At 43.4% G+C, this 140,322-nt stretch overlaps 7 protein-coding genes and 10 non-coding genes across 17 annotated transcripts in view; 9 read left to right on the top strand and 8 right to left on the bottom strand.

Moving 5' to 3' along the window:
- tesk1b (testis associated actin remodelling kinase 1b) overlaps window positions 1–6,375 on the top strand; it is a 24,807-nt gene extending 18,432 nt beyond the window's left edge. Inside the window, exons 7-11 of the mRNA XM_072376253.1 lie at window positions 1,822–1,912; window positions 2,514–2,597; window positions 3,620–3,706; window positions 4,252–4,348; window positions 4,437–6,375. Of these exons, the coding sequence (XP_072232354.1) occupies window positions 1,822–1,912; window positions 2,514–2,597; window positions 3,620–3,706; window positions 4,252–4,348; window positions 4,437–5,569 (1,492 nt within the window). The 3' untranslated portion in view covers window positions 5,570–6,375. The remainder of the gene's footprint in view (window positions 1–1,821; window positions 1,913–2,513; window positions 2,598–3,619; window positions 3,707–4,251; window positions 4,349–4,436) is intronic.
- Window positions 6,376–19,521: 13,146 nt separating this feature from the next.
- pik3c3 (phosphatidylinositol 3-kinase, catalytic subunit type 3) lies at window positions 19,522–33,227 on the bottom strand. The gene is made up of 25 exons (XM_072376117.1): window positions 32,833–33,227; window positions 31,912–32,100; window positions 31,664–31,807; window positions 31,436–31,565; window positions 30,224–30,310; window positions 29,976–30,071; window positions 29,824–29,895; window positions 29,644–29,748; window positions 29,466–29,558; window positions 28,744–28,929; window positions 28,261–28,391; window positions 27,875–27,959; window positions 27,687–27,754; window positions 27,482–27,587; window positions 27,021–27,137; window positions 25,773–25,904; window positions 25,185–25,313; window positions 23,994–24,063; window positions 23,847–23,911; window positions 23,687–23,771; window positions 23,531–23,605; window positions 23,278–23,446; window positions 21,360–21,450; window positions 21,054–21,179; window positions 19,522–19,807 (listed from the first exon to the last, which is right to left on the bottom strand). Exons 1-25 carry the CDS (start codon window positions 32,895–32,897, stop codon window positions 19,793–19,795), a joined length of 2,631 nt encoding a protein of 876 aa, XP_072232218.1. The 5' UTR covers window positions 32,898–33,227; the 3' UTR covers window positions 19,522–19,792.
- Window positions 33,228–40,134: 6,907 nt separating this feature from the next.
- msmp1 (microseminoprotein, prostate associated 1) lies at window positions 40,135–41,504 on the top strand. Its single transcript, XM_072376572.1, has 3 exons — window positions 40,135–40,316; window positions 40,408–40,516; window positions 40,907–41,504. Exons 1-3 carry the CDS (start codon window positions 40,208–40,210, stop codon window positions 41,076–41,078), a joined length of 390 nt encoding a protein of 129 aa, XP_072232673.1. The 5' UTR covers window positions 40,135–40,207; the 3' UTR covers window positions 41,079–41,504.
- rgp1 (GP1 homolog, RAB6A GEF complex partner 1) lies at window positions 41,110–48,573 on the bottom strand. Its single transcript, XM_072376571.1, has 9 exons — window positions 48,370–48,573; window positions 48,042–48,157; window positions 46,409–46,542; window positions 46,174–46,257; window positions 45,860–46,009; window positions 44,799–44,945; window positions 44,507–44,634; window positions 44,251–44,428; window positions 41,110–42,107 (listed from the first exon to the last, which is right to left on the bottom strand). Exons 2-9 carry the CDS (start codon window positions 48,155–48,157, stop codon window positions 41,884–41,886), a joined length of 1,161 nt encoding a protein of 386 aa, XP_072232672.1. The 5' UTR covers window positions 48,370–48,573; the 3' UTR covers window positions 41,110–41,883.
- A 666-nt stretch (window positions 48,574–49,239) lies between these two features.
- Window positions 49,240–63,155, top strand: gba2 (glucosidase, beta (bile acid) 2). Its single transcript, XM_072376242.1, has 18 exons — window positions 49,240–49,329; window positions 49,575–50,162; window positions 52,179–52,270; window positions 52,391–52,506; window positions 53,612–53,830; window positions 53,902–54,141; window positions 54,217–54,319; window positions 54,838–54,991; window positions 57,078–57,203; window positions 57,292–57,476; window positions 57,561–57,665; window positions 57,763–57,870; window positions 58,077–58,228; window positions 59,394–59,500; window positions 60,213–60,355; window positions 60,710–60,825; window positions 61,639–61,830; window positions 62,625–63,155. The coding sequence occupies exons 2-18, from the start codon at window positions 49,969–49,971 to the stop codon at window positions 62,853–62,855; spliced, it is 2,583 nt and encodes an 860-aa protein (XP_072232343.1). The 5' UTR covers window positions 49,240–49,329; window positions 49,575–49,968; the 3' UTR covers window positions 62,856–63,155.
- A 986-nt stretch (window positions 63,156–64,141) lies between these two features.
- trnan-guu (transfer RNA asparagine (anticodon GUU)) lies at window positions 64,142–64,215 on the bottom strand. The gene has a single exon. It is a non-coding gene; the product is annotated as a tRNA-Asn (tRNA).
- Window positions 64,216–64,330: 115 nt separating this feature from the next.
- On the top strand, window positions 64,331–64,403 carry trnak-cuu (transfer RNA lysine (anticodon CUU)). The gene has a single exon. It is a non-coding gene; the product is annotated as a tRNA-Lys (tRNA).
- Window positions 64,404–65,932: 1,529 nt separating this feature from the next.
- On the bottom strand, window positions 65,933–66,006 carry trnan-guu (transfer RNA asparagine (anticodon GUU)). Its single transcript has one exon. It is a non-coding gene; the product is annotated as a tRNA-Asn (tRNA).
- A 1,751-nt stretch (window positions 66,007–67,757) lies between these two features.
- Window positions 67,758–67,831, bottom strand: trnan-guu (transfer RNA asparagine (anticodon GUU)). Its single transcript has one exon. It is a non-coding gene; the product is annotated as a tRNA-Asn (tRNA).
- Window positions 67,832–67,946: 115 nt separating this feature from the next.
- On the top strand, window positions 67,947–68,019 carry trnak-cuu (transfer RNA lysine (anticodon CUU)). Its single transcript has one exon. It is a non-coding gene; the product is annotated as a tRNA-Lys (tRNA).
- Window positions 68,020–69,128: 1,109 nt separating this feature from the next.
- On the top strand, window positions 69,129–69,202 carry trnan-guu (transfer RNA asparagine (anticodon GUU)). The gene has a single exon. It is a non-coding gene; the product is annotated as a tRNA-Asn (tRNA).
- Window positions 69,203–71,772: 2,570 nt separating this feature from the next.
- Window positions 71,773–71,845, bottom strand: trnak-cuu (transfer RNA lysine (anticodon CUU)). Its single transcript has one exon. It is a non-coding gene; the product is annotated as a tRNA-Lys (tRNA).
- A 281-nt stretch (window positions 71,846–72,126) lies between these two features.
- Window positions 72,127–72,200, top strand: trnan-guu (transfer RNA asparagine (anticodon GUU)). The gene has a single exon. It is a non-coding gene; the product is annotated as a tRNA-Asn (tRNA).
- A 299-nt stretch (window positions 72,201–72,499) lies between these two features.
- Window positions 72,500–72,572, bottom strand: trnak-cuu (transfer RNA lysine (anticodon CUU)). Its single transcript has one exon. It is a non-coding gene; the product is annotated as a tRNA-Lys (tRNA).
- Window positions 72,573–75,533: 2,961 nt separating this feature from the next.
- On the top strand, window positions 75,534–107,115 carry LOC140282094 (adipose secreted signaling protein). Its single transcript, XM_072376654.1, has 6 exons — window positions 75,534–75,686; window positions 78,836–78,933; window positions 88,919–89,058; window positions 99,836–99,974; window positions 101,449–101,574; window positions 105,096–107,115. Exons 2-6 carry the CDS (start codon window positions 78,915–78,917, stop codon window positions 105,194–105,196), a joined length of 525 nt encoding a protein of 174 aa, XP_072232755.1. The 5' UTR covers window positions 75,534–75,686; window positions 78,836–78,914; the 3' UTR covers window positions 105,197–107,115.
- On the bottom strand, window positions 102,901–102,971 carry trnag-gcc (transfer RNA glycine (anticodon GCC)). The gene has a single exon. It is a non-coding gene; the product is annotated as a tRNA-Gly (tRNA).
- A 5,828-nt stretch (window positions 107,116–112,943) lies between the features above and the next one.
- Window positions 112,944–134,811, top strand: vax2 (ventral anterior homeobox 2). Its single transcript, XM_072376328.1, has 3 exons — window positions 112,944–113,419; window positions 117,066–117,253; window positions 133,371–134,811. Exons 1-3 carry the CDS (start codon window positions 113,185–113,187, stop codon window positions 133,866–133,868), a joined length of 921 nt encoding a protein of 306 aa, XP_072232429.1. The 5' UTR covers window positions 112,944–113,184; the 3' UTR covers window positions 133,869–134,811.
- Window positions 134,812–140,322: the final 5,511 nt, after the last annotated feature.

Genomic DNA, 140,322 nt, shown 5'->3' with positions numbered 1-140,322 from the left:
CGTTTCCGCTCCGCTTCCTTCTGCCTCCGCTGAGGATTCTCATTTCTGTCGCACCACTTCTCCAAATGGTGTTTACGTTGGGAGCCGCGACCGTCTCGGCTCTCGTTTCTCCCTCCGCCATCAGTTGCCCGCCTCGACTCCCTGCAGTATCACAGCCCACCGTGGCAGATGGAAATAGAACAGAGAGGAAGTGTCCACAAGCGAGGGTGTGTTCGTGTTCGTGTGTGCGGACATGTGAGCAAACACGTCGTCCTCCTCGCACATTCTTGTTCCTTCCTTTTTCGTTCTGCTAGAATTGCACAACCATATCTCCACATAACTGAAAACGCTGCGGCTTCGGAGATACAAAGGAAGTGCACACAAAGGCGAACATGCTCGCGCAGAGCAGGGTTTCACCTCATAAAACCCCTTTTTTTTTCTTTTTTTTAACTGGGCTCTGCGTTAATCAAATGAGGCGCGACGACTGCTTGCTCGGCTCTGCTCGTCCTGCCATTTATCATCTTACAGGCTGCAGAATTAAGAGGGCTAAAGTCGATGAATGTACACAAACCTACTTTGGCTTTTGTTTTGTGAAGTCTGGGAATTAATTTGCATGTTTTTCATGTTAAAGGACATGTATTGATGCATTTGATGAAGTTTGAAGTTTTGTTCAAATCAGCTGTATAATGGCTGCAACTAGAGCTCGGTCAGTTATAATTCATGTGGCAAAATAATATTATAATTGGAGTTTATTACTTAACCATTGGCAATAGTCTGTGGTTTTTGCCATTTGGTCGGTCACTTCCATACATGCACAGTAAACTGGCACAAACATGATATCATTTTTGTTCTTTTAAACCCAAATCTGGGCAAACTGCCTCCACAAATTACTGCATATTTCATTTTAAAGACAAATGGTACAGTTTCAGGTGATGATTGAGCTTATAAATCTGTATGATTCCAGGACCATTTCAGATTATAAGCACGTTAAATCATTGAATCAGAGCTTCATAAATAGAGCCTCCAACAAAACCGCAGACCCTTGTGTACCATCAGATGGAGGCGGTGTTTGACCAGAAGATTCGACTTATTATATATAATAATATATTCTATTACTAACACTATGCTGTGCTGATAGATTTTTATCATCTGTATGATTCTCCATATAATGTATATATTCTGGGATCTGCTGAAACAAGTTAATTTCTCTGATTAAAAACCTTAAACAACACATTGTTCCTGCTCTCTGAAGAAAAACATTTTACAGCTTTATTCATACGCTAAATATGAAAAAGATGTTTTAATGCCTTCATTAGATTGGACCCGCAGAACATGACAGTTTGTTATTTCTTCATTCTTTCTTTTACTTGAAATCGTTTCCTCTTTGAAGTGGTTGAAAATGAGGAAAGCGAGAGAATGAAATTACAGGTTGAAACCGAAGGTGATGACTTTGGATGGTTTTTGTATGAACTTCAGTCAGCTGAAGAGGCTTAAAGAATATTTGCATTTAACAAGCTTGACCTTGTCTTGAGGTCAGCTGACTTGAGCCTTTTCAAATCTTTATTTTCCTGTTTTTTAAAAAAGGGAATCACATGGCTGTTTCTCTTTTAATGACACTTGCTATCAGAAGCCTCAAAACTGGGTTTGGTTTTCTGCTCGTTTTCACATTCGTTAGATTTTTAACCCAATCAGAAAGTCTTTACCAAACAGGAAATTTAAGCAGATTGTTCTAAACATTCATGTTGTGGTGAAAAAGATCTGTGATATTTGTCCGAATAGGATCTTAACTTGTGCTGGTTTAACCTTTATCTCTTTTCTTTCCTTCCTCTTTGTTCCTTGCAGCGAGGAGGAAGACCAGGAGCCTCTGGCTGTTGTCGGCTCCCCCTACTGGATGGCCCCGGAGGTGCTGAGAGGAGAAGTGTATAATGAAAAGGTACCGATAGATGCTTTCCTCACTCCCGTTCAGCTGCAGACTGCTGTAAGAGTTCAAGGTCCACAGTGGGTGTGATGAAAGAGTGAGGAACCAGGCAGTGACGTAAAGCAATAAATATTTAATAAATCCTTTATTGTGTCAAAGGCAGACGGAACTGTTATGTAACGGCTGTGTTTCTTGGCCCGAGTAGCGAGTATTTTCTGTAGAGCTTCGTGGAAAACCTGACGGCTAAACAGTTCTAACTCTAACCCCACTAAAAGCCTTAGGCCATTCCGTCTGGACTGAGGAAACTGGATCAAAGTAAACCAGATCCCAGAATCTAGTAAATATATTTAAGTTATAATGCAAAAAGACCATCTATGTTATATGGATTGTTGTTATTATATTGTTCAGATTTTCAGCCAACAATGAAAATGGAGAAAAACGAGGAAACCATAGCAGTGATTTAACTTTTAACCTGAATATTTAAGTGTTTTGGAAGGAAACTGAAAGCAATTTAACTCAACAGATCAAAGTCTGAACCAAACATGGTGACTGTGCTGCTTATCTTCTTCACTTTCTTTCCCCTCTGGTTGATCAGCTTGTGGTTCTGTCCCTGCAGGTGGACGTGTTTGCATACGGCATCATCTTGTGTGAGGTTATTGCGAGGATACAGGCGGACCCAGACATCCTGCCACGCACCGAGGTACCGATGACGGTTCTCATCACACTAATCCTGCCCGTAAATCATCGCATACTCATCATCTCAGGCGTGTCGTGTTCAGCAGCATCTCTTTATTCTATAGAGGGAGTTTACAAGGTTAATGTTTCTGAATAATGCCTCAACGGCGCATTTGACCTTGTTTCCCTGCATCGAGAACTCAAACTAATCCCTGATAAAACTGCAGCTCCTCACTCAACACTTAACTCTGATCCCCAGGAACACACCCATCATGTTTTAAGTAGATTATCTATCTGACATAGAAGTTTCCTTATGAAGATAATATTCCGATAAGCTTCAGGGACGTTGTATTAAACTCTGTTCCAGCAGATGTCTGTGTGGCAAGCAACTGTGTCCTAATGGCTTGAGTTGCATCATACCACGATACATCTTTCAAAACTTTACTGATTGTAGTCTTGGACAAACAGGAAGCTGACAGTTTTTAAAAATATCTTGATGGACTGAGTGACAGAGCTGCATGTGCTGTGTTTTTCCTCTTTGACTAGGTCAGACACTCCCTCATTGCAGGCATATTTTACAGCTTTAAGTGTCAAATGTTTAAAAAAAAAAAAGAGTGCGTTGTCAAGAGTCTTTTCTGCTCGGATGCTTTTGAGTATGAAGTCTGTTTTCCATAATGCAGTGTGCAGAAATCACATTATCATGAGCATGTTGGGAGCAAAAGATTGAAAATTAAATTGCATTTAGTGGGTAAACAGTTAAAAAAAATAGTTCCTCAACTCCAATCCTCAGGGGCCACTGCCCTGCATGTTTTAGATGTTTCTCAGCTGCAACACACCTCTAAAACATCTAAAACCCGCAGGTCAGTTAAGGAGCACGGCAGGATATTTCTGCACATTGAGGCTGCTTAACTCTGCCATCCTCTGGTTGTCCGGCACCAGATTAGATTTGAATAATTTTCTACGTACATTGGAGAGTGTAAAGTGCTGTTATGTCTGTTTTTGATGCTTGAAGGTAAGAGTCGAGCATTTTCTCGTATTTTAATGCAGGACTTTGGTCTGGATGTGGAGGCCTTTCGGCAGATTGTGGGAACATGTCCGCCTGACTTCCTGGATTTGGCCATCGCTTGCTGTAATGTAAGAAACAGACACTCGTGCACCATCTGCCTGCTGCTGGCTAACATGCATCTTAAGCCCCTTTGGTGCTGATTAATCCTACTCTGAAAGTCTGTCTCGAAACATGCAGACTCCCTTACTGACAAGCCTGTAATAGAAGAGATGAGGGACTAAAACACCTCAAGAGTTTAGTGTGTAAAATTTAAACTGGACTTTAGTAAAAATGGGGTTATTAAATCAAGCAGATATCTCATTTTGATGCTGCATTTCTACTTATGTGAAGTAACTAACTTGGAAAGTTGGTGTCTTACTGTTGAAATCTTTAGTTTTAGCTGAAGTTTTTATTTTTGCTGTGACTTTAGTCTGATTCCTAATATATTCTGTCTGACTGAACAAAATGAATCCAGTTAATTCACATTTATACTGACTGATATACTGGTTGCTTGTGTGAGGAAAATGGATATGTTACAGATGCCTCTCGGATAAGTTGAAATCAGCATGACGCTGCTGTTTTGGCTGTTTTTACCGTCTCATTTTCAACCTTACGTGTCTTTGCCTCCTGCCAGATGAACGCAAAGCTCCGTCCATCTTTTTCCCAAATTGTATCGGAGCTGGAGAGGAAGCATGCTGAGAGAAAGCAGAAGGATGAACCTCTCATCAAAGGTGGGACAGCTTTCAGGTAACCTGTGATAAATGTTAGTTTTTACATTTGTAAACTAACACTTTATTCTGCTTTGATTCCTCCATAAAGCTGCTTCTCCAGTTATTGACCCTGTGAGAAGGCGATCCCTGTGCCTCATGTCAGATCCCCGTCTCTCTCGCAGCAAGTCGGACATGTTGCATCCTCCAGACACACCTCCTTCCGTTCCCTTAGCCCTCCCTGCCCGCATCAACCCCTTCTCCCAGCGGGAGGACCTCAAAGGCGGGAAAATCAAGCTTTTCGACACTCCCAGCAAGTCGGTCATCTCCCTGACCTTCACCCTGCCTCCACCGCCGGACTGTGATGACTCTCCTCCGCCTGAGGCTGGCGCCGACATGTCCAGGAGGCACAGGCGCTGCCACTCGCTGCCCTGTACGCCTCCTCCGCACCTCACATCCGCTCCGGACAACATCCTCACTGAGGAGGAGTCGACGTGTGAGGCGGACGATTCAAACGGTGACATGAACAGAACGAGTGAGGAGGAAAGTTTGTTGGGAGAGAAGGAGGCCCCCCTGGCGGATGATTCGGGTCTCCCGCTGTCTCTGGAGCCGCTGTCGCTCAACCTGCTGGACCAAGAGGAGGTGGAGGAGGAAAACGAGGTTGGAGAAGAGGAGCTCATGGACTGTAGCAGCTCCCCGGACACACAGGACACCACTTCCTCTCCTTGCTCCAAACAGACTCCTCCTCCTTCTCACTCAACTCCCTTCCAACCGTCCAGCCCTCTGTTTTCCAACGGCTGGGGGCCAGCTATCTCCAACGGTCCCCCGTGCCTGCCGCCCCTCTCCAGTTTGGACAACCACAATATGGTTGTGAGTCGACCACTAGGCTGGAACACTGCCACCGGTGCTCCAACCGCCGCCGCTCCAGCCACCAACAACAACGGCTATCACTCCCCTCCCAGCGACCCCGCCGGTTCCTCTCCATTTGGATCGAGCAGCGGACACTCGTTAGACCAGGAAGAGGTGATTTCCTGTCCTGGCTGCTGTCTTGCTGGCTTTCGTTTCCCCTCGGTGTGTCTGAGAGCTCCACCACGCAGAAATCCCTACAAGAACCTGAACGGGGACCACGCAGCCTCCCGTGGGCTGCTTTGTTCGGGGCCGAAGGGCCTGCCGCCCTCGCCTACCCCCACAGCCACCACCACCAGCCTGGAGCCGGGCCTTGCCTTGCCAGGGGCGCAGACATAAACCCTGACGTCTCGACACCAAATGCAAGCGGCGCAGGCATGAAAACTCTGCACCAAAATCTCTTCCCTGGAAATTAAGCGGGTCCTCTTAACATTTGCACAGATTTTAATGCAGCAATACTCTGCTTTTTTTTTCCAGACACACTTTTTGTTGCACAGGAGACTTTAATAAAACACTGTCCAGACTTAAAGAATTGGCTGGCTTTCTCCAGGAAAGCTGTGGGACAGGAACTTTGCTGGTGGCGCCCTCTGCTGGACCGAGGGCATTACAACCTGATGTCAGCTGTGCCTGTGATTAGACTGATAATTGATTAGAGTCCAGAACTGATCAGCATGTGAACACTCCAGTTTGGGACCCAGTCAGTGAGACCCTGTATATTTGCAGTTGTAAAGATTCTTATATTGGATGATATTGATGATGCTGATATGAGGAATGTTAAGCTTGGTATTAATACTGTTGCAATGATTTTTGATGTTCGGTGCTGCTTCTGAATGAACAGGTAGTTTTGCTTTCATGTCTTCGATTATTAAGAAGTGTATGGCACACTGCTGAGGTATGTTTGTGTAGAGGTGTGAGAGGCTGTGTGTGTTGGTGTGTGTGCTGTACACCGTTCTTAGACCCATTTTTGTTGCTGTATGATCTCTGTTGGCCTTTCTGGTTGCCTGTTAAGCACTTCAACCGTATTACTGTTGTTAACGAGAAAACTGTTTATCATTATATTTGGGAATGAATGTTCAAAGACCTGCTTAAGAGATGTACAGATTCTTATTATTTAAAGATGGCATTGAATAAAAAGATGGAATGCACTGATGTTCTCCTGATATGTTTAACTTTTTTTTAGTCTTAACTAATGCATAGACTTGGCCCAATGACAAATGTGATATTTTGTGCACACATTTCATTTTATGTCCTCCTTCATGCTGAAATGTGTCACCATCGGGGGTCAAATTCTTATCAAAACTTTCCTTCATATTAATATTGGCAATGACAAAATTTTAGCATGCTAACTGGCTTAAACTGAGATGGTGAATATGGTAAATATGCCTGATTTACATCAGCATTTGAGCTTCAAGGTCATTAGCATAAACTAGCATGCTAACATGCTATCAAGATGGTATTAGCATGTTAATGTGCTATGAAGATGATAAACAAGTTCTAACTGTTTAATGCAAACATCATTATTAGCATGTCTGTGTAGCTTTTAGCTTGTTAGCAAACATTTAGCAGGCATTGTATCAAATTTCATTTGTTAGTATTACATAAAAGGTGGAGCCAACTTGCACTGAGTTTATCATTTATGGGGTGGCTATGTTGATTATTTTGAAAGCACTCAGCTAGCATAACCAGCTAGCAGCGTTGCTCGATGGGAAATGTTAATGTATTAGATAAGGCACTTCACATTGAAACTTTTTAGAATGATCATGTTTGAGTTGTAGCCAAAAGAACAAAGTGTAAAACACCAGCTTCAAACAAAGGTTTAGACAGTTTCTAAACACTATGTTCCTAACTAGCATCCCATGCTAACGCATGTCTGCTTGTTCCAACTTTTCTCACAAGGGGCGTCTTTCAAAATGTGTGAAACTTGAAATGTAGGCCGTAATTTGGCCGTGATGTTGGACTGAAAGAATGTGCCTTTGTAGTATTATTATTATTATGGGTCGAACAAATTGGGGTACAAGCAAACTGGTTCCTCAGTATGTGCACTCTTTTACTCTTTGTGTATCTTTGTTTTTTATCTTTGTTGCATTTGAATTTGAATCTAAACTCAGACCTTAACTCTTGTTTAAGTCCTTGCCTCCCTGCTTACATCATAGAGCGTAATTACCAGGAAAGATGCTGTGGAGGAGGCCTATGTTTCCTCAGAAGTCTATTGCCGAGGCTTTGTGGTAAAGTCTGCTGCCAGGCTGCTGAACAACATCAGGATTCAAGAACGGAGCAACAAGTCGGCAGCTCTGGACGAAGAGAAAAGATGGCTCCTGGGTCCCTAAACTCACTCAGGTGACCGGATCATTCTTACCCGTGTCTAAAATCCCATGTAGGTTATTCTTCCAAGATATTTCAACTTGGTCCTAAAACTGAGCCTAATTGTTATTTCATGCTTCTTCTTTTTCATGGTGACCTCTAATGCTTCTTTTTCCCTTTTGAATTATCATTCAACCACCGTGTAACATCTACCCGGCTCTGCATTGTTGGCTTTTTGAAGGACTGCACACACGTCTTTTTGCATTGATTAAATACCCACAATCCTTCACTCTGCAGGGGCTGTTATCGGCCCAGATGGATACCTCCATGCGACCATAAAACCAGACTTTAACAGACCAGGGCTGTATAATACAGCTAAAGTAGTTTGCTAAAGTTTGCCAAAGTGATGTGGCACATAAATCCTAAGCTACTTTTTGATGTTTGTTTCTATTCTGACTCGTTCTGAGTAGCTCACTTCCACATTAGAGCTCCATCCTGTTTATCCAAACTGAGCGCGATCTGATGGATGTTTGTTTGCACGTTGGACACGAACAGCTTAGTGACACCAACCCCTCTTAAAAAAAAAAAAAAAAAAATGGACATCACGCTGTTTGAAGAAGCCTTTAAACTGTAATGAACCAAATGAGGAATAGAATAGCCTCCCCCTGCTCGTCTTTAGAATAAAATACAGGTTCACGGCACTTTGGGATTGGTTTAACTTTGTAGAGCTGGAGGTTGCATCTAGCTTACAAATACCTATTTATCTAATTAAATGGGTGGTTGTGTCCAAACTTTTGACTGGTGTTTCATGTTAACTCGGTAGCAAGAGGTCGTCCTACCCTTCTTCGCTGTGTTTTTATCTTAATTGTAGGCTACTATAATTATACTGCTATAACAGCCATTTTTTTTCATTTAATTTCATTTTCAGACCCAGAGACTTTGTCCATCTTTTACAGTTTTACATGTTTCTGCTCGAAATACTCGAATACAATAAATCAATCTGCCGTTTAAAGTTAATGCTGCATGTCACAAACTCTTATTTTCTCTTGGTTATTTATAAATGCTGAACATGGGAGTTAAGTTGGAACATTAACTCCAGTATTCAGCTGTTGTTTTGCCTTTTTGGCAGCTGTATCTTTAAGCTGTCATGCTCTCATTCATATTTTTTTCTCCGCTCACCTTCCTCTTTAAGTGGATCACACAGCCTATCCTCTCTCTTACAAAATCACCAGCCTGTAATTGAATCCTTATCTTCCTCCACCCCTTCCAGCGCCCAGTTGCACCCAGGCTATCTTTCTTCCCAGCAGCTTACTTCTTTTGCCTCCTCGATGGCTCTTAACAGGCGCAGCGGTCTTGTTTTAAAGGGAGCCACTAACCTCCGGTGCTCTACCGTCCATTCGCTGTAAGCCTATCATAGTCTAACTCTCCTGATCCAGAGGTCACAAAGTTGCCATGGGGACAGAAGGTGTAACATGGTTCAGAGAACCGATGGAGCTGAGCGTCATTGTTGCCCTGCTCATCACAGGTGAGTGCTGTTGTGTGATTTTTGAAGAAGAAAAATACAACTTGTGTTGCTCTTGTTCTAAATAAACCGTCAAACCTTGGTTTAAATGTGTTTCGTTGCACTTTTCTGTTGCTATTTTTACTTGTTGCCCCAAGTTACTTCTTCTGTGTGTGCGCCCATGCCTGCAAAGCTTAACAAAGTTGTGACAGTTAGACTTACCGGGTCAATGAGCATCTGTGTGTGCAAGTGTGCTATTTTTGTGTCTGGGTTTCGTGCGAATCTCTCAGGGTCGACTGGGTTAGACTGTTACACTGTGGTGGAATCACTGGACTTAAGTTGCCTCCTGCGGTGGGATTGTCCCCTTGCCAGTCCTAATATCTCCTACACCGTACAGACAAAGACGCAGGGGTAAGTCCTAATGCCTTTTTGAGTCAGACTTTATTCTCCGAAGTGCTATTTCTGTACCCATTTTTATTATATTTCTTCTCTCACTTAGGTTCTATTACATCTTTGTACATTTAATTAGCTATTTATGCTAATGTGCATCCCTGCATGTGAACATTTAACATTTATCTGCAGAGCTATACGACACATTTCAAATATGCACAGTGCTTTTGATCAGGTGATGCTCACAAAAACTGAGAATAAATGGAGATAATAGAGATCTGTGGGAAGAATAAAGCAAAACGGAAACATCAGTTCAGTTTAATGTAATCCAGCCTTTAAAATCATCATGTTTTCTGACTGTTTTACAACAAAACTGAACATTATAGCTAAGGCAGAATTTATTGCTGTGTAAGACTATATTAATTTTCTTTAAAATATTTTGATTGTATGTCATTAAACTGTTAAATTGGGTTTGAAACCACAAGAAGTGCAGTTTTTTTTTCCGTCTTCGGCACAAATCACTGTGTATTTTACAGTAAATGTTTCTTAGCTGACATCTTTCCAGCCCTTCTGTTTCTTTTTTAATGTGTTAAAATGTGTTAACCCTGAAATTCAAACAATAATACCACAACTTTTCTTCAGTCTGTCCTCCTCTGTGAGCATCAAGTGTGTTTCTGCCGACTCTGACAGTAAATCTATCTCAACAAAGGTTTAAAAGGTTGGTTTGGTTCCCAGGCATAGAAACAAATGCTAACAGAAAGCTGCCACTTTGGTTTACTACATCACACCATCACTTGGAGATGTTTTAGCTGAGATGGCAATATGACCATCCAAGTTATCATCTATCGATAAAACCAAAATCCTGTTGGATCAGAACAGTTCTTGTGTAGTTTCTCATGTCTTTCGCAAAAGGTTACTGGCTGATTGCCCTGATTTACGGCTCAAATCATGTTTGAGACATTCTTTCACTTGGCTGACGAATATGTTGCCCTTATTTTTCCTCAGTTTTAATAGAATATATACATATATACAGAATATAGTGATAGTTTTGCACCGGTCAATAAAGCTGCTAACATCTGGGTTGCCCTGCATCCTATGACTCAGCAGTAGTCACTGTCTTTATCTGCTCCGTCTCCGATCGGCATTGAGGGGAACACATTAATCTGTAATGAGGGTGCAGGGCTCAGGGCAGCAAAGGTTTTACTAATCATCACATTTTATATGAAGGCTATAGGAGAAAGAGAAGCTCAGTTTTTGCCTGTCTGTGTGGGCCTAATGTCTGCAGTTCTGTCAAAAAACACCAAATTAGCCTGGTTAGCTTAGAAAGTCATGCTTATTAGAAACTGTGGCCGAACACAGTCGGCAGGATACAGTAAAATGTCATTTCTTCGTGCTGGGATAGCTTTTTACGCTCAGCGTAAAAACACAGTATTACTGTCAGAAGAATAAATGAATGTTTTAAGCAGGTCTAATTTAAAAGTTTCATTTCACCACCTTAAACGACCCGTAATATGCTCAAATGCCTACTTATTGTTGTATTCTGGAGGCCTAAAGGAGGACCTGGGAGCTTAAGTTCTTCACTGTTCAGAAAACTTGATATTATTTTTGTTATAATATATATATTACGGAGCACTTCTGTCCGGAGCACGAACAGTCGGTCCTGTTCAGTCGGTCCTGTTCAGTCGGTCCTGTGCAGTCGGTCCTGTAGAGTCGGTCCTGTTCAGTCGGTCCTGTTCAGTCAGTCCTGTTCAGTCAGTCCTGTAGAGTCGGTCCTGTTCAGTCGGTCCTGTAGAGTCGGTCCTGTTCAGTCGGTCCTGTTCAGTCGGTCCTGTTCAGTCGGTCCTGTGCAGTCGGTCCTGTGCAGTCGGTCCTGTAGAGTCGGTCCTGTTCAGTCGGTCCTGTTCAGTCGGTCCTGTTCAGTCGGTCCTGTGCAGTCGGTCCTGTTCAGTCGGTCCTGTGCAGTCGGTCCTGTAGAGTCGGTCCTGTTCAGTCGGTCCTGTTCAGTCAGTCCTGTTCAGTCAGTCCTGTAGAGTCGGTCCTGTTCAGTCGGTCCTGTTCAGTCGGTCCTGTGCAGTCGGTCCTGTGCAGTCGGTCCTGTAGAGTCGGTCCTGTAGAGTCGGTCCTGTTCAGTCGGTCCTGTTCAGTCGGTCCTGTTCAGTCGGTCCTGTTCAGTCGGTCCTGTAGAGTCGGTCCTGTTCAGTCGGTTCTGTTCAGTCGGTCCTGTTCAGTCGGTCCTGTTCAGTCGGTCCTGTGCAGTCGGTCCTGTTCAGTCGGTCCTGTTCAGTCGGTCCTGTTCAGTCGGTCCTGTTCAGTCGGTCCTGTAGAGTCGGTCCTGTGCAGTCGGTTCTGTACAGTGTGCTGCTTATTCTTTGTTTGAGGTGGCAAAAATCCTTTTAGTGTGAACTTATACACCCGAAACTTTAGAATTGATTCATAAAAGGCAAAAACCATCCATCTATTTTCTGTTCTCACTTCATCCAATTCAGGGTTAAAGGAGGTCATCCCAGCGGCTGTTGAATATAAACTGGCTCAGCGGTCCTGATTGGACCCGGACAGGTGCAGGTTTCCTCTAACATCGTGTCCGTGTGGCCCTGTGTTGCAGGGATCCCTGGCAGGACGTGCCGTGGTGCGTTTGGATCACATCCCACAGCTGTGACCTCTCTCAGGTCTTCTCAAACTTTGAGCTGTACAACATGATCCGTCTCGGCGTGCACCTCAGCCCCAGCTCCACTGTCTGGATCAAGCCGCATAAATTCGACTACGGTGATTTCAGTGAGTGGTTTTTCTGTAGAGCAGCAGACTAAAGGCGGTGCTACAGAGGTTTTCTCCTTCCAGCTGTGGGGCGAGGGCTGACTCATGGTTGGAAGCTGCTGCTTTCAGTGCAATTACCGGCTTTGAGGTGTAACTTGTGAAAGTGGATAAAGAACGCTGAGCTTTAAGACCATTAACACCTCTTCTTCCCTCTCCTCCTCTATCCATTGCAGCCTTCAGCCCTCCATCTGTCTCCGTCTGGTGGAAAAATGACAGTCTGTCAGTGAAGGTGCAGTTCCCCTGCGCCGCCAGCAGGAGGTGCTCTCGGGATGAGTGCTGTCCCGTTTCTAAATTGATTGACCCCTGGACCACGGTGACTGTGTACAGCCATCTGAACCGCTCTGAACACCAGGTCCAACACTCACACAGTTCTGCTTGTGGCTCTTAGTCATAAAACTCATTTTTATTTCATCTTTTAAGGATGGATTTCAAGTTTCCAGCAACAGAAGTCTATGGAAGTAAATCTGTGTCATCGGATTTTGAAAGAAAAAAGTGATTGAATTTGTAGCACTGAATATTTATGCATTGAAAATATGTATCTGAATGTTTTTCAACGATAATTCAACATTAAAATATTTAACCGCAAATAATCTAACGTTGAAAAATTCAACTGAAAAAAATTCAACGTTAAAATATTTCATTGAAAAAATTCAACCGCAAAAAATTCAACTGCAAAAAAATTCAACGTTAAAAAATTTTACCGCAAATAATTCATGTCCAATACAGTCTGTTAATGTACAGATGTCAGCTGTCTGTTACTGAATCTCACAGAGACAAATCTCACTGATGGCATAAAGAAGAGTTAAAACACCGAAGCCCCATTATTATTGGACATGGCTAAAATATGGTCACCATGTCAAGCCGAAGTTGTATTGGGGCGACTCGTGACTCGCTGCTTTTGCTGGACGTATACATTCCCGATCTTGAATCTAGAATCGATTGCTCTTCCTTGGGTTCTCGGATGTTGTGGTTGAATTTTTCAACGTTGAATTTTTGCGGTTGAATTATTTGTGGTTGAATTTTTGTGGTTGAATTTTTGTGGTTGAATTTTTTGTGATTTAATTATTTGTGGTTGAATTTTTGCGGTTGAATTATTTGTGGTTGAATTTTTGTGGTTGAATTTTTGCGGTTTAATTATTTGTGGTTGAATTATTTGTGGTTGAATTTTTGTGGTTGAATTTTTGCGGTTGAATTATTTGTGGTTGAATTTTTGCGGTTGAATTATTTGTGGTTGAATTTTTTGCAGTTGAATATTTTGTGATTTAATTTTTTGTGGTTGAATTATTTGTGGTTGAATTTTTGCGGTTGAATATTTTGTGATTTAATTTTTTGTGGTTTAATTATTTGTGGTTGAATTATTTGTGGTTGAATATTTTAACATTGAAAAAAAATGCATAATTTCAATACATAACTATTTAGTGCTAGAAATTCAATCACTTTTTTCTTTCAAAATCCAATGACACAGATTTACTTCCATAGAAGTCGTGCTGCAAAGCTTTTCCAAAGCAAACTGCTTCGGGTCGAAAATTAAACGTCTTGGAAAAAACATCACAAATCTACAGTTTGTCCAAGCCGACCTTCCAGATACTTTCAGCTATATTACACTTTAAAACTGCCAGTTGATGAAGACAATAAATCTGCAACTTAATTCTAAATGTACAGAATAGTTGAAGGAGTAAATCTATGTAAATGTTTTCTACACACACACCCACTTCATCCTGTTCAGGGTCGCTTGGGGGGGGTTCGCCCTGGACAGATTAGCAGTCCACCACATGTCCAAACTCACACTTAAGCTCAGTTCAGAGTTAGAAATGAGTCTAACGCTCATGTTTTGTGTAATCATGGCGTTTATGCTGATATTCTCAGTCTTTCGGGCTTGTTTTTGCTGTGCAGAGCCGGACGGTTTGGACCCAGGAGGAGGTGTTCGTTGCAGAGTTCTCTGGTTTGTCTCCGGGTCAGAACTACTGCGCTGTGGCCAACTTCTCTTTCCCAACCTTCTTCATGGCCGCTTCCCCGAAATCTGCCCCTCAGTGCACTGAAACTGTCTCCAAATCAGGTGAGAAGGAGACCGAAGGTGAGTTTGATCAAGCTTGAAGCAGCTAAACTGTGTCTGAAGATGAGATCACAACAAAAACCAGACAGTAAAGGGGAAAAAGACGATTCAATCTGCAGTCATTTTAGAATAAAGCCAAATAAATGTGCCACTCTTTGCTTGTGTGCTCCATGTCTGCAGGGATGCTCCCGGTGCTGTATCTGGGAATTGGTCTGACCACTCTGTTCCTTTTACTACTTCTCACCGTGTTCCTGCGAAAACCAAAACAAGCCGCACCAACCCCTGAAAATCAGCCCAAGACACCGGTGAGAAGGACGCACGGCTTCACACTCAGATCTAAACCAGGGGTCGGGAACCTATGGCTCGCGAGCCAGGTGTGGCTCTTTTGATGACTGCATCTGGCTCGCAGATAACACAAAATATTCTCACTTGTTTTAATCCATCCATCGATTTTTCATGTCCTGTTCAGGGCTGCAGGAGCATTATTTTAATTGGATGATACTGGACTACGTTGGCAGCGTAAAACAGGTAAACGCCCCCTTTTGAATCAGTCTGCTCGGTCATTAGCTCAAAGCTAACCCTTCGACGAAGAAGATGGCGAAAAGAAAAAAAAGATGACGAGTATCGTACATTTCAGGCCGAATGGACTGAAGAATTCGCCTTTGTGGAGAGAGCAAATTCTGCGGTGTGTCTAATTTGCAAAGACAAAATTACATCGATGAAACGGTCGAAAAACACGCGCCATGCTACCTTTGCATCAAAATACCCGGCAGGAGACAGCAGAAAGAAAGCGTGCCAAGATTGATTCACTTTTAAAATATATTATATGGCTCTCATTGAAATAAATTTTTTGCTTTCATGGCTCTTAGTCAAAAAGGTTCCCGACCCCTGATCTAAAGCATTGATTCTGCATGCTTAGAGAAACATTCTCTCTTCTGCAGGCTTCTGTTCATGATCCGGTCTCTTTGGTTCCTCTGAGACTGGCTCCAGTCGACCCGTCTGACATCCACTTGGAACTCACTGACGACCACTCTTCATCGAGCCTCCACTCCAACCAGAGCCTGATCCTGACTATAGGAGACCTGAGCTCCAGCAATCGTGTCCATTATGGCCTCGGTGCCGGTGCTTCTTTCTGGGACAGAGGCCCCAGCATCCCAGGACCGTCCCATTCCTCTAAAGAGGCGTGCGCCACAAGCAAAGACTGAAAGACTGAGAGGTATCGCTCCATGAAGGGAAAAACAGAAGAAAAGAACTACTTTAAAGACATTTTTACCTCATCCATCTTTTACGGGTTCCTTTCAGGACTCCTTGGTGCTGCCAGCTCAGCTCAGCTTTCCCTGAGCAGAATTATTGGAATTATTGATCATCAACGTGCAGAAAGTGACTCTGATGTTGTCCCGGTTTAACTTCTGCTGCTTTTTGCTCTAACTGGGAGCAAAGACTCTCAGATCGAGATGCATTCAAGCAGACCGACTATTTCGTGTTGGTGGAAACCGTTGGCAACCGGGAATGTTGTAACGCGTTCAAATATCTTTATTTAATCAACAGGAAACATGTTTCGGATTAAAAAAAACACCCAAATCAAGTTCCAAATGAACGGAAATGTTATTATTACCTGTATCTGCAAGTCCATTTAATACCAGTTGTGCACCAGAGTATTAGAGCCATTGTTATTTAATAAAAATGACATTTATTCCTAATTCCTGAGATTAAAGCAGAAGGTTTAATGTTGAAAACAGCAAAACAAGAGGAGAAAACTAGGATAAACTGATATTGATGCGACCCCAGAGGAGCGTGTGAACCCTTCAGACCTTTGTTGTGCACGTTCACGGGCGTGAAACTGCCCCAGAGCGCCGGAGGAGCTGAGATACCACAGCTCATAGCTTTGGTTTCCAGCTCCACACCACTTTGGTGGCGTCTTTATGGCCTCTTCAACATGACAACAAATCCGTGTGCACGGCTGTGCACGGCTGTGCACGTGCAGGGCTCACGCAGACATTTGTTCGTATATAACAGCGGTGTTACATCTCCCAACAGTAGGGGGAGCCAAAGAGCACAAAACTGCCAAATTACGGTCACTTTAAGGTTAAACTTCGAACTAAGGACTTGAAATGTTCTATAAAGTCTCTGAGTTGCTCTAAGATCATTTCACATCACGTTTTTTCAACGTATTCTTAAAAAAAAGAAGGTCCACTCACTTTCTTTCCCTTTACTGCTGCATTTTCTTGTCAATTATTGCAGAAACTTTTCCTCCCAAAGGAAAGACCAGAACCAGACCAGGTCTCCGAGGACAAAACTGAGACTGTTCAAGCTTAACAACACTGATATAAATGTGGAAGAGGAGCCTCAGATACCACTCGTATAGTACAGATTTATAGAAGATAAATGCTCGCTTGTTTTTCCCTTCATTCAATTCAATTTAATTTTATTTATAAAGCGCCAGATTACAACAAATGTCATCTCAAGGCACTTAATAAAGTCCAATTCAAGCCAATTGGAATTCAATTCATTGTGATCATAATCCAATTAATTCATATAGAGCCAATTAAAAAAAATATATATATATCCTAGCTAAGGAAACCAACAGATTGCACCGAAACTTGTGTCATGTGTTAGAAACAACACTGATATAAATGTGGAAGAGGAGCCTCAGATACCACTCGTATAGTACAGATTTATGCGTATTTTATGTATAAATGCTCACTTGTTTTTCCCTAAAAGACTCATTACAGACAGAAAGGATAAGAACAGAGTCTGTGACAAACGTCATAAACCAGGAACTGGAAGCCGTGGAGCTCAGTGGGACACGACCTCTTCTTTGAGGATTCTGTGCAACAAGAAGAAATCGTCCATCCTGTGGCTCCAACTCTGACGTATATCAGCACATTCCTCAGTTGGATTCGAGTCGGAGCTCAGCCCAAAGGGGGTCAGCAGTGAAGCAGATATGGGTTTCTGTTCAGTGAAGAATCTAAATCTGAACCGGGAGGAAACTTCTGAGCCTCCACAGTCGGCCAGCAGCTCCTTCACACTGCTCCTCGCAGCCAAAGTGATAACAAAGTGTCATTTTTCTCTTATTTATGGCTCTGAAAGGTCTCTGACTCACAGAGTCACCCACCCCTGACTCGCACCTCATTCTGCCTCCTGCATTAAAACAAGGAACATCTTGTTTTTCTGCCTCCTGTTTTGCTGCCGCTGCACTCTTTCCGCAACACTGGGGAGCCCTGCGGCTTTGGCCGTCCGGCGTTGTTTGTTCCCTCGTCTACCTTTTCCAGAGTACACACGGACCCGGGGGGTTAGAGCCAGCAGTATGGCTTTTATTAATCAGGACAGCACTTCCATTGTGCAGGAATGATGGATGTGTAGAGCTAAAAGCTGGCTTATGTGGTCACCAGCTGACTACACAGCAGGAGAGATTCGGTGTCCTTTCAGCATCCAGAAGCAGAACACATTTCACTTCTTAGTTCTCTGTAACTGACATGGCTTTGACTCTGTTTATTGTTGGATTAGGAGCGCATCCCGTCACTCTGCGACTTTTAACCTGTTAATGACCCGTCGACAGTCCTGTCATATAAAGATAACTCCAAATAAAAACTTTAAATCATGGCTCTCCCGTAGAGATGAGATTAAAGACAAATTTGCAAGCTTAGTGTACCGTGTTAAAGGGGATTTTTGTTTGTTTTACACAGTTTTGAGGCCAATTTTAATATGAAATGTGGTTTAAAATCATCAAATAAACTCGTAAGTAGTGTTTTTGTGAGATTAAAAACAACCAATATCATATAATATTAGGAATTCTGAGAAAGCATGTTGATTAAAACACAAAAGCAGTGCAGTAATTACAGTAAAATGTCAGAAAATGCAACATTACATTGATCAAGACGCAAAATTTCAGACAATTTCAACAAGAACATGCAACAAAACAGAACAAAGTTAGTTTTCCAACTCACATCCATCTGAAAGCAGCAGTCACAGGTCCAGGCGGACGGTGCATTGTTGGTTTTCTCCTCCACTGCAGAGGGAAAACCAGAGGCTTCTGGTGCTAAAACAAAGCCCTTAAAATGCTGCAAGCTGTCACATAACATGTATTCTGCTGATAAAACTAATGACTATTTCAGAGCTGAAGATATTGAGGAGAATCAGCTTGATGTTTCCACAACTAAATGACTGAATATTAATATTTCAGCATCGGGATCAATAATAATTAACAAACTTCCTGCAACAAAGAGTTAAACAATCACCTGTGGATTAAAAAGCTTCATTAGAAAGCGCCATTTTCCTCCAAGATGGCCTTTTGTAACATCCTATCTAATGTAAATGCCTTCATTATGAGTTAATTCAAATGACTGTTAGGTGAGATATACACTCACTTTATTAGTTACACCTGTTCAATTACTCGTTAACACAAACAGCTGATCAGCCAATCGCATGGCAGCATTTAGGGATGTAGAGACAACCTGCTGAAGTTCAAACCGAGCATCAGAATGGGGAAGAACGGGGATTTAATGGCCTCCACAGTCACTGGATCTATATCCAACAGGAACAGGAGGTTGAATGTTGTTTATGTTTATTTTTATGCATTTATCAGACGCTTTTATCCAAAGCGACTTACAGGTAGGCAAATAGAGTAAGGGGGGTCTTACCTAAGGACCCCTACTGGAGGTAATACCTTTCATGCAGGGGATTTGAACCCAGATCTCCCACATGGAAGGTGGCAATCATACCACATAATAATACTATCCAGTCCTATCCAGGAGGTTTGAATCATAGATCTGCAGCAACTGCCTGATGCTGTCATGTGAATATGGAGCAAAATCTCTGAGGAATGTTTCCAAAACACCTTGTTGAAAGTGTGCCGAGAAGAATTAAAGCCGTTCTGAAGGCAAAAGGGGGTCCAAAGTCCTTTCAGTAGCAGGTGTCCCTGATAAAGTGGCCGGTGGGTGTGTTTCAGAAGCATCAATAACTGGTATAAAAGTTAAGAGCAGTCAGTGCTTCCTGTTTCTCTGAGCCTGGCAGGGAAATGCTTAGTCACTCGCTCAGTGAATGACTCACCAACCCTCTGGGGTGCGTGGGGGGGGGTTTCGACTTGTTTCTGCCCCCAGCGTCGACAGAACGGCGGTCCAAAGATGGTCCGCAATGCTCAGTTAAGACACATGTTGCGTGCCATAAACACAGCACAGCAGGGCTAAGCTGGTGAGAAAATATACACCGCTTTGGAGTAAAAAACGCACAGAAGGGTCAGTTATAACAAGTCTTTTATTTGGCCTCACATTTCATTCACTCAGTAATTAATATACAGGATATATACAGAAGCAAACCAAGAGGAACGTGTCCCTGTTTTGCCGTCTTGCAGTAAAGGTTGGCAGTGCATTCTTGGCCTTTTCAACAGTGTCACTGGGTTTTTTTTTCATCTTCTCACACATATTCAGACGAGCCGGAGCCGTACGATCATGTGTTTGTGCTGCAGAAGTTTGATCCAGTTCAGCTTCGTGTCGGCCGTCCGTTTTGTTCATCTGCGCCAATACTGAAGAGACAGTAAGGAAGCCGACATGAGCAACTGGGATTTAACCGGTTTACCACCAGTTCAGCTCACTGGACAGTTAAATAGTCGGTGAACACAGACAATTTCAGGACTCTGCTTGTGTTTTTGGGCTCGTTTTCAGAGGAGAAACATTCAAAGATTAGTTTGGTGTAAAAGACAAAGCTAAAAGCCTGTTATTCACTGCTAAATCTTTAAAAAATTACACTAAATAATCAGTTTCCTGAAGGTGTGATCTGTTATTCTTGATGCCACGACACACACGGGATCCTTCAACGAGTTAAACAACATCACGGCTTCTTTTTAGAGGGTTTTTTCCACCACTATTGGCCTTTATTTGGAAAGTTGTTTGATAGGAAATGAGGGCAGCCAGAGAGGGGATGATATGCAGCAAAGGGCCCCAAAACCAGGTCTCGAACCCGGGGTGGCTGTGCTGAGGAGCCCCTGAGCACGGGGCGCCCGCCCGACCAGTCCAGCTAAACTGGTTGTTCACAAAACATCCGTTTGATTGTAAAAACTTCTCAACAACGGTAAATATTAGTGAAATTCTGGGCCGACACCTAAAGATAATAATCTGGCTGTTGGCAGCGATTTTTAAAATATTGAATTTCCTTTTACTGCCGGGGAAACAATTAAATATGCACGATATAAAAATGACTAAACTAAGGTTTTTATACTCCAACATTCTTGCTTTTCACTGCAGATATGCGTCTTTATTACGGCTGATTCGCGTATCCTGAGTTTGTTTGGAGCGTCGTTAAAAATTAATGCGAGCAGCAATACGTCGGTGACCAGCCGGGGCAGCGTGGCGCCAGATGTGACCAGATGTAGGGGTCATAAAGGGGGATGTAGGGGTCATGCAAGGAGGAAGATGTTAGACGCCGTTGGTGATGCTTTTTCAGCTTGAGTGCCCCCTGGTGGACGCCGCCGGTAACAGGCAAGTAACATAAATGTGTGATTAAAAAGTATATTCCTGATTTAAGTGTCAACCCGAACATATTTGAACCAAAGTAGCCCCAAAAAGATCCAATTCAACTAAATCTTCTCAGTTTCAGGGCAAAGTCAGTGCAACACAGCTAAAAAACACCAGATAAATATCAGCTGCTGCTGATTGAAGCCTGACGGCAGTGCATTTGTCTGTTTATCCAGATACGATTTATGTTATATTATTAAATTTATCACATCTGTCGCCTGTTTGTCACATTGACATTGTGTGCTTGAGTGAACTTACCTGAGCAAATTTGTGTATCTGCTCAACCACAGCAGCAAACAGAGCTCCCACACTCTCATCAATCAGACTCTGCATGTAGTGAACCGCCTCCTCATCCGACAGGTCCAGTCTGAACTTATCCTGCACCTGGGGGCACATACAAGTCCCGCTGCATCATGTGGCATGAACCTGAGGGCTAATCGGGTCTCTCTCAGATGCATGGAGCAAATATAAGTTTCTTCAGCCAATCACAGGCCCAGGTGCAAAGAAACCTATTTATCTAATTTCACCTCTCATCGTCTTGACATTTGTAAAAGACAAACTTACCTTCTTAACAGTCTTGTCAGGCTCCAGAGCGATGTCAGGAATATTGGCATCCACCATGAGCGAGAACAGATTCAGGATCAGGTTGGAGTATCTAAGGAAATGGAGGGAAGGAGCACACTTTGTTTCAGAGACTGACTTTTGCAGTTTTACCCTGAATAAAAGGTAAAGACTCTGCTGATTTGTCATCAAGCTGCACCCAAACTCTGCCTCAGTAATACCTAAAAGCCCTAATTCCTGTACACACTTCCAGTTTGAGATGATAGTCGTGGCTCTTCTCTGGTAATCAGGGACGTTCCAAGCTGCATCAGCTACGATTATATTACTGATTTCCCGGCTTATTTTAAAGACTTTTCCCCCCAAAAAACATAGATTTTCAGATTTTCTGTGCTGGTTTGGAAACTGTGCTGCTGGAGTGGATTTTCCTGGTACTTCTGACCCTTTTTAACGTCTCTTATGATGAGTTGCTACGCCAAAGGAAGAGTTGTTTACGAATGGGAGCAGCTGACTGAGCTTTCAAAATGACAACGACTGCCTGAGGAATGTCCAAAAATCCCTGATGAGCTGCAGGGGAAACATCGTGGGCGTCTGGTGGGAACAAGGCGGAGAAATAGGTGGAGCTAGAGTAAGACCAGTCTTCCCTCGATACTGATGGGGAACGTGAGATCATTAGTACGCAGAAGTCTCCGTTTCACTGAGGCGTGCGGCGCTTGTTAACAGCAGACGGTTTAATCCTGGAGACGATCTTTAGGTGTCAACTGTTAGCGTGTTATTCTGGTAGCTGCCTATGTGTGAACATGAGCTGCTGCCAACGCAGTCTGTGACCTCATCAGCTCAGTTGTTGCCAGGCGACAAGCACAACATCCCAACGCTTCCACGCTGGAGACTTCAAACAAGTCTTGGTTACACTTCAAACCTGTCAACAGTTTGTCGACTGCTCCACCTGAGAAAAAAGCTTATAAAAAAGCTTAAAGACTTATTCTATGGAAGTGTTAAAGATGCTTTCAGCTCCTCCGCCCCGCCTCGGCCAGGAGAAGCAGGTTCTGGTTCTCCTCACCTCCAACCACGCACCGATTGTTAAGCAGCAGCCTGTCACTGCACCGACTTTGGAAAAGTGGCCTCAGGACACTGAGGAAACTCTGCAGGGATGCTCTGATATCCACATGGAAACGACAGTCACCATGGCGACAATCATGCCCTTCGACTTCTCCGTTAATTTCATTACGAGTCATCCTGGGAAATGCAAGAAGATGCCGCCAACACCAGCTGGATTAGTGACTCCCTGACTGAGAGGTTGTGAGTCTCAGAGGGTGGTCAGCAGCACAGGAAACCGTGCTCTCATCTCCAGAAATACTCATATGACACTTCAGTGATGCACAAGAGGCTGAGTGCAGGGAACTGGTTGAGAATAACCACCGTTTTTAAGGTTTTAATGTAGATTTTAGGAGGAGCAGGAATAAGACAAACACTGTTTCTATCCTGGGAGACGAGTGCAGATACCTGAGAGTTTACCTAGAAACAAGCTAGACTGGAAATTCAGCACCTGGGCTGTTTTCAAAAAGGACTACAATGGACTCTGCTTCTTAAACAAGCTCAGGTCGTTGAACAGCAGCCGGGGCAGCACCCCCCACAGGCAGGGACTCAAAGAAACTGAGCAAACTGGTAAAGAAGGCCGGCTCAGTGCTGGAGACTGCTCTGGAAGCTCTGAAGCTGATGAAAATAATGCATTAAAACAACAGTCTGAGGCTCCTTCAGCTCCGCTGCGATAAAGAAGGGAACCACAGGTGATTCCTGCCAGCAGCAGCAGCCACAATAATGGAGGAATATGAGGAATAATGATCAGTATAACCCCCCTTTGGGATTAATAAAGCATTTTCTCGTGCCAGTTCTTTGCGGAGGGGAGTTTCTCTGCTGTATTTACCTCCGAAGGTGAAGGAAGGCGGTGTAGCACTGTTTCCTGAACTCCTGGTACTGCTCGCTCTGCATGCCTCCCATCCCCTCCACCATCTCTTTACTCAACTTCATGGGTGGAGGCAGCGGCTTGGGGTCTCGACCCAGGATGTAGCCGAAGTCGATGTGAAAGAGCTTCCCTGGAAGGCGACAGGAGAGAAAACCGTAAGGGAAGAACTCCTCAAGCAGAAGGCTGCAGCGCCTTTACGGCGCGTTTCCCTCACCGGTCTTTGTTAGGAGCAGGTTGTCCAGGTGTCTGTCTCCGACTCCCAGGATGTAAGTGATGACACAGTAACCAGCTGCAGAGACAAAGAGGCATGGATTAGACCAAATCAGCTGAGGCTTGGCAGCAGCCTGATGACTCGTGTTCAGTGACGCACCGCAGCTCTTCACGTAGGTGTCCATCACCTCCGAGCTGATGCCATAAGGTCCCTTCTCACTCGGCGCATGCTTCCTGAAGAAGCTCTGTGAAAGTGGAAAGGAGTCGTTAAATGGAAGCAGCGTCCTGATCGTGACCTAGAGACCTTCTCCGTAACTCACCTGGATGTTGCCTTCAGTGGCCAAAACTTCAGCCACAGGAACAGACTGAACGAACTGCATAAAACCTGAAAACAGGACACAGCGGTTTGCAACTTAATGTAGTGCTGCTGCAGCGGCCTGTTTTCTATGAAACAGACAGATTCTCACCGTGCTTGGTGCTGGTGGCCAGAACTTTGTATGGCGTCAACTTCAGGTCCAAGTTCTCCTTCCTGAGCAGCTAGTTTGAAGAGTTAAGAACAGGATCCTTTAACGTTATAAAGCCAGAAGAACCAATCCTGCAGCTCAAATATTACAAATTACTGTGACGCTGCAGAAAAGTGAGACTTTTTTTTACTATTTCAAGGCAAATATGAGCTCATCTTGAATCTGAACGTGTCTAAAAGAAGTTCGGATGAGGTGCAGCAGAAGGCCGGAGAGGTAAATGGTGCTAAAAAGAAAAAGCTGGAGGAACATGTTGCAGCTAAGAAGGTTAACTGGCAACAGCTCAGTAACATGATTGGGTTTAAAAACAGCACCTGAGGGAGGTAGAGAGAAGTGAGGATGGGCAGAGGTGCAGCCAAAAGCAATGACCAAAGTTCCTCAACATTAATTACAAAGAATATTTAATCACTTGCAGTACGTAAGACGGCGTGATTCTGCCCTGGAAACCACTGCATGGACCCAGAAACACTGTGTGCACAGCTCACTGTAACAGCCACAAACGCAGGTTAAAGCTCCCTGATGCAAGCAAGAAGCCAGATGTCAACATGCTCCAGAAACACTGAACCAAGGCTTATTTCAAATCAACTTAAGTGGAAAACTGTTCTGTGTCTGGATGAATCATCAGTATCTCTGGAACATCTGGAAAGGCTCCATCAATGCTGAAAGCTTCGAGAGCGACAGACGACGTCTTTTTCGGGGGGGGTGCTTGTATATTTTAGGAAGACGAAGCTGCATCTATTCCAGCAACATGCACATCTGCCTGCAGTGCCGATCTTTCACCGAACAAAACATCTGGAGCATCACGAAACACAGAATACAGCAAAGAAGAGCCAGGACTGTATATCAGACAGGAATGGGACGACATTCCTGTCCCAGCAGCTGGTCTCCTCCGCTCCAGATGTTCGCAGATGTTGCTGACAGAAGAGGGGATGCATCACAGCGGGAAACATGAACCTGTCCCAGCTTTTTTTGAGGCATCAAATTCAGGATGAGCTGATATTTTTCATGAGATTGTAAAACCATTTCAACATTTAATGCTTTTTTTTTTTTAAAGTTGACATTTTAGACTTTTTTGGACTCTAGATTGTGCACAAAACTAAATGACTGAACTCTCTGATCACATGCGGTGACTCTTACTTTGTCCATGAGGGAGATGATCTGCAGAATGAGCTGGTCCTGCCTCAGGTCGTCTCCATGCTTGAAGATCACCGGGTACATGGCTCCATCTTCAGCTTTGAAGATCAGCTTTGCTGGCATCAGAGCACTCTTACACAAAAACAGAGATAAAAGACTTATTCACTGCTCAGATATTTCTGTGTTCACGTTCCAGGTCAATCCCACTTTCATTGGCCGTAGATATTAAGCGTCAATAACTTTCTAAAAGCTTCTGTTTTTAAGTGTTGCAGATTGAGGTGACCTCTGATGGGCTGCAGTTGAGCCGCCGTCTGATGTTATCGGTGCGCTTTTCTGCGTTAAAAACAAGCGCGTTAATCACTGAGTTCCTGTGTGTTCCTGTTTGTAGGGAAGATAAAGAGAAAGGCCTCCGTATATGCAGTCAGAAACTGGCTAAATACAGCGTAACGTTTGGTTTTTCCTTCCCTTTCATGAAAAATAACGCGGCACAAATGACTCCGAGCAGATGCTACAGCTTATAAAAAGCTTATAAAGCTCAAGTGGACTTTATAAGCTGTGTAAATGATGTAAAAGCGATGTGATGTTCTGTACCTTAAAGAGAGTTGCCGTGTCTGGGACGATGCCTCGTATCCTGATCTGAGGCTCCAGAGGAAGCGGGATCGGCTCGATCTCAGAGAGGTTCACCTTCTCGTTGTCGGCCAGCAGAGCCTGCAGCCGCTCTGTCTGCAGACACACGGAGACACCAGAAGCAAACACAAGTCAGGTGGAGCGGTGTGTCTGTGGGATCCTACACCAATCACCAGAATCACATGTGTATGAACACGTAATGTTTGAAGCCCCTTGATGAAGAAACCGTGTTATATAATGAGCTTGTTAGAGAAATATTTGGCGATTTATTGAAGAATTTTACTGAAGACTGTGTGGCAGAATACTTCAACCCCCCCTCTTTATCAGGTACACCTGTTCAGCTGCTTGTTAAACAGCTAAAAAAGGCAGAAACTGGTGGGCAAGACAACCTGCTGAAGTTCAAACTGAGCATCAGAGTGTGGAATAAAGGGATTTAAGTGACTTTGAACGTGGTTGTTGGTGCCAGACGGGCTGGTCTGAGGATGTCAGAAACTGCTGATCTGCTGGGATTTTAAAACACAATCATCTCTGGGTTTACAGAGAAGTTGTGTTGATGTGAGAGGTCAGAGGAGAATGGACAAACCGCTCGTTCCAACCGAGGAATGCAGGATATCATCTCTGAACGAACAACACGTGGAACCCTGAAGAAGATGGGCTGCAGCAGCATAAAGACCACACCTGTCGGTTTGGTAAAAACAACATGAAAGCATGGGTCCATCCTGCCTTTTTTGGCACACTTTGGGCTCCTTAGTACCATCTGAGCATCGTTTAAACGCTGCAGCCTTCCAGGAGTGTTGCTGCTGACCATCTCCATCCCTTTATGAGCACAGAGCACCATCTTCTGATGCTACTTCCAGCAGGATAATGTCACAGAGCTCATTTCATCTCAAACTGGTTTATTTAACATCACAATGAGTTCCCTGGACTCCTCCTCAGTCTGCAGATCTCATCCAACAGAGCAGCTTTGGGATGTGCTGGAACCGGAGGTTTGAATCATAGATGTGCAGCCGACACATCTGCAGCAGCTGCATGATGCTGTCGGGTCAAAATGGAGAAAAATCTCTGAGGAATGTTTCCGGCTCCTTGTTGAAAGTACGCCACGAAGAATTAAGAATTAAGGTCCAGCCTTTAACTAGCAGGTGTCCCTGATAAAGTAGGTGTACAGAATGTTTTTTTACTACATTTTTGCACGTGTGAGCGATCATTTGTTACCTTCTTCTTGCGATTTCCACTCTCCCTTTGGACAGCTTTCATCAGCTGCACCAGTCTGTCTACAAAGGTTTGTTGGGCAGCCAAGAGCGAGCGCATCACCCTCACACTCTTATCCCCCTGGAGGGAGGAAGAAGAGTTCACACAAAGCTTACTGTGCTAATTGTTGTCTTTTAAGTGGACTATGATCCAGAAATCAATCAGACAATCACTAAAAAAATCAATCTTTTAATGAAAATATAGCTCTGAATTGTTTGTTGTTACTACATAACAACTATTTTCCCCATAATTACATGACAGATTTGTGCTAATATGGTTAACAAAGATAAATTCAAAGCGATTTAAATAAGATGCATATTCAGAACAAGCAGGAGAAGGGTATCATGAGGGAGGAGTAACCAACAATTACACATAAAGATGGACAGAAAAAGGCCCTGCAGAGACGTTTCATCCTGGGCGCTCACCTTGAGTAAAGCCTGGCTGAACCTTCTCATGACATTTAGGTACATCTCGTAGGTCTTCGGATCTCTCTGCTGTGTGTCCTGATCCTCACACTCCACAATCACATACCTGTGGGGGTAAAAAGCCCATTTTACACACAGCATCTGACGTAATGAACTGCAGCAGCTTCTGTTCTTCAGTCACAGAAGCACCATATGTTGCACTCACCAGTACAGGTAGTTGGCAAGCGTGGAGTTCTTGCATGCACGTGAAATCAGGAAGGTACACAGGTCTTGCTATAAGATAAATAACACATAAAAGACAAGTTTCTTTCTGTAAAAGGATGCCTCTTGTGTGAAGCTACAGAAACACATTAGAGCTTTTTTCCTGAGTTCCTTTCATCTCCAGTTTCTTACCTCCAGACTCTCGCTGTCGGCTCCTTCCTTGCCTTTCTGCTGTGGGGCAGCTGATGACCCAGACGTGCCAGAAAGGATCTGGGAGCTACAAACAGAAAGAAAATACGAACGTGGAGATTAATAATAAAGAAAGAGCAACACGTTTAAAGTGTGGTTGCAGAGTTGTCTGCATCCAGCCAACATCCTGAGACTCTGGCCTCAGCGGAAAAGCTTCCAGTAAAATCAGAACATCCAGTGAGGTCATTACGCTTTCTGAAAAGAGAAATAATCAAGCCAGCGAACGTGTTGGGCTAAATTTAGATCCTGGAAGTAGGAGGAATGCTGAGAAAGCCACTCTGAGAGGTCGACTTGTTTAGAACCCGCAGCTTTTCCAATGTCCTTCTGACCTGTCCAGTGAGGAGTCATCTGAAAGTCCCTGGCTGTCTCTCTTGCTGCCTGGCTCCAAGCCTCCCTGAATATCACTGAAGTTCTCATACTTGAGCGCCTGCACCAGCTGCAGAAGGTACATCAGCAGGTCCTGGACAGAGGAGACGGGCATAACTCAGACAACAGTAAAGTAGGAGTTTCTTTTCAAAGCAACACCAGATTCATTCCCTATAAAAGCTCCAAAGCCTGCGATTTCACTTAAAATGTGTCTTAAATTCATGTTTGTGGGGGTTAGAGTAATGTTGGTGGGTGGGATACAACTTATTCAACTAAATGAATCACAGAGTGTACACACTTAGTGCTACACAGATACTCAGGAAAGCCGGTTTAAGAACCTAAATTCTTCTGGTTAAAAACAGCGTTTGCATGTGGATGAGCGGTGCAAACGCAGGGAAAAAAGCTGCTTTGCTTAATATCCGTGGTCCTGTCCCCTCGCTACATACCTCGTCGTCAGCCTGCTGCAGGCGTGCCACGGCGTAGCGCCTAACTGTTGGGTTGGTGAAATGGGACGACAGCAGCTCCAGGGAGTCCTCCACATCCATAGGCCTCCACTTCCCCAGCAGCTCCAGGGCCTGCTTGGCCTCCTGGGGCAAATCCCAGTTCACGCACTTCAGAAACTTCGTCAGGGCCTGGAGTCAGAGGAGGAAACACTGAGCCTGTGCAAACTGCTACAAAACAGCCTCCTCTGGGGGAGGACGATTAGCCTCCTTCAGGTGTCTGCTGCACCTTATAGCAGTGTTTCTCAATTCCGGTCCTCATGACCCACTGCCCTGCATGTTTTCAATGTTTCCCTCCTCCACCACACCTGATTCAAATGATCAGCTCGTCATCAAGCTCTGCAGTGGCCTGATAAGGAGCCATTCATTTGAATCAGGTGTGGTGGAGGAGGGAAACATTGAAAACATGCAGGGCACTGGGTCATGAGGACCGGAATTGAGAAACACTGCCTTATAGGTTCCTCCGTGTAATTCTCACATAGAGCCTCACATCAAGGCAGCGCCGTGGAATCAGCCGAGTGACGACTGCACTGTCAGAGCGGCGAGTTCCACAACGCTGGCTTGATGCGTATCAGCACAAACGGCTCGGCTCGACCCCTCCGAAGGCGCATCAGTCCCGGCTTGAGAAGGCATCTGTGAAGGAGGCTGTGAGGAGTGAAGAGACCCACCTTTTCCTGTGTGGTGAGGTAGTATCTGAACTTCCACACCAGGTCCTGTTCTTCAGAGCTCAGCAGCTTGGTTGGAGGGTAGCTCACGATAATCTGTTGGAGACAGCCATGAAGTCACCTTCTGTCAGATTACACCCACAGTAGATCCTCCTGAGAAATCAGAGCGTAGGTTCCTTACATTGAGCTGGTCCCGCGTGGCGGCGTTGGGCTTCAGGTCGTGATCCGAGGGCCCACTCCGGAGGCTACGGGCCAGTTTGTGGTGCTTGCTCTCCACCAGGTTCTCCTGTAGGGAAACCAGCACTCGGTTATTGTTATAAATCTGGTTTTATGAGCAAACATCAAAGCTGCGTCCTCTCACCATTCCCATCTGCGGGTCGGGCACTTTGACGATGTCGCAGCTGGTTGGAACCGGTGATGCGTCATCGCCGTCCTGAACGGAGACAAAGCTCTGATCAGCTGACAGAAGCATGACATTCGAGCTGCTGAGAGATCCTGACAACACGAAAATACCTTCTCATAATAGACAATGCTGTACTCTTTGTCGTTTGTTTTGACACGAGGAAACTCCACCATGAGGTACATAAAGTTGGAGCTGCGCTTCTCGCTCTGCAGAAACAAACAGATTTCTTTAGCTCAACTCAAACAGCAACTGTAAGATGTTAAATACTGTCTGACTGAGACTAATCTGGACTCATAATAAGAAATGTCAAGCTGTTTAGGTTCAAGTTTAGGTGCAAAATCCAGCCGAACGTGCTCACCTCGTTAATCATCTCAATTTCTCTGAAGGTTAGCCGGTCCAGCCAGTCCACCTTCACCATGTGGCCCTGCCGATGGGCCTTCGTCAGCTGGATGGAGACGGGAAGAAAGACGGCAGAGAAGGGCGAGGAAGAAGCATTTACCAAAACAATAAGAAACTACAGAAACCGAGGCCACGTTGTTGCAGAACTGGTCACAGCATCTACCGGCTCTGCCAGTCATGCACAGACTGGAGCAGCAACTCACACTCTGCAGCAGATCAGCTGATCGGTGGGCAGTGCGGGTGTCGGGAATGTCAGCGGGTTGGGATTAGCGCTCACACTTTAAAGGAGTGTATGACCTGGAAGCAGCCCGAACACAACCTGAGGTACGAGTAAGCCTATCGCACCCAAAGTGAGGGGATTCGGTGAGTTTTAGCAAGCCAAAAAACTCAGATTAAGTTGAAATAAGACCGACTCTCTCCTCTAAACATCCCAAAAACAGTTAATGAGCATCACTTTCTGGCACCCACAGAAACAGGAAGTCCATGCAGGCACTCACTAAGACACACCAACTCATGGCAACAGCAGAAACCTTAACAACAGATGTGTGTGATGCTTTCAAGAACACGGCCATACACCTACACAGACAACCTGGGTCAAAATGCACTTGTAGATGCATTGAATAGATTTAACCCCGTCATGGGGGTTCCTACAATGCAAAGAGGGCAGAAGAAGAATGTAACATCCCTGCTGCAGTCTGAATTGTGCTTTTAATTGGTATTTAACCAGCAGAGATTTATGTTTATGTATTTAGCAGACGCTTTTATCCAAAGCAACTTACAGGTAGGCAGGTAGGGTAAGGGGGTCTTGCCTAAGGACCCCTACTGGAGGTAGTACCTTTAATGCAGGGGATGGAAGGTAGCAATCATACCACTACACTATCCAGCCCCTAGAAAGCGAAATTTATGTGCAAATACATTTTGGCCAAGGTCTTCGTACTCCAGGAGTACAGACACACATTCTGCATTGCGAGGACTAACTCCTGAACTTCTACTCACATCACTGAGTACCTCCAGGTCAGGGCCCTGGAACAGATGGTGGTTTAGACAGAGCTTTGCATCTGGAGGCTTCTTGTTCCCCTGCTTCTTTACCTTTTCTCTCTCTATCTCGTCACACAGACACACACAAGCCTGTCCTCACCCCCGTAACTCCTTTCCTTGTACGGATGCATACCTTGGCGAGTCTCCCCATCTGATCCTCTGTCAGGCTGCTGCTGGTGCGTCCCGGTGTGGTGGTGGGCTCCCCTCCATCCCCCTCCACGCCCGGCCAAACCTTCAGGTCATGCATCCCTTGCCGGAACATGCTACAGGTTAGATGTTAGACGTCAGTATTCTTCACCTGTAGTTTTTACAAACAAAGAAGCCGATTTTTAAACAAAATGCTGAAGCTTTATTGGCTCACCCATATTTGCCAAACAGGGTGACGGTGGTTCCCCCGACAGGGACGGCTCTACCAGGCCCATAGATGTCCCACACAGTGAGAGCGACCTGGGCACTTTGTGGAAGGTCGGGGTACTTGACCGGCAGCCGCAGCCATTCGTTCCAGCTGCACAGGAGACACCACAGCGTGAATACAGCTTAAAAAAAGTTACATCACCGCCAGTCATGTGACAACGAGGTCAGAGCAGAGGGGTGGAAATGCACTCTTACTTCCAACGTGTGCTAAAGGCTTTGTAAGACGTTCGAACAGGCAGGGCGAGAGGCTTCCCCTCGGCAAACACCTGGCAGGTGACGTAGAGGTCCGAGCAGCTCTCCTGATAGAGCCCAGAGAACCGCAACATCGGGTCATCCAGCAGCGCCTTGTAGCTCTTCTGCTCACGCTTTCCCTCCAAACTTCCTCTGCGAGGGAAGAGAAAGACAACAGGTGGACACGAGAGAATCAAACATCCAGTTCTGATTTTCACTTCATGAAATCAAACCTAAATATCTCTACAGTTTCCTTAATGTACAAAGTACCAAAGTCCACTCGGAAAGTTGCTCTTTACAATGTTCTCCACAAGTTTTGGTAAATTAAATAATTTAAGCTTATTGTGTGAAAAATAAACTGTACTTAAATAAAGATAGCTTGTATAAGGATGTTAATTTAGCAGCTGATGAGAGAAGCTGAACACGTGTCAGTACATAAGTAATTATTCATTTATAACACAATAATCAGCCTCAGGAGCTGAGCACAAGAATAAATACGTGTTGTTTACCCATATCAAGTGTTCACGAGTCATGGTTTTTAGAATAAACAAGCTTTCAGTTTACAGGATTACAATAAAGACCAAATGTATGACTGTCTGAGCACTGATAGGACAATAAACACAACACACGGTAGTTCATAGGCAACGAAAACAGGCGAAAATATCAAATTTCTCTTTAATCTGTCAGGAACTTCTGTTTGGTTAAAACATGACACATGCATAAGCCTTTAAAGACGCTAAAAACAAAGCTAAACGAGTTAAAGTTTTTAAACAATCCAAGCTTTTGTGATTTACACACATCTAAACACGTCACGCATCTTGTCAAGTCACAGGACATCAGGTCCACCGCCTGACCCAAACAGACGCGTTTAAGTGCAAAACTCACATCTTAAGTTGAACGTTGATGTCCAAGTCACAGCTGTAGACATAGTTAAACTTATCAGTGTCCATCTTCCGCTGGGAAAACAGTCAGTTCTGCCCCCAAAAACCAGACGTCTTCAACATGAAATCCCGGGCGTTTGTGTGAGACTTTGCGACAAGGCCTCGGATCACCACACAGAAACACCCCGAGGAGCCGAGATAACCGCCCGACCACACGGCTGGGGTCGTTTTTTAGTGAGCACACGGGTTCACAAAGACCACTTCAACACACTGTATTCAGGGAAAATATACTGTTTCAACGGGCATGATTTGGTGATATTTGTAGCTATACAACAACACAGCAGTAACTGAAATCCACAGCCAGGCCAGAGCAGTCGATCGGCGGTGACTCGCGGTGGAGACGCCTGAACGGACGATCGACGAATCGTGGTTCGATTAATCGAGTCTGATGCGGAAAAGTTATAAATGGGAAGCGAGGCGGGGCTTCAAGAGTTGTTATTAAAGGCGTAGTGCACAGAATATCTCAGAAATAAACAACAACGTTGTTAAAATGTGTTTATGAAATTAATTCCTTGGTTTTTGTTTCCCGTTGTCTTGCTCTCAGGCTGCAGGTTTCCTTGTGGTTCCCAGAGTCTCTAAAAGCAGAATGGGAGGCAGAGCCTTCAGTTATCAGGCCCCTCTCTGTGGAACCAGCTGTTGTTTGGGTTCAGGAAGCAGACACCCTCTCTTCCTTAAAGATCACGCTTAAAACTTGATAAAACTTATAGTTTTAGATGGTTCAGGTGACCCTGAAACATCCCATAGTTATGCTGCTATAGGCCTTGGGACCTCCCATGATGCACCTCTCCTTTCTCTGCTCTCTTCACTCTCCATCTGCATATGACATTATTGTTGTCATTAACTTGTGTTTCTCTTTCTCAGCAGGTATCCTATCCTATCCCAGCTGTCACTGGGCGAGAGGCGGGGTACACCCTGGACAGGTCCCCAGAGAGACACTCGCACTCACTTAGAAAAGGAGTGTAGACTTGAATTAAAGTAGATCATTTCCATTTGGAAGCTGTTTCTTTGAACCTAAACTATTTCCAAAGATTAAATTAACAAGATATTTACACAGATCATTGGTTTGTTACAAGTTTTAAGGATACTGTTAGCAGATTTGATGTGACTGAACCAAGCTAGCTTTTTGTTAGCCTTTATGCTAACTGACTAGCTATATATAACATTCCCATTGACTTGCTACATCTAAAATCCGCATATATGATCATATTTGATGTGTAAGAGTGGCTGTGAATTCAGCAGAGAGCACATTTAATACAATCAAAATACTTGATATATTTAGGTTATCCATACAGAGAGGGCAGACTAATTCCTTAACAAAGTAAGCTAGCTGTAATGAGCATTAAAATAGTCTTCAGTGGCAAAGTAACAGTCATGCACATCCATGGAAGACAACAGTAATGGGAGGATAGCTTCCATGGCAAGTGAGGAACACCCTTCCATAGGAGCCATGTCGATACTCAAATATACCATGAAGAGAAGACTACAAGATTTAGAACGACTTATGACCCAAAATATACAGAACATCAGCAGCTGTAAAACACATGCAGCTGGTTTGACAGCATGGACACACATGACTTTCAGTTTCACTGGATCACTGGTGTTTATTGATGATGTAACAGAAGACAGAAGCAACCAGTTGAATTCGGAAGTGTTTAGGAAAATACTGTCTGTTTCTGATTCTGTCAAATGCAGCAAAGATTATTGGAATTACCCACAAATTACTGTGAAAGCAGCCCTGAAAGTGAAGAGAAAACGAACGAATCAGTTGTCAGATTTCAACTCAGTGCAGCTGCATTTCAGTTGCTGAAAGACCCACAAACAAACAGCAACTGAAGAAAGCAAAATATTATCAGCAAAGGTGTTAAAATGATCATTTTATTTATGGCTAAATTAACAGGTTAATTTAATTGCAAAATAAAGAGCTACATTCACTAAACCTTTCCTCTAAAGCTGATAGTTATCTCTGCAAACTCATATTAATTTATATAATATAAATGAATGCAACTGTCCAAATGTTTCTGCACTTAAGCTTAAGTCTGTTCTATTTAAACTTGCGAAAAATATAACTAATAATAGCAAATATGATGCATGCATGTGATGTAAAGATAAAATTCATAACCAAAGTTACTGTACAGAAATATGTAAAATTCCCATTAATCAGAACGAAGACAGACACTGATAAAACATGCGTTTTCTGTCTGGTTTCCCTCAAAAGAAGTTAACCCAATAGAAACAATTCTCTTATTAAAGATTTAAGATGCCAGAGACGATGATCTCATGACAACGGCGTTAGTCGTCCACAATTAAAATGCACTTTTCTCCAATTAAGTGCAAGTCCGTGAAGTTAAAAGGCGTGACAGGAAAATTCTCATCTTTTGTTTAGCAAGTTCCTCCCTTTTTGCCGGTGATGAGAACATATTTGACAAGTCAGGGAGGATGTGTGTTCTTTGTTCTTGGGTTATAAAGGGCCGAAAGGCTCTGCAGAGGACAGCATGATCCTCACAAAACGTACACAGGCACATTTGCCTTTAAAAGAAACTTTAATCTACTCTGCCTAAATGAAGGTAAACAAACTATTCTCTGAAACTCTGCTCTGTTTGTTCATGTTAATGGCAACTTGACCCGTAAAAAACCCACAAAGACACAGTGTGCAGCTTGAGAGGCAACTGTGAGTCATACAGATCGTGTGAATGAAGTAGCACCCCTGGCTGATCGGAGAGATCTATCAACACTCTTCAACTACTGTGGAGGTACCAGAGAAGACGCGTAAAACACCACGTTATGAGGCCCCGGGGCCTCCTGTGAGAGGCTTGAGAAGATTTTTCCTATGATCTCGACCTCTGTCGGCAGATAGTAAACAAGTGGAAGAACATGAGCTAATGTTTTTTTGGCTTGCTGTGAAGTCAGATCAGATGACATTTTGTCTTTTCTTTGTTAATGAAGAAAAGTTTGACGCAGAGACGACAACAAAAATGCACATTTGTACAGCTTACAGTGAACTAGAGCCCAACAGGTAACTGATTTTTTTTTTTATGAATAATTCTGACAAACACATTCACACTGATATTTAAACCCCAACTCGGCACATGGATTTTTGGTCAAAGTTTGTTTTAAAAAGATTTGAGGTTGAAGATTAATTCTTCCTTCTTCCTGGGGTTTGAAATTTGGACATTTTACAAAGCCAACTTACTTTTTCAAATGTATCAGCCTAATCTCGTAGCATGTGAGCAATGAAGATGATCATGCTTTAAATCTCTTGTATTTTATGAAAATATTTTTTCTCAAATTTATTCCTAATGGAAAAGTGTAGAAATAGTTGTATTAAACCTCTTCTCTCTAAAGATTGTTTTACATCATATTTAGCTTTTTGAATTGGCTATTCAATGTTTTACACAGTGTTATTGTATGTGTCAGACGACATAATTTAACAAAGTCATTTAAAGCGAGAGCTACACTTGTAATTTTGACATGTCAATTATTTCCAAAGATTAAATTAACAAGATATTTACACAGATCATTGGTTTGTTACAAGCTAAGGATACTGTTAGCAGATTTGATGTGACTGAACCAAGCTAGCTTTTTGCTAGCCGTCATGCTAACTGGGCTAACTGACAACTGACTAGCTACATATAACATTCCCATTGACTTGATGCATCTAAAATCTGTAGTTATGATCATATTTGATGTGTAAGAGTGACTGTGAATTCAGCATAGAGCACATTTAATCAAAATACTTTATATTTAGATAGATACATTCAGGTTATCCATACCGACAGGACAGACTAATTCCTTAACAAAGTAAGCTAGCTATAATATCTAGCCTAAAACACTGCTACCTATTTGTTCTGTATCATCAAGTCTTTTCGTATACCATTTGACACAAAAGACAAAAAGTGAATATTTGCTTCATGAAATGTTAGCAAAAAGATTTCAGACCGTCTCGAGTTTGAGACATTTTGTCCTTTTGAAATTAGTATAACAAGGAAATTTTGTTTTTGAGTGCTTTGTTTATGTATTGAAGATAAAATACTACAATTTTCAGCTTACATTTCAGATATTTGTTTGTCTGGTGTATACCAACAAAAGTCCTTGAGAGGCTATGACAACTTGACAAAAGTCTATGTATGTATGTCAGATTAAACTCCAAATCGATGGGGTCAAGATAATTGTCTCTAGACCAAAGAGACAGAATTGTGTCAAGGCACAAATCTGCCAACCTGGTACAGGAACATTTCTGCAGCATTAACTGTGCTTATAAGGACAGAAACCTCCATTATTCTCAAGTCTGGAACCACCAACAGGCCTTATAATGTGCAGCCTGAGTAACTGAGAACAAACGGACAGGTAACCAACTAGCTAATGCTTATTTTAAACTAAATCCAGGATACACTGTGTGGGTGGGATAGCCTTAGAGATGGACAACCATCAGTGCAGCACTCAACCATTTCTGGTAAAGTTACCAAGACTGAAGCTATTCGTTACTAAAAGGCACCTGAATGACTCAAACCACAAGAGCTAAAACCCCCTGATTTATTTTAATTAAAATCAAACTGTCTGGTCTGTCACCCAATTAAAATAAGGAAACTGTAGTCAGGTGGCAGCAGGATGTTTCTCTGTGACAGAGAGTTTGTTGTAGAAAAACAAAGAGCTATGCTGAGAGAAAACTATCCAGAATGCTCAGGAACTTCAGGCTGGAATGAGGGTTTGAATATCAGCAACAACCAGAGAACCTGAAGTAATCCAGCAAAAGCATGGACCTGAGTCCACGAGAACTTCTCTTTAAGGACCAGAAAAAGTTTCTCCAAAGACAAAAACTGCCAAAGAAATAATATGCCAAGCTTGTAAGGTTTAATCTAATCTAATCTGGGCTCATTCCAAAGAAGACTTGTGCCTTATAAAGACGCTTTAAGAGAGTGGGAGAGTGAGTATTTAAATTAAAAGAAAACTTCAAAAATACTGCAGAGAACTGTGTTGGGTTAGGAATGTATTGAAATGCGAAAAAAATAACTAAATGAATTTTAAGATGAGGATCAAACACTACAAAATGTGGAAAACTTGAAAGAGTCGGAAATGTTTCCACCAACGCTGAATATGTTTGAATCTTTATTGCTTCCTTTGGGGCTTTTCGGTTGCATTGGACCTGCATGAGGTCACATACTGGAGATCATGATGTGATCTGGCAGAGAGTCAGATGTTACAGCCTGGCTGTGCAAGAGGAAGGTACATATAAGTATATATAGATAATAAATGGGTAAAGGATTAAAGGATAAGAACAATATTAATAGAATCAGAGTGAGCTGGTGCAGTCAGTTTCCATGCTCCTTTTTATAGCTTCTCTGGGCTGGATGAACATCATTGTCCTGCAGTATTCTGATGACGGTGGTGGAGATTGTCCAAAAACTCCCAAAGGTGGTCAGCTGGGTTGAGACTGGTTCACTACACGGTTTTGCCCTTTATGTAATCCTTTGTAAAGGATCCTTAAAGTTCCTGCACTGCTCCTTTCATGTCTGTTGGTACAAGTGATGCCCTCTAATAACCAGCTGTCATAGTTCAGTTACTGCGTGTGAAAAAGAAAGTAAATATTCATTTAATTCTACGATTTTTACTTACCGGGATTAAAGAGAAACATCATCTGGTCCTTATAAGATCTTAAAATAAAGTAAATACAACTTCAGATGAGCGAGGGTTCGTGGTATCACGATTAATTTAACTAAAAGTAAACCAGAATGCAGAAGTAGTGTGTAAAAATCTAAGTGAACCCTTACTGCTTCCACAGGAATTAGGAGGATAAGATGCTGATCAAACACATTTGATTGATTGATCATCAGGAAGTGTGAGCATCAGTTTATCAGTTTGCTGGTCTGGAGCATCCAGGTGTGTGTTCACATGATGAAAGGAGGAAAGACATCAGCAATGAGCTTAGAGAAGCAACTGTTGCTGCCCATCAATCTGGGAAGGGTAACAGGGCCATTTCCAAACTATTTGGAAAGATTACTCACAAGTGGAAAACATTCAAGACAGTCATGATGTCCCAGTAAGTTCAGCTGGTTCTGCAGCCACAGGACCTGGGCACCTTGCAGTCATTGAGTCCACCATGAACTCCTCTGGATACCAAAGTATTCTAGAGTCAGATGTGAGGCCATCTGTCCCACAGCTAAAGCTGGGCTGAAACTGGCTCATCAACAGGACAATGATCCCAAACACAGCAGCAAAAATATGAGAAAATGTGTGAAAAAGGAAAGGATCGAGGTGTTGCAATGGTCCAGTCAGAGTCCAGACCTCAGCCTGACTGAGATGCTGTGGTGGGACCTTAAGAGAGCTGCTAAAGGTGGTTTTACAAGCTGTTGAATCATGGGGTGGACTTTGTTTTTCTGCATTTTGGCTTAGTTTGAGTTAAATAAATAATAACATGGTGTAATATGTCATGTGTTGTCGCCTATCTGAGGTTCCACTTACCTAATCTTAAGATTATCATATCCAAAAATGTAAAACCTCAGAACTGAAAGAGGCCACTTTATATCTGTGGTGTCATAGACCACAAAGCACTCCAGCGGGTGGTAAAGACTGCCCAACGCATCCCAGACATTTCCCACAAACGCTGCCTGGGCAGGGGGAGAAACACCATCAAGGCCACGGTCTTTTCACGGTCTTCCTGCTGACTTCTGCACCGTCACTTTAACTTATACCATCGTACCGTCACTTTACTGCCTCCTTTATGTCAATAATTCTGTATGTTGCACTTGTTTTGATGCAAACTGCATTTCATTGGCTCTGTACCTGAACTCAATGACAGTAAAGTTGAATCTAATCTAATGCATACATGTGTTTTACATGTGTTTTAGTCACTTTTTCAGCTGCTGTTCAGTGGCCTGACTTAAACAGAACCGATGGCTGAATGGTGATGAATCATGTTAGATAATTCCATCCCATCCCTCGGCCTCTCCTCCTCCTACTCTCCTTGGACATCTTTCACTGCCCTCCAGCTCACCTCTCTCCTATCCTTCCCTCTCTTAGTCACCGCATGGATGTGTCATTGTTTCTATCACTTTGGAGGTTCATGCCCGCTGAAGCGCAGAGAGTTGATCTCTGCGGTGCCAAAATCGTGCCAAGATACAAGATTCCCTTCTGTTTACTCCCTCCTCCACACAACACCACCGTCACCTCATTCCTGACGGATGGCGCCGCTGATACCTTTCACAGCCAAGGGCTGTGGGCCACATGACGGTGTTGACCACACCTCCACGCCACTGTCGTAAACCCTCAGGATGTATAAATGAGGGAATAAAGGGAGAGGAGGAACCACAAGCTGATGAGACCAGATGAAGATGGAGCTCTCCTTGGTGAACTGCCTGGTGACAGCTGCAGGGTTCCTCCTGTGGGCCGGCGGCGCCTCCGCTGCACCCATGGAGTGCCACTTTAACTCCAGAGGTGAGATATCACTCTTTAAACTCTCCCCATGCATTTTCACTTAAACTGGAGCTTCAGTGTAAAAAGACTGCGCTCCCATGTGTTGTCCAAGCTCTGTGTGAGTTCGAGGGGAAGCACTACTCGCTGGGGGAAACCTGGATGGACAATGCCTGTATGCAGTGCACCTGTCTGCACCCTGTTGGAGTCGGTTGCTGCGAGACGTGAGTAAACAAACAGCCTCTGTGGTTTGGTGTCCAGATGCCCGCACTTCACACTGCAGCCAGCTTCGGAGATGTACATTCATGGGTCCTCCTGGGACAACTTGGGTTGCAGTTTCACATCATTTAAAGTACAGACGGCACGAGTAATATAGCAAAAATGTATTTAAGCTGCTTAATCATGACTGTGTCATTGTTGAAGGGACTTAACGCAGCAGGGGGCCGAGGCTCATATTTATAAAACAAATCAGCTTTACAACTGTTGCATTTTCCTTTCAAGCTTCTTCAGAATAATCTTTGCAAAGAATAAAGCAGAGACGGCAACAAAAAGTGATTTATTTCAAGCTGTAAGAGCGCTTCAGCGACTGTCCATCTGTCCCCATCCCTGCTCAGGGTGCAGCGGCCGGTGGACTTCCCCGCATGGTGTGAGGTGCGGGTAGAGCCCCTGACCTGCAAAGCCTTCCTGGTCCAGATGGCCGACCCCCGCCTGCCCTGCGTCTCGGGTGAAGCGAACAGGGACCCGAGTCACGGCTCCCTTCAGCTGCAGCAACAGCTTGAGAACTAAAGAGGCCCGCAGACCGGTGACACTTCAGCCCTTTTTCCTCCTAAAGCTGATACTCGCCACAGTTTCTTACCAGTAACAGTTTCTCTTAAATCACAAACTGAACCAGTATTAAACAGCGTCTGTGACATCCGTGTTGTGCATCAGTGTAAAAGATGCGGCACCTCTTCTCCAACAAAGCAATGTTTAAAAATCCAGAATAGCAGGTGTTTGTCTTCCTTCATGAAACTTCTTTCTCGGTGAAACATCTGCTTTCTTTAACGTTTGCAATTTCTTCTGCCATCTTTAACGGCTCCAATTCTGACTTCTTGTAAATAACAGCAAATATATAGACCACATACACTAATATATGTTTCTTTTGACTTTGACATATCATGCTGTAACTCATTTACAAGGAAAAAATTAATAAAATTCTTGTTTTGAAACAAACATTTCAGGCCACCCTTTAATTTTCTCTTGTAGTTCTTACATCTCCGCTGCAGCCTCTGTCCAAGCGGGAAGCAAAGCGGTTACACAGAAGAAAACATCTTGCGTAAGAAAAGCTGCTTTCATAAAAAAAAGAAAACTAAATAAATAAAGAGTCACGGGCATCCAAAAAGGAAGATGTTCCACGTTCAACTAAGCTAAAGTGCACCGCTACGTGCATGAGAAAAAAGGCTGAACATACAGTAGGTTGCATTAATCAAACATCTGATCCACTGGAATCATTTCTGTAAAGAAAGTTAACCCCCCCCCCCCCTCAGACACACACACACACGTCATCCCTGATAACGTTACAGTAACCAGCCTCACACACGCAGCCCAGCAGTCAAATATTAATGCTGTTGGTTCCCGTGAACTGGGACACGTAGGACGCCAACGCCGGGTTAGTCGGCAGCACTTTGATTGGCAGGTTCCAGCTGAAGGTGTCCACGTTGACGTGCTCCGCCCCGGCCCAAACCGTGACCTCCGACTGGTTCTGCAGGACAGTGGGCGGCTCCATGGGGTCGCGGGCCGTGACGAATTCAAAGTGCAAGCGCCACCTGAGGGTCACTGAACAGAGAGAGTCGAGACGTGCGATACATCAGCGTTACGTCACCGAACGCATCATTAAAAGGCGGCGAAACGGGTCTTTATCTGAACAAAAGGTGAGACATTTCGTTCTTTAAGGCCCATGAAGTACCTGACAACAGACACCTGGTAATAAAATACAGTTTTAACTGAGTTTCCTGGGAGTCATCCACGTGTTTTATATTTAATGTAAATGTCATTTATTTCTACAGCCCTTTACAACAATCCATTTTGGTACCAAAGTGCTTTACAGCAGATAATAAATAAAGAAAAGAATAAGAACAAAACAATAAAATAACAGTAAACGCAATAAAATACAGCAAAATTGAATAAGATAATATAAAAGAGTCACCATACTACTGGGTATTAAAAGCCATCTGAAATAAATATGTTTTTAGCCCTGATTTAAAGAGGCCCAGGTCAGAAATAAGACGCATCTCGGGGGGGGAGCTTATTCCAGAGCCTGGGGGCAGCAGCAGAAAAGGCTCGGTCACCCCAGGGCTTTTATTTTGACCTGAACAAGTTGATTTGTTGACCTCAGAGCTCTACCAGGGTTACAGTTAAAAGCTCAGATAAATACGATGGGGTGAGGCCTTTAAGAGCTTTAAAAACAGACATTAAAAGTTTAAAATCAATTCTATAAAGGACAGGAAGCTAATGAAGGGAGTTAAGAACAGGAGTGATATCCACACGTCTGTTAGTGTTGGTTAAAGATGGGCAGCAGCAGCATTTTGCACCAGTTGAAGGCGACTGAGAGAAGTCTGGGAGACGCCGACATAAAGTCCATTGCAGTCGTCTAACCTTGAACTTATTAGGGCAGGGAGGCTTTCTCAAGATCGTCACGGCTTAAAAACATTTTAATGTCCAAAGTTACGGCTGAATGCTTCCGGCCTTTTTCTTTCTTTACTTCTTACCGTGTGACTGCAGCCCGTTTAACGTTTTAACACGAGTGTGAGCTGCTGCTGCTGCCACGGTAACGGACAGAGAGACTCTGACAGATCAGGAGGCTTTAACTCAGCTGTAAACCTTCAGCATTTCTACTCGTCTATAAGGACACGTCTGTGAAGAAAAAGAGTCCATTAAAGCTGTTAAAAGCGAGTCAAAAAGAACGACATCGGACAGAAAAATCTGCGTTTAACCACGATCACGATAGAAAGATGCTATTTAGAAAAGGAATAAATAAGAAAACTGCTTTCTTATCACAATGCTGCATGTTTGTTAAGTCTGATGGGAATTTTATGGTGTTATGAGGCAACTTCTGCAGCTTCTGATGAAGTAACCCTGCGTGTTATCAGGTTACTCTTCTATAATCGACCCCTCAGGCGTATAACACTGGCTTCTGTTGACTTTTTGGGGATTTAACAGTGAATTGGTCCTAAATGGGTTAAACTAAATTGGAAACGTGTGAAAAAAAAGTGATATTTGCAGCTGCTTCCATCCACTGTTGCTAAGTTTTAGAGAACCGACGCGCTCTCATCGGGTTAATGTGACCTGTTGTGATGAAACGAGTTTATAATGGTCTCTAAAAAGATTTTCCCTCAATATGTAACAATGGCTGAAACCTTTGCAGATTAAATCACTTTCTGTACAAACTTCATGTGCAGAATAGACCCGTTAACGTCTCAGCCGGCTCACATCTCATCCACGGGAGATGTTGAATGGCTCATCTGCACACAAAGTGTTCACTGAGTCTGGATTCCAGCTGTTTTAGCGAACGACACAAACCCATTTGGCTCTCTTCTGTTTACCTTTTAGGCTTCTTTTTTTTTAAAGAGAAAAGCCCGACTTCTTTCTGAATCTGTTGTGGATCTAAAAGAAGCCGCTCTTCTCCGGTCATTCAGCTGTGTCTTTGCCACTCGGGGCGTAACCCGAGAACAGTCTGATGACATCACTTTACGCAACGTCCCGCCTTTTGTGCACGATAAACATTAATGGAAAAGTGACCAGTGTCGTTAGTGTAGTTTTAACGACAGATGAAGCCGAGTTAAGTCCCTGAAAATGTCTGAAAAGGAAAGTTTCTCACCCACATCCTTGGAAAAGAACCCACTTTAGCTCTTAGTTTATCAGTGGTTTATAAATGCGTCAAGAAATTGAGATGAAACTGATGTAGAAGTGCGACACTGACCTATATCTGTGCTGAAACCCGGCGTGACGTTGAGGGGGATGGGCAGAGAGAAGTGGCTGGAGGCGGTGTGCAGGCAGGACTCCAGGTGGCGCCCGTGTCCGGTCACACTGATGGCTTGTCCGGGTCGCCGCTGGTACTGCTGCTGGATCTCCTCCTCACTCTGAAGGCTCACCGAATACTGAGGAACACATCGGCAGTGAGCGAGGGAAAGCTGAAGTCTGATGAATAAGTAAGGAAACCTCAGCAGCCAACGCACCTGCAAGCAGGGAATGTCTCCCTCTGAGAAGTTAAATGTGCCGATGATGTCCTCCCCGAGTCTGTAAACAATCTTGAAGATGCAGAACTTTGCCACCTTCCCACGCATGTTGGTGATATTAAACATGTCTGGACAAAGCAAAGGGTGCAGAAATGTAGACATTTAAAGGAAAATCTGAGTAGAAAACTACTTTCTTTTCATTCCATCACCCATCTATACGCAATTAAGGATTTGTATGAAAGTGTGAGATCAGGAAGGACAATAAAGGGCTTTAAGTGCAGCTCCGACTCACGAGGGCAGCGCCTTGAGGTGGTGACCATCAGCATGTCCAGTGCCCTCTCCAAAGGCCGGGCGTCCCTGCGGCTCGCTTCTTCTTCCTCCAGGAAGGGGTTGGAGGGGGAAACCTCTTCATCCTGAGGAAACGGAGGCTCTGGCATGCCTACAGGTAAAAAAAGTCAAAACCAGAACACAACTGTTGTGTTTCTGTTCACAGAGAAACGTACACCATGAATGGCAAAACAAGGCCGTCCCCACCATGAAACACGTGTCTTCTGTTTAAGAAGAACACTGAACATCCGAAGCCAACAACAGGCTTTCCTTAAATGACATCACAGCAGAACGTGGCTGAACGGAGGTGGATGAAACCGACTCGTGTGTAAAAAGTGTCAAAACCTGAAGAATGCAAAGAGCATTTCAGCTCAGTCTAAGTCCTCGTTTATACTCCTCCAGAACGCTGATGTCTTCACTGAGCATTCGAAGTTCTGCGTCGAGGGAACGCGTCGCTCTGCAGTTCAGCGCCATGCCGGTAGGGGGGTGTGGCTGCGTGTGTTTCAGGTTATAGCCGAATCCTTGCTTTGTCTTCCAGTCACAGTTAACAACAGTAACCAACGGCAACCGAGGTGGAGCAGCTGTATTTGCAGCTGGAGCTCATCATTATTGAAGAACAAATGCCGGTCTGTACGACCGGCCGAGGCTGAACGGGTGAATTTACAACCCGGATGAACAAATGCACTTTAGATCATTTCGAATGTCAGTGAGCTTCTTCGCCGTGTTCAGCCATTAAGACCGGAAAAGGCAACTGCTGGAAATGACGTCCTGAGCGGACCAATCACGGCCCTTACAGGCCCCCGTCTACACGACGTAATGTTAGAATATTTTGGAGGTGCAACGTCGACGTCAAAATGACGGAGAAGCATAAACGGCCCTTAATTCAGAATAATTCAGAGAGCTCCTCTCACCTCGGGGCACATTTCGCAGCACAGATATCTTGAATTTGTTCTGCTCATTCAAAGACAAAGAGCCTTTAGTAACTTCGACCAAAGCCGGTGGCACTGTGGTCCACGTCCATCTCACCTTGCAGAACCAGCACCCTGAAGGGGACTCGGAGGAGTTTGATGGGAGAGTTGACCCTTTGACAGCCGATGGTCAGTTTGTAGACGTACTTCACCGCCTGCCCACGGAAACTCGGAGGCCCGTCGACGGGCACCACCTCGCTGTATGAGTCTGTGGGAGAGAGCCGCAGAAATGTTACCCGCTTTCTAAGAGTCGACGCTTTCTTCCTGTAAAGGAGGTGCTAATTTGTCAGTTTATGACACACATTAAAGGGCAGATTATTTCCAACTTGTGAATCTTTCTGGATCCAAATGTTTTCCCATTTGTAAACATACAAGTTTTACTCTCTCCGGGGTCCAGGCGCAGGTCACAGAATAGTATCTTGGGTGGTGTGTCCAGCACACACTGCCCCCGTTCTCCTGTTGAAACAAGGCGAAAGCGGCGTTTAACACGAAGAAAACCACAAAATAAAACCCGGAAACTTCTGAAATCATATGTAACATAATACTATAAAATATTTGTTAATTCTTTTAGTTTAGGCTCAGCTCAGATTCTGTTCGACCTGCTCACCTCTGCTTGGAATAAGCACCGTGTCGCTCTCAGCTTGGACATCCTGTTTGTTGCCCTGAGCCGGCAGAGCTACTCTGTTCTCACTGGCATGAAACTGACAGTGGATCTGGGCGCTGGCCCACGCCAGCATCTCACTGTGACACATATAACAAGGGTTAATTCAGTTTATATAGCACCAACTAACAACAAAAGCCATTTCAAGGCACTTTAAAGATACAGTCTAATTTATTAGAATCCAATTAAGTCAGATTCATAAAAAGCTGCCTAACTAAGGAAACCAATGGACTGCGTCTTCTCTTCAGTTCAATCCTCCATCCTGAGTATATAAGGGAAAATTCCCTTTTAATAGAAAGAAACCTCCACGATAACCAGGGACCTCCTAACATCTTTTCCTTGACCTTGTGGAAAATGTCACAGGGTTAAGGAAAGGTGGCAGGAAAAACTCTTAAAGACTCAGGAAAAAGATGACCACACCGGCTCTGAGCTGGGATGTGGGTCTGCAGCACCGAAACTACAAATGTTCAACAAATATTCTACAAAAACACGCTTTAGATGCACAAATCTCAGAAATATTGTATTAGAGATGATACAGAATATGACTTTACTCTCAAAGTTTGTAACTGAAAAAGGAAAGAAAACTTTAAAATGGTTAATTATTGTGGTGCCACCAGTTGCTCACAGTCATCCTCCTATTTATCCACATGAATCACAGTAGATTAAAAGTGTTGCATTAAGTTGCAGCTGCATGAAATTGTGGCACAGAATCATCTCCTTTCTCTCGTAAAGGGTTGACCAGTGTTTCCTCGGCTGAAGGAGATAATAAGGAAGCACTGGAGCTGCTTTTCTTAGTGTTTGGGGAGTTCGAACAGCTCCAATCGTGGCTGTCACTTTGACATTTCCATGTTATTTCCCTCAGTTATGAAGGTTCCTGAGCAAAATAAACTATTCAAACGGAGGGGCGGCCATCTTTCTCCATCGCAAAACGAGTTCCACAAGGGAAAGATGACTGAGTCAACGACTGATTTACATGTCCTGCATCTTTTAGTAAGCAGTCAATATGCTGCAAGACATCATATAATAACAATAACTGAGTAACAAATCAAGATGAACAACTTTTCTCTATTCTGAAAGAACCTCTTTACACGAGAGAAATGACCTGATTTCTGTAGGCAAAGGTAATAAAACAAAACTAAAGTTTCTCTTCAATAATTCACCCCATAACTTGTCATTGGTAGGGTACAATTTCCTAACTGATTACTCAAGTACCAGCATCTTTCTTCCTCCATTATCAATGCAATCTGCACGTTTTGGCCGAATCCAAACATATTCTTTTGAGTGTTTGGCTACAGACACAGTTCCAAGTGGATGAAAATGCTTCATCAAAACGTAAAAGTAATCTCCAGAACAGCTGTATTGGTTTGTAATGAGTTTGTTCCTGCAGCTGGGCAAATGGATTCAAAATATATCAGTAAAAAAACTCCAAGAGTTTAAAAAAGGGACGACTTCGGGGTCAAGGGTTAAGTTTTTATCACCTGTTTATCAGTCTGCAAACTTAAAAAAAGAGGATGGGATCACCAGACAGTTTTTTTATTTTTTATTTGCAAGCGATGAGGTGACAGGTGTGAAATCATACCTGCTCGCAGAGGTGGAGAGATGAGACATCGGGTTGGTGAAGGTAATGAGGCACTCCATGAGCTCCCCGGCCAGCAACACGGGGCCTCGGGCCATGGAGGCCACCACCTCGATCATCTGTGGCGGTAAACAACAGCAGCGTAACGTCATGGTATTAAAGAATCAGCTACTTAAAAAGGACACATCATGCACTTCAACTTAAAATACTTTATTTGTCATTCAGGCTGGACAACTGAGCTGTTAGTAAAAACACATCTCAAACCTCTGGTCAGGCAGAAGTTCACTTGTTTGCTAAAGTCTGTTGTTTTAAAGGCATTTTAGACGCATACCTTAGCTTCTAGCGAGACCACCGTGAGATAATATGCTGGTATTCCAACGCAAGTCTAAATATACTTCTCTGATACAAACATTTACAATTTGACTGTATTTTAAGGGATATTGCACATAGCGTATCTAGTCGGCTATCACTCCAGCTACAGTAAACAAAAATGTAGTCATTCCACATCCGCTGCTGAGCGACCAATAACGAAACATGGGAAAATAAAACTCTTTAACCATAAAACTTTATACCAAAAACAACACCAATTTACTTAAACAAATATATCCTTAATAAAAACAAATAATGATATTATTGCATTATTTTAAAATGTATAAGTAAAATTGCAGTGAAATAACTGCAGGAATAGTTTTTGGTAGACCACTTTTCAGCCACATATGACGAGGTGTTGGCTGTTGCTACGGTAACTCGCGGGTTGGGGGAAACGCAATAATTACAAGTAACGGTTGTTTTTTCCACATTAATGCCAAAAAAATGATGTATAAGCAAATAAATATATTTCTAAATACATATTTATCACAACACACCCATTATTTTAAAATAAAGGAAACAAATAAGGAAATTGGGAGAAACAACCTCTCCCTTTTTCTAGTTCTAATGGTACATAACCAAGTGCATTTTAGTAAATTTTCCCAGAATTTCATTTGTAAGGCATCGCTGACTTCCTGACTGGTTACTGAAAACTAATTCAGCACTCATTAAAAACAATATACTTTTCCTTGTTTTCCAATTTAGGATAAATATAATAATTTTGTTGAAGTTTGGATGAACTACATCCACATATGGCAGAGGTTTTAGTGAAAAACACAAAGAAAATATGCGCCTGAAAGTCAAGGAGAGGGAAAGATTTCGCTCGGGTTTCCCTGCGAGCGATATGCATATTCAACGCTTTGCTAACTGAAGCTACATTCCTGACAGCTTGGAGCTGCACGGGGATGACGACGTTACACGGGTATTTATTTAAAGTAATTATTAAGTATTTTCTGTGGTTGATAAGGGATAAATGAATCTAATGTGTTTGGCTTCAAAACAAAAGTATGTTTTAGCTAGCGTTAGGTGACTTGGAAGGTTAAAAATGGGAGTTTGCTGCTTGTAGCTAACCGCTGAATACTGAGATTTTTTTTTTAGCTTGATGCATGTTTAATTCAGGCAAACCTTTGTAAACCGTTTTCTTTTCCCTGTCTGATGTCATTGTAGGAGTCCCTGCTAGAAGACTGAGGCATCCTCAGTACTTCCCGTTGTTATTGTCTGTCACCCAGCCAGCCACGGCTGCTGACAGCTGCGCAGCCACATCCGGACTTATGCAAAGGGAGCAGAGAGGTGTATGTTGTGTTAACTCAGAAAGAAATGGCACTGGAACCTCCACCTTGAAGGGCGACCATTTACCTCGCAAGCATCAAGTTATCAGTTTAGAAGCTGTTCACCCCACTGGATTGCCAGCAGGTTTTCCAAGTAAAGATTTCTAGCACACCTGTAACTACCTCATCAGTGTTGAAAGCACCGTGAGCTCTGTTTACCAAAGGTAGTGGCAAGTATTCTCGCTCCTATCTTCCACTATAAGCTCCCGGTTTGTGCTTGAAATTGTGCTAAAATGGCTTCAGAGTGGGGTGAGAAATCCACAGCGGATCTCATGAGCAGGTACGTCTCCAAGGAAATGGGGTACGGGGTGCCCAAAGAGGGCTGGCGAATCTGTCTGGCTCACGAGTTCAAGGAGAAGAGGAAGCCCTTTCAAGCGAAAGATGTCTCGCTGTCCAACCTCTTCGAGCACATCGGCCTTGGAATCAGGTGAGACATTCCCTCGCTGACTTAATCATTTACAGAGCTTTTGTCTTTCTTTGTCACCTGCTTTTCCCCTTTATCCTGCCATGGGTCAACACAGCAGCTGGACTATAGGCTGCCATTAAACACAATGTGATAGTTACAGTGGTGTTCTTTCCATTGCCTGCAGTGGAAACTGTGTTAATCGAGTTTTCCACAGCATCAGGAAATGGTTTTTGGAGCTTAAATTAAAAAAAGAGCGTTGTCTGCTCGCATCATCAAAGGATAAAGGAGCTGCTGTGGCTTTGATTTAGTCAGAAATCTAACGGTATGTTGCTGTGGTCGATTATATGAAGTGATAACTTGAAAATGTCGCTTTCATCTTGAGGAAGTGAACCGTGTTTGATCTTTTTCTCGGTCAGCCGCCGGTTCAAAGTGCAGAAGTTTTACTGCTCTGTGTTACCATAAGAGCTCTCAAATGGAAGATTAATCACTAACAGAACAAACGCTTTGGAGTTACCTTTGACTTGTTAAAGTAACACAGGAGAATTTGGCAGAAAATGGAAGCAAAACGTTGGGGCCAAGGCTGGAAACCAAAGTGGTGACCTTCAGGACTCAAAATGAGTCAGAAGCACATAGTTTTAGGGTTCACAAACTTCTCTGATGTTGAGCTTGAGAGAATCCTGAGAACCAGGGCCGACAAAGGTCTCAAACCATCGTGAAGCCACAGTGGCACAAGTCTAATTGGAGAATGTCACTTCCTGCAGCTCAGCAAAGCTCAGAGAGTTGTGTTGTTTCTTTATTTTTGCTTTGATCTGAAGAGTTCACATGAAGCACTCTGGATGTTCACTTCAAACAGCCGTGCCTCACTTTTGTTGCAGGTTGCAGTTAAGCAAACATACTGCTCGCCCAGCAAAGCCCGTTTCCACGGAGGAGTGGCTCGGTGTGGTTTGTTGTCATGACAACATCTATTAATTACTGCAGCCGGCCGTGCACCAGAGGGACTGAACCACTCCTTCATCTCTCACCTAGATCAATGTTTATGAACAGTAATAACGGCACCAAAGCTGTAGAAATGCTGTAAAGTAGCTTTAAATTAGTATAAATTAAAGTCTGCAGCTTGAGCTCTTTCAGGCGGTCTAGGATCCGAGTTCGGACCTTTGTTTGCATTGCAGCCGAACTGCTGAACAACAAGATGTGACAAGCCTTGGCTTCAAAAGAAAAAAAACCTGATTCATCTGCTCCTGAATGGAGCCGGGAGGTTGTTGCTGCCCCGCTTTGTTGCGCAGTTATTGTCTGGGGCGCACAGCAGAACCGCACCGGCAGGACAGGGCTGATCATCCGCCCCTTTTCTAAACTGCTGATCGATCAAGATTGATCGAACCGGGTGTCATTTCCCTCACCTGTCACAAATGTCACATTTCTCACAGATTTGAGAGCTTTTTTCAGCTGTGGAGCCCATTCAGAGCTTCACTTTGGGAATGAAAAAGAGGGGAAAAGATGATTAGTAAAGGTTGAATATAATCTGGGCCTGTTCGGCTACTCAGAAACGGCAGCTTCATGCTCTATTTGGCGAATTAGCAGAAAATCCAGCTTGTTTCCGAGCACAAACAGCTTAGTGGCTCTTTGAACCACCGAGCCTCTTGCTTCAGGCTCTGTTTGAAACCTTTAGTAACGAAGCCTGATTAATTAATTTGACACGGCGAGCCCGACCGTCCCCAGATAAATCCGACCTTCCGCGGCCCTTATCTCACAAGTGGGCCTTTATGCAGCTGCACAATCCCGTCTGTTCTCTCTGCTGTTCCAGCTTCGGCCGGGAGGGTTAAAAGCTCGGAAACTGCTGCGGCTGCATTTAACAGACTGTGAACAGAGGAATGTAAACAGGCGAGGAGACACGTGTGACTTTTAAACGTTCCTAATCGATACCTTTAAACGCATGACCGCGCCTGAGTGCACGTGCCTTCTGTTTAAACAATCTGTTTGTGGGCTTCTGTTGATATTGGCAGCTTTGTGTGACTTGTGAGGTGATCTGTGTCCATCCAGGTATCTTAAATGGTGGTACAAGAAGACTCAGGTGGAGAAGAAGGCTCCATTTATCGATATGTTCGGCGCCCAGCCTTTGCGTCAAATTTACGGTGAGTGCAGGTGTGTCTTATGACAAGAGTGACGTTCAGTTTAGGACTTTTTTTAGTGGATTTTAAAAGGGAAACCGTGGCTGTGTCTTGTGTAAAACTCTAAATTGATCCTGTTCACAGGCGCTCCACTTGGTGGCATTGGAGGAGGAACCATTACGAGGGGCTGGCGGGGGGAGTTCTGCAGATGGCAACTAAATCCTGGGATGTACCACTACAAAACTGTCACCGCCAACCAGGTGATCTGAATGAGATGAGCTCTTTAGGGAAAGAAAATATTGACCCGTTCAGGGTGAACTCTGCCGACTGGCAGCTGGGGTTCGCTCCAGATCCCCCCCCCCCCCCCCCGACCCTGAATTGGATTAAGAGGCTATAAAAAATGCATTGATGGATTCTAAGTGTTACTACTTAAAACCACTGAGGTGAAATCCACGTTGCAGTCTACTTTTTGGGAAGCCTTTAGTTGTGGCCGACCTAATGTGATGCATGATGATCTTAAAGCAATTCCTGCTGGTTGGAAATCACTTCCTTCACTCGTTAGCAGTGTGTTTATGTTTCTGTTTATGCATTTATCCAAAGCGACTTACAGTTAGGCAGGTAGGCTAAGGGGGTCTTGCCTAAGGACCCCTACTGGAGGTAATACCTTTCATGCAGGGGATTTGAACTCTCCCACATGGAAGGTGGGAATCTTACCGCTACACTATCCAGTCTATCCTAGGTTGTCCACGGGCATCAGACCCAGATATATTATTAGATTCTACCTGCTCAGCTAATTCTAACAGTGTTTGCACAGTTTGAAGGAGCGCCATGATCTGTGATGCGTCCTCTATGCACACCTATCCAGTCCCTGGAGTGTGTGGACGCCACCGTGGCGTTTTAATCTTGGCGAGCGACGCAGCTGCACTGGTTGTTGTGGCTAAGCATGGTCTGTTTTTGGTCCTGGCTTATATGAATGTGAGCTAAGTCCAAGAACTACATCTGCCAAAGTGCTTTACAGATCATACAAGTAATAAAACGACCTCGAAGTGAAATTAAAGTGCAATTAAAAAGGCCTTCCCTGCCTGAGATCCTTAGATCAGGCGTTCCAAAGACCACATCGCCCGGGTTTAGCTGCTCGAAGGGCCTCTGGATGATCATTTTTACTGATTCATAAAGATGTCTCAGTCTTTTTTACAGGCTTCATCACTCACTTTTATGGCAGCTTCCTCCGCCGTGAATCGGCTAAATGCTCACAGAGTTCAGCTTTACAGCTCGAGCTGAAGTGATGGATCAGTTGTGAAGTGATAAATGTTTAGTCTGAGAGTTTTTAAGACGGCTCTGGAGAAACTTTTCCTCTTTTCCCAGTTCACAGTGTGTTTGCGCCGTGGAGGTCAAACCGTTTACCAGCAGGTGCTCTCTGTGGAGCGTCCACCCACACTACAAGGCTGGAATTGGGGCTACTGTGGCGAGTACGCCTTCTATCACTCGCTGTACCCTCGCGCCTGGACTGTGTACCACCTGCCGGGGCAGAACGTCACCCTGACCTGCAGGCAGATTTCTCCGGTCATCCCTCACGATTACCAGGTAGTCGACATTCCTCCTGCTCAGTTCAACCACAGGATTTCCGTTGCCATGCTAACAGTTTTCCTCCTCAGGACTCGAGTCTCCCGGCCGCAGTGTTCGTGTGGGACATAGAGAACAGAAATGACCACGCTCTGGATGTCTCCATCATGTTTACAATGGTCAACGGATCGGGGCACAAGGATGACAAGAGCGGCGGACACTGGAACGAACCATTCCACCTGGAGAAGGAGGGCGAGGTGGTTTCTGGGGTTTTGCTGCACCACTGCGCCGCGGTGAACCCTTACACCCTGTGCATCGCAGCCCGAGAACAGGTTCGACTTGATTTCCTGACTTGTTGCAGCTTTGTAGGTGGCTTAAAGTAAGAATCTGTGCATACATTTTCCCAGCCTGGGAGGGACGTCAGCCACCAGACCGCATTCAGTCCAAAGGGAACCTGCAGCAGTCTGTGGAGCGATCTCATCACTGATGGTCGGCTGGACTCTCCGACAGGTCAGTTCTGATAAACTGGAGCAAAACTCAGAGACCTACTGAAGTTTCTACCGTCCTCTCAACACAATGTTATTCCAGCAAACCTGTCGGATAAATGACTGAAGTTAAATGAACTGAAATGGGGAAAAAACACTGAAAGATAAAGCAGGTGTATGTGATAAATGAGGCAACAAGCATGACTTTAATAAATCATTTGAACATTTAATCTTGTGTTAAGCAGGCTTTAGAGTCACATGATCAACTGGGACTTACAGGCACATCTTTTTTTGTTGTTTTATTCTTCACAAGGCATTAAACCCCCCCCCCCAAAAATGTAAAAAGGCCACTAAAGATCAGTCTGGGGTTGAAAAAGTGCGTCTACCGCCTTTAATTTGCGTCGACCCGAGTCTCAGAAACCTGAAAACAAGCTGCTCTTACATGGGGGATATTTCAGTTGAATTCCTTTGATTGAGTTTGCTAAAGATGCCTCGTGTTTCTTATTCTAACTTCCCTCAGTAACCTCCTGTGTTTCCCTGCAGGATCCAGCCCGCCGACAGCAAAGGGAGAAAAGGTGGCTGCAGCGCTGGCTGCGGGCTGCTCGGTGCCGGCCCAGAAACAGAACAGTCTGGAGTTCTGTCTGGCCTGGGACATGCCCAGGATCAGCTTCGGGTCGAGGGAGAGGGAACACATCAGGTACCCCAGAAACAAGCCCGTTATGCACGCATGCAGTTGACTTTGTGGTGTTCGTTGCTCTTGGTTACGCCTCAGTGAGGCTCAGAGTCGCTGGACAGTTTACTTTGTGGTGTTCGTTGCTCTTGGTTACGCCTCAGTGAGGCTCAGAGTCGCTGGACAGTTGACTTTGTGGTGTTCGTTGCTCTTGGTTACGCCTCAGTGAGGCTCAGAGTCGCTGGACAGTTGACTTTGTGGTGTTCGTTGCTCTTGGTTACGCCTCAGTGAGGCTCAGAGTCGCTGGACAGTTGACTTTGTGGTGTTCGTTGCTCTTGGTTACGCCTCAGTGAGGCTCAGAGTCGCTGGACAGTTGACTTTGTGGTGTTCGTTGCTCTTGGTTACGCCTCAGTGAGGCTCAGAGTCGCTGGACAGTTGACTTTGTGGTGTTCGTTGCTCTTGGTTACGCCTCAGTGAGGCTCAGAGTCGCTGGACAGTTGACTTTGTGGTGTTCGTTGCTCTTGGTTACGCCTCAGTGAGGCTCAGAGTCGCTGGACAGTTTACTTTGTGGTGTTCGTTGCTCTTGGTTACGCCTCAGTGAGGCTCAGAGTCGCTGGACAGTTTACTTCGTGGTGTTCGTTGCTCTTGGTTACGCCTCAGTGAGGCTCAGAGTCGCTGGACAGTTGACTTTGTGGTGTTCGTTGCTCTTGGTTACGCCTCAGTGAGGCTCAGAGTCGCTGGACAGTTGACTTTGTGGTGTTCGTTGCTCTTGGTTACGCCTCAGTGAGGCTCAGAGTCGCTGGACAGTTTACTTTGTGGTGTTCGTTGCTCTTGGTTACGCCTCAGTGAGGCTCAGAGTCGCTGGACAGTTTACTTTGTGGTGTTCGTTGCTCTTGGTTACGCCTCAGTGAGGCTCAGAGTCGCTGGACAGTTTACTTTGTGGTGTTCGTTGCTCTTGGTTACGCCTCAGTGAGGCTCAGAGTCGCTGGACAGTTTACTTTGTGGTGTTCGTTGCTCTTGGTTACGCCTCAGTGAGGCTCAGAGTCGCTGGACAGTTGACTTTGTGGTGTTCGTTGCTCTTGGTTACGCCTCAGTGAGGCTCAGAGTCGCTGGACAGTTTACTTTGTGGTGTTCGTTGCTCTTGGTTACGCCTCAGTGAGGCTCAGAGTCGCTGGACAGTTGACTTTGTGGTGTTCGTTGCTCTTGGTTACGCCTCAGTGAGGCTCAGAGTCGCTGGACAGTTGACTTCGTGGTGTTCGTTGCTCTTGGTTACGCCTCAGTGAGGCTCCGAGTCGCTGGACAGTTGACTTTGTGGTGTTCGTTGCTCTTGGTTACGCCTCAGTGAGGCTCAGAGTCGCTGGACAGTTGACTTCGTGGTGTTCGTTGCTCTTGGTTACGCCTCAGTGAGGCTCAGAGTCGCTGGACAGTTGACTTTGTGGTGTTCGTTGCTCTTGGTTACGCCTCAGTGAGGCTCAGAGTCGCTGGACAGTTTACTTTGTGGTGTTCGTTGCTCTTGGTTACGCCTCAGTGAGGCTCAGAGTCGCTGGACAGTTTACTTTGTGGTGTTCGTTGCTCTTGGTTACGCCTCAGTGAGGCTCAGAGTCGCTGGAGTCGGTCAACACAAACACAAAGCTGACGCAGGGCTGTCTGACTCCTGAAATCATGCAAAATCATTAGCCACACGAGGTTCTATCCGTCTATTATCTGTTGTCACTGTCTTTGTTGGCGCAGAGTAGTTAATATCGTCTTTGTTCAGGAAATCAAGCTTCATACAGAAGCTGGAACCAGCAAAGATATGAGGAGCCTCCAAAGTTAAACTAATAAGACGGGAGGAGGCCTCCCCTTTTCTTCCAGTGTAACCTCATGACTGTAAAGTCAGTAGCGCCGTTATGCATATAAATGCGGCTTCTGGGCTTTGTGTCGGCCGCCCTCCCGCTCAGGTTACCGTGCAGGAACACAACACCGGTGCTCATCACTAATTCATCTCACTTTTTAAGGTTGTTTTGTGGAAAATTCCCAAAGATTGAGGCAGAAAAAATGAGTTCAATGAGCCCACAAACAAACAAACGTGTCATAAATTCAGCTGAGGCATCTTTATCTTTTCCGTTTGAAGGAGATACGCTCGTTATTTTGGGACCAAAGGGGATGCGGCCCCCTCCCTCGGTCATTACGCGCTAACGCACTACAAGCAGTGGGAGAGGAGCATTGAGGAGTGGCAGAGACCTGTACTGCAGGACAGGTGGGTCACAGCAGCTGTACAGGTTCAGTAAAGATGAAATCTCTCTCTTCTTGCTGTTTCTTACTCGTCTTCCTCTGCCACGCCGCAGTTCTCTCCCCTCCTGGTATAAGTCGGCTCTGTTTAATGAGCTGTACTTCGTGGCGGACGGAGGGACCGTGTGGACAGAGCTGCCGGAGGACGCCGATGTCAGCGGCGGCGTGCGCAGCGAGGACGGAGGTCTGCCAGCTCAGCCCGCTGTCGTCAGGGACTACGGACGCTTTGCTTACCTCGAAGGTAGGCGACGGGACATTTCCACGCTGCTGAATGACTGTTTAAACTTGGAGAAACTGAAAAGAACGCTCTGCCCACGTTTTCCAGGTCAAGAGTATCGAATGTACAACACATACGACGTGCACTTCTACGCCTCCTTTGCACTCATCATGCTGTGGCCCAAGCTGGCCTTAAGTGTGCAATATGATATCGGTGAGTGAAATGTTGGCGTGTTTTCTGTTATCTAAGCTTGTAATAAAGATAAAGAGCCGTAGCAGACCCAGGTTTGTCAGCTCCAATCTCTCCCCAGCCGGCAGCGTGGTTCAGCAGGACCCGACGGAGCGGCTCCATCTCATGAGTGGTCGTTATTCTCCTGTCAAGACGAAGAACGTGGTGCCTCATGACATCGGAGACCCAGGTGATAATCAGAGCATCGCTGAGGGTGTTTGAGAACAAAATATTTCTGCATAAAGACCCTACTTAAAGTGGTTTATTGTTCCACTTTATACACCATGGCTGCTCTCGTCTCTCAAAGGTTTTCTGCCACATTCTGATCATCAGTGTCTTTCAGCCACTCAAAAGTCTGCAGATTATAATCCACCGTGTCACATCGTCTCTTCCCAGATGATGAACCTTGGCAGAGGGTGAACGCCTACCTCATCCATGACACTGCAGACTGGAAAGACCTGAACCTGAAGTTTGTCCTGCAGGTCTACAGGGACTTTCATCTAACCCAGGACAGTCAGTACCTGCAGGACATGTGGCCCATCTGCCAGGTATCACTCACTGAAAGTTATTTTTTTATTATGTACGACATAAACAGCACAGACAGGCCGGTAGGTAACATCATGATCAAGTTTCTCCACTCTACATCCAACTGATAGGCAGTGGAGTCCTAAAAGTGCTTGTTCTCTTGAAATATAAATGGGAACAAAGTGTGGGCATCAACGAAGAGAGGAACAGAGGAAGAAAAGAAGAAAAAGAAGGAGGTTGTGGCTCCATGTGGCTGAACTAGGGATTTCGGAGTAGAGCCGGTGCTCCTGCACATTGAAAGGAGCTGAAGTGGATCAGGAATCTGCTCAGGATGCTTCCTGGTTGCCTCCATTTGGAGGTTTTCTGGGCACGACTAACTGGAAGGAGGCCCGGGGCAGACCCAGAACACATTGTAGGGGTTACATGTCCCATCTGACCAGGGAATTCCTCCGGATTCCCACGGTGGAGCTGGAGAAACGCATGTTTGGGTCTCCTTCCTGGACCTGTTGCCTCTGCGAACCGAGAACAGATAAATGGAAGATAACAGACGGGTGGGAAGCTACTTCAGTTCGCTCCACATTCAAAGATGAAGTCTTTAAAGGGGAACTCCGGTATTTTTAAACCTGGACCTTATTTCTGGCATGAATTACGTTCATCTACTCACCGAGAACAGTTTGGTGAAAGTCGGCGTCCTTCAGAAGATATTTAGATAACTCACAATCCATATAACTTAGACGCTTAGACGATGCAGCCTCTAAATAAGGCATTATCTGTCTTTATTTCACCAATACTTTAAGAAGAATGAATGAACGAACGTGTGCTATAGCTCTGTTAGCTCATAGCTGCTGTTATGTGGCTACTTGCAGCTATAGGAGAGCTAACGGAGGGATTTCTACACAGGCACTCTACTGGGACCACTTCATTCCCCTTTAATCTGTTACTCCTGATGGTTTGTCTCAGAACCATTTGGTCTTCGGTTTGAACCATTCAGAAAAGGCCAGAAATCCTCTAAAAATAGCAGAACTACACAGAACCAGCCAGTGAAGAAGAGCCCAGCTGTTCAAAACTGGGATGGTGATTAATCCAAACTTACCTGCTTCTGAAGATGACTTAAGTATGTGGACTTGGACTTGTTTATAGGGTTTTGTTCCGCTCAGTTTTCATACTCTGGACCTTCATTTTCTTTAGGCTGTGATGGAGTCGGAGATGAAGTTTGACCTGGATGGAGATGGCCTAATAGAGAACTCAGGATATGCTGATCAGACATATGATGGCTGGACGGTGACTGGACCAAGGTGAGGCTTATTTCACTGAAACGGGACCAGCTGATGTAAGGCTTATTAAAATCAGCCTTTTCTAACAACTCCAACCGAGTTCCACTTTGTTTCTTCTCTGTGAAATTGTAACGTTTAAGTTTTAAGTGTTAGAAGCAGAATTCTACAGTTTAAACGTACTGGAAGCCAGTGAAGAATTTTAAGGACAAGGGTGATATGTTGTGTGAAGGGGGGGTCATCGAGGCCAGATGTGACGAGAGCATAAACCAGTTGATGTTACAGAGGTGGACATAAGCAGACTGGGTGATGTTATTTATGCAGGCAGTGAAGGAGAGAGTGGAGGGACAAAAGAACTGTTAATGGGTAAAGAAAAACTGTTTCATTTAGAAAACTATGGGAAAACCAAGTGTGGACGGTCTTAGAGGATAGGTGGAGCTGGGTGGAGTCTGCATAACCGTGGAAATGGATATGATGTTTTCTGAATGGGATGATGAAAAGCAGGTACCCCAGGACAGAGCCCTGGGGCACCCCTGCTAACTGAGGAGGTCTGGGACTTTAACTGAATGAAGTGGGTCCAACTGGAAAGATACGAAGTAAACCAGGAGAAAACTGTGTTGGTTAAACCAAGAGAAGCTAAACGGTTGATCAGGATGTTTTTACACGATATTTGGATGAGGAGGAGGTGATATTAATGAACATATTTTGACTTGTATCATTTATTTATATTCTGAAGTGCGTACTGTGGCGGTCTGTGGTTGGCGTCCCTGTGTGTGATGTGTAAAATGGCCAAACTGGTGGACAGCGAGGAGACCTACAAACGCTACAGAGACCTCTTGGACCGAGGCAGCGCTGCTTTTGACAAACTGCTGTGGAACGGTAAGCTCTAACAAGCATTTATCATGTTGGAAATGTTTCTCGTGTTCAGTGGGTCAGGGACAAGAAAGCAAAGTTTGTAGCTGTTGTTACAGAAAGCCTCCATGCGTAGGTCACTGAATGTGAAGGTATATTGGGTCCAGGTGGAGGGGAAAGTTCGGTTAGTTCATTGTCATCAGAGGGAAAAACTCAGTGAATTTGTAGTTATTAAATCCATGACATGTGTTCACCACTTTGGGAATAACCCACACGAGCTGTGAGGTCGATCCAAATGTCTTTTTTTTACTTCTGCTACAGTTTTGCCATGTAGCTCGAGGATTTTAGGTGACTTCCTGGTGTTTTTCCCTCCACGTTTAGGCAAATACTACAACTACGACAGCAGCGGGAGAAACCTTTCAAACAGTGTCATGTCAGACCAGTGTGCTGGGCACTGGTTCCTCAAAGCATCTGGACTGGGAGAAGGAGAGTATCAGGCAAGATACACAACACCTTCCACCTATAGAAGGAATCGATGCTGGTGGAGGCGGATGGCCACCCTTCCTGAGTCTGGTTCTGCCAGAGGTTCCTTCCTGAGTCTGGTTCTGCCAGAGGTTTCTTCCTGGTTCTGGTTCTGCCAGAGGTTTCTTCCTGGTTCTGCCAGAGGTTTCCTCCTGGTTCTGGTTCTGATGGAGGTTCCTTCCTGTTAAAAGGGAGTCGTTCCTTTCCACAGTTCCTCAGGCTCAGGACGGGAGATTGGACTGAAGACAAGTTTCGGTCCAATCTGTTGGTTTCCTTAGCTCGGATATTAATTTTTTAATTGGCTCTATATGAATTAATTGGATTATTTTTAAATCCATTTAATTGGGTTATGATTATAACGAATTGAATTCCAATTGGCTTGAATTGGACCATATTATTTAAGTGCCTTGAAATGACATTTGTTGTAATTTGGCGCTTCATAGATAAACTGAATTTAATTGAATGTTTCGAACACCTGACATCAGTTTTCTAATGGGAGGAAATCCTAAAGACATTAAGTCATCATTTGGTCTTTTGGTGAAATGCAGGAAAACACTGTTTACATATATTTCCCTTATCAGGTTTTTCCCATGTGTCAGAAATGCAAAATCCTCTTAATATGAATGAATCAGTTTGACATTGTTTAGCTATGTGTAACATAGCGTCTCCATTTGATACAATATCATAGAAAAGTCCTTCCTCTGAGCTCCAGGATACACAAATATAAGCAAAGAAACTGTTTTAGATCAGGATTTAACATGAAAATGTCCCCTTCCTTGTCCCCTCAGGCTTTCCCAAAAGAAAAGATCCAAAGTGCGCTTAAATCTGTCTTTGACCTGAATGTAATGAGTTTTGCCGAAGGCCAGATGGGGGCGGTTAACGGCATGCGCCCTGAAGGCGTGCCCGACCGCTCCAGTGTCCAGTCGGATGAGGTCTGGATCGGAGTCGTTTATGGACTGGCAGCCACTATGATCCATGAGGTGAGAACCAGAGTGTAGGTTGAAACCATCGCTTGAATCTGACTCTCAGGGTCACAGGTGACATTTATACTTTTTATCATCAGATGCTTAGATTGTAGTTTAAATGGTAAATATGATGTTTTTCTTATTTTTACAACGAACAGTCGAGTTTTGGAAGGTTATTTGGTCACTTTAGGCACAGCAACATACATCCAAACTCATTTCACACACCTCAGGTTATGCATTTAGCTTATTGTTAGCTTTGACGTTAGCTGGAACGTTATATCCTCACTTGTAAGTCGCTTTGGATAAAAGCTCCTGCTAAATGCATAAACATATTATTCAGCAATGTTCTGACTATTACTATTACTTATTATTGGATAGTGTAATGGTAAGATTGCCACCTTTCATGGGGCTACCTGGGTTCAAATCCCCTGCATGAAAGGTACTACCTCCAGTAGGGGTCCTTAGGCAAGGCCCTGTACCCTATCTGCCTACCTGTAAGTCGCTTTAGATAAAAGCTCCTCCTAAATGCATAAACATATTATTCAGCAACCTTCTGACTTTTACACCCAATATTACATTATTGGATAGTGTAATGATAAGATTGCCACCTTTTATGTGGGTGACCTGGATTCAAATCCCCTGCATGAAAGGTATTACCTCCAGTAGGGGTTCTTAGGCAAGGCCCTGTACCCTATCTGCCTACCTGTAAGTTGCTTTAGATAAAAGCTCCTCCTAAATGCATAAACATATTATTCAGCAGTCTTCTGACTTTTACATCTTAAGCCTCTGTTGCTGCCTTTTTTCCTCAGGGAATGCAGGAGGAGGGTATGCGCACGGCGGAGGGTTGTTACCGGACGGTGTGGGAGAGGCTGGGCATGGCCTTCCAGACCCCTGAGGCCTATTGTGAGAAGGGCATCTACCGCTCTCTGGCTTACATGAGGCCCCTGAGTGTTTGGGCCATGCAGCTCGCCCTTAACACGCCACTGAAGGATCAGACTGCATCAGCTCAAACTGCGGAAAAAGACCAAGCCGGGACCTGAGCCATCAGATTGTGTAAATACAGTAGAGCGGGAAAGCAAGTTTCTCCGAAAGTGACCGAGAAATTCCTTGGAAGCCCTCAGTCGTCTGCACTCGACAGTTCTCGGTGCTTCGTTTGGCTCCAAATGTTTTGTCATTTGAAGTTAGAACGATAGTTTATGTGTGAAAGTCATGAGCTGCGAGGAAATGATGACATTTCTAGAGGGAATTTTTTTAACAGACAGCAAATTGTCTTGCACTGTAGTTTGTTATGAAGGCGTTTTCATGATCATAGCCTTTTATGTAGTGCTAATTAGGAAAAACACACATATGCAAACATTTCACAACACACCATTTTGCCAATAGCATTTGCAGACTTGGGATACGTTTATTTTTCCACCAATTACATTTGAGTCCTGTCCAAAGTGTTATATGATGAGTAGTGTTGGAAAGCCTGGAAATGTTTTCCTTTCATTTTTTTTACATAGAATTTGGTGCCTTGTTGCATGTTAGTCTGAATCCACGGTATATGAATGTTGCAACATTTACCATTTTCTTACATCTCATACCCATGACAATCATACTGAATAAACAACGGAGTAAGACACAACAATAGATGTGCTGTGTTGTTGATAAATGTCTATTTTTATTTCTGAAGATAACAAAAACATTTAGCGCCAAAGCTCCATCCATTTTCTACCACTTACCTGGGACCGAGTAAATAGTCTGAGCAAAGATCTCCTTCCCCTCTTTAGCCACATCGTCCACCTCGAAGAGGGACTTAAGGTGGAGTTTCAGCGGGTTTTGGATCTGCCCAGAGGCTGACTCCAGGTGGGTGATGTCTGAAGATGTTATAGATGTGAAAAAGGCTCTTTTTTTGCTTTACTTTTGCAGTTTTGAAGAAAAGACAGAGGAGACTCCAGTTTGAGTCTTGAACTGCTGTTCAGTGAACTGCTGCTGAAACTTGAACCTAAAAATAGGAGGTGCAATACAGCAAGATTACCATTTACAATACAGTTGTAATATCTCATCAGCATGCTTTCGCACCTTAACTCTTGTTAGGCAAATGACTTTAAGGACAGTTTATGGGTTCAATGGGAAACATTACCTCGCGGCTTTGGATTTGCTGATTTTGAAAAAAGACAGAGGAGCCTCCAGCTTGAGTTTTCCAAATGAAGGTTCCATATTACTGATCTCAACAGGTCGGCCATAGAGAAATATTTCTCGAAGGAACGTGTACAATGCGTAAGGAGACTGTTTTTTGCAGCAGAATGTTTGTATTAAGTAAGGTAATAAGCATAAATGAGGTCGTCCCTGGGTGGGCTTGAACCACCAACCTTTCGGTTAACAGCCGAACGCGCTAACCGATTGCGCCACAGAGACTCTGCCTCGCTCTCCTTGGCAGTGGGCGTGGCGTCGAGCTTCATCGCCCCCACATGGTGGTGGATGCCACGGCATCGCACGGCACGAGAACTACGTCATATGCACGTCATACATCGCCCGGCTAGCTCAGTCGGTAGAGCATGAGACTCTTAATCTCAGGGTCGTGGGTTCGAGCCCCACGTTGGGCGAGATATAATTTTCGATTTTCCGCACCATAAGGCGCACCTGAAAACCTTCAATTTTCACAAAAAACGCCCGTACACATTATAATCCAGTGCGCTTTTAGTGTCAAGTGTTCTATCAGCTTTCTTGAATTTTTCTTCGTGTGGGTGTCACTTTCATAACAATATGACAAAAAGGTTATTTTTTCCATTTATTTATACATTTATTTATACATATTTATACTTTTTTTTTTTTTTTACAGAGGAGGTGGACTCAGGTTCTTTCAGATACTTTCTTAAAACTGAGACTCTGTCTCGCTTTCCTTGGCAGTGGGCGTGGCCTCGAGCAAGCTTTTTTTTTTATATTTGCGTGATGAGACTTGTGTGAACTGCTGCTGATCTTTGTCAAACTAGAACCTAAAAATAGGATGTGCAATACAGCAAGATTACCAATTACAATACAGTTGTAATATCTCATCAGTATGCTTTCGCACCTTAACTCTTGTCAGGCAAATGACTTAAAGGATAGTTTGTGGGTTCAATGGGAAACATTACTTCGCGGCTTTGGATTTGCTACCAAAACCTCCAACTGGTTGCTGACCAGTGGATTGGAAAAACATTCAACTTGGTTGTGAAGGATGAGGCTGCAGCCTGAAGAATGAGTTAAATGTGCAGATCGTATTCTACAGACATGGTGGTAGCATGTCCAAGTTAATCACGATCTGTTGGTAAACACACTCGTCCCTGGGTGGGCTCGAACCACCGACCTTTCGGTTAACAGCCGAACGCGCCACAGAGACTTGTTTTTTATGGTGGGCGGGGCCTCGATAATCCCGCCCCTCACCCCTTTATTCCAGCATGTGTTCGATTTTTGCATGTTTGCATGTAACAAGTAAAGTAGGACACAAAAAGTAGTCAATAGCTTCCTACTCTGACTTGTGAAAGAAAGAGATTTAATGTAAACATTTTCCAAAGTGCCCTGATTAGGTCTGTCAGCCTTTTTGAATTTATTTTTGTTTGTGTGACTTTCATAGCAAGATGAGAAAAAGGCTCTTTCTTCGCTTCCATCCATCCATTTTCTATACCGTCAATCCGTTAATAGGGTAGCGGGTGGGCTGGAGCCTATCCCAGCAGTCATTGGGCGAAAGGCGGGGTACACCCTGGACAGGTCGCCGTCCATCACAGGGCCACATAGAGACAAACGAGACAAACAACCATGCACGGTCACACTCACTCCTACGGACAATTTAGAGTCACCAATTAACCTAACATGCATGTTTTTGGACGGTCGGAGGAAGCCGGAGTACCCGGAGAGAACCCACGCATACACGGGGAGAACATACAAACTCCCTCTTTCTTCGCTTTGCCTTTGCAATTTTGAAAAAAGACAGAGGAGCCTCCAGCTTGAGTTTTCCAAATGAGGGTTGTATTCTACTGATCTCAACAGGTCGGCCATAGAGAAATCTTTCTCGAAGGAGCGTGTACAATGCGTAAGGAGAGTGTTTTTTACTCGGCATAATGTTTGTGTTAACTCAGGTAATATGCATAAAGCAGGTCGTCCCTGGGTGGGCTTGAACCACCAACCTTTCGGTTAACAGCCGAACGCGCTAACCGATTGCGCCACAGAGACTCTACCTCGCTTTCCTTGGTAGTGGGCGTGGCCTCGACCCAGCGTTTTGTACATTTGCGTGATGAGACTTGTGTGAACTGCTGCTGATCTTTGTTAAACTTGAACCTAAAAACAGGAGGTGCAATACAGCAAGATTATCAATTACAATACAGTTGTAATATCTCATCAGTATGCTTTCGCACCTTAACTCTTGTTAGGCAAAAGACTTAAAGGACAGTTTATGGGTTCAATGGGACACGTTACCTCGGCGACTTTGGATTTGCTACCAAATCATCGTTTGTTATTGAGGTGAAAAAGGATTTAATATTTTTGGTCTTTTGGATTTCTAATTATTACTTTTATGCGCATTCATTCCCCCTCTGATATGTAGAGACACGTCAGTATATGGTGACACACCAACGGTGACTAAATACACCAACAGTGGACCATTCCACTGTCCCTTCTGCAGACGGACAACCATATAAAAGACCATTCCTCAGTAAAATGCACACGTTTTAATTATCAGTATTTTTTCACAGGTATGAATCTTTTTTAATTTATTACTGTCATGTCCAGGGAATCCAGTCATGTTTCCACCAGTTCCCCACCTCCTTAAATGTGTATATTCAATTCAATTCAGTTTTATTTATATAGCTCTAAATGACATCAAATGTCATCTCAAGGCACTTTGCATGAATGAATCCAATCAATTAATTTCAAAATAATCCACTTAATTCGTATAGAGCCAATTCAAAAACAATATTCTAGCTAAGGAAACCAACAGATTGCTTTGGAAAGGAACGACTCCCTTTTAACAGAAAGAAACCTCTGGCAGAACCAGACTCAGGAAGGGTGGATTACCTTTTTAAATCTGCTTTATAGTCAAGTAATGTAAATTTAAAAGTTATCAAAAAATGGTCAGACTAGACAGGGTTTTGAGGGGGAACACTGATAACTGTTCACTCTCAATGCCATAAGTCAGCACAAGATCGAGGGTATGATTAAGGCAGTGTATGTATTCTGCATTCCCATTTGTTTTGTGCCAGTTTGTCTTGTCCAGAGAAAGCAGGCATGTCCAAACTATTCCACAAAGGGCCATGTGGCTGCAGGTTTTTGTCCCAACCAAGCAACAGTACACACGACTTGACTCAGTTAATCAACTGATCATCAGTATGCTTTCGCACCTTAAGTCTTGTTAGGCAAATTACCTAAAAGATAGGTCGTATCCAAGTTAATCACGATCTGTTGGTAAACACATTCGTCCCTGGGTGGGCTCGAACCACCAACCTTTCGGTTAACAGCCGATTGCGCCACAGAGACTTGTTTTTGATGGTGGGCGTGGCCTCGATAATCCCGCCCCTCACCCCTTTATTCCAGCGCGTGTTAAATTTTTGCATGTCTGCTGTGTGGATAACAAGTAAAGTTGGACACAAAAAGGAGTCAATAGCTTCCTGCTCTGACTTGTGAAAGAAAGAGATTTAATGTAAACATTTTCCAAAGTGCCAAGATTAGGTCTCTCAGGCTTTTTGAATTTATTTTTGTTTGTGTGTGACTTTCATAGCAAGATGGGAAAAGGGCTCTTTCTTCGCTTTGCCTTTGTAATTTTGAAAAAAGCCTCCAGCTTGAGTTTTCCAAAAGAAGGTTGCATTCTGATGATCTCAACAGGTCGGCCATAGAGAAATCTTTCGCTAAGGAACGTGTACAATGCGTAAGGAGAGTGTTTTTTGCAGCAGAATGTTTGTATTAACTCAGGTAATAAGCATAAATGAGGTCGTCCCTGGGTGGGCTTGAACCACCAACCTTTCGGTTAACAGCCGAACGCGCTAACCGATTGCGCCACAGAGACTCTGCCACGCTTCCCTCGGCAGTGGGCGTGGCCTCAAGCTTCACCGCCCCCTCATGGTGGTGGATGCCACGGCATGGCACGGCACGACAACTACGTCATATGCACGTCATACATCGCCCGGCTAGCTCAGTCGGTAGAGCATGAGACTCTTAATCTCAGGGTCGTGGGTTCGAGCCCCACGTTGGGCGGCATATAATTTTCGTTTTTCCGTACCATAAGGCGCACCTGAAAACCTTAAATTTTCACAAAAAACAGCAGTACACCATATAATCCAGTGCGCTTTTAGTGTCCAGTGTTCTATCAGCTACCTTGAATTTTTCTTCGTGTGGGTGTCACTTTCATAACAATATGACAAAAAGGTTATTTTTTCCATTTATTTATACATTTATTTATCCATATTTATACTTTTTTTTTTTTAAACAGAGGAGGTGGACTCAGGTTTCACCTTCCCAGCACCTGCAGTGCAGCATTGTCTCTCTCCTTAGGCAGGTTCACAACCTTTAACGCTTTGGATCCTGTGACTGAAACTTGCCCTTTCAGGCAGGTAAACAATTCAGAGGTGATAATGACTCTTACGACATGGATGCTGGTGACGCTGACTGTAACAAACCTCTCTGAGTAAAAAGCCTTTTGCATGAGGTGAAACGTCTTCAAGATCCAAGAAGAAGTCCAGTTGCCCTTATTCAAGCTGTTATGATCACAACAACCTGGGTAACTGAGAATCAGATACTTGATCAGATACTTTCTTAAAACTCTAAACCACAAAGGTCTATATCATCTGTTTTTATATCTGCCCTGATGGCTTTTATTCTGTACTGTATCTTTTGTCTTTTGATAGTAACACCTTTTTGTATGCTTTTTATCCATGTTTCCATGTCTGGAGCGCTGTTGTCACTGTTATGTTCACTGTCTTTGTCGTTGTACTCAATGTTGTCTGTGTGTGTGTAAGAAGTTGCAGTTAAAACAGTTCAAATCTACCTATGAATAAAGTTACCTTACCTAACCTAACCTAACCTAACCTAACCTAACCTAACCTAACCTAACCTAACCTAACCTTGCTGATGGGAGCTTTGATGCTCCTGCCAGGAAGTCATGATAGTCTTGAAAGTCTCCTTTAACCCGTCCACGTGTTGATTACTGACCTGTAGTCAGAAACACCAAAAAACGTCTTGGTGTGCAGTCTGTGTTTCTATTTTGCTGCTTTATCTGTCTGGGAAACGAAAAAGTTGAGGCACACATCATGCCTCTGCGTGTATCGCGAAATATCACAAGAAAATGAGAAAATGGCGCCTGCGACGTCTCTGTGGCGCAATCGGTTAGCGCGTTCGGCTGTTAACCGAAAGGTTGGTGGTTCGAGCCCACCCAGGGACGGTAAAACATTTTGGATCCATTGATATAATGGTGGGATTAACTGCACCAGTGCTGACATGAGAAAGGATGAATAAATTAATTGTATTAAATGAAATTAAGGCATTTTGTGCATTCTAGACATGTTCTGTTTAGAATCAGTCATCAAAGCTTTACCCTCTATCAGCATTTCCCTCTCGACCACCAACATTTATCTGGTCAGAGGCAACCTTCCTAATAACAATATAATACAATTATTATGGAGCCACAGAGGTGCAAATTCTAATGAATGACAAAGGTGGGAATACGAAAAAAAGAAGACATCTGGAAACCAAGAGGAGCAAGAGCCCTGAGATCCTGTCATCTCCTCCAGGGACCTCCAGCGTCAAGTCAATGTCGCAAATTGACTTGACTTGACTTGGAGAAGGCAGTGTAGTTGGGACAGACTTTTCAATCTTTTAGAAATACGTGAAAAGTGACCAAGCTGAAATTAATTAGTGACTCTGAGAAATAAGAAGTACCTTTGTTATCCATAGCTTTACAGCAAGTATCTAAATATTGCCAGAATGGATGTAAACTCTTCACAAGTTTACCAGTAAATTACCGTATTTTCCGCACTATAAGACTCACCTGATTATAAGGCGCACCCTCAATTATGGGGTCCATTTCTGTCTTTAACCCATATATAAGGCGCACCTGATTATAAGGCGTACGAATTACCTACTGTTCTCTGATTGGTTTATCGCTGCCAGCACACGTTGTGCATGTTTTACGTGTCTGTGTCAGCGGGAAAAGGTCCGATGGTCAAGGACAACATCTTCGGGAAGTTTTCACACTTATTAACTTATAAACTGCACATCGGTCTGCATTAGTGTTGGGAAGTTCGACTCTTTTGCCTGAATCGGATCTTTTAGTAAATTGAACGAATCTTTGAACTAGTAATTTCATGCATTTTTCCAGCAGGTGGCGCTGTAGCCCTACTGTGGGCCACGGTTCTGTGCACTGAAGGCAACATAGTTTGCTTCAGCTGAGCTGACAAAATACAAAACACAAGATGCCACAAACAATTCAAACCATGTGAAAACCTGCAGCAAATACACAATAAGGCGACTCGTGTCTGTATCCTCCCTGCCTTTGTTGTTTAAAGACGTTTAAACCAGTTGCCATTCTTTTCCAATGTACGATAGCGAAGAGGCAAGTGGCAAAAGTGAAGGGAGAGCGGTGAGTGATGCTGTCAGGTCTCACAGAGGCTCTTAGGTTTTTGTATCTTGTCTTGTCACTTCCTGTTTTATTTTGAAATTAACAACTCCTATCGTTTCAGATAACTTGCCCTTCCTCCCGTGTCATGTGTCTGATTGTCTTCCCTGATTCCCAAGTGTTTCCACCTGTTCCCCTTGGTCCCTCATGTGTTTAAATAGTCTGCGTCTTCCCTTGTCTCGTTGCCAGTGTGTTGAATTGTCTTTCGAGCGTTCGGCCACTAGTGATCCAAGTCTGAGTAATCCAAAGATCTTGTTTATTAATGATTTCCTCTTTGAGAGTGTTTTTTTTGTTGTAAGTTTTGCCATAGATTTAGCCAAGTGAAGTTTTGTTTGTATTGTCGTTTTTTCAGGAGTATCTCCGGTAGAGGAGTGTCTTTGATTTATAATTATAACTTTCATAGCAACTCCATTAGAAGGAGTCTCTTTTGTTTATTGATTTTGTTAAATTTCTATAGAGCCTCCGACGGTTCGGAGAAGTATAAGTTTATTTGTAAGATTTATATAACTTTTTGCTTTTTCCTCCTAGCGTGGAGAGAGTTTTGATAAGTTTTATAGTCTCACTCTATCGAGAAGAGTGAGTTAAGAATTTATAATATATTACTTTGCTCTTCAAGTGACAATCATTATATAAATAAAGTCTGATTATTGATTCTACCCTGCATCTGCGTCCAGTGCTTTCACGGATCGTGACAGATGCAAAGGGGGCTTAATGCCCCGATGAGAGCTCGCGCTCCCCACTGTAAATTCAAAATGGCGGTATATCGGTATTGATCTATTATCATGTCGTCTGAGGTCATCTATTTCCACAGCTGTGTTGTATGCGATTGCTGCTACTTGTGCTTGTTTTTGTTTGTTTGTGTGTTTGTTTTTTCTCTGCTTGTCTGCTTTCAGGTGCTCCTGGTGGCGCTAAGGCTGGATTCCCAACAGAAACCATGGATTTTGTTTTTTACAGGTGTAGCAGCTGATTATTTTTGTTCTGTTTACTCTTCTTTATTCTTCTTCTTTCCTTGTCCCCCGATCCGGTTCAGCTCTATTACATGTTATATATTGTAAACAAAAATAAATAAATGGGCATCAAGGGGAGCTTTACATTTAGAAAACTTCCCTTGGCAAAGCAAATCTGTTTGGCATAAAAGGTATTCAGACTACAATTCTGCTGCCATAATGCTGGACAGGACAAGGGAAAAAAAATTAAAAATGGCGGTATCCCTCAAAGATTTTGGAATCCGGTGCACACATAAATTGCACTGGATTATAATGTGTACGGGCGTTTTTTGTGAAAAGTTACGGTTTTTAGGTGCGTCTTATGGTGCGGAAAAATCGAAAATTATATGTCGCCCAACGTGGGGCTCGAACCCACGACCCTGAGATTAAGAGTCTCATGCTCTACCGACTGAGCTAGCCGGGCGGTGTGTGACGTAGACAGCCTATCCTTTTTGATGATGCACTCCTTTATGTCATGAAAAAAATGATAATTGCTGATTGACATATTATTACATCCGCTGCTGTGTCTCCTTATATGAACAGCAATCAAGGACAAATGTACATTAAATTTCAGGCGCTGCAAGCTTGCATTAAGTCACCCAAGAACGCTCCTCCTCTGGAGGATATTGCTGTCTGAAACCTGTGATGTATCAAATATCATATAGCTGGGGTATGATTTCAATATTGTTGACGATGGTGTACCACGTCTCTGTGGCGCAATCGGTTAGCGCGTTCGGCTGTTAACCGAAAGGTTGGTGGTTCGAGCCCACCCAGGGACGACATGTTTTTACCTCAGTTGCAATGATTAGATATTTTTATTTATAAAATCATCTCAAATTGACGTACAAATTCGTTGAAAGAAAAAGTAAGTGGGAAATGGATATTATTCTGCATAAACAGAAGGTAATATTCTACTGTACATGTACAGACAGACTTCAACGGTAAAATACCCGTTATGACTACTTACTTATTAATTATGATGCGCTTCTAGTGGTGAAGACAATCTAAAATAGAGCAAATTATCCCTTACGAAACCATTTTAAGATAATGCCCAACAATTGAAAAAAAAATTGTAACTCGCCCAACGTGGGGCTCGAACCCACGACCCTGAGATTAAGAGTCTCATGCTCTACCGACTGAGCTAGCCGGGCGATATCTGTTAGCATACCTAGCCCTCAATGTAACACTGCCTATTCAAGACATTTCATATTCAAGATGTTCAAGACTATAACACAGATCTCATTCATACTATTAAGCTCAGAGTGCATAAGAACATACTTATACCAACGTTTAAATCGGGGAGGGGGGGGGGAGTGTCGTCAAAATGAGGTCAAAATAACTTTCATAACAGTTACTGTGGCGGTATGTAACGATGGTGGAAACGACACTAAAGAGGCAAAACAAACTGGCTCTGACTTAAAAGTCATGTTTGAACACAATAACACGTCAACGGCGATGCGACGTCAACGTCCTTTCTTTTAAACGTGTTTTTTCTCTTTAATATATCATTAATATCTATCTTGCTATCTAGTTGACTTAATGGAATATTATGACGAGGGTGTTTCGTTTTGCTGTGAATGAAAAATCGATTTAAAAAATCACTATGATGCATATTTAACTCCGACCAAGCTAGATAGTTGACAGAATATATTAGCATGTATTTACCTTTTGTAGGGAAAGACACCTGAAGTCCGACGGGCTGAATTTTGGAGAAGTATCACTGTGATTGGCTGACGGCAAAGATGGAAATGGGGCAACGTGATTGGAGGAGATTTGTACAGACGCTTGGTCTCCGCTCGTCTCGAGAAGGTTCAAGCGTCTGTATAATTCTCCTCCAATCACGTTGCTCCATTTCCATTTTTGCTGATATTCAATCACGATGGCACTTCTCCAGAATTGAGCCCAACAGCCAATCACGTTGCCCCATTTCCATTTTTGCTGATAGCCAATCACGATGGCACTTCTCCAGAATTGAGCCCAACAGCCAATCACGTTGCCCCATTTCCATTTTGGTTGATAGCCATTCACGATGGCACTTCTCCAGAATTGAGCCCAACAGCCAATCACGTTGCTCCATTTCCATTTTTGCTGATAGCCAATCACAATGGCACTTCTCCAGAATTCAGCCCAACAGCCAATCACGTTGCCCCATTTCCATTTTGGTTGATAGCCAATCACGATGGCACGTCTCCAGAATTGAGCCCAACAGCCAATCACGTTGCTCCATTTCCATTTTTGCTGATAGCCAATCACAATGGCACTTCTCCAGAATTCAGCCCAACAGCCAATCACGTTGCCCCATTTCCATTTTGGTTGATAGCCAATCACGATGGCACTTCTCCAGAATTCAGCCCAACAGCCAATCACGTTGCCCCATTTCCATTTTTGCTGATAGCCATTCACGATGGCACGTCTCCAGAATTGAGCCCAACAGCCAATCACGTTGCCCCATTTCCATTTTTGCTGTTAGCCAATCACAATGGCACTTCTCCAGAATTCAGCCCGCCGGACTTCAGGTGACTTTAACTACAGAAGGTAAAGATATCGCTTTTTCTACGTGGCGATTTTTTTTCTCAAACATGCTAATGCCAGTGCATTCAGGACCCTCGTGCACAGTGGCAGAGCAGCCAGGGCCCTCACCTGCAGGTTCACCACCACCAAAGGACGTCTCCTTAGCTGGTGGTGAACCGAGAAGACCCATTGTGACTTTGGCATCAGTAAGTAATGAGGATTTACTTGTGCTGATATTCATATTAATATTATTGATATACTCAACTGTATAAAATGTACAAAGCTCCATTTAAGGTTATGTTTTTCTTTTTTGTCAGTTTACAAAGCCACGGTTTGGTGGCTCTCATGGTGCCATGCTGAAGCCAAATGTGTGCTTTTACTTGAAATGGACAGCAGAGACACAAATAACTACAAGTTCATTCCACCCCCCCCCCCCCCCCCCCCCCCCCCATCATATTCTCAAAAATTCCTCTTTTCCTTAATTTTTCCCCTTCCTTCTGAGCTAAAATCCCACTTTCCACTCTAAATACGTAGCATTGCGGGTTTGGATTAATTTGCCCTTTACCTGGGAAGCTATTAGATGTTCAGCATATGCTGCACAATATTGAGCAACATATATTACATATAAAAACAATTATAATAAAATAACAAGGACAGAGAGCAAACAAATCCAACAAATTCATTGCATTTAGAAATTATGTATAATCAAAAACTGTACTTTTTGACAAAAATAATTAGTTATAAATCTTATAAAGCTGATTACAAAATGCTGCTGCCACATTTCTAATGAGAACTAGTAGGATAGATCATATTTCAGGAAGCAGACACCCTCTGTACCTTTAAGATTAGGCTTAAGACTTTCCTTTTTTCCTCTCAAACCCCGGCCGGTCACCCTTCCTGTTTCTGGTTCTGATGGAGGTTTCGTCCTGTTAAAAGTGAGTTTTTTTTCCTTCCTCCATCATCATCAAATAAAGTCTTAACTTAACATCTCATGAAAGCTCAGACGTAGGGTTGAAACACAGACAAGTCCTGTTCTGCCACACAGCATTTTATATATTGGAATTCTTTGGATTTTAAGGAATTTGCCTCCATTGGATCATGATGATGTTACAGTGATTTAGATTATAATTTCCTTGAACTGGATTGTATGTTTGAAGTGATTTGAGATGGCATTTGTTGTAAGATATGAACAGAATAGGGACCATCATGATAAATATAAGGGACTTTCCATGATGTAACTGTGTTATTTGCCCTTTTTAAGTACTTCAAACTTGTTTAATTTTAAGGCCATGATCTGTTTTATTTTTTGCTTGAAAATGAAGCAGAGACCAGAGTGTTTTAACCTTGTTAGACGGGCGCTTGGGCGCACATGAAACACCGCCAGGTGGCGCTATTCTCCTCATAATAAGTTTAACTATGATGATGAATGTGAAGGGAACCGCGAGCTGCTGTCTTACACTGAACTTTAGCCGTTACCCCTAAGCAGTGTCGGCAGTAGAGAAGGATTTAGGTCCCAAGCAGGTCATTTCACTTAAAAAGATTACGTGAGGTTAAGCGTGAGGGGGCGTGGCTACACCACGTGACTGAATGCGGAAGTGATCCCAAAGAGCGGAGGGAAGAGGGGAGCGGAGATTTTGAGCGGGCACTGCAGAGCTTGTCCTGCTTTTACTGAACAAAGCTGCCGCAGACACACGTCTTTGCCTTTGCTTTCTGTTCATACACGCAGATATAAAGCGAGGACGGAGTAAACTAAGGTAAGCAAAACTTGGAGGGAAAAGAAAGCGAAGGGAGACGTACGTTTTGGACAGGTGCTATAAACGCTGCAACTTTTTCAACGCCACAATTGTAGACAATGATGGATTTATTCCTCTGCGCAGTTCAGAGTGTTTGCCTTTTTCTATGAAACCTGCTAATGTTATCCAGCGGGGATGTGTGTCTGGCTGCTGATCCTCACATTGCTGCAAACTATCCACTATATTACCTCAACACGCGCGTTAACTTTAGATTTCAGGCAGCACGCTGTGTTGTATCGTGTTGTTTTGAGCCACACTAAGTTAATTTCATCTCATTTTATAAGAAAAGGTGTAAGAAAAAGTGCAGTATGGTGCAGTGTTTGGTGGTTTAAATGACACACGTTGTTTATTACGCGCTAATATTGTTAAACCTCGTTTGGAAACTGCTCGTAAATCCCAAGAACCCAAAGAAGATGGAGACATTTAATGTTTTCAGCATTTTAAATGGCAGATTGTTAATTTATTAACAGAAGAGAGCTGGTTCTACAAACATTTTCCAGCAGGACCCTTTGTTATATTCTGTGCGGTTATATTATTTTACCTGAATAATTTGGTGCTCTCCATCACATCTGCTGTGTACCTGTTTAACGAGGCAAACTGTTTTCTCTCAAATGAACATATTCAAAGCAGGAAATGAGTACCTGTTGCTGCTCTCTGTGTGGCCCACAATTAGAATTTGTCAGCTTTGGTCGTGCATGTGCATGAGTCCCTGTGAAGGTGACCGTATTTCTGCGTGAATGCACAGATTAACACACGGCGGCTAAATGCACGCTTTCTCTCAGCAATTATGTTTCAAATTAACTGTGGAGCTGTAATTTGATGAAGATTACAGGTTTAGTTTGTTTCAACATCAGTTATTTAACTTTAAAGGTTACAGGTGTTTTATTCATACCAAAGTGTCATGTTGTAAGTGTGTGGGGGCGTGAAAATAAGGTCAGAAAGTGCAACAAACCACCGTTTTGGTCAGATGATTTGACACTTTATAACTGAGCCAACGGTTTGATCAGATTATCTCAAACTTAACACACCAGGATGTCTGCAGTAATTCCCTCTTAGACAGAAAATAGCGCATTGTTTACGAGTGCAGCGGCTCAAACCGGAACAAAGACACTGATTGTAAATCTTAACATTCACGCTTATTCTCCTTCACACAAGTTTTACGAGTAGCTTGTGTGTTTGATATTTGAACAAATGTAATTTACAGTTAATTACACTGATGCTTAACAGGTGTTATCCCTGGATAAGCTGCCCACAGCAGACACTCTGCTTATTTAAACAGCTGTAAACTTTTTATTTTTGTTTCTGCCCAATCTTTCGTACCTTTTCGTGTCACTCTGCTGCTTTCAGAGCTGCTCATTCGAATCCCATCAGTGGTATTCTAATAATAGTGACACATTTAGGTGCTTAAAACGGCACTGATATTTAGTACCGTTTAAAGTGGATCACTCTCAGTGGGTGTGACACTCTTAGTTTCCTGTTCCACGGCGTTATTCTTCACTCATATCCTCGCTTTATCTCCAAATACTGAGGCTGAACTAAAAGACTGAAGCACACAGATGGTTCCAGGTTCAAAATATGTAAAAGCAGCCACTGATTTCTTAGAGCTGCGTTATTCTTTGCATTTTAAACAGGAATACGTTTGCTTTTCTCAGACCTGAACTTCCTTATTTGGCTGAGCTTAAATCAGGTGTTATCATGACAAAAAGCATGAGAAAGAATATTAATCGATTATTCATGCAGCGTATCGGATGCTGATTAGATTTTAAGAGGAAAACGATGCTCAAAAGGCACCACAGCACATAAACACATGCTTATTGAGAGAATTCATTCGGTTTTTTATCAAACTTTTTATTTTGTGCCGTTTGTTGCATCATCATAAACTAGAATAAATATTTTTAGAACATTTCGGAGCATTTTATCATCAGCCACAGCACATGCTGCTCATGAACACACAAAAGAACAAAACGTATTAACTTTGGGCTTTAACAGTTTTGATTTTATTAAGTTTAATGTGTTCTTAACCTGCCACATCAGACATCACTTCAGTCCAGGGCACCTGACACCACCTGTCTGTGACCACTTCAGTGAAGCTTTTGGACGTAGCTCTTAAATACTCTTCCAGGCTCTGTCTTGAAATACGAAGCCGGTATTTTTTTGGTCATGAAGTGGAAAAACGTGGTTTGACTGCAGGGGAGAGATCATCTTTACTCTCTCTTGGAGGGCTTAAAAAACCAACTGTGTAGTTGCAACAAAAGCTCATAAAAACGTTGGTTTAAGCCGTGTCGTTTGAACTTGTTACTCACGAGCTCTCAGAGTCCATTTGGCTTGCTTTTGGACTAATGGCATTACGTTGCTGCCCCGACTCGTGTTGTAGCTGTGCAGGGATTTAACATACTTTGAGGCATTTTAAAACATTCATGTTTTTATTTTCAAACCTGAGTCAGGATCCCTCAGGTTGCCACATCTGAAAACAGTGTGTAGGTTGCCATGTTTGTTCTGCTGTGAGGCTTTCGTGGGCGTGTGAAGTGTTCGCCTGGATTTTAATTCTTTGGAAAAAGCGTCAAACTAAACGTGTTTTTGGCTTCTGTTGAATGAGGTTAAATGAGAAATGTATTTTTCGACCCGCCGTCTCTAATATTTGGACTGGGGATTCATACTTTTTTACGCTGTGGTGCATATTTTCATTGGGTCCATATTGAGAATAAGAGAAATGATCCACATTCTCCATCTGTGCGAAACTGCACCAACAGCAGCTTCAGCCCTGAGCTAATCCTCTTAGACTGTTATGTTGTTTTCCTTTAATTGACGTCTCTGTCGGGAGTCTGTGGCGCTCCTGGCTTGACTCGTCCAGCACAGCTGTGCTCTCAGCTGAAATATATGTGAGAACGGGGTTGTGGATTTAAAAAGAGGAAACAAAAAACCCTGCAAAGCCTACTGTGCCAAACCGTTCTAGCCCCCGTTTTTCTTCTCCTGCACAACCTCTAGCGTTTGTCCTTATCTTCTGATGCTTATTGCCTGATCTGATAACATGGTCTTGCTTCCTGTTTCACTCTGCTGCTGCTCTCTGTGCCTCATGCGTTTCTCTCATTGTTTTTTAACTTGTTTTGCAGGGTTGTTCTGAGGTCAGACTGCTGAGATGATAAGGCTGTGACAGTCGAAGTGTCTCTGCTCTGGACCAGTTCGTGCGACATGGCCGCTGCTAAGAAGAGTGAGTTTTTATTGTTTTGTTCACTGAATGTTTGAGGAAAACATTTTATATTCAGGTTAGGTTTGTCTGGTATTTATTGACAGCTGGAATTTTGATTCATATTCAAGATTTAGGCAGCCCAAGCTAATGCCGGATCAAAGTCTGCCTGTTTCAGGGTCATATTTTATGCATTCTGCTGAATAAATCAATAATGCTGCTTAGATAATTGCATGCATTTATTCAAAAAGAGGTGAAGGAGATATTGAAAAAGTCCAGATACGTTTGGTCGATGATTGGAACTCAGGTGCACAAAGTAGAAGAAAAGCAACATTACACAGATCTACTTTCATGTGTGGCAGCTCAGTCTTCGACCATATTCAGTGTTTTATAAAAGGGAATAGAAGTCCTTTATTCATCCCAAACTGTGAAATTACTTTACATTAGCAGCATTTACACCTGAGTGAAATAGACATGAAAGCCCAAAGCACCTACTATTAAGTAGTAGTACCAATAAAATGTATAATTCAACCTTTAAGATTGTAATTTCAAGTAAGATTCAAGTAAAAATGGCTGTAGAATGAGGGGAAAACACAGATTAACAAACTTAAATGGACACAGGTGTTTTTTTTTAAGATGGGATGTGTGAAATATTCATTAATCGTCATTCTTGGAGTTCTCTGTCTTTGGAGAATCATAAACCTGCCCAAAGTGGGAGCTAAAGACAAAAGCTAGTTAGACTGGGGCCACCAGAAAACCAGTTTGAGAGCAGTAACACAGTGGGTCCACAAGACATCCCAGAAAATGCTGCTACAGGAGAATAACGGTTATAATAATGATATATAATGTAAATAACGGTTTGTTGCTGAGGTGTAAATATCCACAATATGGAATTTACTTGAAATTGTCTTGGTTTGAGATGTTTTAGATCGTGGAAAACGTGCTTTTCTGCCGTCTCAGTTCTGTGTGGCTTTTAGCTTTAGCTTGACCGTCATCACAGCTTCTGATTCTCCAAACTAATAAGCTCTGACTGCTGTTCGCTGCCGATAAGACAAAATCCTCCGTCATGGACGCCTTTTCCAGCTTTGTTGTGCTTTGTCATGTGTGAAAGCAGAGAGGCGGAACGGGGGTCGAAGTCGATCCTCTGCTGATTGGTAGAAACAGAGGTGATCGAGTCCCGACTCGTGCTCTTACTGTCGATGCGCGACTGATCGATTAGTCAGAAGGCGCACAAAGTCGTTTAGGGCAGGAGGAGACTTATGTTTAACTACGCATTGACGTGGAACTAATGTTTAACCGGGGCTCACACCAGCGAGCACAGCCGCTTGTACTTCTTCAGCCGCCGGAAGCGGCCAAAGGGGCGGGGCTTATAGCAACTAGCATATATATATATATATATATATATATATACACATATATATACATATAATAATCCATCCATACATCGGTTCCCTCTTTCACCATGGATCGTACTCTGGGCAGCCTTCTTTGTGTGTTGCGCTCTGCCGTTTTCCGCCTTCGGAATCCAGATCGGCCCTAATTGGCTGTCGTCGCGCCGCGTCACTGCTCATTTGCATAAAGTTGAGCCTTTCTCAACTCATGAAGCTCACGACGCGCCGCTCATCGACGCCAGCTTACATTGAAAATGAATGGCAGCTGGCCGCTCACGCCGCTTTTGGTGTGAGCCCCCGGTGGCGCTGTTTCTGTCGGAGTTTGTACCTATAGAAGAAGCAACAGACCGGAGTGAAAAATGACGGTATGAGGATGAAGCTGGTTTATCGCGGTTTTACCAGAGCTTCATAAACCGTAGCAAAAATGCTGCGCTTCAGAAGCAAAAAGACCCAGAAACACCACGAAAAATGACTGGTTTTGTTGTAGCTAAACGAACAAATGACGAGAACAGGAACAAATAACTGCTTCGGTAATTAATGTTGGTTTAATGATGACTATTTGGCTTTAATTTACGTGATTAGTCGAGCTCAAAAATCGCAGAAAATGCTCCTCTCCAGCTTGGGTTTGATGCGTGACACACGGTGATACAGGGCTGATCCTCCTCTAAATTACAGGAGGAACAGCAGGCCAACACACCTGTGAATGAGACCAATGATAAATGCTTCATACAACCCTTTATATATATAAAGATCTCCTTTAAATTGTGATAATCTAATCAAAGAGCCAAAGTTAACCTTTTCACCTGCCTGTGGCATTCTGGGAAGGTTAAGCAAAGCAAACCACTGATCGGGTTTAAATTACAGCCCTGATTGAGGCTCGTCTTGTTCTCAGTGGCTGAAGTATTGATGCTCTCTCCACTTTGTTCTCTTTGATAAGGTCACAGCTGGAGCAGTGTTGAGGTCCTGCAGATGTTATTTTAGTGTTCGCAAGGCAGTGACTTACGCTGTCTCGGTTAGTTGTGAAATACTTTTCATAATTTTGGTTACGAACAGAAGAATCTGAGAATTTCGTAGAACACACAACACTTCCTCTCTGTTTGCTTTCTTTATTGATTCATTTGAACTCAATTGAAGGGTTTTGTGTAGGCTGTGTTTACTTTAAAGAGCAGAGATAAAGAAGCAGGGGAGGGGCAGACATAAAGCCCTTTTCACTGGGGCCATTGTTACGTCTTTGTTGTGCGTCACAGTTCAGTTCATATGGTATAGAGGCAGATTGTGAGGTGTGAGGTGATGTGGTCCGTCTGTGCCTCAGCCTTTTTTTGTGTGTAAAAAGGCCTAAAAATGAATCTGGGCTGTCTCAGCTCTGCACTTTAGACATGAGCAGGAACGGCTGGTATAATTGGGCTAACAGGGCTCAGCCCTCCCTACATTATTCAATAAAAATGAGAATATAATATATAAATAATTCAATAAAAACTTTAAACTAATTGTTTTTAAATTTTTGATCAGAGGCGGAGCAAAATCTGGACTGAAACCCATGAAATCGGTGAAAATGAGCTAATTATTTACAGCGAAGCAACTCTGTTACACTTGACTTTTCTTCAACATTTGAGTGACAGGTTGCAAGTCCCGCCCCCTCCATTTGTGGCTTATTTGGGCTAAATCTGTACAGCCCAAAGTCAGCAGATTTGGGCCAATCACAGACGACTCTACTTGGTTGCGTGTGTAGGGCGAAACTTTGAAAATGGCAGGCATCGGCGTTAACAAAGTGGATTATTTACTTTCGAATCCGTTTTCTTCAATGTCCTCAGGTGAAAAAAGTTGGGGCACATCATCCAAAGGATATCCAAATTACACAGAAAGAAAAGCGCCAAAATCGTAGCTTTTGGGTAACTTGGTTTGAGAGAAAGGCTAACGGCTAACGTTAGAAAGGCTAACGGCTAACGTTAGAAAGGCTAACGGCTAACGTTAGAAAGGCTAACGGCTAACGTTAGAAAGGCTAACGGCCTCTTGAAGCTTCTCTTCAGATAAGGTAGACCACCACCATTCATGTCACACAGATGATACATTTTGTGGAGTATTTTTTTTCTTAACGTCTTTCTGGAGTGTTTTTCTGGAGATTTTAGTTTTGTGCTGATGTTTGGATTATTGTGTTCCAAAGCAAATTGCAAAAGGCTATAGTTGAAACCAATTCTTTAGCACAAGTCGACCTTTTTTAAAACCTTTTATAGTGTGAAAGTATGTGTATTTCCAGAGAGATGGTAGATGGTATATTTTCCATCAGTGCATTCTTCTAAATAGTGTTTTGGTGGTTTGTTGAAAAGGCCCGTGCTGTTGTGACCTTTTATGCTGAAATACAACTACTTGGCTTTTATAATACATTAGCCGACCCATTCAATGCCACCACAAGCCGTCACTGGACAGCATTGTACGTGACATAACCGGGCTTATATTTTAGAGCTGGATCTAATTATCCAAACCTGGAAAGGACACAAAGGAAATATTGGTTTTGTTCAGGTTGATCGTTCGTGATGCAGCTCATCAGCTGCAGGTTTGATGTCCGGTGCTGATCAAAACCAGACGTGATGCTTGTTTCTGAACCTGTAGACGGATGAGTTACCAGTGTGCTGTCATTCAGCAGAGCAGAAACAGATCCACTGACAGACAGCAGATTAGTAGATTAGTCCGACATATGGCAGCCGAGCATTCATGCATGTTAATTTGTGCGTGCATTAGGCTGCACGACACATCGAATATTTACCCTGAACACTAGTACCACAAAACACTGCTTGGGCTTCAGTAAAAGGGAGACTTTGGGCCTTTTTCACAGCAGACTTTTTGACTTTTAAATGGGACAAATGTGCTAATGAGGGCTGCGTTCCAATTAGCAGAAGCTCCACTTTTGTGCATGTTCTACAACTAACCAGGATACTCAGAAGTGGAATCAAGCCCTCATCGGTACACCTGAGCTTCACACCATATATGAGGTATTTGTTTAAACAAAGTAGGTAATTTTCCCCGACACTGGACAACACAAAGTGCATCTGTGTGGTTATTGGTCTGCTGCGGAGGTAACTCTGCTCTCAGGTCTGAGCTCCTGTTCATACCTGAGCTCCTGTTCATACCTGAGCTCCTGTTCATACCTGACATGAACCTGCATCCTGGGTGCTCCAGTCACAGGTGTGCTAAAGCACGGCAAAAAACCAACGAATAGGCCCTTTAGTTAAAAGCTTAACTGCCCCAGTAAGGAATCTTTTGGATAAATCAATCATTGGATTGTTTTAGAAAGAAAGTAAACTGACATATCTTGATAAAACAGTTGGCTTTATGTTGCTTTGTTGTTTTTGAATCATTGGGGAAAAAAGAAAGGCATGTTTTATTGTGTGATGGTATCTTCAGGGAGACCGGGCAGCTGTGCCCGTCAGCATCATGGCTGCTCAGCCCGGTCTATTTCTCTTGTAAATACAAAGCTAACATCGTCGTCTGTCAGTCTGTGAGGCATTTCTCCTCTGAAGAAATCACAATGACTTGGCACAACTGAGCAGTCTTTTGAAATGCGTGTCGTTGTGACAGCGGTTGTCAACATGTCTTCAGTGGATCATTAAGTTCAGTTTGACTCGTTTGAAAATGCAGGAGTTTGTGTCACGGATCGGTGGAGAGGCAGGACCCAGATGCAGCTCTTTAACTTCAAAAACAAGACAAGGCAAAAAAACATAAAGCCGGATTATCAAAATACTTAACGTTGGAGAAACAAGACAAGACTATGGATAAATAACAAAAGAACTATGGTTAACTATGAAATTACTGTGTCTATGGTGGCAAAAACCCTGACTCGGCAATCGTGGCTGTGGCATGAAAGGTTAGTGAGGATTCTGCAGTGACTGAAAGGAAACCAGGAGGCTAAATACTGTGGGAGTGATAAGTGAACAGCTGTGAGCCATGAAGCAGGTGATGTGACTGAACCGAGGTGGGAAAACATGACTAGAACATAACCTGAAAACAAGATGATTAAACCTAAACTGTGACAGTTTGTCTTTTTATACAGTCTTGCATAAAGAAATCAGACCCGCCTTCAGTTCTCAGCTTTATCTTTATGCATTTGTAAGTCGCTTTTATCCAAAGCGACTTACAAAGCTAACATCAAAGCTAACAATAAGCTAACCTGCAGGTTCTGTTGGATTCGGCCCTCTGTGCCTTAGTCTGGTCAGACCAAGAGACTCGTTGCATTTAAAAGCCGCTTCTACGTGCACGTTTGCATGCAGACGCACGGAACACCCCCAGAAATGAACATGTCAGCTGGCATGAGGAGAAGCCCTGCAGCTTGCTGGCAACATCCAGCTGTGAGAGCTATCCTGTGGTTCAGAACAGCGCCCCACAAGCATGGCAGTGTGAGGGTACAATAACAAACATTTCCACAGCTGTCATTGGCTCATTCATACTCGACACATACCCACAACTCCCACCTGGACCAGCAGCCACTCCTCAACAGGCATAAATCACCACATTTTTTCCCACATTGTCAGTTTTTTTTTTTCAGATTACATAGTTTTGTTATTTAACAACATTTTAGCCAGAAAACAGAAGCAGTTTGTGAAAAACTGAGTCTACCCCATGATTCCTGAGCTGGTAAAACGACCTTTAGCAGCAATAGCTTGAAGTAATCTTTTTGCAACACCTCGTTTCTCTTCTTTTCCACACATTCTGCTGTAGATCTGCTGCTGTGTTTGGGATCTTTGTCCTGTTGATGAGCCAGTTTCAGCCCAGCTTTAGCTGTGGGACAGATGGCCTCACATTTGACTCTAGAATACTTTGGTATCCAGAGGAGTTCATGGTGGACTCAATGACTGCAAGGTGCCCAGGTCCTGTGGCTGCAGAACCAGCCCAGATCATCAGCCCTCCACCACCGTGCTTGACAGCTGGTATGAGGTGTTTGTGCTGATATGCTGTGTTTGGTTTCCTCCAAACGTGCTGCTGTGCATTAGGACCAAACATCTCCACTTTGCTCTGGTCTGTCCAAAGGACATTGTTCCAGAAGTCTTGTGCTTTGTTCAGATGCAGCTTTGCAAACCTAAGCTGTGCTGCCATGTTCTTTTTAGAGAGAAGAGGCTTTCTCCTGCAGCCCTTCCAAACAAGCCATCCTTGTTCAGTCTTTTTCTAACTGTGCTGTCATGACCTTTGACCTTTAACATGCTAACTGAGGCCTGTAGAGTCTGAGATGTAGCTCTTTGGGTTTTTACAGTTTCTCTGAGCATTGTCTGGCTGCTTTTATAGAGATCAATTAACTACATTTATTTGATCAGCAGCTTCTGGCTGCTGCTCACCTTCTCAGTTCCTATAGAAACAGTAAGGGCATACTTCGTTTTTCACACATAGCTTCTGCATTTTGGCTCAGCTTTTGTTCAATAAATAATACCACATCTATTTTGCCATGTGCTGTGGTTCATCTAAACTTGTTTTACCACCTTTTTTTCTTTCTTGTTCACTACATATCGAACTCCCAAAGGTATAAATGACCCCTTTAACTCCTCTTACTAAGATCAGAGCTTAATTACACCGTCATGTAATGACATTTGGACTTTACAGAGGGAGGGATATCTTTAAGTAAATGGTCCTATTGTGTGATTACATGTTATCTTAAAGCTTTAAATCTTTATTTAGAGGCATTTTCTTTTCCTAAGGAAGAAACTGCACCTTAGACTTCTGTATCACTTCTTTCAGCCTCGCCTCTCTTTATCTGTGAGCCGTCCGGCCGGAGCTGCCCCTCTGATATAATCCCGTCCCTCCTGGTCACTCCTGTCTCTTAGTCAGGTCCACTGTCTCCAAACATATCATAGCTGGTCTTACTTCCGTCTTGTAGATCTTCTCTTTGGCTCTTGCAGCTATCAGTCTGCCACAGATCACCCCCGACACTCGTCTCCACCCCACCCAGACTCTCTTTTTCAGCCCTCTTGTTCACTGTTGTTTTGGATGGTTGAAACTCATCCACCTTCACTACTTCTGCTCTTCATACTTCAACCTTTCACACACACATCTTCACTTAGCTTCTACTGACTTTCACTCCTCTTTTCTCCACCTCTCCAGCCTCTCTTCCCTCCCTAACCCTCACTTTGTTTGAATCTAGGACCCTTTTTTATTAATACTGTAGCACGTGTTGAATTTAAATGAAGGCGCAGAGTCAGATAAGAAAACTCATTTACAAATATTGACCTACTCTGACTCTTTTATCTGGATTTAGTGGAGACTTAGGAGATTGCTCTGTCTAGGATTCGAGGAATAATAAATCACGTTGGAGGTTAGTTTACATTTTGATTATCTTGTAATAAAACTTCCACTAAGGGATATTATTCATATATTACGAGGCTGCTTCTTTTTATCATCGTACGAGGAGCTTTTAGATATTTCTCTCGTTCACGTTTAATTTCTACATGGAGACATATGAAACATGATGTAACCTCCAAACTCATTATTGTGACCCAGATCTCTTAAGAGCAAGGATTTCTAATCTCTAATGTGTGTCTGTGCCCTCATAGGACAGGAGTGTCCGCCTTATGTAATGCAGCAGCCTTTACATACCTTATGTTTATGGATTGCTGTAGATTTAAAACCACAGTGTGTTTGGAAACTAAAGACAGTGTAAAAGAGGCGTGTCCTAATGAGAAATACGTCCCTCCACGTTTTCCTTTAAACTAATAATGGGTTCACAAAAAGTACCAGTTAAAGGGGAACTCTGGTATTTTAAACCTGGACCTTATTTCTGGCATGAAATACGTTCATCTGCTCACCGAGAACAGTTGGGAGAGCTAACGGAGGGATTTCTACACAGGCACTCTACTGGGACCACTTCATCCACACGCCCCCCTGCAGCACAGCTTATTCACTCCGTGCTCTGTGACAGTCGGCTAACTTCACACGGAGTTTGCTGCTGATAGTTTTGTGCAACATGGCAGGATATTTATCAGATTTTGACGACGTGAACGACGACTTTGAGTAAGATGGAAGTTCTTACCGGACAGATAATGCCTTATTTAGAGGCTGCATCCTCTAAGCCCCGTTCACTCCGTTATATGGATCTCTAGTTATCTAAATATCTTCTGAAGGACGCCGACTTTCACCAAACTGTTCTCAGTGAGTAGATGAACGTATTTCATGCCAGAAATAAGGTCTAGGTTTAAAAATACCAGAGTTCCCCTTTAAAACTAACATTTACTGACCAATAAAACACAACATGACATGCTGAAAAACACGGTTTTGTCTTTCTTTTAAGACCAAAATTAGACTGTCGTGCCTTTTCTGGATTATGTTACCATGTCTGCATCTTTACATAGTTACACATGTTAATTATGGTCTGTCATCGAGCATCACAAAGCTCAATAACCTTTCACACCGCTACACAATAAACACACATCTACAGACATACTTTTCTGTCCTGAACCTCTGTCCGTCTCCACCAGGACACCGAGCTTTACTTCCTGGTTTAGATAAGGGCTAAATTAGATATGTATGACCTCACGCTTTCATCACCTCGGAGCTTCAGCTTCAGGCTTTACTGAATGGGAGGGATTGATACAGTTGGAGCCAAACATTGTCCTCCACCACACTGTTTTTGCTTTGGGGGATTCTGGATGGTTCAGTACCCCAATAAGAACCTTACGTGGCATATGGCCCCTTGTCGTTCTGAGTCTCTTCATCTGTGATGAGACACGATTTAATCCAGTCATAACTCATTTTTTTCTGTCTAAATGAGAAAAAATGAAGGTGTTCTGTGGCTCAGACTGGATTTCTGCTGATTGTTGTGTTCAGGAACACTTCGGGATCCTTGCATGGTAACAGAAGAAGGTCCATCTGCAGCATGTTTGCTGTAAATGACCCTTAAAATGCTGTTTTACTCTTTAAATGTGGACATTACGACACCGGAGCAGAAGAAGTAGCTTCTACTGACATTGTCCCGTTGTCATGTTGTGTTTTATTATTTCAAAGCTGATGAAGGGTTTAAAATCACAGCCGGAGACACATTTCTGTCCAGTTAGTTTCAGTTTCAGTGTCGACTCAACAAAGCTCATAGTACAGATGTAGAATAAATCAAGAATGGCTGAATAAGTGGTGATTATGCTGCCCAGACAGTGTGTGTTTGTCAAACTTTTTAGCCTCAAACACACTCTGCAACAGCTGCTTTCCACAGAATTAATGTTCCCGTTCTTCCTAAAAGGCATCGTGCTATTATTAGACTGTTTGATAAACAGCTGATAGGCTGTTTAGACATAGTCTTTGTACTGTTTATCTTTTTGTTTGGCCACTGTACATGAGCTGATGTCAGCCTTAAAGCCCTCGGAGCAGAAATGAGGACAAATTATTAGTTGAATGAGCTCCTGGGCAGCAGAGCAATGATCCTCAGAGCGCTTGAAAATATGTTTTAACCCTTTTTTTTCTGACTCTGAGATCCCACCGAGGCAGTCGGTGAAGTTCTCCTTAGATCTTATCATTGAGTCGTCTTCATTAAACCGTTCGAAGGCGACATGGAGCTGTTTAATCTGTCCTTTCCCTCTTTAAAGGGAGTCGGTGCGACTTGTTTGTGTTTGTGCCAGACCTCCAGCAGCTAATCCCTCTTTTCCCTTTGGCAGGCTGTGCAAAGGTGGGGGGGGTGCGCTTCTCAGAGGAACCTCCCACCGCCGGAGCGCCGTCACACGTTCATTTTGAGGATAAACTGCACGACTCTGTTGTCATGGTGACCCTGGAGGATGATGGAAACTTCATGGTGAAGGTGTGTAGTCTCAAACTTTATAGTACTTCATTTTGGATCTGATTTATCACCCGTTTACCTCTGTTTTCATTCTGATTTATGTCGTAAAGACTCTGTTGAGAATGAGCTCCGGGGACAGTGGACGACCCAAAGCTTCTGGCTGACTTTACTCAGCACATCTCCAGATATGAGGGGTGGAATCACCTCTGTTGGAGGATGTTCATTCAGCTGTTTTGTGGAAAAATCAACAAAGAGAATCCACACCTCTGCTGGCTTTTACAACAGCTTGAATGATTTCAGGAAATCAGTATTTCTCGAGTCGTTTCTCGGGTTCCAGCCTGCTTTTATAACAGTTGACAGATCAGATTTGCAGGATGGAGCCTTGTCACTGACACATTTCTTCGCTTTCCACCATAAATCTGTTTGCTGGTCGTGTCCTGGAGATGATTTGTCTTTCTGGGGGAAAAGTTCTTTAAAAACGCTCTTTACTGCATTATCATCCCGACTGATGACATAATCACCAAAGCTTTTGATGGATGGAGCGAGAAAAAGCTCCTAAATTTCAGTTTCCAGCTATATTTACTGTAGTGACTGCCTGCGTCTCCCCTGGTCCTTTACCTTTATTCAGGCACCCATCTTCATATGATTCACTGGATCCGCACCAAACTGAAGCTCCAGCATCATATCCTTGTCCGAAGCAGGTTGGTGGTTCATCTCTGATGAATCCACAGTCCACGGCTGCCTCTCTTCAGCCCATCTTTCTTCTCTTTAGCTTTTAGGTTCACATTTGGCTTTTCTGGATAGAAATCCCTTTTCCTTCTTCTGGTTTCTTTCAGTTCAGTCACAAACATCGACTCCTGTTTCCTGCTCATTTGCTTTTCATTTCTTTTGTCTTTTGACACTTTCTGCTGTCAGACACCTGTATGTTTCCCCTTTACAACCTTTTTGTTGTTACTTGTCCACGTTTTCTTGGTTTTTCTCTGAGCTGGACGACCTTCTTGAAGGAGCTTTCTAACTCGTTCTGCTCTCTTTTAACCACAGACTCATTTGCAGATCTTTGCAGGTATTTGCTTTAAATGCAAATTAAAAGGTGACTCCATCCTTTATTCCCGTACTTGATCTGAATAACAAAGATTTACAGCAATCTTTTAAAAAGCCACACTGTTCAGCTGTTCAGTTCAATAGTTTTGTCATATTTCCAGTATGATTTTTTTTAGTTTTTACTAAATAAAACTATGAATGAACGTCTTCTAAGAGCTGTGATTCCCTCATTTTTGCCGTTTGTTGTACATGAACCACAGAACAACTTGGATGGACTGATATTTACTGTAAAGAATGATCTCCTACAGTCTTAGTTTGTGTTAAATCTGCTGAATTAGCCTCATTAGTGATCAGTAAAGTGGTGTTATTTCCTGTAGCTGCTGTCTTTTACAGTCTAGTAGCTGCTCTACTTTGCAAGTGATGCAAATGTTCAGACTTTGAGGCTGAAATCTGAAATTAGTGGCGATGCTTCTGTTGCATCAGTGTTGTTTTGTACATTATACGTTACACTTAAAGTCTATGTTGGAGCAACATAATAATCTGTTTATTTTCAAGGAGTTTTACTCTCATCCTGGAAAAACCTGGCATCTGATATCTGGCTCTACGGTCCTTTTAAGTTATTCGTTGGAAGATGCAGGTTTAACTTAAGCAAAAGGTTGAAAAAGGATGAATCGGGTCAAATTGTTCTAACGACACCAAATGTTCCACAGATAAATCGGATAAAATGTGTTTTTGAATATATTCATCGCATTTCCACCCCCCGAATGCCATGTTTTCAGGGGCTGGATGTGATATTTGGTGGTAATTCTTTAATCCTTCATGCCTCGTCCCCTTTGCTTCTGTGACAATGGATAGGTGTTCTCTGGGAAACGTCCCGGAGAAGATTTAAGTCTTATCACAATTAATCTCCTCTGTCGGCTGTGAAGGCTCAGAACAACGATATCCTCCTCTGTTCTTAAACCCCCCGGATGCTCGGTGGAGGAGCCAAACGAAGACAAAGGAAGGTGGCGTTATGGTGCCGTTGTGTACTGATAACCTGCCAGTCATTAACTGTGAGTTTTATGGATCAAAGCTGACCTGATGATCATGATTTTAATGGAGCATCCTTCTTCAGAATAGACCGTTTTTACCCTTTCTTCCTGCACCAAATGCTAAACATTCAGGAAAAAGCTCCCAGTAGATTATTTCCCATAAGTCTGGTTTTACTCGGCCTGTCAACAGAATTTAAAAACTGTTTTTTAGTTTGAGTTTTGCACCTTCAACCCAAGCTGAAACGGAGCTGCGCCTGCATGCTACGTCAGGGCGGCGTGGCTCAGTGGTTAGAGTGGGTCGTCTGGTACCTGGGAGGATGAAAATTGGTGAAACTGACAGCTGGAGGGGTGTCAGTCCACCTCCTTCCACGGCCGAGGTGCCCTTGAGCAAGGCACCGTATCCCCATGCTCCCCGAGCGCTGTGATTGGCTGCCCCCTGCTCCAGTGTATGGCATCTGTGTGAAACCTGTGCATTTCTTTAGGTGCCAACCTGGATGGGTTAAAAAAGCAGAGGACAAATGTGTTCTGGACGGGTTAATGTCACCGTGACATTTATTATTTCAGCTGCTCATGGAGATATTTTGAATTTGTGAATCTCCTCAGATGTCATTTTAGCACAGGCTTGAATTTAACCACAGTAAAAATCATGTTGAAATATTCACGATCCCGATGAAATGACTCCTTTAGTGAAGCCCTGTCTTCTTTTAGCAGCTCTATGATGAAGACCTTTGTGGTTTAGAGTATCTGATCATGCAGATTCTCAGTTATCCGGGTCACAGCTTGAATAAAGAGTCCTTCTGGGATCTTGAAGATGTTTCACCTCTCATCCGAAAGGCTTCTTCAGAGAAGTTGGAGTCATTATCACCTCTGAATTGTTTACCTGCCTGAAGGGTGAGTTTTGGTCACAGGATCCAAGGTGTGAAAGGTTGTGAAACTGCCTCGGGAGGACAGACAATGCTGCTCTGTAGGTGCTGGGAAGGTGAAACCTGAGATGTTTTTCCAGTTTTACGTGGTTTCTTTGACTCCTCCCTCAAACCACCTGCCTTCTCTGTCCAGAATGTGCACGTCACTGCCCTCAGAGTGTCCCTTTTCCTTTAAATGCTGCTTGTGGAGCATTTCGACACCTTTCCAGCAGATCAGCATCAATTTTACAGCATTTTAGGAGGTTGTATTTTCAATTCAATTCAATTCAGTTTTATTTATATAGCGCCAGATTACAACAATTGTCATCTCAAGGCACTTAAGTAATATAGTCCATGTCAAGCCAATTGGAATTCAATTCATTGTAATCATAATCCAATTAATTCATATAGAGCCAATTCAAAAATTAATATCCTAGCTAAGGAAACCAACAGATTGCACAGAAACTTGTCTTCAGTCCAATCTCCCGTCCTGAGCCTGAGGGACTGTGGAAAGGAACGACTCCCTTTAACAGGAAGAAACCTCTGGCAGAACCAGAACCAGGAAGAAACCTCTGGCAGAACCAGGAAGAAACCTCTGGCAGAACCAGAACCAGGAAGAAACCTCTGGCAGAACCAGAACTAGGAAGGGTGTCCAACCGCCTCGACCAGCTGGGGTTTGAGAAGACAGAAAAGAGGGAAAAGAGGGGGGAAAAACACCATAACACCATTCAAAGGATATTTTGTGGTTTAAAGTGACAGATCTCATGCTGGCTGTTGGATGAGGCCTGTTCAGTTCCTGAGTTTATGCTGTCTGTAGTTGTTAAATATTGGTAGAGTTACAGCGAATGTGTTGGATTGCTGATGCTAACGTGCAGCTGAAGTCGACACTGCATCTGTCAGCTCTTTGTCTTTTAGCTTCGGGCTACAAACCCTGTCCACAAGGAGCAGAAAGCAGTTCAAAGGCAGTGAGGAAACATGCATGTACTTGATTTTGAATAACAACTCGTGCATTTGTTTTTGTTCCAACATCTGGCAAATAAAATGAAGCTCATCTCCAGTAGTGACATTAATCAGAGAGGCTTTTTAAAGATTTCCTGTCTGTAGGTGCAGTTTGTTCTCATTTTATTTAGCTCACTTTACGTCACTGAGCGATTTTTCTTGCCTTTTTTTTGGTAGATTTAACAAACGGTTTGTTTTTACCTTGTATTTCTCAGTACATTTTGGACAAATGTGTTTTAGGAATCACTTTTTCAGGTTGAGAAAAGTCCAACTCGGATGTTAATCCTCTTCGGCTGTCTCAAATATACCAAAAATGGCAAAGCAAAGGCTCTTTCCTCTGCAGTTTGCTCACAGTAACTCAGACCAGTGTTGACTCTAATTCACAGCCAGACACGTCTGCTTGTTGTTCTGTGTGTAGATGGACCACAAACCCTCACAGTTACATGCCGTCCCGTTTCTCAAAGCTCTTTGCATTACCGTGAGTGGGCAGAGAGTAACTGTCAGCCCGCCATCGGGGCTCTTCACAGATATGGGGAGGGTTGTTGTCATGGAAACAGTCTGGGGGGGAGGATGCCGATCCAGACAGACCAAAGATGTGGTGGGAGTATGTGGGATGGAAATGCTCTGCTCACAACAGCTGTATTATTGTCAGCTTTGATGAAGAAGATTTAATTCGTACAGTTTCTGTATGTTCTTGCATTGTTTGATCTGGCAGCAACAACAGATCGTTTAAACGAGTATTTTCACTGTTTGTGAGGCGAGGAGGTGGAAATAAGCCGCTGTCAGGGCTGAAGAAGCATTGGGGCAGAAGCTACTCATTTTTACATTAAAATCATTCGTGGGACACATGGTGGAGAGCTGCTTCATCGAGTCGTAGAAGGTTTAGACGCTGATAAAGTGTAATTACTGTGAGAGAACATTAAAGGGGAACTCTGGTATTTCTAAACCATATAAAATACAGCCTCTAAATATCTAAATAAGGCTTTATTTCACCAATACTTTAAGAAGAATGAATGAATGAATGAATGTGTGCTATAGCTCTGTTAGCTCATAGCTGCTGTTATGTGGCTACTTGCAGCTATAGGAGAGCTAATGGAGGGATTTCTACACAGGCACTCTACTGGGACCACTTCATCCATTCTTCTTAAAGTATTGATGAAATAAAGACAGATAATGCCTTATTTAGAGGCTGCATCGTATCATATTTAGATAACTGGAGATCCATATAACGGAGTGAACGGGGCTTAGAGGATGCAGCCTCTAAATAAGGCATTATCTGTCTTTATTTCACCAATACTTTAAGAAGAATGAATGAATGAACGTGTGCTATAGCTCTGTTAGCTCATAGCTGCTGTTATGTGGCTACTTGCAGCTATAGGAGAGCTAACGGAGGGATTTCTACACAGGCACTCTACTGGGACCACTTCATCCACACGCCCCCCTGGAGACACAATGCCTTATTTAGACTTTCACCAAACTGTTCTCGATGAGCAGATGAACGTATTTCATCCAGAAATAAGGTCCAGGTTTAAAAATACCGAAAACATGTTTGGGAAGACTAGAAAAGTCTATCTGTTCATCATCTTCCACTGATCTGAGGTCGGGTCGCAGATGCAACAGGTTCAGGAGGGAAACCCAGACTTTCCTCTTCCCAGCGACACTCTTCAGCTCGTCCTGACGAATCCGGAGGCGTTCCCAGGCCAGATGGGATATTTAATCCCTCCTCCCAGTTGGACGTGTCCAAGAAACCTCCAAAGTGAGGCGACCAGTAGGCATCCTAACCAGATGAACCACCTCAGGTGACTCCTTTAGATGTGGAGGAGCAGCCTCCCCCCATCTCTAACCGGGGGCTCACACCAAAAGCGGCGTGAGCGGCCAGCTGCCATTCATTTTCAATGTAAGCCGGCGTCGATGAGCGGCCGGCGTTGTGAGCTTCATAAGCTTCAAGAGTTGAGAAAGGCTCAACTTTATGCAAATGAGCAGTGACGCTATGCGACGACAGCCAATTAGGGCCGATCTGGATTCCGAAGGTGGAAAAAAGGTGGAAAACGGCAGAGCGCAAACACAAAGAAACACAAAGAAGGCCCAGAGTACGATCCATGGTGAAAGAGGGAACCGATGTATGGATGGATTATTATATATATATATGCTAGTTGCTATACATATAAGCCCCGCCCCTTTGCCGCTTCCGGCGGGCAGAAGAAGTAGAAGCGGCGGGTTGTGAGCGTCGTGAGCGGCTGTGGTCGCTCACAACGCTTTTGGTGTGAGCCCCCGGTAAGGCTGAGCCCAGCCCCCCTCTGATGGAAACCCATTTCAGCCGCTTGTATCTACGACCTCATTCTTTGGGTCAGCACCCAGATCTGTGACCATCGGTGAGGGTTTCAACAAAGATGGAGCAGTAAACCGAAAGCTTCTCCCTCCGGATCAGCGCCCTCTTTGCCCCCCCGAGTCAACGTTGGCGGTTCAGCTTTACCCGACTGCCTGCTGTTCGGCGCAGTCGGCTACATCAAACATGGGAAAGATACCCTCACAGTGAAAGGGGAACAACAAACAAACTTCATGCTGATTTCAGATTAGTTTAAGCTGATTTTAGGAGAACATGAAAGGTATTCAACTTAAATTCAGTTTATTTTACGATGTTTGAGTGACTTTGTGCACCAGAATTAATTTAATAAGTATTATATAAGTGTTACCAGAAGCTGTAAACAAACCTGAACCTCACCGGGGTGCAGGAGCTCGTAAATAAGACTCTCCAGTGTTGTTTATAAGTAACATCCAGAGAGGTTTTCACTCAGTGATCTGAGACATTTCCCTTCCTTTTTCTAGCACTAAACTCGGATTATCTCAGTATTTCAGGGGCAGATGGAAGCGTTGGAGCTATGCTCACAGAGTAGCTGTTTTCCTCTGCTGGGCTCCTTGAGTGTTGGCTCTCAGTGGGTCGTCTTAATGCTCCTGAAGCCTCTGCTCAGCCTGTTGCTGTAACCGGAGGTTGTGGCGGCTGCAGCCGGAGGCGTTTTACTCGTTATCGCTCGTTCCCCGCCGTCTCTCTTTGTATCCTGTGTCCTCTGTGAGGATTTCCTCAATTCAGTTAAGTTTCATTTATGTCATCTCAAGGCACTGCAGCGGTCCAGTTCAAGCCAATTGTATTCCAATTAATTCTAACAAGCATAATCCAATCAAATTAAATGAATTAAAATCCAAATTAGTTCATTCATATAATTGCAGTTCATCTTTAGCCTTGTGAAGGAAACCTCTCTTTTCGAGAGTTCCCCGTCCTGAGCTGCACCAGGCGGGTGTGGAAAGAAAAAACTCCCTTTTAACAGGAAGAAACCTCCATCAGAACCAGAACCAGAACCAGGAAGAACGGCCTCCACCGGCTGGGGGCTGAGAGGACAGGAAAGAGGGGACAACGAGCACCGTAACACCAGCCCAGAGATACCTGCTGAGAGAGTTAATGACAACAATGATGTCATCTGTACATGGAGAGTAGAGAGAGGTGCATCATGGGAGGTCTCCCAGCATCTATAGCAGCAGAACTATGGGATGTTTCAGGGTCACCTGCTATAAGCTTTATGAAAAAGGAAAGTTTAAAGCCTGATCTTAAAGGCAGAGAGGGTGTCTGGTTCCCCAGAGAGGGGCCTGATAACTGAAGGCTCTGCCTCCCATTCTGCTTTTAGGGGCCTGATAACTGAAGGCTCTGCCTCCCATTCTGCTTTTAGGGGCCTGATAACTGAAGGCTCTGCCTCCCATTCTGCTTTTAGGGGCCTGATAACTGAAGGCTCTACCTCCCATTCTGCTTTTAGGGGCCTGATAACTGAAGGCTCTGCCTCCCATTCTGCTTTTAGGGGCCTGATAACTGAAGGCTCTGCCTCCCATTCTGCTTTTAGGGGCCTGATAACTGAAGGCTCTGCCTCCCATTCTGCTTTTAGGGGCCTGATAACTGAAGGCTCTGCCTCCCTTTCTGCTTTTAGGGGCCTGATAACTGAAGGCTCTGCCTCCCATTCTGCTTTTAGGGGCCTGATAACTGAAGGCTCTGCCTCCCGTTCTGCTTTTAGGGGCCTGATAACTGAAGGCTCTGCCTCCCGTTCTGCTTTTAGGGGCCTGATAACTGAAGGCTCTGCCTCCCGTTCTGCTTTTAGGGGCCTGATAACTGAAGGCTCTGCCTCCCGTTCTGCTTTTAGGGGCCTGATAACTGAAGGCTCTGCCTCCCGTTCTGCTTTTAGGGGCCTGATAACTGAAGGCTCTGCCTCCCGTTCTGCTTTTAGGGGCCTGATAACTGAAGGCTCTGCCTCCCATTCTGCTTTTAGGGGCCTGATAACTGAAGGCTCTGCCTCCCATTCTGCTTTTAGGGGCCTGATAACTGAAGGCTCTGCCTCCCATTCTGCTTTTAGGGGCCTGATAACTGAAGGCTCTGCCTCCCATTCTGCTTTTAGAAACTCTGGGAACAACAAGGAAACCTGCAGCCTGAGAGCAAAGTGCTCTGTTAGGAAAACATCCAACTGTGAGATCTTTAAGATGTGATGGAGACTTAGACAACATCAACATGGAAATGAACTCAGCACACATGGTTCTCACAGTGTTATGTATCGCAAAGAAAACTAATCTCATGAACTGGAAAGCGAAGAACAATCTGTGTATTAACCAGTTTAGAAATGTTCTTTTAGATTATATTAGCATGGAAACAATGTCTGCCTCCTCAAAACATCAATTGGCTGAATTTCATTCTCTCTGGTCCCCTCTGATTAGCTTGATCACATAGTGGTGGTGGTGGGTTGCTGTCCCGTGGCTCTGGGCGGTTGGGTGTGTGCTGGGGGGGGGGGGCTGTGTGGCTTCGGGCGTCTGGTGGTCTCTCGGGTCGTGGGGACCGGGTTGGTCATTGGTGGGGGGGGGACTGTGTGTCGGGCTTGGAGGGCAGTTTTGGGGGCTTGCGGGTGGGGCGGGGTCCCTTAAGATTTTTAGTAAAAAAAAGAAAAGAAAAAAAAAAGATGTGATGGAGCTCGGTCATTAAGAGTTTTATATGTGAGGAGAAGAATCTTAAATTCTATTCTGAGTTTAACAGGGAGCCAATGAAGAGAAGCTAAACCTGGAGAAACATGATCTCTGCTGTTGGATCTCAGCAGAACTCCGGCTGCAGCGTTTTGGATCAGGAGAGTTCAGTAATAAAGAATTAGCAGGTTTTCTGCATCACTCTGAGACAAAATGTTCCTGATTCTGCAGTTTTTATTAAGATGGTCCCAGAAATCTGGTTCCTCACTAATACTGGAAGCCAAGGAAACTATATCCAGAGTAACTGTATCTCTCACTCCTTGCCGGGATGATTCCTCCTCATGAATTCTGCTCTTTGCTAAACATTCGCCTGCAACTTCTCCATCATTCCTCACACCACAAGCGGTCCAAATCCCAAAGATATTCCCTGTAAAAGGAGATAAACCGCTGGAAATACGAGGATTCTCTGCTTTGCATGACAAAAAGGTTTCAGAGTGTTCATTTATTAGCTTTCACCCCGGCTTTGTTAAACTTCAGCAAACATCTGCTCAAACAGATGCAGAAGTTTGATTCACCAGCTGTTTATTTACCTCTTCCGTGCTTCCTTTGAGGGCCTCTGTGCTCGAGCTGTTTGGGAGTTGAATTAAAGCGGGAAATGTGAGCGAACCTGCTCATCTTTGCCTTTTCTGCTGGAGAAACATTTACGACCAGTCGCTCCCAGCAGGTCAGCTGATTGGGAAAAGCTCTAAGACGACAGTTAAGAGTCTGTCTGAGTAGGGATGTGCATTTCAGGTGAAATTACTGGCTGAAATCACAAGAATTATTCAACTTTTAATGAGTTTTCTATATTTTTGTGTCACGTTCTGCAGCAAAAACATTATATTATTAGTAGTTGGGCAGAATGTGTCACAAATTGTTTGATTTATCAGTGAAAAATGAAGAAAAAATGCGCTCTGGGGGCTTGAACAGCAGCGTATTATCGTGGTAAACTTGGTTTTACCTGGAAGAGATTGTACTGAAGCAGTTCCAAGCACAAGTGTTTGACTTCTGTTGGTCTTTGCTCTGCTTTTCGGAGAGAGTTTAAGCTTCTAAACTCAGTGCAGCTCTGTGCATTACTGCCACCTTGTGGTGGGAGTGACGAATTACTACCAGTTAAAGGTCTCATAGTATGGAAAATATACTTATTTCTGCTGCTTGGAGCATTTATTTGGGTCCGAAATCACCAGCAATTTCTTTTTTTGTTTGAAAGTTCCTTAAATGATGAGGTGATCTGATTTGTTGTTCCTTAACTTCACTCCACCTCCTCTGCATTACGCACTTACTTAGACTTACTTAGAGAGTTGGTTTAAGCCACTGTGCTTAAACCAACAGATATTTGGACCAAAGTCGGTCTCATACACCTTAATGCGACCTCAGAAAAGGGCATAATTACATCGTTACATCCGAATACTAAGCTGTTCATCCAGACTCCACAGAGCTCACAGGGTTCTGCCATAATATGACACCTTATTATATCTGGTAGATGTTGCCGGTAGACCAGTTCACTTTTAGCATTACTGGAGGATTTGAAACAGAATGTTTCTGCTTGTGTTTCCTGTGAGGCTAAGATTGGACATTTGGCCAAGAGGGGATTAAATCATTTCAGTTTGGGGACTCATTCAAGAATGAAACCCTTAATTTACAGATTTACTGTGTAAAATGGGACCTAAACCTGTTCCCTCCATGAACGTCAGTCTCTCTATTCCACCCCCGCCCCTGATGGTGGAACATTGTGATGTGGACGTTATGTTCTCTCCTACTAACCAAATCGAACTGTCTGAACATTTCTCCCTCTCTCAGGTCGGCTTCCTGAAGACGCAACACCGATACGAAATAGTGTTCACCCTGCCGGAGGTCCCGGGTCTGGGTAAAGATGTGTGTCCGGCGCCAGTTCCCAGTCCCCACCTCCGGATCACCGACATCACACCGGCACCAGAAGGTGAGTTTAGACCCCGAGAGGGCAGTTTAGCACGCGTTTTGGCTCCCTAGAAGGCAGTTTAGCACGCGTTTTGGCTCCCAAGTGGACACTTGAGAGCAGTTTAACACACGTTTTGGCTCCCGAGAGGGCAGTTTAGCACGCGTTTTGGCTCCCAAGAGCGCAGTTTAGCACGCGTTTTGGCTCCCAAGTGGACACTTGAGAGCAGTTTAACACACGTTTTGGCTCCCGAGAGGGCAGTTTAGCACGCGTTTTGGCTCCCAAGAGCGCAGTTTAGCACGCGTTTTGGCTCCCAAGAGGGCAGTTTAGCACACGTTTTGGCTCCCAAGAGCGCAGTTTAGCACGCGTTTTGGCTCCCAAGTGGACACTTGAGAGCAGTTTAACACACGTTTTGGCTCCCAAGAGCGCAGTTTAGCACGCGTTTTGGCTCCCTAGAGGGCAGGCTAGCACGCGTTTTGGCTCCCTAGAGGGCAGTTTAGGACGCGTTTTGGCTCCCAAGAGGGCAGTTTAGCACACGTTTTGGCTCACAAGAGCGCAGTTTAGCACACGTTTTGGCTCCCTAGAAGGCAGTTTAGCACGCGTTTTGGCTCCCAAGTGGACACTTGAGAGCAGTTTAGCACACGTTTTGGCTCCCTAGAAGGCAGTTTAGCACGCGTTTTGGCTCCCAAGTGGACACTTGAGAGCAGTTTAGCACACGTTTTGGCTCCCTAGAGGGCAGGCTAGCACGCGTTTTGGCTCCCAAGAGCGCAGTTTAGCACGCATTTTGGCTCCCAAGAGCGCAGTTTAGCACACGTTTTGGCTCCCTAGAAGGCAGTTTAGCACGCGTTTTGGCTCCCTAGAGGGCAGTTTAGCGCGCGTTTTGACTCACAAGTGGACACTTGAGAGCAGTTTAGCACGCGTTTTGGCTCCCTAGAGGGCAGTTTAGCACGCGTTTTGGCTCCCAAGAGGGCAGTTTAGCACGCATTTTGGCTCCCAAGAGGGCAGTTTAGCACGTTTTTCAACAACTGGGCCACCAGGGGGGGATCGCTTATCGCCCACTCGAAGCTGGTAAACCCTGAACATCTGGCACCTGTGTGGGTCAAGCAGGAAGATTCTGACTCCAAACCCTGAGTCTGAGTGTGTGTGTTCAGCACTAAAGCTGCTGAAATGGGCTAAAGGTGATCCTCTAATGTCTCTGGGAGTCGTGCCCGCTTCATGCCTGTAACTGAAGAAGGTTACTGACCTTTACTTCCAGCTCACACCCTTTATGTTGCTGTCTGAAGCCCCAGCTGATGTTAACAGGTGTGCTGCTATGTTTAATAAAGTCGTAACAGTTGACTTACGAGGCAGCTGTGCGGACATTTTGTTCACTTGGCCTCGTTGTTTGTCTGGATTTTCTCTCATTAAATCAACATCTCGCACAGATGGACGGAGAGAACATTTGTGTGCACAGAGAAACCGAATCTCTCTTCTTCTTTGTCTTTTTCTGTGTTTCCAGGAGGCCTGAAGATAAAGTGCGAGTACATGGCCCTGCAGGAGGGGGTTCTGTGTGAGGAGGCGCTGCTGCTGAGCGAGACCAACGAAGACGTCTCCGTCAGGGTCAAAGTTCAGGCCAGAGTCATGGGTGAGCTTGTTTAATATTGACCCTCAGCATCGCATGAAGATGGCCTCTTAGGATTGAGAACCGCCACTTTATGATTAAACTTAAAAAGACATTAAACATTTGAGAATCGCTTTGAAATGACGGGAGAATCTCATCATATGTTTTCAGGAATTTAGTTTAAATTAAAAATAGGGATTTTGAGGATTTAACCCGGTGGAAAATGAGCACAATTTCATCATTTGGTCCGTAAAATACTTTAAAAAGGACATATTTTTTCAGCTGCAAACCTTAAAATTTTAAAATCCAACGCATAAGACCAAGAAAATGACAAATTTATTGTAGAAAAATGATGAGTCGAATAAAAAAAGTTAATTGGTTTTATGATTATTACACTATTTATTCATCTAATAGTTGCATTTAGTAGACTTATTGCAGTTTTTTAGTGCTTTTGGGGGTTAAATTAAGGTTTTTTTCCAACCAATGTAAAAACTGCAAACTAAGACTTGTTATTTTAACACGTGGAAGTCTCATCCTTTTGCTTTAGTTCATTAGTTTTGTGTTTTTTAAAAACTGAGAGCTTACAGATGAATCCTAAGCAATGCGCTGCTGCCCCCTGCTGGTGACTTTCCACTTACAGAACATTTTATTAAATTTAATCTCAGCAGATACTCAAAACATCATTTAAATTTGTCCTCAATTACTTTTTATGATGGAACAATAAAAACATGAGAAATCACCTGAGTTTTTATGGCTCCTTAAATACAAAACTAACCATCCCACAGATGTTAGAGACAAACACTCTGGTGTCTCCGAATGTGTGGAGGCTGCAATAAATTTGCATTTTCATCACTTATCTCAATGTCAGAGAGACCGAATTAGATTCTCTACATCTGTGTCAGCAGATGGAGAATTAGGTAAAGGAGGTGTGTGTGTTTTTCATCTGTGCTCGTGTGAATGAAGTAGATGTCGTGCGTATTTCTGTGTACAGGATGAACAGTGGCTGCGTTACCGAGGGTTTTATTTTCACTGTCGGAGCATGGCCCGAACATCTGTCCAGATGTATGTGCAATTGAGGCTTGGATGAAAACCAGATTAGTGGATTAAGCTGCATCTCTGATGCCGGAGAACAGTCTGAATAAGGGAAATATAACAATACGCTGCAAATTCAGTCTTCGGTTTAGTTTAAACTTAACGTTTTTCTTCCAATTTAACCAGAGAGATGAGCTGCATGATGCACATTTAGGGTTTTAATGCTAATCTCTTGTTTTGTGGTACATTATTGATATGTATGAGCATACAGCCGAGGGTTAGGGTTAGGGTTAGAAGAAAGGGAAAAAAAAAGTATCTTGCATTGGCCGGGAATCGAACCCGGGCCTCCCGCGTGGCAGGCGAGAATTCTACCACTGAACCACCAATGCTTCGATGTCTCTCACTGGCGCCCTGCTCGGCGCCATTCTGTCTGGTTTGGAGGCGAAGAGAGGCTCCCGGGAGCCGAGAGTTGTTTAGCTAAACGGCCCTAAACCAAATCCCATTCATTCTCTATGGTAGTGCCTAAATCACTACGGATGTAATATATTTTCGACCGCTTCGTCTTTTGGCGCTGTTTCGCCTTTTTAGGAGGTGTGGAGGCGAAGAGAGGCTCCAATCCAGTGTAGCATTATCTATTCTATATTTATACACATATATATATGTATATAAACATATATATATATATATATATATATATATATATATATATATATATATATATATATATATATATATATATATATATATAATTATTTAATTAATTAATAAATAAATAATTCATGCATGAATAAATAATTCATGCAGGATATATATATATATATATATATATATAATTATTTAATTAATTAATAAATAAATAATTCATGCAGGATTCACTAAAACAGACGTGTTTATAGGTCACCGCTGAGGGTCATCGGTTTGTTTTAATGCAGCATGAATAGTGAACAGTTTCGGTTGGTTCTGGACATGATTAATGATTATTATGCACACCTCCAGTCGAGAGGTTTCCTGTGGGCGGGTCTTTAACTGCCTGTAAGCTGACACCTCCAGGGAGACGGGGACAGGAGGACTCAGCCGGTTCCACCCCACAGAGTTTGGGTCTTTAATTTGAAAAATCAACAGCAGATTTGACTCAGTCGGACTTCCTCTGAGGGAGAAGAGGGTCAGGAAATTCAAACATGAACCATTCAGTGGTTTATTTTTAAGAAAATGCAACAAATGAACGTATTCTGCATTTAGAAAGTGGTGCAACAGGCCGACTGATGTGGACTTCTGCTGAGGTGCTGCAGCATTTCGGCTCATTCGGGTTCCCACTGGACCGTATTTTACCTTCTCTGTTGCTTGAAATGATCCCAATCACTGAGCATTGTTGCAGCCCTTCTGTTAAATCCTCAGATGTTTTTGTGTAATTTTCACTTCAATCAAACGTCTCTTGCTCTTCTCCAGCTTATTTAAAAACCAGCAATGTGACCTCCAGCTTATACAAGAGAGATCCCATCGATCCTCTCCTTTCTCCGCTTTTCTTTTCATGCATTTCTGAAAGCTGCTCTCACTGTTTCACGATCGATGCATCAGATCTGCCTTCTTTTTAAGGCCAGGCAAGCTTATTTGTATAGTGATAAAGAGAAGAAGAAGGTTCAGGAGGAGCAGTGGAAATGTTTTTTAAGGTCCCCGACTTTAAATCTGTTGTAGAAGAAGAAAATGAGTCAAAATCTTTTGTCAGAATCCTTGAAAAATTCAAATTAATCAACGTTCGTGGATCTCGTCGCCCTCTTTAAAGCAAATGTTGTGCTGGAGGTCTTTCACTCAGACTCCCCCTGTTAATGGTTAGTTAATGTTAGTTAATGGTTTATCAGTTTCCTCCTCCTGAGGTTGAGATCTCGGCTTTAATCTGCAAATCTGAAGCAAAGTCTTCAGCAGGAGCTGCAGATATTCTGTGTTTCTGGGCTCATGGGGGCAGGTTTCACCCCTTTAATGTTTGGAAAATGGAAAAATGTTTCTTTGCTTCATTAAAAGTCTCCTTCAGGCAAGAATTAAAGGAATCTGTGTCGCTTCAGTTCGAGCGACGGCTCAGATTTTCTGATGAGATTCCATAAAGTCACTGAAAAATGTGCTTTAACAAACCGCAGAGCAGGACATTAAAGGGTTAATGTGTCTAATACAGAAGGAACAAACCATCAACTCTACTAAACCACGTATTTAAGACAAAAACGGCCCATTTTCAGCTGAGATCTCACTACCAAAGTCTGCAGGACATCACTTGTAATGTGTGTGATCCACTCTGGTTAAAGCAGGGAAGTCAAACTCCGGTCCTCGAGGGCCGCTGTCCTGCAGGTTTTAGCTTCACCTGAATCAGATCAATGCATCATCAGCAGAACTTAATCTTTCGAAGGGATCCATTTAATCTGAATCAGGTGTGTTGAAGCAGGGAAACATCTAAAACCTGCAGGACAGCGGCCCTCCAGGACCGGACTTTGACAGCTGTGGGTTAAATGAATGTTTTACCTCCCCAGATCGTCACCACGGCACGCCGATGCTGCTGGACGGGGTTCGCTGCATCGGGATGGAGCTGGAGTACGACTCGGAGCAGAGCGACTGGCAAGGATTTGACTAAATCTGAAGCTCCCTCCTTCCACCTGCAGTAAACGCATCCACGGTCACACACATCTGCCATGTCAGAGGTGCACAGCCCACCTGAACGCACCCACCAGCCATCCTCTAACATACATAGAAGCTTCCACTTTGATTTTCTGTAAACATGCTTAAGGCAGGCAGGATTTCAGCCTCAGAGTTCGGTGTTGGACCTCTTAAGGTTTCATTCTCAGATGAGAAATACTCCTCATTCAGCATCGGCGCCATCACAGCGGACGTTTGGTGACTTTAAGCCTCTTTCTCTAACCCTCCCGCCCACTTGATGTTAAGTTAATCTGTGTTTTCTTGACTGAACCTCTGGGAGGCAGCAGCGGATCAGTCCGGCTTCAGATCTATCCCACAGCAAGCTGTGCTCCACTTCCCTCCTCTCCTGGATTTATAGGCTGAAGAATACACGAGGGCCCTTTTTATGGACTGAAAAGCTTGATTCTAAAGAAAGAAACTAATGTGAATTCACTGAAATTGAGTTGAACCAAGTAGAGACACATTGCAGTGTCTCGTTTTAACCAGAAGGGGGCGCTGCAGACCACTGTTGGCAGTGCTGTTCCCATCTGAAGGAATTTCTTAGCAAACTTCTGCAGTTTCTCCAACCCAAACCCTCTTAAATGGTTGCATGAATGCATTTAAGGAGCAGGAACACACGTTTCTGCGGTACTGGCTCCAGCTTCGGCCTGCTTGAGCTCCCACGGCGGTGTTTTCTCCTGCTTTTCCCAGGCTGTTTCTGATGGAGTCAGGAGTGTTTGGCGGCTGCACTGCTGGAGGTTTGGAAACATTAAGCCTCGTTGCCCTTTCTCCAGGACGACGGCACTAATTCGTTGAGATATTTTAGCGTTTTTTTTTCCTCACTGAATCAATCTGTCTCCAAAAGCTGAGGTTGATTTTTGGTGTTTTTTGATACCAAATCCCTCTGCTGCTGTGCTGCATTTTCCTCATGAGGGAAAAGAGCAGCCTTGGCCTCAGAAAATGTCGAACCAAACAACAAAACTAATCAAACTGAATCAAAGAACGCACCGGACAGACTTCAGTTGTTTTACTGGTGTGAAATACAGGGGTTTGCAAATCTGCAGGAAATGAGTCTTTTGCTCTTTTGCTTTTAGAAATATGAGCAAGAATCAGTTTTAAATGTCCTTATTCTGGGTGTTCGACTGTGGTTTTGACCAAATTACGAAGCCATTTATCAATCGATCAATCAATTAATTCTGAATTTAATCACCAGGGAAGATGATCTTAGTTCTTTTGAGCCACTCAGTCGATTTAAGTTTGGAAATGATTTCTTATCTGCTTGAATTCATAAAGCCTTCGGAAACACTCATGCGACACAAGTGCCTTTCATTCCACCGTCCGGTCTGTCTCTTCCCTCCTCCTTAATCGTCTTTTGACAACAAATCTGATCAGCGTGGAGCTGAAGTGAGCGCTGGACTGCTGAATAAAACATGTCTGCCATCTGAACGCTGTGGACTTTGCAGTCCAGCGTCACACCTGCCGGTTTCTGGTGTTAAATCCCTCTTCTTCCTCCAGCTCCTCTCAGTCGGATGTGTTCCACCGTCCTTCGACTGCTTTCAGCTCTGATCATTTACCTTTGTGCTCAATGATCAAGTGCCATGATGCTACCACACATTTATTCCCTCATAACGCTCTCCTTGTTCTGTGTTTTGTCTCGGCTGCATTCGGCCTTAAAGGAAACAGTTGAGTTTGTGTTTTCTCTTCATTTCTGACCACAAACGGTCGGTTTAATTGTTTTCTTTCAAGCGTTTTAGGTCAAACTCAAACTCCTGTCGTAGAGTAGCTCGGTTAGAGGTTCATTTGTTGATTTCTGCTTCCTGTGTGTGCGATTTGTATTTTTTAATGTCAGAAAATGAATAAACATACGAGTGTGTTTGAGTCTTTGTGTCGTCTGTCAGTTCTTTGCAGGAACACCTGGTGGCGCTCTACGCCTCTGCAGCACATGTCCTGCACGAGGTGCAATCCCCTGATGCCACGTATTAAATAGCCTAAAGCTAAGAGGGAAGCAAAAGGGCTCATTTTTAACACTTAAAATGAATGTTTTTGTGCAGTTTGCGTCACAGAATCTGAATATTTTGTCTCGTTTGAACAGGTTTTAGCTTGTAAAAGCTCTTTTGTTTTATGTATTAAAGCAATCTAACAGCCCCTAAGGTGTTAGATTGCAGCTCGTTTTATGTCCAACAACTAAGTTTAACACCCCAGAAAAGTTTTAATTGTAATTTTCATAAAAAGTTTTAACCTGATTGTCTTTTAAATTTGTAACTTTCCTCATTTTTCTCTCAATTTCAGCCTTATTATACATCACATTCTTAATTTATTGGCTTTTTTTAGCACCAATAAGTGGAATCGCACCTTTTATCTGTGGCTTTTTCATTTATTAGATTTTTTTCACTTGTGTTTAATCTGTGGGCCTCTTTACATGCTGCTTTTTGGGGTTATTTTGGGGTAAAATTAAAGCAGATCCACCTCAGTTTTATTGTGTTTTGCTCAGCCTTATTTTAGGCACTCAGCCCACCACCTACTGGCTTTTTAAAAGGAGGGCATGGCTCTTCTCTGTGGGGATAAAGATGTCCCTTATTATTCAGTAAACAAAAAAGTTAAAAGTTGAGTTTTAACTGTTAAATGATCTGTTTCTTCTCAGATGATATGATGATTGGAATATTTCAGAGACCGCGCTGAGCTCAGATGAACGCGGGAGTTTCTGTTATTGACAAACTGCAGAAAATAAAGAGGAAGCGGCCGCACGAGGACTTTTTATTTCTTCCTGGCTCATCTCCAGCCATTATATAACCAGCCTCGGATAACCTCCGCTTCTGCAACTGGGAATTAAAGCACAACTCAAGGCTCCACCGACATGTTTCATACGACATGTCTTTTTTTTTAATTCAAAGTTTAGTGACGCTCAGAGCTGATGGTCGAAAAGAAAATCTGATGTGTTGTTTTTTAAAAAAAGAAGAGCAGAGCTGAGTGATCTGGAACAGTTTGCGTCCTGAGCAGAACCAGGACATTAAAGAGCCCCAAAATCAATACACAAACAACCATTTTTCTTTTCTTTTTTTCCCTTTTCACATCCAGCAGATTTATAAGGAAAAAGTCGTTTAATTTTCATGTGTAAATTCAGAAAATGTTCCCAGTTGGGAAATCTGCGCTAAAAGTTGATTTAATTCATCAGAAGTTGGTGCGTTTTTGGCACCAGGAGACTCTGGACACACAGCAGTGTTAATGCACTGTAGTGTGGGAGCTAAAGTGAACGTGTGGGGCATGAAGTGGGTCATAGTTCTGATATTATTCGGGGGTAGTGGTCGTATTTGCGGTGCTCCATAAGAACGCAAACCAACATGTTGCAGAGGAACAACGGAACAAATAGCAACTGAATTATTCACGTTTTGCTCCAAAATGCTGTTAAACTCAGAGCAGCTCGGGGAAAATAAGGGGCCACATATGTTTTAAACAGACTGTAAAGACTCTAGTTTTGTCTCACCAAATTCATCCTTTAAGTCTTCTACAAACTGCACGTTAATGATGATCAGTTTTGTTCGTTTTTCCATTTCAAACTTTTGACCTTTTTACGCATTTTAGCAGCTATCAAAGAGAACAGAAACGCAAACTCCCGCTTTATAAGAAGCGTGAACTTCTAAGAGAGGATTATAATCAGATTTGAGAATTCATTTTCCACCAATAACGGTTTATGCTTTTAATGAGGTGGCCACCATGTTTCGTTCTTAGGCTCAGTTTTGCTCGCTGGTTGCCACTTTTTAGTTGTTCAGTTGACTTATTTTCCTAATTTGCAGATAAATTATATGTTTTTTTCTGTTTTACCTTAATTGTCAGACACTGAACACTTTTACCGACAGGGAATAAAGATAAAAACACTCCCAAAAGTGAGTGAAAGAACCGCTAAAATAATGTTTTACTTGCGCACACCAAACTCCGCCTTTAAGAAGCAGCCTGTGCGTAATAAACCTGTTTATTAGGCCTTAAAACGCTGGCTAACGCGGTCACACTCGTGCGTGTACTTTCTAGGCTACATTCTTCCACCGACTCCGCTTCTTTCGTCTTCCCTTAAAGCTTTTGTTGCGCATTTTTTGCCGCAGCATCACCGAAGCAGCTCCACGGCGTCCCCACAGAGTTCAACGCTTCCCTGCGACCTTATATTAACAAGCACAAACCCTTCAGAGACGCGCTGGTGGTGTTCCGCGCCCTGTTGGAAATAAACGCACGGTGCCGTCTTATAAGAGCCAGGGACCGCGGCGCTTTGAAAGGCAGAGCCGGAGTTAGGCGGGTTTATTTAGGGAGACTAACCTGTCTGTAACCCGCACTGTGAGCACTTCAAGTCAAAATTATTGAATCTTTAACTCCTCTACACGTGGCCAAATGTTTGCCATTCCTGCACAGATTTGTCTGGAGCTTGTGTGGGTGTGTGAACTCTGCGTGGCCCTGTGCCCTCGCGCTGACCTGCGGGATTACAGTTATCTCTGCTGATTGATCTGATTGATCAGATTCATCTCCACGAGGCTGCAATCCAGCCGTTTGTGCGGAGGGTGGGGTTGTGGAGGGTGGAGGTCGGGATGAGGTAGTTGTCGCACGGTGCAGATAAACAGTATTCCTTCTCTCTTTCTTTTTTTTTTGGCCTCGTGGGCACGAAGCAGGCAAGTGAGTGGAGCTGTGCGCCTGTAGGCAGCTGCGTCATGTGACACCAAACGCTCCTTTATCTGCAGTTATTTCACGGAGCCGGGATTTTAGGTACAACAGAGGTATTATTTCACTATAATTGGATTTGAAGTTTAGAGATTAGATTAGTTTAGATTTATCATAATGAGAGAAAAAACATTAAGAGTTTAATCTTTCACTGTAAAGGTAAACACTCCGTGGAACCATCATTTAAGAGTGAAATCCACCTTTAATGTTAGTTAACCTGTCTTTTGTCAACAGAGGACGCAGTCATATGTTATATGAATGCATCATATGATGTGATATAATACGAATGAACAGTAAATATGTGTCAAATAGCAAAGCAAACCTGAGAAATATCCGAAATGTTACGATTGTGAAATAGAGTAAATGTAGGCTGCCCTCCTGGGAATATTCCACAAAGTCACAAAAAACTAACAAATTCCTTTTAATGTGACCCCCCATATATATATAATTGCAGAATAAGCTTAAAGTTCTTTAATATGTTACTAAGATGCTTAAATGAACCTTTTTCGGGTTCAAACACATCTTTCAAAGCGTGTAAAATGACCTGTGAAAGTCTTATTTTCCAGTGTGGACCGTGTCAAAAGCTGCACAATATAGCAGATTTATCATCAAATTAAACGTGATGTGATGGTTTGGGTCAGTCTCGTGTTTAACTTTCTATGTTATGGATTATTTATCCACCTAAAATACACCCAAAGCCTGAATCCGACATGTGAGCAGTGCTCCGAAATCTGTTTTTAAAGGATTCTGGTTGTGAATCCGTGAAAGCTGAGGGTGGAAATACTAAAGAGGATGAGGAGGAAGACGAAGAAGAAGAAGTGTGTGTGTGTGTGTGTGTGTGTGTGTGTGTGTCGGTGCGCAGCAGCAGCAATCAGTCCCCTCTTGTCTCGCTTCTGAGTGCAGCATCTGATTGACAGTTTCTATTCATCCTCGGTGAGATTAGGCCAGCTGAAAGGAGTAACGACCCGTGGCTGTGTGCAGTAATTACGGCCTCGAATAAGAAAAATAAAGGGAAAAAAAACCCACACAGACACGGCAAAACTATAATTATATAATCCCGCTCAGAAAGCCTTCTTTCCACCGTGTTTTCAGAGATGTTTCACCTGTAAAGAGGAAATTCAACCCAGTGTTTCAGTTGTCCCTCCGACTGAAATTATCTCACAATCACAACAAACTGCAGGCTGCACCATCAACATCAAGCAGGCTGCGAAATAGACTGTTTGACAGAGATTTGCTCTGCATATATACAGTGAATGACTGTGAATGAGCCGTTTTATCTTCAAGTGAAAACAAATAGTAACCTCGGTTCGTCTTCTTTTCCATCGCAGAGCTCACAAATGGCTTTTATGTGTCAACAGTTGATTTAAAAGTGTGCTTTTGTGCGCGTAAAGAGCGCAAGTCCCGCGTCTCTGTGTGAGGAGGGACCTGTTAAACCCAGGTTTCCTTTGGTTACACACTGCTTGGTGCAGTTTGCAGTCATGGAAGGAAGGTGAAACAGATCTGTTTGAATTGGATTCGCTTCTTTAGAGGCAGAACTAAAAAAAATAAACCACATTTGGGACATACAAATTAAAAAAAACATGCAGCTTTGGTCAAAATTCAGGGTTTTCCGGCTATTTGTAACAAAATCAGGCAGAAAATGTGGTTTAATTTGCTCCTTTGGTCTCTTCTGCACTTTTAGCCTCGTTTTTATTTGGATTTTTTGTGGGTCATTTATTGCCACTCAGTAGTAGTATTTCTGCTTTTTACAATAAGCGTTGTTTTTTATTAATTCATTTAATAAAAACACCTGTTGGTGGGATGTTCTTTGGCCTGTGAGGCACGTTGGGTCGCACTCGTGCGTAAAAGTACTGTCTAAAGCTGAGTGGAGCCGTTTTCATGGCGTCTGTTTTGAAATGTAGGATTTCTGTTCTTCTTTTGAAGCAAGACAGCGATTTTTTATTCTTATTTTCATGATAATTCAACCGTAGAAAAGGAAACCTGTCCGGATATTATTTTGTGGAACTTTGTAACTGTTTCCCCACTGTTGGGGAAAAGTTCAGGCCCGTGCGTGAGTGAGACTTCTGGGAACTTAACGGGGTGTTTCTTTGTTGTAATTGAGGTTTTCTGCAGCTGCGCCGGACAGCAGAAGCAGTGACAGTGAGTGGACGTGGTGGGGAAACCCACGCAGCGCAGTGCGTTTGGCTGCTTCCAGCGCGGACGCAGCGGAGCTCACAGCCATCGTCTCATGTCTCGGTGCCGGATCCCGGTCCGCAGCGCCGCTCATCCTCTTGTCAAAACGTGCCCTGCCTGGCGGACCAATCAGCGACGACCTTGCGTAGGCAGGAAATGACGTCCGGCGCTTCTGCCTCTGTAAAACACACCGTGTCACCACAAACATTATCCACACATCTCTCATCTCCATCCTCTCTGCTCTGTTTGTGAAGGCGGGGTGCATCAGCCGCCCCGCTCAGACGTTTCATTTCTAAAGCAAATAATTATGAAAAACAAACAGTTTCAGACTTCAGTTGTGAGCATTTCCCATTTCCTGACACTCCCCTACTGAAGGGTTCCAACTCAGACATCTTCTGCTGTGCGCTTTCCAAAAGCAGAGGACCACCGACCCCCTTTACGCGGCCACCTCTCCGCCAGCTTTCAGCTCAGGGACGGGCAGAGGCAGCCGATGTGACCGGGAGGAGGTGAACGAGCAGGCTGCTCACGACAAACCAGTGGAAACTTTCCTCACTGGCTTGTTCACGGTGAACTGTGACCACTGCCGAGATTTTTTTCCTCCTTCCTGATTTTTTTTCCTCGCACCGCCTCTCACTTTATTTCTACGTGGGTGCGCAGTGTGTGAGTGTGTTTGTGGCACCTCCCCGCTCCTCCATAGATCTTGCTGCCCCCTTGTAGCTTGCAGGCTTCCCCATGCTCTTCTACACCTGCTGCTGGCTGCTATAGTTAAAGTAAGAGCCCGAGCTTTCTCCCCCACCCCCCAGCCGGCTCACCCTGCCTTCTGCTCTGGACTGGACCGCGCATCATGCCGCCACACCTGAAGCGCAAACCGGTGCCGTTGCAGGACCGCAAAGTGTCTTTGTAAGTGGATCTACTTTTCTTTTTTTTTTTTTCTTTGTCTCTTTCTGAGGGAGAGGTGGGCATGCTCTCCTCGTCTCTGGAGAACATTTGCAAAGAGAAGAAAGTGGAGAGAGAAGAGTGAGTGGCAGCGAGCAGAAGGAGTGAGAGGTTCCCTTTGAGACAGTAACTTAGTTGTAGATGTTCGATCAGGCCACGACTATGGGCGATGGGAGCCACCGCTGTGGACCCAACCCTCTGTGCCCGGACGGGATGGAGAGCAAGTGCCGCGCCGAGATCGGGAGCAGGTCCCCGGTGCAGAGCTCCATCGACACGCCGGGGACATCCGCGTCCACGCCGACGTCTTCCAGCGAGGACGGGCACGACAAACTTTTGGGAGTGGACCCCGACTACTGTCGGAGGATATTAGTGAGGGGTAAGTGGGCAGCAGCGGAGTCTCAGACCCCCTCTCTGGGAGTGCGTTTAAGAACATTTCTGCATGATTTTTATCCACAATTATCAGAATCACCAATAATTAATACAATTTTAGGTTAATTCCAGGCATCTTTGCAGAAACTTTACTGAAACAGACACTCATTCATTTTTATTTAAACAAAACAATCAAAATAATCATTGTTGCTGTTTACAGAAAAAAAGGGTTCAAACAAATTAGAGAAACTGTTAATTTCTTTAAAAAGATCAACTGAAAAATGAGGAAGTTGAGTGAAACTGCAGAGCAAGCATCAGCTGGTGGTTTTAAGCAGTAAAACAAATAGTCCAAACAGAAGCATCTTTAATATTTAAATCTAAATGAACCTCAGTTGTAAATTAAGTCTCTTAGTAAATTATTGGCTGATCGTCCTTTGTTTATACAAAATATAGCAGATTGATTGCTTTGATCAATAGTAAAAACGACTGTTTGACTTCTGTTAAATTTAAACTTTTTGGATTTTTTCTTTGCTTTATTTTTTTTATAAATGAAAAAACGTTTGTATTAAAATCGTTTATGTGAGCAGATGTTTGAAATCAGAGAAAATAATTCATAGTGCTGCAGGCAAACTGAGAAATAACGAGGAATTAAACGATAAAACAGCTAAAAGCATCAACTGTTCCTCCACAGTTACTTTAAAACAGTGTGTGTGTGTGTGTGTGTCAACTACTGATTGTATTTTTTGACAATGACTTTAAAAAAGTGTCTAAAAGCAAATGATTTTATTCAGATTTGAGTCCACAGCCTCCAGCAGGAGCTCAGCAGAGATTTTTTAAATATTATGACATGAACTGAATTAAAATAATAAAATAACAAGCCAAAAAAATCTATTATTATTATTATTATTACAGTTTCGGATTATCGGCTGTTTTCCAGTCATATTAAACATACATTTTGTCTAAATTTATTTGTATTCAATTGACGCTTTTGGTTGAATTTTACTAAATAAAATGTGCAAAGATATAAGGAAGGAAAATATAATTCAATATAATATGAAGGAGCCAAAAAGATCAGTTAATCAGTTAATTTCAGCTTAAATTATTGCAGCACAAACGCACAAGAAAATGAGAATTTCTGCAATATTTCTGAAATATTTGTGACATTTCGTGCGTGCAGCTGCTGGATTGTTTTGGAGGTTTGTTTATGGAGGCTTCAGAGCTCCTCTGGGGTCAGAATCGCCTTTAAAGAGCAGATAAAACGAGGCTGCGGCTGCTGCTGTGCGGCTGCGGCAGGCTTTGCACAGGAGCATCGCTCAGATATGGACACAGCCAATATGTCGGCCCGAGCTTTGGGCTGCGGGCTGATGCTGGAGACGTAATGGCTGCTCGGTCTCGGCTCGCGCGCTGGCGTGCACAAGCAGCACATTTATATCAAGATAAGCTCACAACGAGGTTTTTTTTTTAAAAAAAACGACGTGGAGGGAAATGACAGAAGAAGGAATTATATTCAGCTGAGGGGGAAGTTCAGCTCCGATCAGCTCCAGCAGAGAAAGAAATAAGAATTCCTCCTTTTAGATGTTTATTATTGTCTGTTTTGATATTTCTTTTATGTTGATTATGCTCGAGGTTCGGTGCCCACGTGCCAGGTTGGCGTGTAATTTATCCCGCTGGTTATCCTGATTATTTCTGGACCTCAGACGCCTGAAACTGAAAGTACATCCTTTCAGAGGAGATGAGGTCCAACCTGCGGTCGTTAGAGCGCCGCGTGGCCGCAGCTCCGTGGTGTGTTCGTGGGGCGCAGGAAGCCTGCAGGACGGCCTGCTTTTGTTGGACATTAACACCCAGTTCGTAGCGAGCAGCTGCTGTATTGGGATTTGTTTTTGTTTTTTTTAAATCTGGGTCTGAGTGCTCTGGTTTTTCCTTTTTTTTTTTTGCAAAGCGACCGGGGTCATGGAGAGGTCAGCAGGTCGGCCTGCAGCCGCTGCTTTCCTCCTCTGCTCGCGGACGTCAGCTCACTTCGTGATGTTATTTGGCTCTGAGGCCGGAAAGGAAATATTCGCAAGCTTCGCGGTGCATGTTTGTGCTCTTTTGGGGAGCTTTGAGTTGTGCACAATGCGCAGAGCCGCTGCGCGAGCGTAAAAATGGAGAACGCGTCACGTCGCTGAGGCCTGAGGGCTGATAAAACACGAATGTGTGTGTGTGTGTGTGTGTGTGAGCTGCATTTAACGCTTTTAATTAAAAAATGATGACGTTTCCCCCTTTATTTCACCATTACGCTCCATTCGGAGACGTAAGCGACCGTATAAGATAAATAAATAAATAAATAAATGTAAACTTTATTCACTTCCTGCAGGCCCACGCGAGCCTCCTACAGAAACGCAATAGGCGCTCGGTTCAGAATCGGTTTAGTTTCATCTTTAATTCAGGACTCTTCATATTTTATTCGGATTGCATATTTCATGAGCTCAAAAACCTGGATAAAGAGGAGGTCTTGTAGGACCTGCGCGTCCACTCAACGTGATAAATAACGAACAAATATCCCCGGCTACAGCGCCTCCACGAACCCGGAGACCGAATGGAAACTAAAAATATCGCATCGTGATTTGTTTTGTTCTTCTTTTTTTGGCGGTTTTATCAGGACTTCTGGATCCGGGACAGAATGTAATTTAAATCAGGATATTTCAGCTGTTTTCCCTCGTTCAATAGATTAATTTGATCATCTTTGTTATCCTAAATATTCGCCTGATTGGCTAATTTTACTCAGACCAGTTTAAAAGCTAAAAAGCAAATACAAAAATATTAAATTAAATTGGTTTCACGGTGATTGTAAAAAAAAATAAGATAAAAAACGTTCTAAAGACAGAAAGAAGACGCTTCGTGGTGGTTTGCTCCACAGATAATGACGCACGCGCTGCTCCACTCTTTAGGGAACACGTCACAGGCCAGTTTTTACAGTCGGTGCTCACAGTGAATCAGGCTTGAAAACGATGGAAATGGCCAACAACATGATCCTTTTTTTTAAAAAATCTGAGTGGAGCAAGTTGCCACGAGAGTGAAGCTCCCCGATGCCTCAGTTCACTCACTTTTATTTGAGCTTTAGTGTCACGCATCAGGACGTTTTTGCTCTCAGACACTCAAACCCGACTTGTTCTGTGGCAACAGTGACGCCGAGTAACAAAACGGAGGCGATGAGCCTAAATTCAACTGATGCTACTCATCCTAATCCTCAGAAACGACCCCAGTGTTGGGAAATGGGTTAAAAACAGGGCAATGGGTTGGGGGGGGGGGTCCTTCGCTCTTAGTTACAACATTTCTGTGTGTAACTGTCGACATATTAATAATGATTGAGACTTTTTCTCCTTTCTGTTTGAAGATAACTCGCGCAGTTGCTCATCCATCTATTTGTTTTTGTCCCTGAAGCCAAAAGCCCGCGCGCTGCTCATGAATATTACATCAGTTTGGCATCTTATTGGCCTGTCACCGGAGGAGTGTTTGTGTAGCCCCAACCTGCTGAAAAGTTGCTCATTTTAGATTTTGGGTGCATTTTACTTCTATCCGTAGCGGTGTAATAATAATAATATTATAATAATAACACCCTCGTGTCAGGAAACGCTGATATTTACGCGTTTTTTCTCCTTTTTATGTCTGGACAGACGCCAAAGGCACCATCCGGGAGATCGTCCTGCCTAAAGGCCTCGACTTGGACCGGCCCAAGCGCACGCGGACCTCCTTCACGGCCGAGCAGCTGTACAGGCTCGAGCTCGAGTTCCAGCGGTGCCAGTACGTAGTGGGGCGCGAGCGCACCGAGCTCGCCAGGCAGCTGAATCTGTCAGAAACGCAGGTGAGAGCGAAACAAAGGCCGACACACAAAGATAAGAGGCTTTGTTAACACAGGTGGTTTTAAATGGGAAGAAATATGCACTTGCACGGCCTCAGGTGTGCGTGCGGCCTCTAATTGGCTCCTCAGCCAATAGGAGGGCGTGAGGCCCCGCCCACTGTCTCAGATGGCTTCTCGGAGTCGCCAAAATTCAAGACAGAAATACTTAGAAAGTTGATAAATTTCAGGAAAAGTGCGTTTGATTTAAATAGCTAAAAAAAGGCTAACAGCAGCACAGAGGGAGCACGGTGATGACGTAACTGCTGTGTCTGAATTAGACATTTTCCACACGAAAACCGTCTCAGACATTTGAACACGTGCTCTACAGACGCGCTTCATTCGGCTGTGCGTGAATTTAACACAAAGGTGACATAAAACTGATCATCCGGTGAATAAAACGTCGATTTTTTCCCCCCACTAATAATGTAAAGAGGGACAAAAGACTATTCACGACGCTCCTTTATTCAAATCCTCCACGAACCCGACCCCCTGTGTTTATTAAAGTATGAAGACATGAATGTAATAGTTGAATAATGAATATAATAGCCCCCCCACCCCCGAGCAGTCTTAGATAAACGGCGAACCATCATGTTCCGTATATATGACGTCATAAAAATACGACATATACATAATGCAGCTTTTTACGGTGTTTATTAGATGTGAGATTAATTTCGAAGGCCGTTTTATTGTTTATAGTCACAGCTGCTGTTTTTTTTATTTCTGTTTTCAACTTAAAACCTGAAAGTGGACACGAGCTGCGGTGAGAAAATGCTCATTTCTACAGGTCTGCATACTCAAACCTTCCGTTGAATAAATATTCCACAAGTAGGAGCCCGAGTTACAACATGAATATGATGGGAATATGTCTGCAGGATGAAAAGAAACAGGAGTCTGTGATGAAACCAGGCGCAAAGTGAAATATTCTGAGGTTAAAAGCGGAAAAGGCTGTAAAATTGCACTATTGAATCTTGTGTGTGTATAACGAAAGCAGGAGGCTCGTGTCCAGGCCTCTCACGCGCTGCACCATTAGTCGTGTTTAAAACAAACTAACTAACAAAAAAAAAAAACCTACAAACACACCTCACCTCCAAGAGGTGAAACAAATGTCACATCCAATCACACAAAAAACGCTCTTAAAGGCGAAGGTGGTGCAGGGATGGAGGTTTTCTCCTCTGTGTGAGTGTGTGTGGGGGGGTGGGGGGGTTCTGGAGCACAGAGCATCCACTGTGCCCCTCATTAGTGCTGACTCTGGGGGTGTCAGTGGGAAGGCCTCAGCTTCCTGCTGCAGCTCCGGAGGAGGAGGAGGCGGCGCGGGGCCGCTCCGGATGGCTTCACGGAGCTCTGAAAAGTGTCTTCTGTGGCCTTCAAGTGCGAAGAGTCTCAATCAGAAAAGTGTCTCCCACAAAGATGTAAAACACCAAACCTCTTACGCTGCAGTTTATTAATGCCACGTAGCTTTTAAAAGTGATCGAAAGGCTTTTAGTTGCTCTTCGCTCGCTTTGTGGCGCGTTTTTAAGCAAATGCGCCATTCAAGGCTGAGTTTGTTCAACCAGAGATTCCCTCCCCTTAAGGAGAGCTGAGCTGCTGTCTGATGGTGTTTTCACCTCATTACAGACGGACTTACATTTCCATAACTCTATCTATCTATCTATCTATCTATCTATCTATCTATCTATCTATCTATCTATCTATCTATCTATCTATCTATCTATCTATCTATCTATCTATCTATCTATCTATCTATCTATCTATCTATCTATCTATCTATCTATCTATCTATCTATCTATCTATCTATCTATCTATCTATCTATCTATCGCCTTTGAACTTGGACTATTGTGTTAACTTAAATGAAAATAAAAAGTCTATGAAACATTTTATGAAACTGAAAATATAACTGCCGTAGTTTGTCTTTCAGAGCTTTTTTTATAAGCTTTAGTACGTATTTTATGTCTGATATGCAGCAAAGAGTCTGACGTTTAACGTTTATCAGGAAAATAAAAATCATAATATCTAAATTTTAAAGTTTTAAAACCGAGATTTCAAAGAAACTTTTCTTTTTTCAGTGAAAGAAACAAAGTTTGAGGCTCTAAAGCGCAACAGGCTCGTTTAGCTCCATTTAAACGCCAGTTTAAATGATTAAAAGCCAGTTACATTAACAGGATTTTTGAAAGGAGAGAGCACAAATTGCATGGCCTTTGAATAGGCCTACCGTGCACATTTAGGCGCATTTGCGTGTAATTTCGGCGCATTTTGAAGCTTTTCATTTGTATTTTTTGTGGCATTAACAGTTATTAGTTCGGGGCAGACTCTCATTCCTCAACAGATGGTCACGGGACGAAACGCGACACGCAACAACGCGCACAGTGCGTCATCTGACTTATTTAGATGCTGTTTTTTCGGTCCTGACTGAACAATATCTCACAAAAAACCCTAAAATTCAAAACTTTGCACATTTTAAATGGTGTTTTCTTCAGTAATTGTGCGCGGTGTAAAGCTTCTCTCAAATAAGCCCAACAAATGAACACTTAGACTGTGCAGTGAGGGTAAATTTAAGAAGATTCTTGAGGCCGAGGGAGCGTTGCTTGTGTGGAGAAAAATCAATTCGGTGCTTTTATCAATAAATTATTCAGTAAATGGCCAAAATGCGCAAGTTGAATCTTTGCTGTTCTGTCCTCCAAATAATAAAGAACAAACCAAGGCCTCCTTCATCTCTTCGGGCTTTCTTTATTTCTCTTATTTTTTTGTTTTAGTTTGAACTTCCGGCTGCTCATCCGGCCTCTGAGGGACGGTTTTAAGGAAGTAGGAATAGTTTCTTGTCAACTTTATATGTGATTTCCACGAAACTGATGGAAAATATTTCAAAGTACTTCCAACTTTAAAACTGACTGAAAGGCTCTCCATTTTATTCTAAAATGCGAAGCTTCGCGAGGCCCAAACGAGCCTCCAGAGACGTGTTTTTCTCCACCTTTGGTGGCTGCAGTGACAGCAGAGGAAGCCGACACCTCCTCCGGGGGGCTGTAACGCGTTACTGGGTAATCTGTTACCGGCTCGGAGCTCTGCCTTCCCGGCAGGTGGCTCCCCGCTCCAGGGTAACACAGCAGGAGGGGAGGGGGGTGCACGCGCAAACACAAACACGAGGGAGCCTGCGTTTTTGTAACCCTGACGATCAGCTTCCTGCAGATGATCGCAGAGGACTGCTGGCTGTCTGCGGAGGTGTCAGCTCTCATTGTGAAGGTATGTGGAGCTTTATGGCTGCAGCCATTGTTTCTGGGGTCTGTTCTCTGTCTAACTTGCCTTTTCACAGCCCCTTTAGGTGCACTTTACCATACAAATCCAGCGATTTCTCACATCTGTGGACATGCACAGAAGATTTTTTCTGGCAGCATCTTTTGCAAGAAGCCGACTTGAACGCATCCTTCAAAGCGTGTCGTGTCTGAGCTGATTTCAGGACACCTGGCTGACAGAAGTCAGGACAGTTAAGGGCAGCCTCCCTCAGTCCACCAGCTGTGCTGCCACTGGATCAGTCTGTTGCTGTTTGCATCCAGTCCACTGAGATGCTATGGATGTAATGGTTGCCATGGCTTTAATCCTACAGCAAACCAAAGGCCGCTCCCTCATGAAATCATGTTTAATCTGTAATGTAAAGCCGGCTGAAAAACACACAGATGTGGGCATATGATTGAGTTCAGGTTCCTTTTTTTGCGACCGTTGTTCTAAGAAGGGATTTTGATTTTACACATTTGTGCCTTTAAGCAGACAGATGCTGAAGATGCAGCTTAGTGAGAGTCGACGTGTTTTAAATGTCACATATGCAGCTTTTATCTGGAGTTATATGTTCACATAAAGGCCTCTTTGCTGCCACATTCTGTCAGGGATGTACACTGAGAGTATAGTTCTGTACTCTGTGATAAATGAGGTATTTAGATATAAAACCATTTTGTTTGGTGGCAAATGGAACATTTCTTATTCACCTTTTAAACCTGAGACTTCAGCTTTGTCTTTAACTTGTTCTGGGCCTGGTGGATCAGAACTTCGTGTGTCGGATAGTTTTTGTGTTTGAGCTGGTTTCATGCTAACAGTGTGTGTCTGGGGGTGGGGGGGTGGGGGGGGGGGGGGGGGGGGGGGGGGGGGGGGGGCATGGATCAGAGTTGAGCTCCTGCAGAGAGCTTTCCAACCCAGAGCTCATTTTCAAACTTCCCTCACTTTTAAAACAGCGTCACGTCAGCATGAAGAACCATTTTCAGGATAATTTACTTGAATTTAGTTCTATATTTGTACAGCATTGAAGGCGATTTTATGTCAGGTGGATGCACATAAACTTATAGTCATAGTTTAAACATATACTTTCCCATAAGAAATGACAACATTTGCAGGAGTTTGGAGATTTTTTCCTCTTTTTTTTATAATAATATACACAAACAGAGTTCAAACAGTGTATAATAAGACATCCAAGAACAGCGTCACACTTCTTTTGACTCCCTGCTTACAGTCATTGTTTCCAGTCCAATCACTTTAAACTGTAAATGTTGCTGTTCCACATCTCTAAAACCAGCCAAAATGTTTAATCCCAGTGTTTGGCAGCCATAAAGAGCTCGATGTCCCTCCCTCCTCGTCACCGATGCTTTGTGGGGAACATTCAGGTCTGTATTTAACACCAAACCGCCATCTTTTTCTAACCATAACCAAGTCGTTTCAGTGCATAAAGCTAAGAAGGAAGTGGTTGAGAACAGAAATAGAGAAAAACTGAATTAAATAAAGATGGTTACTCCAGTGCCCCCTGTTGAAAATACCTGGAAGGAGTCTCACGCTGAAGTCCAGTCTGGGCCTCCTGGATGAAAGTTCACTGACTTTTTCCACCTCAGTCCCTCCAACCTTAGCTGGTTTGTTGGTTTGAGAACTCGTTTAATTATGCATGGTGCCAAGAGATGATATATAACCAGGGTTAGAACCACCTCTGGAGCTCCGTGTCGTGGTCGAAAAACAGGGTCAAAGCTGTTGTTACGAGACGTTTGTTGGCAATTTTGACATGTGCTGAGCAACTTATACCTTTATGCATTTGGCAGATGCTTATCCTATTATTCTTGTACTTTTAAGAAGTGAACAGTCAGACAGATTCTCCCCAGACGAGGGATCGTATTCATGACCCCGACACCTTATCTATCAGGTTAACCGGCCGTTGTTATTTGAGTTTTCTGATGCAGGGAGGACGCCGCCGGAGGTCTTTATGTGGAAAATGATTTACATTTAGCTGCATAAATGGCATTTATTACAGTTAATGGGCGTTAAAAGACATAAATGTTTGTTAGAAACTGATGGGAGGTTCTGATTGGATCGTTACTGGACATGACATCATCACCTGCTGCTGACCACGTTGCAGCGTTTACCGTCTTTCTGCCTCCAAGTTTCAGCCTGGACGATGTTTACCGGGGAAAAGAAAGTCAACATTTTACTAAGATGGATGATTTCTCAGGGTAAAGTTAAGTGGTTCCTTTAAAGGTTTCCAGTGATGCTTCTCGTTGTTATAGCTGGATGCCTCTGGGAGGTCAGAGGTCACGACCGACCTCAGATAAGTACACCTGGAGCTGGTTTTGTCCGGTGGCCTTTCTCACATGTCCAGGATATCTTCTGGTAATCAGGCGTCATTAACACAGTCACAGAAGGTGAGTTATAGGTCGACCGGTAACCTTTTCTGAGAAAAAGCTGTCGTTAGGTTGGAAATGGAGGAGAGACGCTCTGTTATTGAATGCTGGCTGACCGTCCCACTCAGACAGCTTTTTGTTTGGGATCGTCTGACATTGTCTTTCTGCAGTTCCAATCATGATCTATCGATTGCTGTTCTTGGATGTGAAATAACTCTTTTTTTTTTTGGGGCACGGACACAGGAAGACACACTTTGAACAATTGTTTTGGCAGCATGTGGAAGCTGGAAGCTGGAGAGCGTTAAAGTGAAGAAACGCTTTGCTGTGCTCTCTGTTCGTAGCTTTAGAAACAACCCCAACGAGCGGCAGGAGGAAAAACACGACTCATTTGAGCGTTTCCACATCAGATCACAAGTCATTCTCAAATATTTCCTTTTCGAAGCCACAAAATCCTCATAAAGAGGTAAGAGAGGCGTTCAGATAGCGTAGGAAAACGCAACACTTTTAAAGACAACCGCAACATTTGACTATTTTACTCAAACATGCTCTTTTTACGACGCGTCCATCACTACTGGTTGCCTTGGTTACACGTAAACACACTTAGGTAGGATGCGACTGTGCCATCATGGACGCCATTTTTACTCTTCACATGCAGTTGCTCTCAGAACCACTAGAGGTCACCTGTTCTTCCACCTGTAGGTCCGTTGGCTTCGATGGGGACGTATTTGGGTGGTGGACCTAAGCCATTAGGTTAGGTTTAGGCATTAGAAACCTCTCGGTTAGTGTTAGTAAAACATCACAGCTTGATCTGAAATAGACCCTTTAAGAAGGCCTACCGCATGCCTGAAATCTCCTTTTTCATGCTCCTCAGGGGGCGTCTGCAGAATATACCATCATGGTGCATAGCTGTGCGATTTGTGGCCATCAGTATGGATGAAATGTCTTACAGCGTGTCGGGCTCGAAAGGACAAAGTGACTCTTTTACATCATTTCTCTATGACTCCAACCAGAAGTCCAACAGCTACTGTGATGTGTATTTGTAGCTGTGTGCACCGTTAGATTAACGTGTTGCTTGGATGTATTCGACTGAAACAAAAGACCGAATCTGGCCTCATTCCTTAGCTGCAACTGCAGTGCGGAGCAAGTAAGAAACTAAAGAAAGACGTTCAAGAGAGCTCGTAATCTTAGAAGTTTTATTGTTTTAGTCAGTCTTCTTTTGGATGAGCAGTTTCCTTCTCAGAGAACTTATAGCTCTCATACAGACACCTGTCAGGAAAGCCTTGGGATTTATACGCTCTCTAAATCCGTCCAGTTGAACAGTCCTTGTCCCGATCTGCGCATGAGCTCCTCGAGATCTCCTAAGACCTCTGACGCTACTTCCAGGAAAACTGATTAGTCAGTAGGAGATGCTCTTATACATGAGGATTTTGCATCTTGAGCATAACCTGCTCTGGAGCAGGCGTGCGGCATTTGTTGCAATAGCGAGGTATCCTGGTAGGAAGCGAGCTGCACATCATTACCCTGCAAAACTCGGCTTTTAAGGAAGCTATTTGTATAAAATGACATACAACTGATGTATGGGTGGATAGTAACAGGAGTATTAAGGAGTCGGTGTAACGTAGGCAACAGGTTTCAGGAGAAAACGGAAAGATTTCAACCATTTTCGGTCCATATAAGGCGAACGAGACTCTTTATTTGATGCGATTTACTGCGAGTGAAACCCTGATGGGTCCCCGACATCCATCCGTCCCCGTCCTCCTCTGCAGGCTGACGATGACTCGTTGTGTTTACGTGTGCGTCTGCTTACAGTGAATGTCCTCGTTGTGTGCATTGTTCTCCATGACGGCCCAGACAGACGGTGTCTGGCCACTCGTCTGGAGTACAGAGGACCCGGCTGTGACGTGTGGCCATGCAGATGTAGCCGAGAGGCGGCCACACAGGGCCAGGGTTGTCCGAACACTCAGATTACAGAAAGAAATAGGAAGGGAGCCCAGACAGACAGACAGACAGACAGACACTTGCTGTCTTTGTGCTTTCATTCATTTGCTGTGGCGCTGGGAAGAGGTGACAGTGCACTGAGCTTAAAACAGGAACTTTAGTCCGAGTCACTGATGGCAGGTGCGAACCTGCGAGGCTCTGATTATCTAATCAGTTGATTAGAAAATCAGACGAACATAATAGCAATTAAGTCTTGGTTTGCTTGGCCCTTAATGGCTCTCACTCAGATTGGATTGACTTGGTTCATCAGCTTCTGGCAGAGTGTGAGAGAGTGAAACCAAGGATGGTTTAATTCTCCTCACATTTAAAGCAACGTGTAACCTTCCAACTGTTGCTGAAGATATCAGCAAAAATGGACCCCGGGGCTTTTAGTTTTCCACTCTTAAATGTGTCCGGACAGTCGGCTCTTTGGTGGCGTTTACTGTTGCGTAACAATGACACCTGTAAAGGAGGCTGCACCCCCCACAAAGTCCTTACCCCCACGAGGAAAACTAATTAAAGCCGAATATTCCTCTGATGATTGAATGGGTCGTTGCAGTTTGGGAGACATCAGAAAAATACCAAAGCTCAGCTACAAATACGTTTTTTTTAATTAGGATTTTCTGAGATTTGTCCGTTGGAGTTGAATTTAATCATTTTTATCAACGCGGTTCTCTTTAAGCCTCAGTCATGGCGCATTTTCAGCTGTTGAAATTTGTGCCCGACGCTGTTGGAACCGTAAGCGTAATTTACAACTTGGTGAATGTTTTTACAATGATACAGTTAATAATTTCCACCCAAATGAAGAGTCTTTACATTTAAAAACTAATACTTTAAGCTAATGAACTTATTTCCATATAAAAGTGTCGTTTGCTGCAGAGCTTTTGAATTGAATTGCATTAAATTCCAAAGACTTACATCTAATAAAGTGGCCTGTTTGTGTATTAATACAAAGAAACAGATGGTACAACCTCCTCCGCCTGTGACAATGTAGCATTAGAGCAACTGAATAGTACTTTAATATATAGTTTTTAATGTTTTTGTTGATATCTGCAAAGAAAAGTGACTGTTTTCTATTAACATATTCAAAAATATATATAAATATCCTGATATCTGAAGTTTAGTCAGATATTTAATACCGTAAAGAGCAGATCTGATTGTAAGAAATGATAATTATTAGGTCTTGAAAACGACGAAAAAGACGTTTCATTAGAAAAAAAACCAACAATTTGTTCTCAATCTGATGGTAAAATATTGAGTTACGACTGTTTAGTTGTCAGCGATCTAAAGGATTTTCAGGATGTTCAGTCAACATTTATCTCAATGAAACCCGTGAAAAATGAGAAACTGGCGAGTTGATGACATGAATCAGCTCAGAAGTATTTTTTAAAGTAGAGATTTAGGATTTTTATTGCCAAGAAATCCACAAAAACATTAAAAGACTTAAAAGAGGGATGCCTTATAATCGTTCCTTCTGTCCAGGTACGGCAGAAAAAAGACAAAATTAGAGACAAACCGTAAGAGAAAACGATGCATTTTAATGCATCTTCCTTCTGCCAGCTGTGGCGACAAAGTCAAGTCTGAGATTTGAGTAGTAATGGGAAATTTCAGTGACTGCAGGGGGGGGGGGGGGGGGGGGGGGGGGGGGTGAAAGAAAAGCCAAGGATTACACAGAAACTCTTACAGACTATTTTTGGTAAATGAGTGTGGTGGCCTGAGGGGGTTCAGCCAGGTTTGGGATGGGCAGATGACACTGGGCAGGGTTTAAAGGGAGAAGGAAGGAGGGATGAAGGCGGGGTGGTGAGAGAAAGAGAAGGGCTTCATAACAGCCCCAAGTGCTTTTGCACTAAGGAGGATTAGTCAGTCATATCTACCAACGATTCTGTAAGACGGGGTTAACCCCCAGCTGAACTATGACCGAACACGCTCGGAGGTTTAGAGGTCAGATGAAATATGATGGTGATGATACTGTAACAGTTCTGGGGACGATGATGTTTGTACGCTGGAGAGCGTGAGGTCAGGTAATGAGGACAGAAAGGGGGCGGAAAGAGGAGCTTTGTTCTGCAGGGGCTGCTTGCATCAGTGTGGGATGGCTCTATGGGAAATGGCTTGTAGCAGCTGACGCCAAAGTGAGGAGAGCAGGGCTATCAGAGAGCTGATTTAGCACTTTAAAGTGTCCGAGACGGGATGATATCTTTGTTTAGATGCATTCTTTGGTGCTGGAAAGAGGAAATCTGGTTCATGCATCCCAAACTATACAGAGACACAGAGCTTCCACCTGTGTTTGTGCAACTCATCAGTGACAAAAATGAGAGAAATCCGATCCAATACAAGGTTTTAAAACCATGCAAACATGTCCTTTTGTCCTTCAGATCATCCTTCAGATCAATAGAAAAGCATCGTAACAGGTAGACTGACAAAACACTGAATGAGTGAAATGTTCATTAAAAAGAGGACAAATAAGGGGGAAGAGTCCAGTTGAACTGGATGATCTGGTTCTGGTATCTTTGATCGAACTTGGAGGCGTTTTGGTGAAAGTCCTGTTGTTTTATTTGCTCAGTTGTGGTAATCACCAGTTCATCACATCCACCGCAGCTGAGCCGCCACTAGCTCATTACATTACTGCGTATCCGCTGCTCTGTTACGTCCAGTTCAGTGGCGCCTGGTACAATCTCCACGGAAAAGTGTTTCCATTGTGTCTCTGTCACATGCCTGGAATCAGGGGGTCTGAACGGGGTCACAATGGGAGCCACGAGCTGCTGGAGGGGTCATGAAAAGTGTGAAAGAGTCACCAAGTGTCACTGATGAAATCCTGCATTTGGCTTCGCGGCGCAGCCTGACCGCACAGCGTTGGGGGCGGGGCTCCTACTGTAATTTTTCCTGTTCCTTATCCCATTGTTTTCCCGCTGCTTGTCTCTGGCTCGCCGCGGTGTTGTCTCAGAACAAAGCAGGGCTTAGGTGAGTTATTGAACACACACATGGATAGCCACTTCGGTTGTACACCGGGTCTTGATCTGGCTTAACCTTATAACCTCTAGCCCAGTTTGTTCGCCTGCACAGGATTCGCTGATTGGTTGAACACTGCCCGACTGGCCTGTGTGTTCATGCATGCCGGCCTCATCTTGTCCCCCATGACCTTGAATCTACTTCCACCCCCTTGTCTGCGTCATTATCATTCTAACGCCTGCTTTGTGTTTTTTGTTGCACGCCCTTTTGTCCAGTCATGCAAAGTCCCGCCTCTTTCTGACATTTAAAGCTCGTCAAGAGGGGATGGAGGGCTCTTTCATTTGATAGATCGTGTGGAAACACACGGTGTAATACCAGTAAGTAAATGCTTATATTTCTATATATAGTAGTATTTATAAAGTGGTGCACTTAATGAATGCATTATTCACTCCTATTACAGTAATATTTGCCAAAAAAACAACATTATCTCGCTGTTTACTGGCCTTTTAATAATAAAATCACATATCTGTGGGCTGTTTTTGTTAAAAAATTGAGGGGTTTTGTAGGAAAGATCAAGTTGTGAACAATATGGGGAAGATTTGAGACAATTCTGTCCACTTCGGTGCCTCTAAGGGCGTCTGAAGAGGTAGTTCCCTACACTAAAAGACGAGAAAGGGTGCTAGTGCTAACACGGAGAATAAAGTGCAGTCGTTCCACCGCACTCTGTCCTCCATGCTCAGTGCTAACGCCCTCACCCGGTTCTCACCTATGCCCCACCAGGCCAGAGGGTGAAGCCCAGGGCAAACGCAGGTCACGCCAGATCCAGATCTCCCTTGGTAATCTCTGCCCCAGCTCTGAACCCTGGATCCCATTAGAAAGGATTTACATCCAATAGTGTAGATGTACCAAAAGCAGTATTGCTTTCTTCTCTACTCATCATTTCTACCCCTCTAATAAAATCCCTGTAAAACATCAGCAGGCTTTTTTTCCTCATCTGTTTCCCCAGCGAGGGATTGGCGGACTGCGATGTGACCAGAGGACAGAGCCACGCCCACAGCACGGGGATATAGGAAAGACATTTCATCTGCTCTGAAAGCCTTTTATGTGTTTTGGCAGGTGTCGGCGCACGAGTTAAATTCACACGGAAATCTCAGGGAGGAAGTGTGTGAGCTTACAAAGCAGGAGACACAGACTGAGAGGAGGGAGAAGAAGCCAGGCAGATTATTTCTGCTCGCTTCCATCTTCTTTCTCATCTCCATCCCCAGTTTTGGGACTTTGCTATTCTCAGTACTCTTTTCTGAGCTGTAGGATCTGCCCCGATCCCATTATTTGTGTCGTGCAGTAACTATGATCTCAGTGGCTCTAACTGCTTGCTGAGCCGGTCTTCACAGCGGCGATACCACAGTTAACACCTGCCGGCTTGGTTTCCATCGCACGGTCAGTCTAACTATGGTCTCACAAGCTTCTCGTCTCTCTGCAGGTGTTCCTGCAGATAAGAGATAAAAGATGCACAATCGAGAAAGATGGCTTTGTTTACACTCTACAGTAGTTTGAAGGAGCCCAGGCTGCTCATCACAGCTCGTCCACCTGCTGTTTCTGACTACAGATTCGATATAAAAGATGATCAAAGCCACAGTGACTGTCATGGCAACGGGTCTGTTACCCTCATTTTAATGGGAATACATCGAGTAAATCCATTCATCCATTTTCTATTCCCCCTTAATCCGGTTTAGGGTCGTAGTGAAAAGTTTATGAGAAAAATTGGGGTTCATACTGAGCGTTAAACATAGGTTAAGATTAACATCATGAGCCATGAGACAGTTAAAATGTCCTGTGGGAACACTTTTTGCCTCTTTATCATGATTTCTAATTAGCTTTCCCCCCCATTTACCTCTTCGAATTATAATTTTGGGAAAACATTTGACTTGTTAACCTGTTAAGTCTCAAATTGCGCAATAACCACCCACCCATGTACTATATTAGTATTCTTATTCAATTTATTAGTTTTATTCTATTTTGTCATCATTCAGTTTTGTTGCTGCTCGACTCTGAGTTACAAACAGAATTTCGTTGTACGTTCAATGACAATAAAGAGATTCTGATTGTGTTCAGTATTCAAAAGAGTGATTTAACCATCCATGACAACTTCATTAATACCACACCAGGCTGTTTTATTTCTAAAGCACTTTAAAAACAACGTGACCGCCGACCAAAGTGCTTTACAATAAAAGTATGAGAGGGAGAAAAAGCCTAAAACTTAGCACAAAGAGCAGGAATTAAAATGCAGATAGAAATAACACAGAAAAATAAAATAAAACACATGAGAACTATAAAAATTTTGAATAAAAAACATGTTATTTCCATCAAAAGTTAAAACATTGCAGTTAAACTGGTTCAAAATGAAGGGATTCAAAGTATTGAAGCCTCCAATAATGATTTTAACTAGAAACTAAGCATGCAGGACACAAAAAAATCAAGATGGAGGGCAGAATGCGTAAAACGCTGGTTATTATTTCCACGTTTCTTCAGTGTTTCCAGTTTGAAACGTCATGACAGACTTGAGAAAAACAGAGGGATGAACCAGGAGCTGCATCCATCGTCTCACAGTGTGAGATCAATGACTTCGTAAAGATCAGTCGGGCGAGTCTTTAAAACTTAAACACACAACAAGATAAAGATGACGAAAATCCTGTAGTTTTAACTTGGCTTAACTCACCCCGACCACTAATTACAGCACAGCATCCGTGGGAAGTCGAGTTCGAAGGATCCTGATGACATTAAATTGATGACAACCTTGATGACAACGTTGACATTTTTCTAGAGGAAAACCAGTGGAGAAAAGATTTAATTCTGTGGTAAAAATGATAATAAAGGAGTTTCAACTCTGTTTTCCAGACAGAAGCATCCTGCTTCCCACCAAGTGATTTAATTTAGCTGTTTTAACTCTTATTAGTGAGGTGTGTGGCCACGAATTAGCAACTAATTAGTCATTTTTCTCTCCGACTTTCAAGTATTTTAGTTGCCCCTGTTGGTAGAAACCAGATTCAAGACACTTAAGCACCGGCTTCGCTTCTCAGATGCTGAAGTCTTTGATTTGGACCGTGTGCACGACACAAACTGCAGATTTCGTGCTTCTGTATCTCCCATTTTGGAAAACTATGCCTTCGTGGAGCTTAATCCACCAGAACTGGTGCTTGTCCTCATCTATTTCGCTCTATGGTGCAGTGCAGCAAACAATTACTTTTGTTTTAAATTTGGGAAAATGATTGAGGTGGGAGGTGACTCCTGGAGAACCCCCAGTTCTGCAGGTACCTGCTCACAGGGGGGAGCTTCAGCTGCACGGTTTCTGTGGCCATAAACGACTTACTGGGTTTCTAACTCTGAAGCTGTGAGCTGCAGTGACAGAGTGGCCGATGGAAAAACAACAGACAGTACATATATAGCGCTTTTCTAGTCTAGTCTGCCACTCAAAACGCTTAAAACAGTCTTAGTTCATATGTGGCTAAAGGCCACGCAGTGCTTTTTCCCTCCATCGCACACACTCACACACCAGTGGACAAGTGATCTGGAACCACTGACCTTCCTAAAGATGGATGACTGCTCTTCCTCTTGAGCTGCAGCCGGCGCCGGTTACAGATATCAGTACTTTCTGAGGTATGATTTTTAATGTAAAAACACAAGCAAATATATATAAAACTAACAGAACAATGACCTGCAGCACAGCCTTTTATTTCAGTGTTATTTTAATCTTGTTCAGATCGGTTCCACTAAACTTATCCAGCTTAAGAGCAAACGGGGGAAGAAAAGTGTTTCGTTCACAAGGGAAATGTGAGAAAACGTCACAGTCGTGACTCCAGAAGGTCTGGAGACACTAAATGTGTTGTTTATGGTTTAGTTTAAGGTACGTTAGAGATGCCTGGCGAGATTTGACCTGCGTGTGAGAGCCACTGGAAAACTAGTAGAAAATGTCCGCCCGCTACGCTGCGAGAAGCGTCGGATGTGTGGTGACACGCAGCTCGCCGTGTCTCCGTCAGCTGGGTGCACGGTTTGCATTTTTCATGCTCGTGGTTCCTCTCGGCGGTGGCTCTCTGTCCAGTGGCTGCTCTGTGCCCTCGAAGCAGCATCCCACACCCCGAAAGTTGTCCAACTTTCAAAAAGCTACGCTGCACGCCATCAATTAAAGATGAGGACAAGGACAGGTAGAGTTCACTGAGCTTTTCTCCTCAGGTTGCTGTCATGCGAGGGGAACACTTTTAACCGGATTTACACCTTTAAGATGATAAGCGGATGCTTTATTTAATGTGGAATGAATAACCACAACAGCCATTATCAGCTGGATTTTGTTCCCAGCCACATTTAAGCATCACTAACCTTGCAATGAACTTTGAACAAGTCTCACAAACAGTCAGCAGATGCACAGAACGAGGGTGTGATTGCACCTAAAAGTCTTTGTACTCTTGATGATCTGACAGTGGAACAACCCCGAGCCTTCATCCACTTAGTGGAAACATGCCTCAAAGTCTGTGGATCCATTAGAGTCGAGGTTGGGATTTTGTTCTTGATCCTCTTGTTGGTTTTTCTTTCTTTCTTTGTTCTTTCACACTTTGTTTTTGCAGCAAAAACCAAACGACATGAAACATTAAACTCACGTCATGGGCTCCAGCGCCTGACTTTCCTCTGAAACCAAACACCTGAGGTGCTGCACTCACTCGTGGGGCCTTAGAGATCTGGGTTACTATCTGGAAAACAGAGTCGAAACCAAATTATTTTACAATTTAATGGAAGAAAATTGTTTGACATCTCATCAGGATCCTTCAAACAAGAGACTCAGCTGATCTTACGGCCTTTAGGACATTTTAAATGTGTGAAACTATTCACTTTTCCCAGGTTCTACATCTCCTCTCACCCAGTGGCTGCTTGGATGAATATTTTAAGGTCTTGAATGGGTAAAGATACTGATGTGAGCTGCAGAAAACGATGCCTCAAAGCTACAAAAGAGAAGTGTACGGCGTAGAGAGTAACTTTCTGCATCATATTAACTTATTGTTGCACATCTTTAACCTCTGGACAGTTCTGAAATCCATCCCTGTGTGTTTTTACAGGTGTGCAAATCATTCAGCCTTCACATCTCATCGTGTCATCATTCGAATCCTCACAAAGTCAAACAGTGGTTTGAATGGTGCTCAGATAATTAGTGTTTTAATGCAAAGAATTTCTGTTTTGTGAGACGTTTGACTAGTGATTTTAGGTTTAAATGCATAAAAACAAAGGCCCCGCTTTTCTCAGCTCAACTCGTGGAGTCCCAACATGACCAGGGTTCAAGTTCAGCTTCATTGCTCGTAATCTGCTTGGACCCAAAGTCTGAATTTAACTTTTCTCTCTGACTCCCCTTCCAGGTTTTACTGTCATTAAAATTGTGATTTCTCTTGTTTTTCGAGGCTGGTTGAGGCTTTTTCAAAGCTCTCAGTTCACAGACTCCCCCATTGACAAAGCATGTGTCTGGTTGTGTTGCTGCAGGTCAAAGTGTGGTTCCAAAACCGCCGGACCAAGCAGAAGAAGGACACCACAAAGGATTCAGACAAGCGCTCCTCCTCAACGTCCGAGTCTTTGGCCACCTGCAACATCCTGCGCCTCCTGGAGCAGGGCCGGCTCCTGTCAGGCCCTGCTCCGCCACCTAACTCCCTTCTGGGGCCTCCAGCTCATCCAGTAAATGGCTCCCTGCTGAGCAGCCCGGGCGGAGGCTCCTCCACATCCCCCGGGATCAGCAGCAGCACTCCTCCCAGCTCCCTGCCAGGTGGGACATTCGGGCTCTCGTTGCCCTCGCTGGGCGGCACCCCGCCATCACCACGGCTGGGTGTCCCGCCGCCGCACTCCCTCTGCTTCTCCATGCCGCTGCTGGGGGGCGCTCATCACGAACTGACATCCACCTACGGCTGCGGTTCCTCGGCCTTTGAGCCGTACATGCGGCTGGACAGGAAGGAGAGCGATCTAGGTGGGAAGAAGACGGTCTCTTAAGTAGCAAGTCCCTCTTTTAGAGACAAGAGGGGACTACGCTTGCACCCCCCCCCCCAACTCCCCACTTTTTTGACACATGAGCAGCTGCAAAGAAGGCAAAGAAAGCACTCTGGAACACTAAAAAAGGATCAAAAATCACAGTGACAGAGCTGTTTTCTTGGAGCTCCATTTTGTGCCGCAGCGCTGACACAAAATGGTGAAAAAGACTCGACGGAAAAGGATGATTCCACTCTCCCACTTGCAAAAAGAAAAAGAAAAAAAAAATCAACTTTTTTCCAGAATTGCCGTGCGTGTGTGTGTGTTCCAGACAGATGTTTTTATCACCGCTCTCTTTACAGTGGTTTCAAACGACTCTTCACTTTTTGTCCAGTGAGTTTGTGTGTGTGTGATTTTTTCTCTCTGTACAGGCCTCCATTAACTGTTCAGGATGAAAAGAAAACTGAGTATTTCAGATCAAATCGGTGTCTGAATGAGAAGAGCGGCGTTGCTATGAGAGCAGTATGTACACATTTCTATTCCTGTTCAAGTGACCATGTTGGATTTTAGTTAAAGTGCTATCACAATAGAAAGAAACACTTTAAAAAAAAAAAAAAAAAGAAACGTAGCATTTTGAATATCAGTCTGTTTGGTGTCCAGCCGTAGTTTTTGTAAAATCTTTCTTTGGTTGTGTTTGTGTATGAAAAGTACGTGTTAGGATCTGGACAAACGGTGCAAACTCACATATCTAGATCTGATAGTTATGATATGAAAAGAAAAATGAGTGTGAGAAAGCTGGTTAGCGTCTGCCAAAGCGTTCGTGGATAAAGCTTCGGAGGTGCCGAGCTGAAGCAGGCTGAGGTCAGGCTGAGAGCCGCGACCTCTGAACCCAGGTTAATGTTGACTCAGAGACGTCTCGACTTCCAAAAGAGACTCTAAATCGATCTCAGAGCGAGTTTGCAGACACGCCAGCTTCTTTTTTAACATCCAAATCTCAATCCAGAGGTTTCCGTCCTGGATTCAGGACCACAAGCTTCAACTGTAGATGATGATGAATTTATCAGATTTGCAAAGATTCTTTATGTTTAAAATGTTAGTTTTTGCCTCGTTCTTCTGTTTTTATTTTCTTCTTCATACAGAAAATGACCCAAAAAAACATTTGTTTTTCTTTCGCATGTCAAAGACTTAAGAGAAAATTGTCCAGCTGCTCGTTGCATTTGCTGTTTCACCTCTTTCCTTCATGTTTTTCCTTTTTGTTTTTCTGTATGTTCAGTTCCAGCAGGTCATCATATCCATAATCTTCACGTCTTTCACTCATATTTGGGATGAATCAAGCTAATTTTTCCTTAACTTGTGGCTCCACATCCTCTCAGACTTCACCTTGGCCTTTCTCAGATGAAAGGATCTCCTCAGACTGCCATCTTTTCTTTTCACATCCCCTCGTATTTGGCTTTTTTTTCCACTTTAGAAGTAATTTACAAGGGTTTCGAGTCAGTTTATTACTTATCAATTAATTTAGAAATGAGCTACAATTTCTGTCTTGTGTAAAACTTTGATTTAATCGATTTATGACTAATTTGACCTCCGTGTTTTTGGATCGGTTAAACTCATTCAGGGCAGGAAGGTGCAGGAAACGGAAAGGATCAGCTGTTTCCTCGTGTCCAGGTTGTTGTCCAAAGAAAATCCAAATCACCTGCGAGAACCTGCAATTTGCAACAGTTTGCCCTCAATTTGTACGTGTCAGTTGAGTTATCGCCCTCTTTTCACTCCGGTCTGGTATGTTTTCCCATGGATCTTTTCATTTCGCCCGACTGGGAGGTTTTTCCCCAGCTCTTTTTCTCTCACGCTCACTGAAGGTAGCTCAATGCTTATTTATATATATATTAAAAAAAAGGACACTGCCATGACATCGATTTAAAAGTATAAAGGCCACAGTAGTTTTTAAAGACGCCCAGCATGCTTCCAGGTGCAGATACATTTCCCGGGGAGCTCATGGAAAGGCTCTGACCTCAGATTGTCAGCTCGCTGGGCCCTTTTTGCACCCATGTAGCAGCAGCTTGTAGCTGATAATTTCTTCTTGTTGTGCTCAGACCTCTGCAGTGCTGCAAAAACTCCACTCATGCTCTTTGCAGCTGTACACCTGTGCTCTTGTTGCACACTGTATTATTTTCTATAAGCACCATCCATAATTCACATGCACTGGCATCAAATATTCAGCAGAGAAATGGAGCTGAGAGTCCAAGAGGCCTGCTTCTCATGTAAAAATGGTTCACTCTTTCACGAATAGTTGTTTGTCTCCGCTCTTTATTCCTGTATCGATAACTATCTGCACACAGTGGATAGAAAAGCTCTTAATTATTTCTGTTATTTTTCAGCTACTGGGCCTTGAAAGGAGCGTGGTACGTTACAGAAACAGGTTAAGCCTTCTCACACTCCGTATTTCTCGTGAGATTAAGCGTGACTCCTTTTTCTGTCACTTCTAGATGGTGTTTTGTAATGTAAAACTGTATTTGCTGTTTCGTGTGCTAAACTGAGTAGAGGGAGGGTTCAGATAGGTGGAGACGGTCAAAGAAGTGAGACGCTGCTTCTCCTCCGGGCACCGAAAGAGAAAGAAGGAACATTGTAAAGCCTTGCGTCGGTTAAACGCCTTTGGGTTTCATTTCTGGTTCTACAGTTTGTCTTTGCTTTCTTAAGTTTCCTCTTACTTTATTGTATGCAATCTGTGACACCTTACGTTGTTGAGGTTGTACCACCGCTTCAGAAACAGTACACGCCTCCTCTTGGCCTCTGATTCTGAACCTTGTTTTTTTTAGGTTGAGTGAAAGTCTTATATTTTGAAAAGAAACTGCTTCCACTTGGTTTACTTTCTCATCGTGCACAGCAAAGGTCCCGCAGAGGCCCTAACGTATTTTCTTTGAGCAGTAAAACGTACTTAATGTCAAGCTAATGGCACCAGCTACTTCTTGTGATGAACAAACTCTATGTACATAGATATAAATTTATACATAAATATATATAAATGGGTCTTTGCACAAGTTATCTCCGTGTCTGCTCCATGTGATTTTAACAGGACAAAACAATATGTGAAAGAAAGGTCAGAAAAGACTTTACATATGCTTTACGATTCTTTGTCTCATTAACATTTTGCACTTATTTAAAGAGGCTTACTTTCTTTCCTGGGTTGACGGAGCTGTTTTCACGCTCTGCTAAAATATTGTACAACATGTATATGTATTTTTATTCATATGCATATAAATATATGTCTATGTAATTTGCCTCTTGTGTTCTGTTTTCTTTTTCTTTTCCTTTTCACCGTCTCATAGCCAGAAAACTAAAATGACGTGCTGATAATTAATTTTTTTGCGGGGGCTAAGCATAGAAAAAGAAAGAGTTTCTCTTTTAAAATCTGTCAACAAAATCTAGCAACATCATCTGCATGTTTGAGCTCTTTACGAACTGAGGATTTTCAGCTTTATTAAAAACATCATCTTCCCTTTATTCATATGGCAAATCAAGGCAGTGCACATTTCACCTTTTCAGGTCTTTCTGTAGAAGCATACTGCCTTTATATATCTTGCATTTTTAATCATTTTTTGGCTCATCACAATAAAGACTGAACTGTTATATCCTTGGGGCACCAACTGAATTAAAAGACTAAATAATCTGCAACGCATATTTGATTTAATTCTAAAAGCAAACAGGGCAGCCAGTGCAATTCATTTATGAAGTCTTCTGCAAATGCAAGTGCAATCCAAATGAAAAATGTAATAATTTTCTTTAATACCAGAATATTTTGAATTCTAAAGACTGATTTACAGTAAAATCTCAAAAAACATGCTGTTAAGAACTCTTGCTCAATTAACTCCAGAGAGTAAATGTTTGGAGGTTATTTGTAGTCTAAAAGAGGAGTGACCCAATGTTTTTTTGTGTGATTTTATTATTTGATAATTAATGCAAGTCATTATCAAGTTTAAATGCTTAAAATAGTCTTAGAAACAAAGTACATTATACATGTTTATGATTTGTCAAATGTTCAAAATGTCTTTGAGAATCCAAAATTAAGTCATCTTCACGCGACAATGTTGTCAAAGGATTAATTTTCCTAAACTTGATCAAGTGTTTTTGCTGAACAACAACAGAAGAAAAATGGAAATAATAGCGGTTCCAAAAAATGACAGAAAACTTATTTAAGAATGAACCAAAATCAAAACAAAGCTAAGAAATAAAAAAAACCTCATTTACAAAAACAGTACATTATTTATCAGATATGCTACTGTTTTAAAGTAACTATAACAGTAGCATATCTTAATAAAGTAAGGAATTACTAAAGATCTATCTATCTATCTATCTTGGCCTAAAGTTGGCAAAACACACATTGTGCACTTTAAGGCCAAGCTAGCAAAGTACTGAAGTATTTTTTTCAATGGCAACGAAATGTTAGTCTCCAAAAAATAACAGCAAGTACAAAAAAAGAAATAGATAAAAACTTAGATGAATATAAAGAATATAATTCTTCTGACATCATCCCTCACCACCTCTTTAACCTCCTTATAATGCTCCCTATTATTGCTAGCTGGCAATTAGCAATATTAGCTAGCTAGCTAGCTTGCTAGCTATTTTTTGATCATGTTTTTCCTCAATTCCACTCAAAAGTTTTTCAACAACACCTATGGAAGGTTTGATTTGGATCAAATCTAAGATTTGATTACCTGATGTAATACAATTTTTTAGAAACCATTGTTTTATTTAATATAATTTTTCTAAGCCATCCATAGGATTTATTCCAATCTGAAATCAACGGGATCCAGCTGCTAAAACTGGACCAGTTGAAAGTTTCTGAAGTTTAATAACTCCTAAAAGAGTTTCCTTAAATTGTGCCTGAAGTCAAAAAGGGTATTAGATTTAAAAGTGAAGAACTCTAATGTCTCCATAATGACACAAGCTAATGTTATGTCAATGAAAAAAATCAGAAACACTGAATTAGTATGACATGATTTTAAAAAGTGTGTCATTTTAAAATCAAATGATCAAAACTGAATTATAAAATTATGTCATGAGTATTTAGTAGACATGCTATGCCCTATGAATGTCTTTTACAGTTTTAAAGTACAGGCTCTGAGATTCACCATCTGATTCGAAGGCCATAGAAGTGTCAGATTAATCAGATTTTGATGCAAAAACTAAATAAGTGTGTGAAGAACTGAAAGAAAAGAAGGAACAAGTCGTAACTTTGCCAGAGCTGTGAAAGTAACACGCCGCATCTATTCCTCCTGTTAGCCCAGACTTCAGTGAGGGGCATCTTTTCAAGCCGGGACAATTGATCTACGGGGTGCCAATTATAGTGATTGGCACCTTTATTTGAGTGAGGAAGAGGCGAGAGGGCCAGCAAAAAGAAGACCAGATGGGTGGCCTCCTTTAGAGGATGCGGGCAGAGCGAGGGTGGGGGGGGGGGGGGGGGGGGTACACTGGACTACCCAGCAGCAGAGGAAGAAACCGTGGTGGTAAACAGCTTCCAGAGTGGAACAACAGGACTGAACTAATTGGGTTTTTATTGCTGTTTTTAATTGAAAATTGACATCTTAACACTTTTAGTGTTAGCTTTGTTGGCGCAACAGAGCTGGGAGGCTAATGTTGTAGATGTGGCTTTGTGGAAGGCAAACTACAGACACCTCCACTTTGCTCTGGTCTGTCCAAAGGACATTGTTCCAGAAGTCTTGTGCTTTGTTCAGATGCAGCTTTGCAAACCTAAGCTGTGCTGCCATGTTCTTTTTAGAAAGAAGAGGCTTTCTCCTGCAGCCCTTCCAAACAAGCCATCCTTGTTCAGTCTTTTTCTAACTGTGCTGTCATGACCTTTAACCTTTAGCATGCTAACTGAGGCCTGTAGAGTCTGAGATGTAGCTCTGGGCTTTTTCACCTTGGGGTGAACTTGCTGGGACGTCCACTCCTGGGAAGATTGACAGCTGTCCTGAATGTTTTCCACTTGTGAATAATCTTTCTCTCTGTAGAATGATGGACTCCAGATAGTTTGGAAATGGCCTTATAGCCCTTCCCAGACTGATGTGCAGCACATCTTTGCTGATGTCTTCCCTCCTCGGCATCATGTTAACACACACCTGAATGCTTCAGAGCAGCAAAACTGACAGAACTTCTGCTTTTATAGAGCTGCTCACACTGACTGATGATCAGTTAATGAAGTGGAACTTATCCTTTCTAAAGAAGCAGTAAAAAGGACAAAATGATTATTTTACGCTGCTCTGATAAGTAAAAGCTTAGAACAGAAAGATGGTGTACTTTCTTTCTTTTTTCATCACCGTATGGATGATATGTGGCAGGAACGCCATCTGAATAGAAGACTATCGATTGGTCTGTTTGTCTCTCTTCATAGTGAAGAAAACCGGGCTGAATGAAGGAGTAAATGGAAGAAAAGAGGAGTCTCACAGGCAGCACACTGCTCTGCTGTTTTAAGTCTTGTGTAGAG

The sequence above is a fragment of the Leuresthes tenuis genome, unplaced genomic scaffold (genome assembly GCF_036924035.1).
Source record: "Leuresthes tenuis unplaced genomic scaffold, fLeuTen1.0.hap1 SCAF_22, whole genome shotgun sequence".
In the NCBI taxonomy this organism is placed as follows: Eukaryota; Metazoa; Chordata; class Actinopteri; order Atheriniformes; family Atherinopsidae; genus Leuresthes; species Leuresthes tenuis.
The sequence above is the reverse complement of the archived record's forward strand: the minus strand, read 5'-3'. Positions and strand labels throughout refer to the sequence as shown.

What these genes read in the sequence shown, in the direction of transcription:
- gba2 (XM_072376242.1), top strand. Translation starts at nt 49,969, where the DNA reads ATGGCTTCAGAGTGGGGTGAGAAATCCACAGCGGATCTCATGAGCAGG. An exon ending in GCCTTTGCGTCAAATTTACG is followed by an intron (nt 52,271 to 52,390) that starts GTGAGTGCAGGT and finishes TCCTGTTCACAG; the next exon opens with GCGCTCCACTTGGTGGCATT. An exon ending in AAACTGTCACCGCCAACCAG is followed by an intron (nt 52,507 to 53,611) that starts GTGATCTGAATG and finishes CTCTTTTCCCAG; the next exon opens with TTCACAGTGTGTTTGCGCCG.
- vax2 (XM_072376328.1), top strand. Translation starts at nt 113,185, where the DNA reads ATGTTCGATCAGGCCACGACTATGGGCGATGGGAGCCACCGCTGTGGA. An exon ending in TCGGAGGATATTAGTGAGGG is followed by an intron (nt 113,420 to 117,065) that starts GTAAGTGGGCAG and finishes ATGTCTGGACAG; the next exon opens with ACGCCAAAGGCACCATCCGG. An exon ending in TGAATCTGTCAGAAACGCAG is followed by an intron (nt 117,254 to 133,370) that starts GTGAGAGCGAAA and finishes GTGTTGCTGCAG; the next exon opens with GTCAAAGTGTGGTTCCAAAA.
- rgp1 (XM_072376571.1), bottom strand. Translation starts at nt 48,157, where the DNA reads ATGATCGAGGTGGTGGCCTCCATGGCCCGAGGCCCCGTGTTGCTGGCC. An exon ending in CTCTCCACCTCTGCGAGCAG is followed by an intron (nt 46,543 to 48,041) that starts GTATGATTTCAC and finishes TATGTGTCACAG; the next exon opens with TGAGATGCTGGCGTGGGCCA. An exon ending in GGGTTTCAGCACAGATATAG is followed by an intron (nt 42,108 to 44,250) that starts GTCAGTGTCGCA and finishes CTCTCTGTTCAG; the next exon opens with TGACCCTCAGGTGGCGCTTG.
- LOC140282094 (XM_072376654.1), top strand. An exon ending in ATGGAAACTTCATGGTGAAG is followed by an intron (nt 89,059 to 99,835) that starts GTGTGTAGTCTC and finishes TCCCTCTCTCAG; the next exon opens with GTCGGCTTCCTGAAGACGCA. An exon ending in CATCACACCGGCACCAGAAG is followed by an intron (nt 99,975 to 101,448) that starts GTGAGTTTAGAC and finishes CTGTGTTTCCAG; the next exon opens with GAGGCCTGAAGATAAAGTGC.
- msmp1 (XM_072376572.1), top strand. Translation starts at nt 40,208, where the DNA reads ATGAAGATGGAGCTCTCCTTGGTGAACTGCCTGGTGACAGCTGCAGGG. An exon ending in GTGCCACTTTAACTCCAGAG is followed by an intron (nt 40,317 to 40,407) that starts GTGAGATATCAC and finishes GTGTTGTCCAAG; the next exon opens with CTCTGTGTGAGTTCGAGGGG. An exon ending in GGAGTCGGTTGCTGCGAGAC is followed by an intron (nt 40,517 to 40,906) that starts GTGAGTAAACAA and finishes ATCCCTGCTCAG; the next exon opens with GGTGCAGCGGCCGGTGGACT.
- pik3c3 (XM_072376117.1), bottom strand. Translation starts at nt 32,897, where the DNA reads ATGGACACTGATAAGTTTAACTATGTCTACAGCTGTGACTTGGACATC. An exon ending in CCGACAGCGAGAGTCTGGAG is followed by an intron (nt 27,755 to 27,874) that starts GTAAGAAACTGG and finishes TTTATCTTATAG; the next exon opens with CAAGACCTGTGTACCTTCCT. An exon ending in TCATCTCCCTCATGGACAAA is followed by an intron (nt 24,064 to 25,184) that starts GTAAGAGTCACC and finishes TCTTCAAACTAG; the next exon opens with CTGCTCAGGAAGGAGAACTT.